This window comes from Theropithecus gelada, chromosome 8 (genome assembly GCF_003255815.1).
Source record: "Theropithecus gelada isolate Dixy chromosome 8, Tgel_1.0, whole genome shotgun sequence".
Taxonomy (NCBI): Eukaryota; Metazoa; Chordata; class Mammalia; order Primates; family Cercopithecidae; genus Theropithecus; species Theropithecus gelada.
The window spans coordinates 65,220,272-65,364,450 of record NC_037676.1 but is presented as its reverse complement, the minus strand read 5'-3'; the positions used below and the strand labels follow the sequence as shown (position 1 = coordinate 65,364,450).

General features: G+C 39.3%; 3 protein-coding genes and 1 pseudogene across 4 annotated transcripts; all 4 read left to right on the top strand.

Moving 5' to 3' along the window:
• The first annotated feature begins 8,445 nt into the window (after positions 1–8,445).
• Positions 8,446–10,128, top strand: LOC112630567 (annotated as a pseudogene).
• Positions 10,129–58,132: 48,004 nt separating this feature from the next.
• On the top strand, positions 58,133–85,301 carry TTPA (alpha tocopherol transfer protein). The gene is made up of 5 exons (XM_025393262.1): positions 58,133–58,362; positions 73,080–73,233; positions 80,064–80,257; positions 81,857–81,967; positions 84,751–85,301. Exons 1-5 carry the CDS (start codon positions 58,159–58,161, stop codon positions 84,922–84,924), a joined length of 837 nt encoding a protein of 278 aa, XP_025249047.1. The 5' UTR covers positions 58,133–58,158; the 3' UTR covers positions 84,925–85,301.
• On the top strand, positions 65,186–67,118 carry LOC112629733 (calreticulin). Of its 2 annotated transcripts, none has more exons than XM_025393261.1 (2): positions 65,186–66,349; positions 66,535–67,118. In XM_025393261.1, exons 1-2 carry the CDS (start codon positions 65,253–65,255, stop codon positions 66,572–66,574), a joined length of 1,137 nt encoding a protein of 378 aa, XP_025249046.1. In that variant the 5' UTR covers positions 65,186–65,252; the 3' UTR covers positions 66,575–67,118. The 2 variants fall into 2 exon arrangements, with proteins under 2 accessions (XP_025249046.1, XP_025249045.1); XM_025393260.1 differs by having other exon boundaries at positions 65,186–66,581; positions 66,805–67,118.
• Positions 85,302–105,000: 19,699 nt separating the features above from the next.
• GGH (gamma-glutamyl hydrolase) lies at positions 105,001–129,753 on the top strand. The gene is made up of 9 exons (XM_025395014.1): positions 105,001–105,863; positions 108,751–108,865; positions 114,234–114,284; positions 117,525–117,609; positions 118,464–118,602; positions 120,570–120,676; positions 120,759–120,849; positions 127,173–127,310; positions 129,383–129,753. The coding sequence occupies exons 1-9, from the start codon at positions 105,755–105,757 to the stop codon at positions 129,502–129,504; spliced, it is 957 nt and encodes a 318-aa protein (XP_025250799.1). The 5' UTR covers positions 105,001–105,754; the 3' UTR covers positions 129,505–129,753.
• The last annotated feature ends 14,426 nt before the right edge of the window (positions 129,754–144,179 follow it).

The following is a 144,179-nucleotide window of genomic DNA, read 5'->3' as shown; positions in this document are numbered from 1 at the left end:
AGCCATGGTAAGATATCATTAACCACCTATTAGAATGGCTAAAATAAAAAAGAGTGACAGCACCAAATGCTCGTGAAGTTGTAGAGAAACTATGTCACTCCCATGTCGCTTAGGGGATTATAAACTGAGGCAGTCAATATGGAAAACTGACAATTTCATAAAAAACTATACATACAACTATCATATGAACAAATTGTTGCACTTTTGGATACCTGTGAAGCTGCCATTGTAAAATTATAACTGAGACAGTGAAAGAGATCTTAGCTAACCAAGTCCATTTTGCTTCTAGCCTCCAAATAATGCTTGCTCATCCCTGGGCATAGGTTGAACTACCTTTGGGAGGAACTTAATTTGTAGTTTAAAACAAAGATGATAAAAGCCCTTTCCCAAAACAGACCTCCTTCTTGTCTGGGGACATGACTGCCTTTGTAGGACTAACAAATTAGCCACAAGATTAGAAATTATGGTTTTGGAGTCATGTACCTGGAGGATAACATTATTATTATAAAACCTAAGATCACTGCTTGAGATATTTTGCAGCCCCTGCACTTCATGAATCAGCTGGCACTGTCCAAGGGACATGAACCAGAACGACTCCATCTTAAATGGGGGCTGGGTAAAATAAGGCTTCTCCTACTGGGCTGCATTCTCAGGAGGTCAGGCAGTCTAAGTCACAGGATAAGACAGGAGGTCAGCACAAGGTCATAAAGACCTTGTTCATAAAAGAATGAGATAAAGAAGCTGGTCAAAACCCATCAAAACCAAGATGGTGACAAAAGTGACCTCTGGTCATCCTCACTGCTCATTATACACTAATTACGATGCATTCACTTGCTGAAACACTCTCCCACCAGTGCCATGATAGTTTACAAATGTCACGACAATGCCAGGAAGTTACCCTATATGGTTGAAAAACAGGAACCCTCAGTTTTGGGAATTGCTCCCCATCTTCCCAGAAAACTCCTGAATAATCCATGCCTTGTTTAGCATATAATCAACAAATAACCATTAAAACAGCCAAACAGCAGCCCTTAGGGCTGCTCTGCCTATGGAGTAGCCATTCCTTATTCTTTTACTTTCTTAATAAACTTGCTTTCACTTTATGGATTTGCCTCGAGTCGTTTTTTGCGCAAGATCCAAGAACCCTCTCTTGGGGTCTGTATCAGGACCCCCTCCAGTAATAGCACCACCCAGACTAATAAACTGGCTCATCTGATCTTGTGATCCCCACCCAGGAACTGACTCCGTGCAAGACAGTTTTGACTCCTTATGATTTCATCTCCTTACCCCATCAGTCAGCACTCCTGACTCACTGGCTGTCCCCAACCCACCAAATTATCCTTAAAAACTCTGATCCCTGAATGCTTGGGGAGACTGATTGGGGTAGTAATAAAGCTCCAGTCTCCTGCACAGCCGGCTGTGCATGAATTACTCTTTCTGTATTGTAATTCCCCTGTCTTGATAAATAAGCTCTGTCTAGGCAGCAGGCAAGGTGAACCCATTGGGCAGTTACACTTATCCCAGAGAAGTGAAAATTCATTGTGCCCAGCTAAATAATAGCCCCATAATGATGTACACATCCTAATCCACAGAATTTGGGAACACATTACTTTACATGGCAGAGGTTTTTTGCAGAGGTGATTAAATTAGGTAGATTAATGAAGCCAAAAGCAAGAAATGCCAGCAACCTCTAGAAGGAAAAGACAAAGAATGGATTTTTTTCCCTAGAGCCTCCAGAAGAAAGGCAGACCTCTGACCTCCCTAAGTATAAGATAATAAGTTTATATTGTTTTAAGCCATTAAATTTGTGGTGATTCGTTACAGCAGGAATATAAATCTAATGTACTTTCATGTTCATGCAAAAACCTGTACACAAATGTTTATAGTCACTTTATTGGTGAGAAATCAAAATGAAATCCTAAGACCCTCAACAAACTGGACAGACTCCCTCTTGGCCAAGGGAACCCCAGAGAAACCTGGGGTTGGACACACCTCCTTGTACCCCTCTTTATACTCCCTCCTTATACTCCCTCCCTTACTAACCACCATTAGGCTTTCTTTCCTAAGAGTTAAACAGAAACCAGCCCTTTGGAAAGACTCACTCCACCCTGATATCAACCAACTGCCTGATGCTGCCCCTCCCTTTTGAAGTTTCAACAAGATAACCAACCAGCATTCCTTACTGATAGAGACCACTGACCATGGAGTCATTCTGGCCAGTCTACAGAGGATGCACAGTGAGGGTTTTTGTTTTTACTATTTTTATTAAGACAGGATCTCACTCTGTCACCCAGGCTGGAGTACAGTGGCATGATAATGGCTCACCGCAGCCTCCACCTCCCCAGCTCAGGCAATCCTTCCACCTCAGCCTGACAAGTAGCTGGCATCACAAGGACACCCCACCACACCCAGCTAATTTTTTGTGTTTTTTGTAGAGACAGGGTTTTGCCATGTTGCCCAGGCCAGTCTTGATCTCCTGGGCTCGAGCAATCCACCTGTCTCAGCCTCCCAAAGTGCTGGGATTACAGGCATGAGTCGCTGTGTCTAGCTCAGTGAGACTGTGTCCTCTGCTTCACCTTTTGATGTCGGGGGGCCAAAAACTCTCCCCTCAGATTGTTATGGCCACTAGTTTTTGAACATGGGTCCCTAAAGAGGCATGAAGCTCAACTGCATGTGTAGGTTTCTCCTTTCATGAATATTCACGACTGCTCCTATTACTTATTGAATATGTATATTTTGCTACTTCATTTAGCATAAATCCATGTCTTATTCTTTCTACCCTCAAGTGTCTGTTTTCAGCTTCTGACCAGAGGCTGCATTTCCCAGCCTGTAAGAATGGCCAACCTACAGGCTGCAACTCTTTATAAGAAATAAAGCTCTCCTTTCCAAATTTATGAACATCATTCTTCAGTTGACATTTATAATAACACAAAACTGGAATCAACCTAGATATCATAGTGACTGAATGGCTGAATAAACTGTGCTACACTGACACTTGGAATAAAAAGGAAAGGACTTGTGACATGCTCATCAACTTTGATAAATCTCCAGGGAATTATGCTGAGTGAAAAAAACCAGTCTCAATGGTTCATATACCATATGAATCTATTGGGGCTCAGCAAGTGATATCCCAAAGACTGGCACTTTGACATGCTAGGAAGCCTTGCATGCTGCCTTAAAGTCAAGGTTTCTCTAACCTTGTCCTTCCTTCTCTCCCAAATGCAGAGAAAGACTCTCTTTGGAGTTTTCTTGTCAGATCAACAAAGCTTTCTTTCTAAAAGAAATTCCATTGTCTTAAATCCGCTCCCTAGAGATCTCAGAAAATAATTGGAAAAGATTAACTACTGGAAAAGAGATGAGGCTACGAGTAATCACCATGCCCAACACACTTTTCATCTATTCTTCCAAGGGCAGCTCCCAGAGATTACCTGGGGGACTTCATCCACATAATAATACAACCTTAATTCCTGTGCTACTCCATTCCTCACTTTCCCATAATGTCTGCCTAACACCTCCCAGGTTCATTCACTTCTCTCTAATGATTTACTATCCCTCAGAAGAACTGTCTACATTCCCAATCTCCTTCCTACTCTATGAAAAAGGATAAACAGGTTTCTACATCTCTTGGGTTATTTGGGTAATCATTCTCCTGCTCTTCCCCTATAGTGTGGTCATTAAAAAAAAATTATGTGTGATTTTTTTTCTCCTATTAATCTATCTTTTTCCAGTTTATTTTCAGTGAACCCGCAGAGGGTGACGGGTAAACTTCCCCTAGAATTTATTTATATTAACATTCTCAAAATGACAAAATTATACAGCTGGGCGCAGTGGCTTATGTCTGTAATCCCAGCACTTTGGGAGGCTGAGGTGGGTGGATCACAAGGTCAGGAGTACAAGACCAGCCTGGTCAATATGGTGAAACCCCATCTCTACTGAAAATACAAAAAAATTAGCTAGGAGTAGTGGCACATACCTGTGATCCTAGCTACTTGGGAGGCTGAGGCAGGGGAATCGCTTGAACCCAGGAGGTGGAGGTTGCAGTGAGCCGAGATAGCGCCTCACTGCACTCCAGTCTGGGCAACAAAGCAAGACTTTGTCTCGAAAATAATAATAATAAAAGACAAAATTAGAAAATAGAGAACACATTAGCGGTTACTAGTGTTTAAGGAGGAATTGGGGGCAGTAGAGACGTAGAGTTAGCTATAAAAGAACAACGCAAATGACCCTTGTTTTGAGGGAAAATTTTGCATCTTAGTGTATTGATGTCAATATCCTGATCGTAATTGAAAGATTCTCTCCGGGGCCTGAAAGCTTAAGGGAATGAATAACTTCTCCCTTCTCAGGCCCAGTCCCAAGGCACAAGACCACTTGTGCCAGCAGCCTGCAAGATAGCAGCCAGCAAGATAACAGAAGCAGGAAGAGAGCTGGCGGGAAGACACATACCCGCCTGAAGACTCAGAGAGAGGCCGTCTGGATACCACGCATAGCAGTTACGTCAGACTGAGGCACTTCCTGTTTGCAGGAGACTGTGAAACCCCTGCCCCGTTCTCATTTGGTACCGACGCCATTTTAGGCCTCAGCTCGCCTGCACCCAGGCGCTCATTAAAACAGCGTGTTGTTCCACACCACCCGGTGTTGTCTGCTGGCCGCTCTTGGGGTTCGAACTGATACAAGAACCTTTCAGTAATATAGAACGCTAGTTTTGCAAAATGTTGACATTGGCAGGAAACTAGGTAAAACTGTGGAAACAAGAAGCACAGAAACTTTTTATTAGTAATTTAAAATATTAAAAAGTTGTGTTAAGTAACGGAATCATAAAGAGTCTGAGTCGTTGCTAGGTAAATTAAAATATTAAAACACTAATTATTACACATAAGGTAAAGTTTATATACTTTGGCATCTTATGTTTAATATTAAAAACAATATATTTAGATCTGTTAATTAAAAAATGAGAAGACATTTTCCTCAAAATTATGAAATGGTTTTAATCTATTGATACTGATATAAAACAGTTCAAAATCACTTCCTAGTTTTCTCACTGGAAATAAGGCTTACTAAGATTTAACATTGTAATTAATATATGTAATTAAAACTGCTAGATACAAGAGGAAGACTCTTTATGCAAAGTATCAAAAAAAACCCAAAAAAACAGGATGTGGGCTGGGTGTGGTGGCTCATGCCTGTAATCCCAGCAATTTGGGAGGCTGAGGTGGGTGGATTACCTGAGGTCAGGAGTTCGAGACCAGCCTGGCCAACATGGTGAAACCCCATCTCTACTAAAAATACAAAAGTTAGCCGGGAGTGGTGGCGGACACCTGTAATCCCAGCTGCTCAGGAGACCGAGGCTGGAGAATTGCTTGAGCCCGGGAAGGAGAGGTTGCAGTGAGCCGAGATGGTGCCACTGCACTCCAGCCTGGCCGACAGACTGAGACTGTGTCTCAAAAAAAAAACCAAACAACAACAACAACAAAAGCAGGATGTGTTTTGCATGAAGAGCATTATAAAAAATAAATGAGATACAGTTTTTTAAAATACTTTTATTTTAAGTTGAGGGCTGCAAGTATAGGATTGTTACATAGGTAAATTTGTGTATTGGGGTTTGTTGTACAGATTATGTCATTACCCAGGTGATGAATATGTACATGTGTTAGTTACATGTGCTCCAATATTGTATGATATTTCTAAATTCTGATATGTCTTGGTATATGAAAAGTACTAAGCTTAGTACCCATTAGTTAATTTTAGTTATTAAATGTATTAAGCCTAGTATCCATTAGTTATTTTTCCTGATTCTCTCCTTCCTTCCACCCTCCACCCTCCAAACGCCCTGTTGTGTGCACTCCTCTCTATGTGTCCATGTGTTCTCATCATTTAGCTCCCAGAAGATGTAGTTTTTGTTAAAGGCAAAGTACTTTTGTCTAGTTTAGAGGCTGGACACATTTCACATTTTAAAAATTATGTGGAGAAACTAAATGAATATAAAAAGTTGGGAAAAAGACTTTTTAAAAATTTGTAAAAAGTTATAAAATTTTATTAAAAAACTTTTGTGGTCAAAGCAGATTGAGATTGCATAGATTTATTTATAAGTTTTTACTAAAATTAGCTTTCACATTAATAATATACTAATGCAAAGGTCTAATTTGGTTTTCTTGTATGAACAAGATTTCAGTGTAGTATTAATAAGGGATATTAAAAGGTTTTGTTCACCTTTTGTGTAAACTGCCGAAAAAAAAAAAAGAGAGAAGGGAGAGAGGGAACGATAGATTCAGCTGGCTTTATGCTGTCTGTATTGGGTCTTTTGATTGGGAAACTGAGTCTCCTCTCTCAAAGAGTAAAGGTGTTTGTTTTTTGAAATGTCTTAATTGTCACTTTGGCTAAATGACTGACTTATTTTATGGTGATTTGTGATCCGATTTTGACATCAATCATTTTATACTTGATCTTAGCCAAAAGGCTGAGAAACGACAAGTATCTTAAACTTTGATATTTGAAATACTTCCCAAAATCAAATTTCAAATTCTAAAATCAAGTCTTTTTCACCTAACTTGGGGACTAACTTGGAAGTCCCTGGACTTCCAAAAGAGACAATTAGGCTTGTTTGGCATGTTAAAATCACATGGAAAGCACTGTCAAATAAGAAATGGTGTTTAAATTATATTTGTATACATATACATGTGTTGGTTACATGTGTTCCAATATTCTATGATATTTCTAAATTCTGATATGTCTTGGTATATGTTATCAGTCACAATATGATTTTACGTTAACTTCTATACCACAGAAATAATCAAATTTCTTTGTCAGTTGCGTCTTTGCATCTTTTTTTTTTTTTTTTGGGAGACTGAGTCTCACTCTTTTGCCCAGGCTGGAGTATAGTGGCATGATCTTGGCTCACCACAACTTCTGCCTCCCTGGTTCAAGCGATTCTCCTGCCTCAGCCTCCTGAGTAACTGGGATTACAGGCATATGCTACCACACTGGGCTAATTTTGTATTTCTAGTAGAGACAGGGTTTCTCCATGTTGGTCAGGCTGGTCTCGAACTCCTGACCTCAGGTGATCTGCCCACCTCGGCCTCCCAAAGTGCTGGGATTACAGGCGTGAGCCATCGCTCCCAGCCCCAGTTGCATCTTTAATCATGGCTGTTCTAAGTGTTGTTATCCACAGAGAATTGTTTTTTTTGTTGTTATTTCTGAGATGGAGTTTTGCTCTTGTTGCCCAGGCTGGAGTGCAATGGCATGATCTTGACTCTCTGCAACCTCTGCCTCCCAGGTTCAAGTGATTCTCCTGCCTCAGTCTCCTGAGCAGCTGGGATTACAGGCATGTGCCACCGCGCCCAGCTAATTTTGTATTTTTAGTAGAGATGGGGTTTCACCATATTGGTCAGGCTGGTCTCCAACTCTTGACCTCAGGTAATATGCCTGCCTCGGCCTCTCAAAGTGCTGGGAATTACATGCATCAGCTACCGTGCCTCGCCAAATTGTTTTAATTTGATTCTCTTAAAAAGCCATTTACTATTTGTTAAAGTCTAAACTTTGCCTTTTCAAAGAAATTTATGGAAAGGACACTGATAAGTACTGTTGAATATACATTTCTGATAACTTTGGAGATCATACCATTGCATGAGGTTAAAAACTTCCAGATCTCTAATTAAAAGCTGATGTATTCATGAAGATTGCTAGGCCAACGTCAAACAAAACAAGAATTCATTACATGGGCCTTAACTGATAAAAGACTGATATAATTGTTTATGACTTTTGTTTTCTGAAACCCTTATGATTCCTTTAAAAAAATTTTTTGAAGAGACAAAGACTGCCTCTGATTTTCTCTACTATTCTAATCTTCCTTTTCTTTTTCCTTTTAACTTTAAAATTTTATCCTTAGAAATTGTATCTAATTATGTTGTCCAGGCTGGACTCAAACTGCTAGCTCAACAGATCCTCACACCTCAGCCTCCAGAGTAACTGGGACTACAGACGCGTGCCACCACACCAGGCCTTCATTTTACATTTTGTTTTCCAGAGTCAGTAAATCATTTTATATTTTTCTTTTGGTCATTTATAGCTTACATTAATTGGGTAAAATATACTTTTGTGAGCAAAATTGAAACATTTACCTTTCTCTCTACCTGATTTCTCCAGAATTTAAAAACTATTCATGAGTATTATTTTATGACACTGTAGTTATTTGCATAAGTTCAATAAGAATATGTTTTCTTTTGTATCAGGACATTGGAGACACTGGTTATTTTACCAAGGCATTGATTGGAATGCCATATTTTCAGATATGAATAGACTGCTTGAGGAGTTGATGTTGTCTTTATAGAGTTGATAAAAAGCCCCTAGCATTTTGTGGGAGCGAAGTGGTTATTGGGCTGTGCTTGAATCTGTCACTCCCTCGGTGTCCCTGTTGGGATTCCCAGCAGCAGCCTAGCAGAAAAGTGAAAGATGTCTGAATAGATTCAGGTAACCGAAGATGAGAACAATTAGCCCATTTAAATACCACCAGAAAACAATGGGACGGCGCTGCTGTCCATGGTTACGGCCAAGGGGCTCACAGGCTTTGCTACGGGAATCCAGTGTCTCAGTGTATGAGAGGTTTCCGGCTGGTAGAAGGAATTCTGCATGCCCCGATGCTGGCTGGGGAAATCTGGTGTATGTTTTCAACTATCCCAAAGACAACAGAAGCAAAATGGATGAGACAGATGCTTCATCAGCAGTGAAAGTGAAAAGTGCTGGATCTCCCATGGAAAACAACTGAACAGGATCTGAAAAAATATTTTAGTACCTTTGGAGTTCTTACGGTGCAGGTCTAAAAAGATATTAAGACTGGTCATTCAGAGGGGTTTGCTTTGTTCATTTTATGGAATATGAAACACAGGTGAAAGTAATGTCACAGCGACATATAGTAGATGGACAATGGTGTGACTGTAAACTTCCTAATTCTAAGCAAAGCCCAGATGAAACTTTGAGAAGCAGAAAAGTGTTTTGGGGGCAGTACAGAGAACACGACTGTGGATGAGCTGTCGCGGTTCTTCTGTCAGTACGGGGAAGTGGTGATGTCTTCATCTCCAAGCCATTCAGGGCCTTTACCTTTGTTACATTTGCAGATGATCAGATTGCTCAATCTCTCTCTTTTTAAAATTTATTTTTGATTTTTATTATACTTTGAGTTCTAGGGTACATGTGCACAACGTGCAGGTTTGTTACATAGGTATGCATGTGCCATGTTGTTTTGCTGCATCCATCAGCTCGTCATTTACATTAGGTATTTCTCCTAATGGTACCCCTCCCCCAGGCCCCCACTCCTTGACATGCCCTGGTGTGTGATGCTCCCCTCCCTGTGACCAAGTTTTCTCATTGTTCAGTTCCCACCTATGAGTGAGAACATGCGGTGTTTGGTTTTCTGTCTTTGTGATAGTTTGCTGAGAATGGTGGTTTCCAGCTTCATCCATGTCCCTCCAAAGGACACGAACTCATCCTTTTTTATGGCTGCATAGTATTCCATGGTGTATATGTGCCACATTTTCTTAATCCAGTCTGTCATTGATGGACATTTGGGTTGGTTCCAAGTCTTTGCTACTGTGAATAGTGCCGCAATAAACATATGTGGGTTGCACAATCTCTTTGTGGAGAGGACTTGATCATTAAAGGAATCAGCATTCAAATACCCAATGCCAAACCTAAGCACAATAGCAATAGACAGAAAGAAGTGGAAGATTTGGTGGTAATCCAGGTGGCTTTGGGAATCAGGGTGGATTTGGTAATAGTAGAGGGGGTGGAGCTGGTTTGCAAAACAACCAAAGTAGTAATATGGGTGGTGGGATAAACTTTGGTGAGTTCAGCATTAATTCAGCCATGATGGCTGCAGCCCAGGCAGCGCTACACAGCAGTTGGGGTATCATGGGCATGTTAGCCAGCCGGCAGAACCAGCCAGGCCCATCGGGTAATAACCAAAGCCAAGGCAACACGCAGAGGGAGCCAAATCAGGCCTTCAATTCTGGAAATAACTCTTATAGTGGTTCTAATTCTGGGGCAGCAATTGGTTGGGGATCAGCATCAAATGCAGGGTGGGGCAGTGGTTTTAATGGAGGCTTTGGCTCAAGCATGGATTCTAAGTCTTCTGGCTGAAGAATGTAAACAGTGGGATTGTGGTTGCTTGATATAGAATGGTGGGAATTTAAATTTTTCTAAACTCATTGTAAAATACATATGTACTAAGAATTTTCAAAATTGTTTTGTTCAGTGTGTAGTACATTCAGTAGTGTTTTTGATTTTTCTTTAGAAAAAGGAAGAGCTTAAGGAATTTTATGCTTTGTTACATGAAAGGTTGAAATATTGAATGGTTGAAAGTAAACTGCTGTTTGCCTGATTGGTAAACCAACACACTACAATTGATATCAAAAGGCTTCTATAATATTTTATCCCTGGACTTGTCAAGTGAATTCTTTGCATGTTCAAAATGGAAACCATTGATTATAACTACATTCTTTACTCCTTGTTTTAATTTGAACCCCACCATATGGATTTTTTTCCTTAAGAAAATATCCTTTTGGGAGATCGTGGTGTCATAGTGTTTAGTTCTTTTGTTTTTTAACACTTTTCTTCTCTCATATACAAAAGTACAATAGCCTTCATTTAATCTCTGCAGTTCATCTCATTTCAAATGTTTATGAAAGAAGCACTTCATTGAAAATAGTGCTGTAAATATTCTGCCATAGGAATACTTCTTCTGTCTACATGCTTTCTCATTCAAGAATTCATCATCACGCATCACAGGTTGCGTCTTTGATGGTGGGTGTCCCATTTTTATCTACTATTCTTTATTTCATGGAGTAGTATCAACGCTGTGAATGCAAGGCTGTGATATGGAACCAGAAGGCTGTTAGAACTTTTGAAACCTTGTGTGGGACTGATGGTGGTACCAAGGCATGAAAGGTTAGTATGAGTGAGAAAAGGAGAGAGCGTGTGCGGAAACTTGGTGGTGCATAATGGATATGTTTTTATTTTATTTTTATTTTTTATAGAGTTTCACTCTTGTGGTCTAGGCTGGAGTGAAATGGTGCAATCTCGGCTCACCACAACCTCCACCTCCCAGGTTCAAGCAATTCTCCTGTCTCAGCCTCCGGAATAACTGGGATTAAAGGCATGCTCCACCATGCCTGGCTAATTTTGTATTTTTAGTAGAGACGGGGTTACTCTATGTTGTTTAGGGTGGTCTGGAACTCCCAACCTCAGGTGATTTGCCCGCCTCAGCCTCTCAGAGTGTTGGGATTACAGGATTACAGGTGTGAGCCACTGTGCCTGGCCAATGGATATTTTTTAACTTGGCCAGATGTGCCTCTCAGTCCTGTGGCTTTGATGAGACAATGTGCAGAAGGCAATGATAGCAAATAATGTATGAATTTTTTTTTTTTTTAGACGGAGTCTGGCTCTGTCACCCAGGCTGGAGGGCAGTGGCGTAATCTCGGCTCCCTGCAAGCCCCATCTCCCAGGTTCACGCCATTCTCCTGCCTCAGCCTCCCGAGTAGCTGAGATTACAGGTGCCCGCCACCACACCCAACTAATTTTTCTATTTTTAGTAGAGACGGGGTTTCACCATGTTGGCCAGGATGGTCTCGATCTCCTGACCTTGTGATCTGCCTGCATCAGCCTCCCAAAGTGCTGGGATTACAGGCGTAATCCCACACCACGCCCGGCCATGTATGAATTTTTTTTGCATTCAAAGGACATCCACATCTGTTGGAAGACTTTGAGTTTTTGTTCTTAGATAACCCACATAAGTTTAATGTGTTAAGTGAAATGATACTTGTATTCCCCCTACCCCTTTGTCAACTGCTGTGAATGTTGTATGGTATGTGTTCTCTTCTGTTACTGATCTGTAAGTGTGGTAATGTGAATTGAAGCTGATGGTTTGAGAACATGGACTGAGCTTGCAGTGTGCTTTGCAAGAGTACTTGGAAGCAGAGTTCGCCAGTGAGCTTAGGTGTCTCAAAAAAGAGTGGAAGTTCTAATGTCTGTTAGCTACCCATAAGAATGCTGTTTGCTGCATTTCTGTGTCCTGTGCTTGGATGCTTTTTATAAGAGTTGTCAATGTTGGAAATTCTTTTTTTTTCTTTTTTTTTTTGAGACAGAGTCTCGCTCTGTCGCCCGGGCTGGAGTGCAGTGGCCGGATCTCAGCTCACTGCAAGCTCTGCCTCCCGGATCTCAGCTCACTGAAAGCTCTGCCTCCCGGATCTCAGCTCACTGCAAGCTCTGCCTCCCGGGTTCACGCCATTCTCCTGCCTCAGCCTCCTGAGTAGCTGGGACTACAGGCGCTCGCCACCGCACCCGGCTAGTTTTTTGTATTTTTTAGTAGAGACAGGGTTTCACCGTGTTAGCCAGGATGGTCTCGATCTCCTGACCTCGTGATCCGCCCGTCTCGGCCTCCCAAAGTGCTGGGATTACAGGCTTGAGCCACCGCGCCCGGCCGGAAATTCTTAAATAAAGCTGATTTAATTTTTTAAAAAGCCCCTTGGTAAGACTGGCCTGGTACATTGTCTATGCTGTTCTTTCACAAGATTCTTGACCTATGGTTAGTGAAGAATGTTACTTTCTGACAGGCCTAGGAAACTAAGATATTTTGAAACTTCAAGAAGAGAGAAATTCACCCAATTTGGACATGTATTACAAGCACAGTCTGATGGTGAATCCTTGACTTGGCTTCCTAGCCTTGAGACGTTTTAAAAACTCTAATCTGGATGGGGCATGTGGTTCACACCTGTAATCCCAGCACTTTGTCAGGCTGAGGCAGGAGGGTTGCTTAAGGCCAGGAGTTCGAGACCACCCTGGCCAACACAGCAAGACCCTGTCTCTACTGAAAAATAAAGAAGCTGGTTGCAGTGACTCATGCCTATAATCCCAGCATTTTGGGAGGCTGAGGCAGGCAGATCGCTCGAGGCCAGGAGTGCAAGAGGAGCCTGGCTAACTGGTGAAACCTATCTCTACTAAAAATACAAAAGTTAGCTGGGTGTCATGGTGCATGCCTGTAATCTCAGCTACTTGGGAGGCTGAGGCAGGAGAATTGCTTGAACCCAGGAGGCAGAGGTTGCAGTGAACCGAGATCATGCCACTGTACTCCAGCCTGGGTGACAAAGTGAGATTCTGTCTCAAAAAATAAAAATAAAAATAAATAAATAAGGCCGGGCACTGTGGCTCATGCCTGTAATCCCAGCACTTTGGGAAGCTGAGGCAGGCGGATCACTTGAGGTCAGGAGTTCCAGACCAGCCTGGTCAACATGGTGAAACCCTGTCTCTATTAAAAATAACAACAACAACAAAAAATTAGCTGGGTGTGGTGGCGGGCACCTGTGGTGGCGGGCACCTGTAATTCAAGCTACTTGGGAGGCTGAGGCAGGAAAATTGCTTAAACCCAGGAGGCAGAAGTTACAGTGAGCTAAGATCGTGCCACTGCCCTCCAGCCTGGGCAACAGAGCAAGACTGCGTCTCAAACAAAACAAAACAAAACAAAACAAAGCAAATTTCCAGCAAAGCCAATTTAAAAGGAGCCTATGGCTGGGCACAGTGCCTCATGCCTGTAGTCCCAGCTACTTGGGAGGCTGAGGCAGGAGAATCGCTTGTGGACCTGGGAGGCAGAAGTTGCAGTGAGCTGAGATCACCACTGCACTCCAACCTGGGCAACAGAGTGAGACTCTGGCTCAAAAAAATAAAATAAAATAAAACAAAACAAAACAAAATAAATCAACAAAGAAGCCTATATGGCTAATCACTATTCTTGTTGCACATTATGCAAATAATCAGGCCAAGTATAATAACACTAATTTGTTTTCGCTAATAAATTGGTCTTTCCGTGATTTCTCATTGGTAGAGAAGGAGGACTATAGTGAGAAAAATTACGCTTCAGAAGGAAACTATAGTGCAACTGTTAGTTATTCGATTCTAGCTCTGTTCATCATATTTGAGCTTTTATTACCTTCCCACAATTTGGACTAAATTCTGAATTATTTCCTGGCTACAAGAAGTCTCTGCCAGGCACGGTGGCTAATGCTTTAGTCCTAGCACTTTTGGAGGTCAACGTGGGAGGGTCAATTGACCCCAGGAGTTCATGATCAGCCTGGGCAACATGGTGAAACCCCATCTCTACAAAAATTCAAAAATTAGCCATGATGGTGTGTCTCTGTAGTCCCAGCTACTCAGGAGGCTGAGGTGAGAGGATCATCTGAGCCCTGTCTCATCTGAGTCAAAGCTGCAATGAGCCCCAGTCTGGTCAACTGAGTGAGACCTTATCTCAAAAAAGAAAAAAAAAAAACAAACAAAAAAACTGGTTGTCATTTTCTTCATGGTGTTTTCAGTTGACTCCTTAATGGAATGTGTTTTGTTGTTGTTGTTGTTTTTCTCATTCTGGCATACAGATTCTTTTTTGTTTGTTTGTTTTGTTGCTTATAAATCTTATGTGTTACTAGAAAACTAAAGTCATGAATTCCAAGGACTAGAGTGATTCAATAGGCCATAGCAGCTCTATAAACCAGTGATTAACTGAGGTCTCATTTTTGTCATTCTGTGATGCCATACCAAATCAACTTTTGGGTACTCTTTAAAAATTCTTCACTGACAGCATACTGGCTTGTGCCTGTAATTCCTGTTATCTGGGAGGCCGAAGTGGAGACTTACTTAAGTCCAGGAGAGGGAGACCAGCCTGGGCAATATAGAGAGACCCCATGCATGTATACTAAAACAAAATTCCTCATTGAAATGTCTCTTTCGGCCGGGCGCGGTGGCTCAAGCCTGTAATCCCAGCACTTTGGGAGGCCGAGACGGGCGGATCACGAGGTCAGGAGATCGAGACCATCCTGGCTAACACGGTGAAACCCCGTCTCTACTAAAAAAAATACAAAAAAAACTAGCCGGGCGAGGTGGCGGGCGCCTGTAGTCCCAGCTACTCGGGAGGCTGAGGCAGGAGAATGGCGTGAACCCGGGAGGTGGAGCTGGCAGTGAGCTGAGATCCGGCCACTGCACTCCAGCCTGGGCGACAGAGCGAGACTCCGTCTCAAAAAAAAAAAAAAAAAAAAAAAAAAAGAAGAAGTGTCTCTTTCTTTCCCTCTTGATGTGGGACAGGACTATCCAAGAATGGGCCCTCCGGGTGACAAAGAACACCCTAACACTCAGATTTTGATAATCAATGGTTTCAAGAAGATAGTTATTAAATTTTTAATATTTAATACTTTTTTTATTTCTTTTTTTGAGACAGAGTATCACTCTGTTGCCCAGGCTGGAGTGCAGTGGCATGATCTCGGCCTCAGGGCAACCTTCATCTCCTGGGCTCAAGTGATCCTCACACCTCAGCCTCCCGAAGAGCTGGGACTACAGGCACATGCCCTCAAACCCAGCTAATTTTTGTATTTTTTGTAGAGACAGGGTTTCCCCATGTTGCCTGAGCTAGTCTCAAACTCCTGAGCTCATGCGATTCTCCCACCTTGACCACTCAAAGTGCTGGGATTACAGGCATGAGCCACCACATCTAGCCAATGGAAAGATTTTTTTTTAATCAAAAGGGGAAATTTGAAAAAATAAAATAAAAGAAGAGACATTTTATCTGAGGAATATGAGTCCCTTTTAAATTGTCAGGCCCAGAGAAGTACTGGAATAAAACAGCAGTCATGTTACTTCACCTTGAGCCAATAATTACCTTTTGAGTCCCGGCGCAGTGACTTAGGTCTGTAATTCCAGCACTTTGAGAGGCCAAGGAGGGCAGATCGCTTGAGCTCAGGAGTTCGAGGCCAGCCCGGGCAATATGGTGAAACCCTGTCTCTGCAAAATATACAAAAAATTTGCCAGGCATGGTAGCATGCGCCTGTAGTCCCAGCTGCTATGGCGGCTGAGGTGGGAGGATGGCTTGAGCCTGAAAGGCAGAGGTTACAGTGACCTAAGATTGCATTACTAAAATCCAGCTTGGGCAACAGGGTGAGAAGCTGTTTCAAAAAGAAAAAAAACCAAAAATCCAAAAAAAACCCCTGTTGAAGTCACTTGTTATGTGGGCTCTAGACTAATAATGCCGAGTAGGCATAAAATGCCACACACCCTATAGTTCAACAGTGTATCACCAATCACTGACTATTGTAAGTTCTGTAAACCAATGAGAATTCCTGACAAAAACCTGTGTAATCACTCCCTCTGCTGATTCATCCCTTTTTCTTTAAAAATGGGATCCTCTCCTTTGTTCCCCAGAGCACTTCTCAAGGTAACGTGGAAGTGCGTCCTGGTCTGCAGTCCTCAAACTTGGCCCAAATAAACTCTCTATATTAATTTTGCCTCAGCTTCTTCCTTTTAGGTTGGCAAAGTGTATACTTTATTGTCTGTATTCTTTCTTACAACATATATGAATGTACAATTATCTCAAATGACATTAATTTTAAATAAGTGGTCACATCTCTCTTAAAAAGTAGGGTAGATATGAAAAAATAGTATGACATTAAACGAGAATGTGTAAAAAGTTATATTTTATTTTACATGCACGCGCACGCGCACGCGCGCGCGCACACACACACATTTTTGAGATGCCTCTGTCACCCAGGGTAGACTGCAATGATGTGATCATAGTTCACTGTAGCCTCTACCTTCCAGGGCTGAGGTGATCCTCCCACCTCAGCCTCCCGAGTAGCTGGGATTATAGGCTTGTGCCACCATGCCCAGTTAATATTTGTATGTTTTGGTAAAGACGGGGTTTCACCATGTTGCCCAGGCTGGTGTTGAACTCCTGGACTCAGGTGATCTACCCAACTTGGCTTTCCAAAGTGCTGAGATTACCATTGTGAACCACCATGCAGAGGCTATTTCACTATATTTTTGAAGAATGTTTAACGTTATTTAAAAAAATTTAATGTTATATGAAAAGAAATCTAATCAGAATGATTTCAATCTTTTAATTTACTCTATACATAAAAAGACTGAGAAAAATAAAATGTTAATTCAGTATTAATTTATATAGTTATTTTCTCCTCCTTGTAACTCTTCCAGAGTTGAGATTATCTATTCTTATAATTTTAAAAAGTTAACAAGAATTTAATGTATAAAGTAGATAAGGCTGAAATGATACAATGTCTGGGATTTGTGTCAAATGCAAGGAGGAGAGAAGGAATTAGAAAGGTTAAAGAGAAAACAAGTTTGGCTGAGTTGGTAATTTTTGAGGCTGGGTGGTACATCCCCAGGGTTTCATTTTACCATTCTCTTTACTTATCTATTTGAATTTTTTCATAACAAAAAATTTTAAAAGAAGAATTAGCATATACAAACAAAGGCACATTGTTTGTGCCTACTGCGATTTTTTCTTATCCGCAGTAGTTCTATAAAGTCATCTCAAACATTGAATTAGAGATTATGGAGTCATTGCTCCTGGGTGTAATATAGCGTTAGGTTCCCTCAAGCCCCTGGTCACAACATTCTCATCAGGGGATAACCAGGTAACCTTGTTTTATTCCTGTTTCTGTGTAAAGACACCTTATGTAATATAAACTGTTGATTCATTAACAACGAACTCAAGGCCAAAGCATTATAACTGCTGCCTGAAGGAGGTTTGTTTAACATACTTAATTTTCTTCATAAGACACATTACAACTTCTTCACTTAGAAACTCTGGACAGCACTTCAGAACTACACTTCAGAGCCATTTCAGACAACAAAATCACCAAGAAAAAGTACAAAAATTTAAAAAATGTGGCGCTAAGAAGATCACAAAAAGGAAACTTGTTTACTGTGTAAGAACTGAAAGAAAAAGGCAGAGCATCATCTGGTTTGAGTTCAGCTAGGAAATGGGCCTCCTCCAGCAATGCAATTTGTTTTTTCTGTTCTGTGCATGTATATGTCTGTGACCATGAAAACACTGGAGTGTTGCTTTGGGGATTACAAATTTTTTTTTAGAGATGGGGGGTTGGGGTGTTCGCCACGTTGGCCAGGCTGGTCTCGAACTCCTGGCATCAAGTGATCCACCCGCCTTAGCTTCCCAAGGTGCTGGGATTACAGGTGTGAGGCACCATGCCTGGCCTACAAATAAATTTTAATGAGTGGACATATTTGCAAATACAGAATTTGCAAATAATGAAGATTGTATTTAAAGTAACAAGCATAGTGATTGACACATTGTGATACCTAAGTGTTCCTTCTTGTTGATATAGACTATGATACTGAATTATTAAATATTATTGTAGTTCTCTAAGTTAAATATATTAGAAAGCAATGTATAGATTAAACAGATATGTCATTTGTAGCTGATTAAAAGTGGTGGTTGGGTCGTAGAAAGTTGGACATAACCTCGTAGCCTATGAGAAAATCAGCTTTAATATGAATGTTTTAAAATTAAAGTTTTTTGGCCGGACATGGTGGTACATGCCTGTAATCCCAGCTACTTGGGAGGCTGAGGCTGGAGAATCGCTTGAAGCCAGGAGGTGGCAGGTGCAGTGAGCCGAGATCATGCGACTGCACTCCAGCCTGGGTGACAGAGACCCTGTCTCATATAAAATAAATAAATAAATAAAGTAACAAAATAAGCAGAAATAATAACAAAATACTATATTGGACAAACCATGAGTCCAGAATTCTGTAAGAGGCAGTGATGCGCTTTACCACATTCTCACACTTACAATTAGCAAATAATCTTAAATTCATCTTTAGAAACCCATCATGAGTATTTCATTCAGGAATTACAATTATACTTATTAAGCAGGAGACTGATTTTGCAATATTTATTGGTCTCTATCCAAACCCCCTCTTCTCTTTTTTCCACATTTTCCTTTTGCTTCTTGATCCTTTTTCCATATTTAAGCAGCAGCTGTACTCTTTGATTTATACTCAGGGAAAGGATGTGGCTACAGAAAAAAATAAGGTTGGGGGAGTCTCTTCCTGGCTTTTGATTTTTAAAAGCAGAGACCTACAGATAAAAAGAAGAAACTGATGAATAGACAGAAGAGTTAGAAGATATCGAAAGAATACAACCCTTCCTCTTCCATATCCCTATACACCCTTTGCAAACAAGAATCCCCAAGGTTGAGAGGAGTTTGCAGAGTCTGAGAGGAGGGGCGTGGGAGGGCCCGAGAGAAAGAAGTTGCCCTTGCTGAGCTCCAGAGAGCACTACCCCATGTGGGGGTGAGAGGTCCATACCACTTCCTTACTCCAGCAATGCAGACTTCAGCAATGTGCCCAGACTCACTGGAAGCAGCTGTGAGTTGTGTCCGCGCAGGTGCGGTCTTAGCCTCAGGAGAGTTCCCCTGAGTCAGGTTTCAGGACTGGGGTAACCGAATGGGTCCCATGGATCCAATAATGGAGAGTAGAGGAGAGACACCCTGGCTCAGCGGAGTCTAGAATAGGAACAAGGATGTCTCCAGAGAAATCTTCTTGGACTAATTCAAAATGGCCAAATGAGGAATGGATATCTCAGTAACTGAAGGGACAGATGACAGTGAGGATAAAAGAGCTTCGTTTTAGTAGGACTTTGGCTCCATACAATCACAAGAGGAAAAAGAGGGAAAGACATGGAATTGACCAACACGAAATTTCTACTAGCCTTGTAAAACGATGCCGTGAAATACAAATAAAGTGGAATTGTAGAAATCAAGTTATATTTCTTGCACGTCTGAGTTTGTAGATGGAGATTCTGGCCTAATATGCCTGTTTTATATGTTCAACATATAAAGCTTAATTTAATTTATTCAACATTTACTACGTGCCCCTCATGTGCCATGCAGTGTCCCTGCCCGAGTTATGATTATAGTCCAGTGGGAGGCAGGTAGTAAAAAATAATTGCAAATCAAATAAATGTTAGCAAAAGGAAGTACATGGGAGCATGTGGCAAAAGTATTTAAACCTTATAATGGTATGGTAAGTGCCTTCTTGAGAAAATTAGTAAGTTTAAGCTGAAACATGAAAAATAATACCCAAGGAAAAATGCAGGGGCAGAAGAGTAGTAGAGGGAAGGGAGGGAAGAACATGTCTTAGAATTGAGAGGATAGAATCAGTACGGGTAGAGCATAGAGGGCAAAGGGAAGAATATTAGTGGCTAGGGCTCAAAAAACTTTTTAGATTTTTATTATATTATTTCTTTGCTGGGTAAGTTGGCTGCAAAATAAGGTAAATCCCGTATTTCGGTATAAAACAGGGAGAAAAAGTGTAGTAATTATTTAAAATAGCATTCTATCATAATGTTCCAAATTAACTTGCAATGAAAGTTTCTGAAAGATTCTCCCCGGGGCCTGAAAATTTAAGGGAATGAGTAAGTCCTCCCTTCTCAGGCCCAGTCCCAAGGCGCAAGACCACTTGGCACCAGCAGGGTGCCTCAGCAAGATAGCAGAAGCAGGAAGAGAGCTGGCCGAAGACACATACCTTCTGAAGAGAGGCCTTCCGGGTATGGCGTAGCAGTTACATCAGACTGAGACACTTCCTGCTTACAGGAGACTGTAAAACCCCTGCCCGGTCTTCATTGGATACTGATGTCATTTTAGGCCTCAGCCCTCCTGCACCCAGGCGCTCTTTAAAACAGCGTGTTGGCCAGGAGCGGTGGCTCACGCCTGTAATCCCAGCACTTTGGAAGCCGAGGCGGGCAGATCAAAAGGTCAAGAGATGGAGACCATCCTGGCCAACATGGTGAAAACTCGTCTCTACTAAAAATACAAAAAAAAAAAAAAAAAAAAAAAAAAAAAAAATTAGCTGGGCGTGGTGGCGCGCACCTGTAGTCCCAGCTGCTCAGGAGGCTAAGGCAGGAAAATCGCTTGAACCCAGGAGGAGGCGGTTGCAATGAGCCGATATCATGCCACTGCACTCCAGCCTGGTGACAGAGCAAGACTCCGTCTCAAAACACCAACCAACCAACCAAACAAAAAAGCGTGTTTCTCCACACTGCCTTGTGGTGTTTGCTGGCGTGCTCTCGGGTTCGAACTGACACAAGAGCCTTGCTGTTTCAGAGTAAAAAGATTTTCACTCCTACACCCTGTGCCTATCTCTAGACATTATCTGTAGCTTTGCATGGTTTCCAGACGGGGATTCGCTGAACTTTAGAAAGACTGGGTACTCTTGTAATTATGTCACTATCTTTACAACAATGGATGGTGTTTACAAGTAGAAATTAATTTAGAACTTTAAACCACTTCCATTGGAACTCATTACATTTCAAATATTTCTTTCAATCAGAGTGTGATAATTTGTTCTACTTCTGGGTTAATGGTATCCAACTACATATATTTTAGACAGAGTCTCGCTCTGTCGCCCAGGCTGTGGTGGATTGGTGCGATCTTGGCTCACTGCAATCTCTGCCTCCTGGTTCAAGCGATTCTACTGCCTCAGCCTCCCGAGTAGCTGGGACTACAGGCGCCTGCCAACAGTATATTTATTATGTTATATCTGTGTAGGTTGGCAATTCAGAACTTAAAATGCTTTCTTGCACTAAACTAATGTAAATGGTGACCTATACAAGGATATACATCCTGTAATGTTGCTGAAATGATTTATTCTGCTTGAATTTATTTATTCTTGACATTTGATTGTCATTGTTCATGTGAGACCTGTCCTCGAGATCCGTCCTCTTCTTTCTGTTATTTCTGTTCTTTTTTCTCTGCATTCCACAAAGTATTAATTTATTAAGCCTGCTCTATTTTACTTCTATCACTCCAATATGTCACTTTCTCACCATTCCCACTCCTGTTTCTTGAGTTCCACTTTTCATTATTTCTCACTTTGACTCGTACCTCCAGACTGCTTTTCAGGCATCAGCATTTCTCCACCCTGTTGCCGAGGTTTCAGGTCTTGTTGACATACTTTCTTACTTAAAACCCTTCATGGTTCCTCTTTACTTAAAGTAAGAGTAGTTACTTTTTAGGGTAGTTGTTTTCAAATTTCATTGAACCCATATCCATAACCAGAAAAACAATTTTGAGGATTCAATGTAGCCTAATTCAGTTTTTGTAATTTACGTATTGGTATTATTGTACTAATATTAGGTGTAATATAGATTATATCATAAGAAGACATTTAGTTCCTAAAAATAAGAACATATATATTCCTACTTTTTTTTTCTTCAAATTAAAATTTTCTTTTCACTTTTTCTTTTTAAGACAGGATCTCACTTTGTCACTCAGGCTGGAGTGCCATGGCATGGTCTTGGTTGGCTCACTGTAGCCTCGGCCTCCCAGGCTCAAGGGATCCTCCCGCTTTGGCCTCCCGAGGAACTGGGACTACGAGCATGCACTACCACACCCGACTAATTTTTATTTATTGATTGATTGATTGTAGAGCCAGGGTTTCACCACGTTGCCTAGGCTGGTCTCGAGCTCCTGAGCTGACGTGATCTGCCCGCCTTAGCCTCCCAAGGTGCTGGAATCACAGGCATGATGCACCGTGCTGGGCTTATATTCCTATTAGGTTGGTGCAAAAGGAATGGCAGCTTTTGTCATTTCTTTTAATAACACTTTCTAGCCGCTATAAAGTACTTAAAATTCTCAGTGTACTGTTATTCTCTGTCTCTTTGCGCAGATTGTTCTCTCTACCTGGAAATTCTTTTACACTCCCATTCTCCCCAGCCACCTCTTTGCCTAATGCATACTCATCCTTCAGGGCTCATTTCTATTACTGTCCTCAAGAATATCTTTCTTGATCCTTTATCCAAGATTGGATACCTTTCTCTGTATATCAGGAGCATTCTGGGAATCCTTTATGTTGCCTGTGTCTCTTAAAGCTCCTTGAAGATAAGGATGAGGTATTTCATCTTTGGGAGCTAAATGATAAGAACTTATGAACACAAAGAGGGAAACAACAGACATTGGGGCCTCCTTGAGGGTGGAGATTGGGAGGAGGGAGAGGTGCAGAAAAGGTGACTATTGGGTGCTGGGCTTAATATCTGGGTGATGAAATAATCTGTACAACACACCCCTGTGACATGTGTTTACCTATGTAACAAACCTTCACATGTACTCCCAAACCTAAAATAAAAAAAAAATTTTAAGGTATTTTATCTTTAATATCATCATTGGCTAGTATAGTACTCATAGTGAAACATTACTATTTTACTGAAAATAATTTGGAGGAAAGCAAACTGGTCAACAACATGTCATTTGGGTCATGGGGATGGTTTTGTAATGTTTTATGCATCTTTAAGCATTTTTTGCTTATTTTTTATCGCCCCTCGCCCTCCCCCCACCATGGCGGATTTTACTTTAAAAAAAAAAAAAACACAAACTAGATTTAATGTACAAAGGGATTGTACTTTTTAATACTAACTTATTTTCATCTACTTTTAACTGCTCTTCAGTGTCATTTCAAAAATTTGGGGTACCCTACTTGTCCAATAAATGGTAAATTGCAAAAAAGTATGTGTGACATTAGGTTGTAGAAAAAGGATACATATTGTTTGTATAATAGAATATTGAAGGATATAATCTAAGGTATTGGTAATCATATTTTATTACAAAAATAGATTTGCATTATTAAAACTTTTTGCTCCTTACAGAAAATCAGAAACTACAAACAAGCAAATGAATAAAAGAACAGTCAAATTTTGGTGATTTAGAGACAATTGCTACATGGGAAAAAGAAGATAGGTATATGAATTAAGGATTAGTGACTAGATTAAGAAGAGTTTACTCTTGATAAGATTTTTGGAGGAGGATATAGAATATTAAATGAATTTGATGCTAATCTAGGAGGGGTAGCTTGAAATAAACAAGGAACTCTTTTGAGGGATAGTAAAAATGCCTATGGCACAACTTTGCTGAGGGTACCTGTTGTGATGGTGCCCAGTTGTAGCTAAACTGATCTTTCTACCTCAGATTAAAGCACAACTTGTTTATTTTATTCACCTACCCTGAATCAAGATGAATTAAGCATACATTCCTGAATCTAAATTTCTAGACTTATTTTCTGCTACTTTTCCAGCCAAATAATGTTCTCATGCTTCTACTAAATTCTTCCCTTTCTTAATCTAGTCACCAATCCCCAATTCACATATATATCTTCTCTTGACTTTGTGTCTATGCACATAGAACCATTGCCACCAATCATTGTGTACTGAAGCATATTCACCTTTTGAAGCTCACCTAAAATACTTCCTTCCCCATGAAGTCTTCACTTCTCACCCCATGCCTACTACTCAACTACAAGGAATCTCTTTCTTTTGATCCTCCATAGTACTTTGTATTTTACTGATGGCCTTTAAATTCTGGTAGCATAGAAAGGGGGGCAGAGAGGTGAATTCACAATGTGTGAATTTACAATGTGAAGTTCTTTGTAAACTGAAAAGCGTTGTAGAAATATATGATGTTGCTACTGCCTCATCCTCAGAATTACATTTTAAGCTCCTTTAGGGCAGACATGATACTTTATTCAACTTTTTGTCCAGATTACCTAATGTAATGTCCAACACATAGTTATTTAAAATATATTTGCTAAATAGCATATAGTAGTTCTCTTCTGCCTTCCTCGGTACTGAGGAGTGGTCATGGATCTTAAAGAAATGCTTCTTGTTTGTACTAAGCTATTATTCACAAATTCTAAAGAAGTCTTTTCACTGATTATGAATGATGATAAGATATTCATCTTCCCTATTGAGTTTGTGAGGTGTTGGTATATAAGGTTTATTTCCAGGCTACTTCCAGGCATCATGCCCAAATGTCGACTCTTTGATGAACAGATAATGAGAAGTTGTCTTGGTCCTTTAGATCTGGGGCAGTTTATGGACATGTGCTTGGTATAGGTGAAGGATTTTTAGTGTAATGCTTTCTGTAATGCCCTTAGAATACAGACAGCATTTTAAGGGCATTAGAGAAAGTGTTACACCATCTGCATGACCCAAATGACATGTTCACCAGCTTGCTCTTCTCCAAAAGGGCTTTCTATAATGTCCTTAGAATAGAAGGAGAGCAGACATGCTTCTCTGAGTGACACATTTCAGGACACCTGCATTCACTTTGGAATATCTGCTGCACATTGTCTCTTGCCTCCAATCTTGTTTTATGGTGCCACCAGGATTTTCCCCCTGCCTCTAGGAGTCTGAAAAGGTAACAAATTCCTTCCACAACAGCATTTTAGATGATCTTGTTATTTATGCCCATTATGAACAGGTGGGACTCAACATAAAATTAAGAAGCCTGGCTCTCTCATTCTACTAGCTACTTCTGGACCATACTGAACTATTTGCCAAATGACATAAATTTTCGTTTTTAAAATGTGAGTTATCAGAGTGGGAAGGTTGAGACAAATCACTACTAGATACAGAATTATGTTGTTAGACAGATTTATTCATCAGAAAATTTCCTTTATAAATGTGCATTCATTCATGCACACATATTTACAGAAACATGTTTGTTTCTGCACAGACCATTCCTTTCAGTTCAGTACCCATTATTTGTAGCCTTAATCTGTGCCAGACACCATGCTAGCTCCTGAGCACGGAGAGACGCATGAATTGCAGCCCTGTCTTATGGAACTTAGATAAACCCTCCAATATGCTTAAGAGTTCACAGGGAATTGGGGAAGATCAATAATTTAAATTCACTATGACATGTAGGGCAGCAGACACAAAGTATAACATTAGTTCATAGGAAAGTAATTTTATCACAGTCTAAAAGAACCAAGGAAAGCTTCACAAAAGTGGTAAAAGTTTTGAAGGATAAGTAGGGGTTCACCAAGCCCAAAGGTGTAAAATGGTGCGGCAGTTTTGGGGTACTATAGTAAGTAATGTATTTGAGGAGATCTGTGAGATGATCAATTAGAGTACCAGGTAATATATTAGAGCTTCTATTTAAACAGAAACATTAATTAAATATATGCTTAGAAGCTATTTCCCTGTCAGATTAGCAAAAATCCATAAATTCTACATACTCTTTTTTTTTTCTTTTTGTTTTGAGACAGCATCTTACTCTGTCACCCAGGCTGGAGTGCAATGGTATGATCATAGCTCACTATAACATTGAAATCCTGGGCTCAACCAATCCTCCCACTTTAGCTTTTCAAGTAGATGAGGCTACAAGCATGTGCCATCATGGTCACCTAATTTTTGTATTTTTTGTACAGACAGAGTCTCACTATGTTGCTCAGGATTCTACACACACACACTCTTTTGAGCACCCTCTACACTGCTAGTAGGAATGCAAATTAATATAGCCCCCAAGGAAGGCAATTTTGAAATATCTATCAAAATGACAAACACACATGTCCTCTGACCCAGTAATCCCTCTTCAAATAATTTATCATATATACATCTACACATATATATTTGCACACTTGCAAAATTATATGTGTTATATAGGTTATTCATTCTAGCATCATTTGTAATACTATTGAGATTCATCCAGGTTATTGCATGTACCAGCACTCATTCCTTTTTCTTGCTGATAGTATTTCATTATAAAGAGGTTTATTCATTCTTTTTTTTTTTTTTTTTTTTTTTTTTTTTTTTTTTTTTTTTTTTTTTTGTTGAGACGGAGTCTCGCTCTGTCACCCAGGCTGGAGTGCAGTGGCCGGATCTCTGCTCACTGCAAGCTCCGCCTCCCGGGTTTACGCCATTCTCCTGGCTCAGCCTCCCGAGTAGCTGGGACTACAGGCGCTCACCACCTCGCCCGGCTAGTTTTTTTTTTGTACTTTTTAGTAGAGACGGGGTTTCACCGTGTTAGCCAGGATGGTCTCGATCTCCTGACCTCGTGATCCGCCCGTCTCGGCCTCCCAAAGTGCTAGGATTACAGGCTTGAGCCACCGCGCCCGGCCTTTATTCATTCTTTTTCCACGTTTATCCACAATCTATTTAACAATAAATGGATATGTGTTTTTTCCCAAATTCTGGCTATTATGAATAAACATTCACCTTTACCTCTTTATGGTATTTTGATTTCTCTTGATTGTCTTCTTATGGACTTCTGAGGGTTCTTTGCATATCCCATATACATGTCCTTCATCAGGACATTTCAGGGAGAAATTTTCTCCCAGTCTGGGGCCTTTTTTTTTCCCTTTTTCACAGTAGTTCTTCTAAAGACTGGAAGTGTTCAATTTTTATTAAGTCCAATTTATCAATTTTATTTATTATGGTTCATGCTTATTGCATCCTATCTAATAAATGTTTGCCTTACGTAAGGTCACAAAGATTTTCTTGTATGTTTTCTTATAGAAGTTTATAGTTTTAGTTCTAACATTTAGAGCTGTTATTTGAATTTAATTATTTGTACGTAGTGTGTACATGTTAATTTCCAATAAAAACTTTAAAAATAAAAAGTTTCTAACTTTGTTGACCTTTTGTTGGTTTTGTCAGATTAGTATTACTCCACCTAGTGGATACCTAAAAACACACATTTTATCTGTCACTTCATATGACATTTTAATTACAAATACAAAAGTTGTTTTTTTCCATAAAATAAACAAAAGTGTTTTGACACCAAATGTTTTTAAAATTATGATATAATTTTATTTTTGGAACAAATATATCACCTATACAAATTCTCATATCTCCACATGCTTAGGAAATTTAGAAAGAGATTTTTTAAAACATATTCTAAAGTCTTTCAATTTAAAATGAAGCACTTCTGTGAGATTCCAATGCTTTTAAAGATTTGAAAATACAGCACCTTCCAGGTAGTTGACATTAGAAAACAGCTACTTGACATGAAAAGTGGAAATGTATTAAGTTTTCATTGATTAAGTATATGAAATTGAATAGCAAGTATTGGATCTACATATTTTTGTGAAGTATCTTTTAAAACTATAGCTGATTATCAAAATAAGCTGAACTTATAATTCAGCTTTTGATTGTTGTATTGAAAAGTGATCACTCAAAATTTTAAAAAATGATTATGCATATTCACTTAGTACTCAGCAAAAATATTAATAGTAAGAGCAAAAAGTATCTTTATAACATTAGTAAAACTAAATGATTTTAAATTATTTCTTCTTTATATCATACTGTAAAATGCTTGTGTATATTTTATAATACACATACTTTATAAGCATTTAGTACATAACAATTAGCTATATCCTTAGTCCTAGAACTTTGGGAGGCCTAGTCAGGAGGATTGCTTGAGGTCAGGAGTTTGAGACCAGCCCGGGCATCATAGCCAGACCCCATCTGTACAAAAAATTTTAAATTAAAATATTAACCAGGCATGGTGGTGCACATCTGTTGTATCAGCTACTCCAGAGGGTGAAATGGGAAGATTACTTGAGCCCAGGAGTTCGAGGCTACAGACAGCTATGATCATACCACTGTGCTCCAGCCTGGGCAGCAGAGTGAGACTCTGTCTCTTAAAAACAAAAAGGAAAAAGAAAATTCCAAGCTTAGCGATCAAAAGAATGGTGATATCATAGACAGATATATGAACATATTTAAAAAGATATCAGTTCGTGATGGGAGAATGTTGAACTCAGTGGTGAAGGTTAAATTTGAAGTTGTTTTGGTAAGTTATTATTTTTCTCTACATTTTGCTAAAAAAAAAAAACAGATTGAGGAAAAATGGATTGATATCCTTAATGGATAAAGGTCATGTACAAATCAATAGAAAAAATAAACACATTTTCAATGAAAAATGGGCAAAAACAATAGGCAGGAATTCATCAAAGAAAATACCCAAATGACCAATAAACATGTGAAAAATGTTCAACCTCATAAATAATTTATGAGATGTGAAATTAAAAAAATAATAACTTGTAAAGACGATCAGAATAGGCTTTAGCAGAATTACGTTGCTTCTTTAGAGAAATGATTATTTTACATAATTAGACTTGAATTCACTTAGAATATACTTAGAATTGCTGAGTGATGGAAATGAGAATCTGAGAGGGAGTGCAGCAGGGTGATGCCACAGGACAGATGGGCCAGGAATGCTCTGAGAGGGGCTGACAGTTGGAGCAATTAATAGTGACTACACCAAGTGGAGAAGGCAATCTTTCCCAACATATCTGGAGAAGTTAAGAAAGCACCAGACAAACAGAAAAGTATTTTGCAAATACTTTTCTGCCAAAAGTTGCAGAATCTTAGGCACATCAATACAGAACATAAAGTTTGTCACGTGCACTCCAGTATCCAAGAAATGGAGAAGTGTTATTTGAATATCTAAGAGGATGCCCTAGGAATTCAAAAGAGAAAAATAGATCCCGTTAAAGCATAATCATCAGGGGAAATAGAATTCCTCCAACTCTATTTGGAGTCTACAGAAAAAATTAAGGAACAACACAATTATGAAGAAACTTCCTTTTACCAGCTTCAGGACTTGTGGTGTATTTTATGGCAAGTCTTCATCTTCATCAAGATTAATGCAGTTAGCTAGTTTCCTTCTCAACATACTGCTGATTCTTTGAATGTCTAGTGACTACCTCCTATTCTAACTGAATGAAGCTTAGAAACCTCAGAGTGCGTCCTCATTTGCATGCTGAAATTTTTAGGCCAAGTTGTCGTGCTATGTAGAATGGACTTTCAGGGCCTCAAGCCCTTGTTTATCTACATTTGGAAAGAAATTTTAAAAAATTATAAGTAGATTCTGGATCTGACCTTCAGCATACATACTTCTTTGGATCATCTATCTTCTTGGAGAAGTAGTAACCTTCATTCAGATGCAATTTTTGGTTAGTCTTCTCAGTTTTCACAGAGGATGTCAGACCTCTGACTTGTCTGATAACACACATGAGTCTATTTAAGTGACAGCAGAGAAAATCTGCAGTTTTAGTAACAGTCAAGCATTACATGTCAATTGCTGAGATGTTATCAATATCTTAGGTGAGTGAGAGAAGTCATGTTCTGGAAAGACTGACAGAGAATTTATACTTTGTGCTGGCTGCTGTGGTGTCCTGCCCGGACCTGGCCCTTCAGGACTGACACGCTCATTTCCCCAGCTGCTCACACTCTTGGCTACTGATGTCTCACAGTTCCTCTTCAGAAATCATCCTTAGCAGAAGGAGGCTGACTTATCCAAGGTTACGCCCCCTCCCTGGAGACAGCTTCTATCCAGTTATTGGTTGGGGTGAGGGCACAGGCGATCTTCTTTCCTTCATCTCTGAAGGGCGATCCAGATCCAGGGCTCTCTCTGGGATTGACTGACGCCTCTCCAGCTGCTGCATCACAGTTTCTGCTGCATCACAGTTTAACTTCTGCCCAGTTTACTTCCCTGGCTCCCCTAGAGGTGTTCCTCCTGAGTGCATGCCCCAATAAACTCCCTGCGTGCAGATCGCTGTCTCAGACGCTATTTCCATAGAGCCTGAACTAAGATGTAGTCTGAATATTCTTTTAGGTATTGTAAGCTCAACACCTGGATCTAGCTGGATCATAAGAGAGATGCCTTTCTTGGTAGCTTACTAGTGGTCACCATAAAATTGCTTACTTTTAGTTTGTTTTAAGGAGTTACCTCTGCTTTTGTGGGGTGATTCCTTAAAGAACAGCCTGTCTGGCACAGGCTGGGAAATTGTGGGAATAACGGCAAGTTACAGTGGCTTACGCCTGTAATTCTAGCACTCTGGGGGGCCGAAGTGGGAGAAGTGCTTGAGGACAGGAGTTCGAGACCAACCTGGGCAACATACTGAGTCATCCCCCACCTGCCCATCACTACATAAAAAACCAAAAAATTAGCCAGCTGATAATGGTGCATGCCTGTGGTCCCAGGTACTCAGGAGGCTGAGGTGCAAGGAACTTTTGACCCCAGAAGTTTGAGGGTATAGTGAGCTATGATTGTACCATTGCACTCCAGCCTCAGTGACAGAATGATACTCTATCTCTAAGAAAAAAAAAAGTTATAGTCGCTATTCTAAACTTGCCATTATTACCACAATTTCATTTCTTTTTTAAAAATTAAAAAAATTGATCACTGTTTCTACAATTTCATTTCTGCATTGGCTGCATGCAAAGATGTATAAATACAGATAATGATCATAACAGTTTAGAAATAAGACAATAATGGAAACTATGAATATTCACCACATAGACATTAGTTAAAGTTTAAAAACACATGTAACAATATATTCATATTGTTGAATTGTTTAATCTCATTTTTTAAATGCCCTAAATATGTTCATGAGTGAAGACGTATGAAGTATGTCATGACAGATCATGACATTAGATGTATAGTAATTAAATACATTGAAGTAAAAGCTGAAACCACATTATTCTTACAACTTCATAAAATGGTATGCATTTGACTCATTTTATTTATTTTTTAGAGACAAGGTCTCACTCTGTCACCCATGCTGGAGTGCAGTGGCACAACCATAGCTCACTGTAGCCTGGAACTTATGGGCTGAAGCAATCCTCCCGCCTCAGCCTGCTGAGTAGCTGGGATTACAGACCCACGCCACTGCATCCAGCTCTCATTTTTATTTAATTTCAGACAGTTATTATGTTAATAAAATGTGTGTGCTATAAAAATTTAACATTTTATTAAATCAATTTAATTTTTAAGCAAATTCTATGAATGTTCTTCAAAATAAAGGAGTTTTAAGGCTTAGTTGTGATAGGTTAATTTTAATAACCATGGAATTACTTCCCAGCATAACTAAATTATTTATTTATTTAGAAACAGAGTCTTGCCTTGTAGCCCAGGCTGGAGTGCAGTGGCGCGATCTCGGCTCACTGCAACCTCCATCTCCGGGTTCAAACAATTCTCCTGTCTGAGATTCCTGAGTAGTTGGGGTTATAGGCCCCCACCACCATGCCCGGCTAATTTTTTTTTTTTTTTTTTTTAGTGGTTTCATCATGTTGGCCAGGCTGATCTCCTGGCCTCAAGTAATCTGCCCCTCAGCCTCCCAAAGTACTGGGATTATAGGCGTGAGCCACCGCACCTGGCCAGCTAAATGATTTTTATATCTATTTAATTTGCATCAACCAACTTATAGCTATAGTTACTGTTTATTAATTGTCTCTGTACACTAGTTTTTTATTTGCACAATGTGCCATTTATTCCTATTAACCTTATGAAATTGACTTTCATCAAGTTTTATTGAGAACAAACTGACCTTCAACAGATTTAGCCTGAGGTTGCTTATCTAGTTCATAGAATTTTTCAGACTCAACTTCCAGCCTATCTTTTTCAAAGTTTTTTCTTTTGCTTATTTGCCAAGACATATGTTCAAATTACATGTATTTTTACTGAATCCGTCCATGAAACACTGTAATAAATATTTAATAGCTTGATATAACCAACGAAGTGTTAAATGAAAACAGTGTTACAACATAAACTTCATTTTGAAATGTAAATATATACCCATGGACATAGAAAAAAATGTCTGAAATCACATACATACTTGAATGGGGGAATTATGAATGAATGAGTTTTAACCTAGTAGACTTTTTTATTTTGTAAAATACATAAGATGGGTAAGTTTCAACTTATAACTAGAAAAAAATAGTTTTACAAATATAAAGTTGCTTCCACTTTTTTTTTTTTTTTGAGATGGGATTTTATAATGTTGCCCAAGCTGGACTCTAACTCTTGGGTTCAAGTGAACCCCCCTCCTCAGTCTCATAAATAGTTGAGACTACACGGCTTCTCATTTTTAAATGGAGCATATTCGTTTCCTTGATCACTTTAGGAAGTGCAATTTACTTTGAGCTGACTTTAAAATGAACTCAGTTCACTTTATTTTTCCTTGTTTGAAAGAGAAAAAAATCCAATTTATTTCTTCAAAATTTCCACTAGGTGGTGCTAAAGTAAAATTAATTAATTGCCTTTTTAAAAAAATCCACTCGTTCTCAAACTTTAGATCTTAGTTTGGTGTTCAAGGTGTCTTTGATTTCCCCCACTCAATCTCTTCATTGTGTTACTGCTGATAAACAAAAGCAGATCAACTTGTTGCAAGTCTAGAGCTGATTTAATGAAACACCTGGAAGGTGACATCTATCAAGTATTATGGAAAATAAATTGACTTATGTTACATGACAAACAAGCAATGATCTATTAAAAACATTTAAAAGACATAATTTTGACCCTTATAACTGTGAGGTCCTTTGAAATAACAGGTGGTACCTGGACCGTACTTTGTAAGCCATTAATTTACAATATAGTACTTTTAGAAATTTGGGTAAGTAATTTTCCAATTACCAGTAGTTCTCAACTTTCAGATATACAGTTAAAGTAATAAAAAATTATGGCACACTTCTGATCACATGCACTTATGTGGCATTACCTATGGTATTTAGAGCAGTCTGCAAAAACTGTGACTTAAATCTTCTCCCTTGGCGCTGTGGCCCAGAGGTCCTTTATCAATGAGGCTCAGTAAGTTTCCCCCTTTACTGTATGTCTGTTCCCCAGTGATCTCTCTGGCTCATGACTACAGATATCACAAAATTACCTCATTGTAATACATGGTAGTCAGCTTTCTTCCTGGTTGTATCATCAATAAATGCAGGTTAATTTTAATGAAATTAGTTGTAATTTTATGCCATTACACTGATTTAGCAACTAAAAAATGTGAAAGTTTATTACTTGTGAATAAATTTATAGACTGTCTATAAAAAGGTTTTTGTGGCAGACTGAATAATGGTTCCCAAACATATGAGGGAACTTCAAAAAGTTTATGGAAAAATGGAATTAAAAGATAAAAATAAAATGATAAACTTTATTTCTCAACATAACCTCCATCAAGGTCAAGATACTTTTTTTTGTAAGCAATGATATCAGCTGTTTAGTCCATTCCTAAAGAATTGAGAATCCTGGGAATTTAACCATGTTAATGTAGTCTTTTTAATCTTACTAACAGAAATGAGTTCCTTTTAAAGATTTTTTTAAGATTAGGAAACAAAAAGAAGTTGAAAGTGAAATCAGCACTGTAAGGTAAATACCTAATGATTTCCCACCAAAACTCTCACAAAGTTTCCCTTGTTTGATGAGAGGAATGAGCAGGAGCATTGTTGTGGTGGTGAAGAACACTCTGATAAAATTTTCTTCAGGGTTTTTCTGCTAAAGCTTTGGCTAAATTTCTCAAAAACGCTCTAATAATAAGCTGATGTTATTGCTCTTCGGCCCTCCAGAAAATCAACAGGTAAAATGCTTTGAGCATCCTGATACACTGTTACCATGACTTTTACTCTTGACTAGACACTTCACCTCTTGGTAGCCATTGCTTTGATTGTGCTTTGTCTTCAGGGTCATACTGGTAAAGTCATGTTTCACCTTCTGTTACAATTCTTTGAAGAAATCCTTCAGGATCTTGATTCCACTTGGTTAAAATTTCCATCGAAGCTTGTTCTTGTCTGTAGCTGATCTGCATGCAATGGTTTTGGCTTCCATTGACTGGAAAGTTTGTTCAAATTTGTTTCTTCAGTCAGAATTGTGTGAATGAAATCTGTCAGGATATCTATAGTGTTGGCTATTGTTTGTGCTGTTAACTGTCAGTTCTCTTTAACTAGGGCATGAACAAGGTACATTTTTTTCCTGACAAATTGATGTAGATGGTCTGCCATTCAGGGCTTCATCTTCAACATTGTCTTGTCCTTTCTTAAAACAAGTATCCAATTGTAACCTCTAATTCCTTTGAGGCACTGTCCCTGTAAGCTTTTTGTAAAGCATTAATGATTTCATCTTCTTTCACCTAAGCTTCACCACAAATTTGACGTTTGTTCTTGTGTTAGTTTTAGCAGAATTCATGTTGCTGTGATAGGGGCTTTTCTCAAACTGATGTCTTATACTTTTTCGTGCCTTAAACTAGATTCTGTTTAGACATGTTGTAATAAGTTAGTATGAGCTTATTTTGGTGCAAAAAAAACCTTAAAGTCCGTGCATAGTTTTTTCATCATATGTATTTTCTGTGAGTTTTTTGAAGACCTCTCCTATTTATGTCTTATTCTCTGGAACTTGTAAATGTTACCTTATATGGCAAAACACACTTTACAGCTATGATTAAATTAGAGATCTTGAGATAGAGAGACTATCCTGATTATTTAGGTGTGCCTGATGTAATTACAGAACTCATCGTAAGAGAGATACATGAGGAATCAAAAGTTAGAGAAGAAGGTGATGTGATGATGGAAGTAGATGAGTGGTGATGACATACTTTGAAGATGGAAGAAGAAGCCACAAGCTAAAGAATACAGGCCAGGCTGGGTGCGGTGGCTCGTGCCTGTAATCCCAGCACTTTGGGAGGCTGAGGTGGGTGGATCACTTGAGGTCAGGAGTTCGAGATCAGACTGGCTTACGTGGTGAAACCCTGTCTCTACTAAAAATACAAAAATTAGCCGGGCGTGGTGGTGGGTGCCTGTAATCCCAGTTACTCAGGAGACTGAGGCATGAGAATCATTTGAACCCGAGAGGAGAAGGTTGCAGTGAGCCAAGATTGTGCCACTGCACTCCAGCCTGACTGAGCGATAGAGCAAGACTCAGTCTCAAAAAAAGAATACAGGCTAGAAGCAGAAAAATGCAAGAAAATGAATTCTCCTTTAAGATCCTCCAGAACAAACCCACCTTGTAAACACCTCAACTATAACCATGTAAAACTGATTTTGAACTTCCAGTCTCCAAAATCGTAAGATAATACATTTGTGTTGTCTTTTAGAAACAGGGTCTCACTGTGTTTCCCAGCCTGGAGTGCAGTGGCTATTTACAGACCTGATCATAACACATTACATCCTCAAACACTTGGGCCCAAACAATCCTCCTACCTCATCTTCCTGAGTAGCTGGGACTAGGCACATGCCACTGCACCTGGCTAAATTTGTGTTATTTTAAGTTACTAAATTTATGGTAGTTTGTTACAATAGCAATGGGAAATTAATATAGTTGCATATTAGTTCCTTATACCCATAAATATAACACTGCTGCATATATTTCAGATTCATAACTTGCCTATTTTGTTGAAATATAAAAATTGTGATTCATTGGAAATATACGGTCTACTTTTGCTAGTTTTATTAACTAATTTGATTTTACTGGAAGAAGGTTTATCAACATGTATCAAGATATTTAAATACATTTATACTCTGACTGTAGAGTGATTCTAGATATCTAAGGAAAAATCTGAATTTTAAAACATACTACAAAGCTATAGTAATTAATACAGTGTGGTATTGGCATAAGGATAGACATATATAGATCAATGGACTAGAATTGAGAGCCTAGAAATAAACACTTTTCATTGACAGTTGGTTGATTTTCTTTTTTTTTTTTTTTTTTTTTTTGAGACGGAGTCTCGCTCTGTAGCCCAGGCTGGAGTGCAGTGGCCGGATCTCAGCTCACTGCAAGCTCTGCCTCCCGGGTTTACGCCATTCTCCTGCCTCAGCCTTCCCGAGTAGCTGGGACTACAAGCGCCCGCCACTGCGCCCGGCTAGTTTTTTGTATTTTTTAGTAGAGACGGGGTTTCACCATGTTAGCCAGGATGGTCTTGATCTCCTGACCTCGTGATCCGCCCGTCTCGGCCTCCCAAAGTGCTGGGATTACAGGCTTGAGCCACCGTGCCCGGCCGACAGTTGGTTGATTTTCAACAAGGGTACCAAGACTGTTCAATGGGGAAAAATAATATTTTCAACAAATGATGTTGTGGCAACTGAATATTCACATGCAAAAGAAAGAAGTTAGATCCCTCCCTCACACTTAATACACAAAATTAAGTCAAAAGTTACAGCTAAACATAAAAGACCTAAACCTAAATGTAAAGGCTAAACTTATAAAACATATAGAAGAAAATGTAAGAGTAAATTTTGATGATTTTGGTACAGGCAAAACCTTCTTAGATGTGACAACTATAGCACAAGTGACAAAACAAAAAGTAAATTGAATTTCATCAAAATTAAAAACTTTGTATTTCAAATGACACAAGCAAGAAAGTCAAAAGACAACCCAGAGAATGGGAGAAAATATTTACAAGTCATGTGTCTGATAAGGAGTTTACATCTAGAACATATAAAGAACTCTTACACGTCAGTAATAAAAAGATAATTTGATTTAAAAATGAGCAAAGGATATAAACAAATATTTCTTCAAAGAAGAGATACAAATGGCAAATAAGTACATGAAAATATATTCATCATCATTAGACGTCAGGGAAATGAAAATCAAAATCATAATTAGATACCATTTCACACCTGTTAGTATGGCTATAATAAAAAAGTCAGATAATAACAAGTGTTGATGAGGATGTTGAGAAGTGAGAATCCTCATACATTGTTGGTGACAATATGAAACATTTCACCTACCTTGGAAAACATCCTGGCAGTTCCTGAAAAGGTTACACGTAAAGTTATCGTAAGATGTAAGCATGAGGTTACATCAATGTCAGTTAAATGGGAATCTTTTTTGCTCTTTCTTATCTTTCATCCTTCAGCCCTCTTCTCCTTGTCCTTTTAAACCCTGAAAGGGCCATAAATAAGATGATGTCAAATGAGTGGAATTTTCAGTTAATTCTCCTTTTTCTAACTGCAGAAAGGCCAAGCTGGGAGTCAAGTGCAATTTTATCTTATTTTTTAATGTTATTATTTGTGCTCTATAATTCAGAGAAACTTTTCTTGTAACAAACTATAGAAATGATCCCTGAAAGTCTTTCAGGTGACAATTTAATTCATAGTTGTGATTCTTACGTGATTATTACGTAGGACTAAACATTGTAATTTCTAAATCGAGACTGTTTTGCTGAAAATAAGGGATCATGGGAATGATTTTAAAAAAATTTTCCAGTGGTTGGTAAAGAATTTCTTCCAATAGACAGATTGTAAAGCCATACTAGGATACAAAAATAAAGTTTCCTTCTGATTAACTTCCATGGGTCCTGGTTATTCAATGTATTGGTTACATATTAACAGTTTTTTAATTATAAATTTATTTTTATAAAATGATATTTTTATAAAACAATGGGTATTGCCATATTATAGAAACAAACTTATAGTAGAAAAATATAAATTATTATATATGTGTGAGATATGATTCACATATGTAATAATGCATCCATTTATAGTGTACGTCTCAATGGTTTTTAGAATTTTAGTATGTTCATAGAATTATGCAGCCATCCCACAATCCATTTTTTGACAGATATTTAATACTGTACTGACTCTCTCCTTCTCCATGGTATAGATCAGGGTTTCTCTTTTTTTTTTTTTTTTTTTTTTGAGACGGAGTCTGGCTCTGTCCTCCAGGCTGGAGTGCAGTGGCCGGATCTCAGCTCACTGCAAGCTCCGCCTCCCGGGTTTACGCTATTCTCCTGCCTCAGCATCCCGAGTAGCTGGGACTACAGGCGCCCGCCACCTCGCCTGGCTAGTTTTTGTATTTTTTAGTAGAGACGGGGTTTCACCGTGTTAGCCAGGATGGTCTCGATCTCCTGACCTCGTGATCCGCCCGTCTCGGCCTCCCAAAGTGCTGGGATTACAGGCTTGAGCCACCGCGCCCGGCCTGATCAGGGTTTCTCAATCTCAGCACTCTTGCCATTTGGGCTAGATAATTGTTGTCTTGTATAGGATGTTAATCACCATATCTGGCCTCTACCCATGAGTGTAATGCTTGTATCAGTTGTGACAACCAAAAATATCTTTGGACACTATCAAATGTCCCCAAGGGTGTAAAATAATCCCCGGTTGAGAAAGTACAGTTATAGATGATGTACTTTCCAACAGCTGAACTCTACCCCCTCAACTTCTGTTTTCTATTCATGGTCTGTAGAAGACATACTTCTGTCCACAGCATGGTCTGCTTCATACAGACTGTTTTTGGAACCTGATCCCTCCAGACAGCTTCCCTTGGACGGAATTTAAGGCAGCACCAGGCTAGCTCTTTCTACAAATGTGCTCCAAATCTCATTCATGGGAAACACTCAGCATTTTTTTTTACCCTAACAAGCCCTGAGAGTGGAGACACTCAGCTTCCCTCCTCTCCTCTTGCCATAAAGCAGCTCACCAACAGGTCTCTGCCTGGTATGCTTTCCAACCAACAATTACATGCTAGTCTACGACATCCCCCTAATTACAGGGGAGTCATATTAGCCCTCAGAGTGACCCCATTGAGGGCCAACTTTCTTGATGTAAAAAGAAAAAGAGAAAGCCTTCCTTTTCCCTTCCCCACTGGGACTCAGCTTCAATCTCTCTGGAGAACTCCGTTTTATAAATCTCCCCTTCGTCTCCACTTTTGGCCCCTTTATATCCGAGATGAGGATAAGGTATTCAAAAGTTATGAGCAAGTTTTCAGACAATCATTCTGATATTTCTACAGAGTAATTTGTCTTACAAATCACATTGGTATCTTATATCTAAATACCTTAGGGTCTAGAAAATGTCCATTTTATCATCCTGTTCCAAGTTTAACAATGTTGTGAATGGTTAAGTAACTTATAGTGTATGTTATTTGATAAAATATTATGCAATTATTAAAGTTACCCTATAAAGAAATATAATATGTTGGTTAAAGAAAAAGCTATAAAATATTTTTACCTTATCGTTTTATTTTTATTTTTGACATAGGGTCTTACTCTATCAGCCAGGTTCGGGTGCAGTGGCGTAAACATGGTTCCCTGCAGACTTGAACTGTGAGCTCAAGTGATCCTCTCACCTTAGCCTCCTGAGTAGCTAGGGCTACAGGCATACACCACCATGCCCAGCTAATTTTTTTTTATTTTTAATTGTCTTTTAGAGATGGGATCTCACAATATTGCCCAGACTGGTCTCGAACTGCTGGGCTCAAACAATCCTCCTGCCTCAGCCTCTCAAAGTGCTGGCATTACAGGTGTGAGCCACTGCACCTGCCTTACCTTATCATTTTAATATTTAAAAACATGTATTTTAGACAAAAAGAAGGAATATACTGAAATAGTAATTGTGACAATCTGTAGATGGCAGGATTATTATTTTTTAAAATAATTTTATGTTGTTCTCAAATTTTCCACTGTAAGCATGTATTTTTTAACAGAAGAAAAAGGTGTTGTGTGATAATAAAATGAAGTTTGGTCATAATTACATTCTATTCCTCTTCAATGTAACTATTGTTAAAACTCAGGTACAGTTAGACATCCAGAAAATCTAATTTATTTCTTCTTTGGAAAGCCTCTTGTTGCCTCAGGAACAATCCAAACCTCTTGGCACGGCATTCCAGGCTCTCATCAGGTGGCCTTTTGCCTGTCATCTGCCTCTTTGCTCTCAGTCCCCATGCCCACCTCTCCCTTCTGTACCTGGATATGTATTTTTGGGCTGAGAACCTTGCAAACTTTATTTCTCAGACTCCTTTGCTAGCTGGCTTCTGGTCAACTTCTTTCTACCAATGAGAAGATAGTGGGAGATTAGAAGATGGGGGGAAAGGAAGAGAAATGCATCCTTCGTTGTGTCAATATTCTTTCAGAAGCAGTCAGCTATGGCAAAGTGTCTTTTAACTGTCTCATTGTTCAACGGGCGCAGCCCATTCCCAGTGCTGACTTCCTCAGTCCCAGCATTAGCACTCAGATCCTGCTCGTAGTCCCAGCATCTGCTAGGGGCCTCTTCCTCATGATCCCAGCAGTGCTCTGTGGTGGTCCCTCCATCTTTCAGTGGATCCAGCACCAACTCAAGGGCTCTTCCTCTGTGGTCCCAAGCACCAGCCCTGGTGGCATCTCCTCTACATTACTGGTCGCTGGTGACACCAACCCTTCCCATTATTCTTCCAATTGTGCACATGGTAGGTGCTTTCTGACATTACTAATCTTGGCATTTCATCACTTTATTCTTCTTTTTACTTTCTCAGCCCTTTCGATACCTGTGCAAGCAATAATCTGCATTAACTTTCTGTTACTAGAAATGCTTTTTGTCTGCTTTCCTAATTGGCTCTTGACATCACACATCACATCTGCTTAAATTTCACTGGCCAGAATTCAGGCACATGTCCCACCCAACTGCAAAAGGAGGGTGCGCTGGGAAATGTGGTCTAGCTGCCTGTCCAGCAAGGAAAACACAGATATAGGTGGTACCAGTAGTTTCTTCCACACTGCCTAACGAGGCACATAGTAAGTTGACCATAATGCAAATGTAGATGATTAGGAGTTTTTTTTTTTTTTTTAAAGAATATAATCTTCTAAAGAAAACCTGTGTGTGTGTGTGTGTGTGTGTGTGTGTGTGTGTGTGTGTATATATATATATATATGTATATACACATTTTGTTTTTGAGATGGAGTTTCACTCTTATTGCCCAGGCTAGAGTGCAATGGCACGATCTCGGCTCACCACAACCTCTGCCTCCCAGGTTCAAGTAATTCTCCTGCCTCAGTCTCCCGAGTAGCTGGGATTACAGACATGTGCCACCATGCCCGGCTAATTTTGCATTTTTAGTAGAGAAAGGATTTCTCCATGTTGGTCAGGTCAGTCTTGCACTCCCGACCTCAGGCGATTCACCTGCCTCGGTCTCCCAAAGTGCTAGGATTATAGCTGTGAGCCACTGTCCAGCCCAAATCTAGGTACATTTAACCAAAGACCTGAAATGAGTTGATTTGTTTTCTTTTCTCTTTTTGTTTTTGGCAGAGTCTCACTCTGTTGCCCAGGCTGGAGTACAGTGGTGCGATCTTGGCTCACTGCAGCTTCAACCTCCTGGACTCAAGCCATGGTCCTCCTGGGCTCAGGTCATGATCCTCCTACTCCTCTTGTGAATGACATAGCTTGGTCAGTTCTCCTGGAGCTATAGCAACAGGATGCCCCCTCTCCTGCTTGTTACATTCAGTTAGGGGGATTTCACAACAGAGACTTCAGGCCTTAACTTTTAAATATTTAGCGAGAAATCTCTGAGTTTACCCCTCCTACAATGAGCATGTTTGTATGTCATCCTTTATATTCTTGTCCAATAATTTCCTCAAAATAAATCTTTGGATTAAATTGCATGTACTTTTCCCCCAGAGCATTTGAATATGAATTGCCAAACAATCTGGAAATGTGTGCCAAACTGTACTCCCACTCTCTGTGGTGTATTGTTCTGTATAAGTATTGGTTTCCTAATGTTCTTCTCAACAATCATGTTAATCTTTGATCTTCATTTAACCAATTCTAATCTGATGTATTAAAATAGTATTTCTGGCCAGGCATGGTGGCTCATGCGTATAATCCCAGCACTTTAAGAGGCTGAGGTGGGTAGATCACCTGAGCTCAGGAGTTTGAGACCAGCCTGGGCAACATGGCAAAACCTTGTCTCTACAAAAAAATTATTTCTTTGATTATAGTTTATGCAAGCTGTATAAAAATACATTTTGGAAACATTTAAATCAGGAAAATACCAATTTTTTGGTGTAGTACAAAAAAGCAAATACTGTTTTGAAATATTATTTGAACTTGGCTAATAGGATGAAAGTTAATTTGTATAGCTGATCTCCAGAACTAACTCAAAGGGCAAGGCTAAGTAAGCACATGCTGGCATTGGCCTTTGGATATTTACAACACTGGGTAGCCAGCTCCTTTAGTACACTACCCTAAAAAAAAGTAGGTTACCACTGAATAAACAGACTACAGATGCCTGGGTGCCTCATTCTTTTTAAAAACTCTGCCTTCAGACACTTATTCCTATTCCCAGACTACGACAATCTATACAAATGACTTTCATGTAGCGGAGTAATTATGTGTTAACATTCTCTGAAACCAGACAAATTGGCATTTTTCATATTCTTAATCTGACGTTAAATTATAAGTGTAACAGAGAAAATAGCTTCCCTCATATAAAATTCCTTCCTCAATTATGACTCTGCTGCTGTCATCCTTGCTGGGAGTGCGACATCACTTGGGAAGAGGGCTTTTCTTAGTGTGAATTCTAGACGCTACATGCCAAGTAGATATGGCTATTTAGGTTTGTTTTACTTTTATACCATATAGAAGCTCTTTCATGACAAAGAAGATTTTTATACTTTCTAGATATAACATTAATCACATTAATACTGTCATTTAAGATATTACAGGGGAAAAAGCAAATTTTAGATTGAATATTTTCAAATATTTTAGAACTATAATGCTTACACCTAAGAAAGTATCTAGTCCAATTCCTCTCTTTTTAGACAAGGAAAACAGATTGAATGATTTTCTGTCACTTAACTTTTGAAACAAGCTGTTTTAGCTTGGTGATTCCAAAATAAAGTTTCAGATGATCTTGCAGTGCCTACAACACAGAAAGCTCTTACCCACGTATATCCTATCTCCCATGCTGTCAGTGGCCTTCAATTTCCCTAGACCTCATGTATGCCATGAATACTAGCATGACTTTTATCCATGGAACAGGAGGAATTAGTCAAGCTCACGTGTGCTATGCCTTTTAACTTCCTTTATTGTCTGCCTCTGGATCCCTCTGATCCAGTTTTCTTTCCTAAGGCTTTGACTCTAAGCTTGGAACTGAATTTGGACAAAAATGTGTCTCAGGGGATTACATGGACTCTTTATCATCAGCCAAATGCTAAGGCAAAGCTGTGGAATTGAGTCCTCCTCCAACGTGAGAGAGAAAAGGATGTCTTGTGACACACCCAGATAACTGGTGGCTAGAATTACGCTTGCTAAGATTCGGGTGCATAGGGCTTGGCTTTGGTTAGCTACCTTGGTCTCACTTTCCCAAAAAGGAAACCTCTGTATTATGGGCACCCTATTTATTCCCATCACTTGGCAGAATTTGCAGAATAATTGTTCAGAACTAGAATATTGATCCAGATTTTTACATTACCCATCCCTTTTGTTCCTTCTGAGCTGCAGTCAGAGATTGCTGGTTGGTCCACAGGAATAAGCAGGGTTAGATTAAAATGTAGGCAAAAACTTAATAACAACTAATGCGTATAGAATTTAATGACAAATGTATGATAAACCCTGAAACACAATTTCTTTCTCTCCAGTCCTCACTTTTGTTAAAAACAAATCATAATGGGACTGAGTTGTTTGTAAAATAAACTTTAGTCTTATACTTGGCCTGATCATTTGCATAAAGTGCAGCAAGAATAATTATTTCTACATAGGCTTTTAAAATTGGCTTTCGTGGAACTCTATTCTGCAAAGAATCTCAGATAGGACTTTCTAAAGCCGAGCCCAGCCATGAGTTTGTACCCTCAAATACCTGTGAGTTGGGTAAACTTCTCTCTTCTTGAGGTCCCAAGAACATGGAGTTCCTGGGCCTGTTAGAAAGTGACATTCTTTTTTTTTTTTCTTTCCATTGAGACAGAGTCTTGCTCTGGAGTGTAGTGGCATGGTCCTGGCTCACTGCAACATCTGCCTCCTGGGTTCAAGGAATTCTCGTGCCTCAGCCTCCTGAGTAGCTGGGACTGCAGGTGTGCACTACCATGCCCAGCTAGTTTTTGTGTGTTTTAGAAGAGACAGAGTTTCTGCATGCTGGCCAGGCTAGTCTCAAACTCCTGGTCTCAAGTGATCCACTCGCCTTGGCCTCCCAAAGTGTTGGGATTACAGGCATGAGCCACCGTGCTCAACCAGAAGGTGACATTCTTTCCTCACTCATTCTTTATTTGCAGATTAGGAACCCTGTCTACACAGGGACTGTGTAGAGAAGTCCAGTTTTCTCAAGGGAATTTTACTGGCTCTGCAAGTCGAGCTTGACCCCTTAAAAGGAAACATACCCTTCCAGTCAATGTTTTGGTAAAAAAATCAGTTTCTCCAGTTGTGTCCTGTTGCAAAAGGAAATGAATTTTTATTATGCTGATGCAAACAACTATATTGTCATAAGTTAAGAATACTCACAGCTAGTTTCCAAATTCTGGAGAAGCCAGGCAGAGAGAAACAAATATGCTCCAAATTTTGTTCTCAGGAATATACCTTACTCAATTATTAAGGGCCATAAATAGCTCAAAATCAGTTTCTTTGACTCTGAATAACAAAACAAGGATCAGCAATGTTCCAAGCAAAAGTCGAAAAACATTACTTCAGTTTTCTATTAGTTCAGTCCATTCTGTTAACTCTTGTTCTGTTTGATATTTGTGAACATTTCAGCTTTTCATGAGTCCTGTACGTTTTTCCTTTATTCCAATGTTATAATCTCCAAAGTTATCAGAAACCTGCATTTGAGAGCACCTGTCAAAGTCCTATAGCTGATTATAAACCAACTTTTGAAAATAATCAAAACAAAACAACAATTGTCTGTGAATAACAAACTGTCCAGGGTAGTTACAGTTGGAAACATGATTGACAAAGAAATTTGGTTACCTCCATGGTTTGCAATAGCTTAACATAAAAACTTCATTATGATTGATAGCATATAATCACCTTTTCTCATGTGCCCATATGGGTCATGAAAATAATGCAAGATTTTCTGCTTTTTAGTTAAGCTACAATCTGGGTTCTTGTGTCACGACCAGGAAAACTTAGGCACGTGGATACATTGAAAGGTGAGTACGGTGGTATCTATTTATTTATTTATATTTTTTGAGAGGGAGTTTCACTCTTGTTCGCTCTTGTTCATTGTACCCCAAGCTGGAGTGCAATGGCGCAATCTCAGCTTTCTGCACCTTCCACCTCCCAGGTTCAAGCAATTCTCTTGCCCCAGCCTCCCGAGTTGGTGGGATTACAGGCATGCACCATCACGCCCAGCTAATTTTGTATTTTTAGTAGAGACAAAGTTTCTCCATGTTGGTCAGGGTGGTCTTGAACTCCTGACCTCAGGTGATCTGCCTGCCTTGAGCTCCCAAAGTGTTGGGATTACAGGCGTGAGCCACCGTCCCCAGGGGAGACTGGAATTTATTAAAATAAAGCTCCCAGTGAAAAAAGGGTGTCCTGGCAATAGGCTCCCACCTCACAAATTGAATACCAGGCCACCACACATGAGCTGAAGAGGCTAGGCTCCTCTCCCCTGCATAAGGTGTGAATTCCTGGTGGCTCCACCCCATTCTCCCAGTGTGCAGGTAGACTCCTGGTCTGAGCTACTCCACATTTATTTATTTTCCTTAATGCACATAACACATGTCCCTTAACACAAGGGACAGAATTTCTCACCATGGGCATGTTTGAGCAAGTCCCCTGTGCACAATGACCTGGGTGGCATTTGGCTGTCTCCTCTCTCTATCACATGTTTTTCCATACAATTATCATCCCCTGTGGCATCAAAATTCAGAATTTGTTAAAAGAATCCATGAAAGGACTAAGCCCCATTGGTTATGAACTCTAAGCCAGCTTTGCAATTAAATAAAACTACCATATTTTGACTTTGGGAATGTTGAGCACTGCATCCGATTCATCAACTCCCCCACCTATTCCCCATGGCCATTGATTTATACCCATGACCTGCTGGTTGGCAAGGATTAAAAGATCGTACCAGTTAAAGCCTCTATGGAAAACAACATGTGAGTTCCTCAAAAAGTTAAGTAGAGAACTACTGCAGTACCCAGAAAGTCTACTCCTGGGTATATATCCAGAGAAACTGAACATAAAGACTAAAACAGGTATTTGTATACAAATGCTCATAACAGTGCTATTCACAATCACCAAAAGAAGAAGCAACCCAAGGATCCATGGACAGATGAATGGATCAAGAAAATGTGCTGTATACATAAAATGAACTATTATTCAGCCATAAAGGGGATGTAATTTGATATATACTACCACATGGATGGCCTTGAAAACATTATGTTAAGTAAAATAGGTCAGGCAGAGAAAAACAAATATGGAACCATTCCATGGATTTTTATTGCACTGATGCAAACAACTATATTGCCATGAGTTAAGAATACTCACAACTAGTTTCCAAATTCTGGAGAAGCCAGGCAGAGACAGAGAAACAAATATGCTCCAAATTTTGTTCACAGGTGTATTACAGTATATTATACCTTACTCAATTATTAAAGTCCATAAAAAAATCAAAATTAGTTTCTTTGATTCTGAGAAATGAAACAAGGATCAGTAATGTTCCAAGCAAAAGTAAAAAAATATTACTTCAGTTTTCTATTAGAAAACTTTAGCTTTCTATTACATAGGATACATATAACAGGCAAATTTATAGAGACGGAAAGTAGAATAGAGGTTACCAGAAGCTGGGGGAGTAGGAGGAGGGGAATTATTGGTTAATGGGTACAGAGATTTGTTGAGAATGATGAAAACGTATGTACAGATAGTGGTGAATAATTTGGGAATGAATATGTTAAACTGAACTTAATTACTTAATTGCGTACTTACAAGAGATTAAAATGATAAATATCATGTTACGTCTATTTTACCACCAAAAAAATATTGCGTCATTATTTTATCTCTGATTTTGCTTCCATGTCACAATTTGAAGCCAGCGGTCAAGGAAACCCACTGAGGAAGCCAATAAAGGCCAGCTTTGTGGCACACAGAGAATTGTGGGAAAGAATAGTCAGTGTACCTGGAGTGGAAATGGAAACTATTCAGCACACTTGTCTGTTACATTATTATATGTTAATTGGGTCTGGTGAGCAGGATATAGCCAACAAATGAGGTGCTTTAGTAAGATGGCACATGCCAGAGGACAGAAATGAGTCTCATATTAGTTCAGGTGCTGCCATGTCAGTGAGGAAAGAGGCACATCGGATTGGCCCCTTGGATGTTAGAAGCAACATGTTACCACACTGGAGCTTGCTGCTCCAGACTACTTGGCATCCAGCTGTCAGGCTGTCAGTGTTGTATGGGGCATGAAGTAAGAAAAAGCTTTGCAGTAGGTTCAAGCTGTAGCACCAGCTGCCCTGCCATTTGAGTCTTATGACCCACCCAATGGTGTTGGAAATAACTATGGCAGACAGAGGGGCCTCATTAGGAGAATCACAGTGCATACTTCTAGCATTTTTTAGTAAGGGCATGCCCTATTCTGCTCACAACACTTCTTCATTCAAATAGAGCTCCTGGCTTGCTATTGGGCTCTGGCAGAGACTGGAGGTCTGACCGTGGAACACCAAGTACTTATCTAACCTGAATTGTTCATCATCAGTTTTTTATTACCTGATCTAATAAATCATAAAATTGAATGTTTGCAGCAGTATTTTGTTGTAAAATGGAAAGAATATATACAAAGCAGGGCTCTAGCAGGTAAGGAAGCATAGAAAAATTTCATAAGTATGCAGCCCAAATTTTCGTGGTACCTCACCCTACTGCTTTGCCGTCTCTCCCGTAACTCCCAGCTATGGTGTTATGAAGAATTCCTATAATTAGTTAATAGAGGAGGAAAAGCATGGTCCAGCTTATGAATGGGCCAACACCATAAAGGCACAAACTGGATGTAAACAACTACTTCATGACACGTTCATTCAGGTTATCCTTGAAAGATGATGGTAAAGGGAAACTTTCCCAGTGGGCAGAACTTCAGGTACATCTGGCTGTCTGCTTCATGTTGTAGGAGAAAAGGCCTGAAATACATATCTACTCTGTTTTATGTACAGTGGCTAATGGGTTGTTGGGATAACAGATTTGGAAACAACAATATTAAATATCTAACAATCAGGCAGATGGGTGGAAATGTGTGGATGTATCTCCTGAGATGGGCACAGGCTTCAAATATAAATACCCTTTGGAGACAAGGATTTCTGATGGAAAGGTGATGATAAAAGGTTACTAAAGGTCTCCACTGCAGAGGAGTCTCTCAGTAATCAAGAGGATAAGACAACCCATCCTGTGTGTGATCCTTTTAATTGCCAGGCACCCTATTGTCAATTTAATGGGTTCCATTACAAAGTGGCAATTACATGATGGCAGAAATGTGCGCTATATACGTAACTCAAAATCCTGACTTCCCTTCACTAAGTCTGAACTGGTTCTTTCCCAATTTGACATCAATGTAATGAGCCCCAATATAGCACCATTCCCTGGGGAGACAATTCAGCGGCTGACCTGTTGATTACACGGAACCCACTTACATAAGGGAGAGGCAGTAATATGTTCTCATAGAAAAGTTACACATTTCACTTATAAATTGGCTTTCCTCACCAAAGTAGCTTCAGAAACACCATTGTGGGTAGACTTACAGATGTCTTGTCATCACCGTAGTATCGCACACATAATTGCTTCAGACTGAGAATTTATTTTATGGCATAGTAGACATAGTGAAGAGCTCATTCCAACAGAATTCACTGGGTTTGCCAGCCTCCTTACCACCTAGACACAGTTGATTGACTTAGAATCAACTAAAGATTGACAAAGAATCAAGCAAGACTCAATTATGGTGCTACCTGAGAGAAAGCATCCTGTAAGATTTATAATTTGCGTTAGAGGATATCGATATACCTTAAACACATGGCCAATATTTGGTGCAGAAACACTATTGCATAAGACAAGGGTCAGGAAACAATAGATAAAAGTGACTATGTTTCTCTTACTATTACATCTAATAACCTACTTACTAAGTTTGTTTACTGTACCAAAAAGCTTTGATTCAGAAAATTTAAAGGTCTTAGTACCCAAGAGAATTATTTGATTAGAGAATACAATTATGGTTGTAATAAATTAGAAACTGAAACTGTCACATAACCATTTACAACTTCTCTTACTATTGAATTGACCTTCAGAAAAGGGGAGTCATAGTGCTAGCCAAATTCTAGCCCCTGCTGGGATTTTCATGAAGAGACTTTTCATGATCTGAATTACTAAGGAGAAATTGGGTTTCAGCTATAGAAGAGGGGTAAGAAAGACCATATTTCCACCCGAAGGAATTCACCCAAGAGTTCTATGTTATGTGGTAATAATTAAGAAAAACTACATTAACTCAACAAAGTTAGGGGCACCAAGGACTCAGAGCTTATGAAACAAAGGTTTGGGTTATCCCATCAGATAGATTCTGTCCCACTGGTAGAGAATATGAGAACCATGAATAAAAACTGAATGAGATTCTCCTCTCCTCTTGTTTTAATGGTTTTGAGAGCTTGACTTGTGACCAAGTGGGAGCACTGTCATTCTGAGTGTGATTTTCACGTCATGTCCAGTAGCCCTGTCTGAAAAGTCTGGAACCCAAGACACACACAATTTTAAGCAAAACACTTTTTGTTCCAAATGTGTCAAGCTCTCAGGAGAGTTTGTCTTAATAAAAAGTTCCATCCATAAGAGGCTTTTGTCTTCTCACCGTTGTTGCCTGGTTAGTCCTGGCAATATGGAATCCCAGGAGAAGCTACCTAGTGTCATGGATTAACAGGTCTGTTAACAATATCCCAGATCTGTGGGATATTGGCAGCACTGTATGAACAAACGCTATGTTTTTTTTTTTTTTCTTCCCTGAGACTTCAGCAGAACAAGCACCATTCATAGCCATCTGTGGCAACAAGTATTTTACTATCTCAGCCTATTCCTCGGAGTGAATTCTCTCTCTCTTTCTTTCTCTCTCTCTCTCTCTGTCTCAGATAATCATTGAGATTGCCTTTTCTATGCTCTCTCCAAGAAACTTCTCTTGCTTATATGGTGAAAGCTTATTCTAAATCTGGAAAAATACCTCCTGGGGTTTTCATGAAGAGACTTATTGGACTGAGTCCCGACAAGGATAAGTACACCACTGGAAAGTTGTACTTCTAAAAAGGTACTTTTGGGGGTACTCTTTTGTTACTGATCCTTTTCCCTTCCAACAACAGGTTTTGATTGCCTGTCTTCTTCCGTCTCTGAGAGCACACGAGGCTTTTGGATCTTTGTAGGTAGATGGTCAGCTGAGAAGCTGAGACCCTAGAGAATATGGCCGTACAGAAACGTGGGTTATTCCCTGTTTGAGGCTAGTAAAACTTTCCTTTCTTTGAGCCATCTTTGTTGTAGTCCTGCATCTTGTGAGAACTGCTTTGCAACCCTTTGGAGCTGTCTAGGGCGTCCTTAGTTTCAGTAATAACCTTGGTTAAGGCTTGTTGATTTTAGTGAGTCACTTGGAAAGATACTTTTGGTTTAACAGAAAAAAAAAAGTTCAAAAGCCAGGAATATTGGCTGGTTGTGCTGGTGGAAATCTGATAAGAGATTTGAAAGCTTTTTTTTTTTTAAAAAGAACTCTAAGGTCAGAAGCCAGCTTAGCTGAAAGCTGATAACAAGTTATGAATTTTTTTTTTTTTTTTTTTTTTTTTTTTGAGACAGAGTCTCGCTCTGCCGCCCAGGCTGGAGTGCAGTGGCACGATCTCGGCTCACTGCAAGCTCTGCCTCCCGGGTTCACGCCATTCTTCTGCCTCAGCCTCCCGAGTAACTGGGACTACAGGCGCCCGCCACCACGCCCGGCTAATTTTTTGTATTTTCCGGTAGAGACGGGGTTTCACCGTGTTAGCCAGGATGGTCTCTATCTCCTGACCTCGTGACCCGCCCGCCTCAGTCTCCCAAAGTGCTGGGATTACAGGCGTGAGCTACCGCGCCCAGCCAACAAGTTATGATTTTTATTTTTATTTTTAAAGGTCTTTCTACTTTTTCTCTTTTGGACCCTGTTCTTGGAAAGTTTTTTCAGTCGACTGAAATCATTTTTAATAAGGTGTTACTCTCAGAGGGGTTGGTCCCTCTGTTTGCTTCCCTTCTTGTTGGCATGTTTTTTTAATGAGAAAAATGCAAAACTTCATTGGCCTTTGGAAAGCTTAAAATCTCTCCCAATTGACTCCTCTAAGACTTGTTTTTCCATTTACTTCCACTTTGGCTCCTCCTTCCTTTTGCCACATAAAGAAATCTAGAGATTTCTAGCCACCCTGAGACCCCTTGAGGAACCCAGAGAAAGGTGCCACACACCTCCTCTTTAAGGTCTTTTGTCTTCCTCATGGAGTCGCAAGAGTTATGGACAGGTTTTTCTCAGGTCTAAAACTCTGCTTTCTTTTGCATTGAGTTCCATGATCTCTCCTGTCTTCCCCTCCTCTCCCCTCCCCTCCCCTCCCTCCCTCTCTCTCTTCCCTCCCTCACTTCCTTCCCTTCTTCCTTCCCTTCCTTCCCTCCCTTCCTCCTCTCCCCTCCCCCCTTCCCCTCCTCTCCTTTCCCTTCCTATTTTACTTTAAGTTCTGGGATACTTACGTGGATTGTGCAGATTTGTTACCTAGGTATACATGTGCCATGGTGGTTTGCTGCACCTATCAACCCGTCATCTAGGTTTTAAGCCCCACATGCATTAGATATTTGTCCTAATGCTATCCCTCCCCTTGCCCCCCAACCCCCAAAAGGCCCCAGTGTGTGTGTGTTCTCCTCCCCATGTCCATGTGTTCTCATTGCTCAACTCCCACTTATGAGTGAGAACATGCAATGTTCAGTTTTCTATTCCTGTGTTAGTATGCTGAGGATGATGGCTTCCAGCTTCATCCATGTGCCTACAAAGGACAGGATCTCATTCTTTTTTATGACTGCATAGTATTCCAAGGTGTGTATATGTACCACTTTTTCTTTATCCAGTCTATCATTGATGGGCATTTGGCTTGGTTCCAAGTCTGTGCTACTGTAAATAGTGCTTCAGTGGACATATGTGTGCATGTGTCTTTAGAGTGGAATGATTTATATTCCTTTGGGTATACACCCAGTAATGAGATTGCTGAGTCAAAAGGTATTCTGGTTCTAGATCCTTGAGGAATTGCCACACTGTCTTCCACAATGGTTTAACTAATTTTCAATCTCACTAACAGTGTAAAAGCATTCCTATTTCTCTACAGCCTCACCAGCATCTATTGTTTCCTGACTTTTTAATAATCGCCATTCTGACTGGCATTAGATGGTATTTTATTGTGGGTTTGATTTGCATTTCTCTGCTGATCAGGGATGATGAGCTTTTTTTTCATATGTTTGTTGGTACATAAATGTTTTCTTTTGAGAAGCGTCCTTTGCCCACTTTTTGATGGGGTTGTTTTCCTTGTAAATTTGTTTAAGTTCCTTGTAGATTCTGAATATTAGACCTTTGTCAAATGGGTAGATTGAAAAAATTTTCTCCCATTCTGTAGGTTGCCTGTTCATTCTGACGATAGTTTCTTTTGCTGTGCTGAAGCTTTTTAGTTTAATTAGATCCTGTTTGTCAGTTTTGGCTTTTGTTGCAATTGCTTTTTGTGTTTTAGTCATGAAGTCTTTGCCCATGCCTATGTCCTGAATGTTATTGCCTAGGCTTTCTTCTAGGATTTTTATGGTTTTGGGTTTTACATTTAAGCCTTTAATACATCTTGAGTTGCATGATCTTTTTGGCTTTAGGGGGTACCAGGGATTACTGTGTTTTGTGAGAAAGCACTTAGCCACTGTGTGTGCAATAGCTACCAGGTCACTGGCAAGGGCAGCAGTTTTGGAGACGTCTGAGAGCAGTTGCAGTAAATGGTTATTACTACAGCGGGCTGTTCATTTCTTTGTGCATTTAGAGGGGGAAAAAGAACAATTTAAACACTTTGAGGCTGTGGAAACATTTGCCTTCAAGGGCAGTAAGATTCCCATTGGAGATAGGTTGATCAGAGAGTGAGCTGATTGATGTTGGGTCACCCACTAGCATCAGGAGAATATCTTTTGAGATGTACCATGGAAGCATTGCATGGTCCATTCTCAAAGCATTTTCCTCTTTTGTGAGGATCTACACTGGGAACAACATAGATATTATATACCCTTTCATGTGATGCACCTCATGAAACATTCTTGCCAAAGTAAGATTGAATCTAAATCTAACCATCCTCTAGATCTAACTATTCTTTACCAGAAATGCAGAGGAAAGAAAAACAATGTAATGATGCCAATAAGAAGCAATCAGAAAAATCCGGAAGTTGGTAAATGCTAAACAAAATTGACCTGGTTATGCAGACAAATTAATAGCATTTAAAAAAGAGGGAGGCTATTCTTGACACTTACACACAGCAACCAAATGCAATGTATGAACTGTATGTGGATCCTAATGTGAAGAACTTAAACAAAATATCTTTGAGATAATCAGGGAATTTTGTATATAGACTGGGTACTAGATAATACTGGGGAATTGTTGCTAATTTTTTAAGTGTGAAAAATGGTATTGTGGTGATGTAAAAAGTTTATTTTGTGGTATTTACAAGAGTGTGATATTTAAAATAGTGTAATATGTGGGTATGTCTTTAAAATATTTCAGCTTATTAAAAAGTACGGGAGGTGGATAAAACAAGATTGGCAAAATATCATTGATTACTGAAGCAGGCTGTACATTGGTATTCATTACTATTATTTTTACATATGTTTGAAATGTTCTATGGTAAATATTATTTTATAAATCTTACATAGAGTTTCCCAAGTGATGTGGGGTAATATTTGTGCTTCAGTGGAAAATTATGCATTACATAGACTCTAGATGGCACCTCCTGCATTATTTGATTCTCATTCTATTGAAGCTATTTTACAGTTCTATGAACTGTAGATAACTGATACCAATGGCAAATAATTCTTGTCTAATAACATGCTAATTCTGTCATACCTGGAGGAGTTTTGATTGACCTTTGTCCCTCACTGTGAAAGAAGTTAGTTTTGCCTCCATTTGCACATCCTTTTCAACATCCTTTACTCCATGTAAATGTGTGCTTTTTTTTTTTTACTTCTTCGAACTTGCAATAACGTGTCTATTTTCCTCCTTACCAGTTGAATAAAATCTTTAACACATGTTCACTTTTATATATGTGTATGTGTCATAATTTTATCTTTTTTGAAAAGTTATCTTTCAACAGAGAAAAATATTTGTCTTTTCTCTGAAGCTGAAAGGAAAATAAATCAGTATACTTATGAATTATTATGTTAATAAATAACTACATGTTAAGTAATTTCAGAGTAAATTGTAAGGTAGCTACAAAAGTCAACGAACTTTTCCTTCCAGTTTTGTTTTTATTTCCTCATACCATTAGTTCCAGAAACCCCTTTGGAATCTTTCAGCCAGAGGCCTGGATGCATTTTCGGTAAACACAAGAGCTCACCAGACAAAAATATGAGCATAGAAAATCTGAAAACACTTCAAAACAAAAATTGAGTAATGTCTCTTGAAAGCTTGTGCCAAGAAATCTAAAATTTTTATACAAACGCAAAATAACATTGTTGAAAGACAGAAGCAAGATCTGTATAATTTACCCCCAAAGTAATAAAATGTTAGTGTAAAATTGTCGCCTTATATGTCTGCCCCATCAATTCTTCAACGTTTTTCTCTCTTTCCCATAGTGGTGCAATCTTTTCTACCACTGGACTAACCATTGATATTGGCATTGCTTCCCACTTGAGTTACAGACATCCGCTGCTTCCTTTGCCACCTCTTAGGTATTCAGGGGCCACCTTTCACCACCATCTGGGCTCCATGTAAGCTTCATTTTCACTGAGTTTAATGGCAATCAATCAATCAATCAATCTTACTGATTTCTTAGAAGAGTTTCACAGATGCAGAAATAACAGATTTATCAGTTCTAAAAAGGGATACTAAGCCGGGCACAGTGGCTCACGCCTGAAATCCCAGCACTTTGGGAGGCTGAGGCGGGCTGATCACAAGGTCAAGAGATTGAGACCATCCTGGCCAACATGGTGAAACCCCATCTCTAATAAAAATACACAAATTAGCTAGGCATGGCAGCGCCCACCTGTAGTTCCAGCTACTCAGGAGGCTGAGGTAGGAGAATCGATTGAACCTGGCGGGCAGAGGTTGCAGTGAACTGAGACTGCGCCACTGCACTCCAGCCTGGCGACAGAGCAAGACTCCGTCTCAAAAATAAAAATAAAAAAAAAAAAAGGAAACTAAAATGAAGGAAACCAAAAATATGCCATTCACAATATACTCCTTTGGTCTATTTTGAGATGGCTATTCAGAGGGACTGCCAACACAAGAATAGCCCTGAAAAGCTGTCTTTTATGGGGGAGATTTGTATCTGCAGAGAAAATCCATATAGGTGAAATAAACATCCAAGCTTTCTCTGTGGCTTCCCTTCTCTGGATCTAGGAAAGCTTAATTTTTGGGAAAAAGGGACTAAAAGTTGGACACCTTAAAGGTTTGCTAAGGAAACTGCTACCACAGGCTCCTGTCTTATTCTTTCTGAGAGCTCCTCCCTGGAGGATTTTATCTGCAAAACTAGATAAGCTCTACGCCATGCTTTCCTCCCTCACTTTCCCATAACCAGTGTCTCCATCTCTCCCCGAGAAGCCCCAAGCCCCTGTTCTTTTTGTAACCTCAGGATGGTATAAAACTTCATTACCTGGCCCCTTCTTTAAGTCTCATACTTTGTGTATGACTCCCTTGTTTACACACGTTAATATACGTGTGTGCCTTTTTCCCATTAGTCTGTCTACTGTCAGTTTGTTTTATAGACTAAAATCATGGAACTTTCAGAGAGGAAGAAACATTCTCTTTGCACCTTCAACAGCTATAGCTAGATAATGTCCCCGATCTCTCACTGAACTTTCTGCCCAATTTCAAAAAAGCAGATGCTAATTGCTAAAAACAAGTAGGAGAGTGCGTTGAAAAACATCTTCTTGAAGGGAGGAAAACACGCTCTATAGGCCCTGTCTTATTAATTTACTTTTAGACACTTAAAACTTCTAGAAAAGAAAGACTAGCATTGTCTTTTAATTCTTCGGAGCTTCCAGAAAGGCCTTGCACAGGCAGCCCCTCTTGACTAGTACTTTCTTCTTTCCCCTTCTCTCCTTTGGCTGGCAAACATTCCCAGTACATTCACTAAGGCCATGCAAACAGCCCCTTTGTGAGGCCTTTCCAGATCTCCTAGGGAGTGTTGGTAGTGTTCCTCTGTGTTCTCACACCATGGTCTCCAAACCTGTTTTGTGCACTTGTCACATTGACTCGTAAACCTTTACTCCAATAGCTCGGTCTCACTGAGTATAAGCCAAAACTAGGAGTCTTTTGTCCCCAAGTATAGTTGCTTTCTGATTGGATTGGGATTATTTACTCTAATGCTTCCCAGCTCCCTCAGAATAGAAGCCAAAGCCCACAGCCCTCCAGTCCCAGATACCCCTGGGCCAGCTCACTCACCTCACTCAGGTGTTTATTCCAGCATCACTATAGGCGCTGCCCACGTTTTGGCTTTGTTTCCCTATGGCATTGACTGCCATTTCTTATATCACATTATTTACTGATTTATCTTGTTTATCATCCATTCCCTCCCCCCAAAGAATGAAAACTTGAAAGCAAGAGTTGTGTCCATTTTGTTCACAGGAGCAGCCTCAGTACCTAGAACAGGGTCATGCAATCACTCTTTCTTTAATTAATGAAATGGCAGTCTCTTTCTCCACCCTCTGAGCTCCTTAAAAGCAAAGATTTGGTTTGTTTTTTTCCAAGTCCAGCATTTAACTGAAGCATAGTATGCATTTAATAAGAAACGGTTTCATGGATTCTCTCTCGGGAAGACACGTCAATTGTAGGCTAGTTCCAATACAGAGAAATCAAGAAAAGGACCATGAAATAGCCTTTCAAGTTTCCACATTATTTCCCTACTTCATCTTCATTCCCCAGGCTTTCATAGACACAATCATATAACAGCTTTGGACTGTCTATTTTAGCGAGTACAGATGCTTAAAGTTTAGTGGTGGTGGAGTGTAACAGAGTAAGTTTACGGCGCTAAAAATATCTGGAGGCCAGTCATTGTGGCTCATGCCTGTAATACGAAAACTTTGGGAGGCCCAGGCAGGAGGATCACTTGAGCCCAGGAGTTGGAGGCTGCTGTGAGCCTTGATCAGACTGCTGCACTCCAACCTGGGCGACAGTGAGATCCTGTCTCTAAATAAGTAAATAATAAATTAATAAAACATATAAATATATAAATATTGGTGGGGAAGGCGGGCAGGGCACGAGCTAGTCACTTATTTGTGTCAGAAACAGGGGCCGGTGCCAGGATTAGAGAAGTTTTCCCGAATCGGGAGGAAGGGAGAAAAGCGGTGAGGCAGCTAAGGAGGCATTGTGGAATGCGTGTTTTAGAATGCATGCTGTAATCCAGTGCGAGGCGAGGGGTCAGCAGTCTGGAATCTGATGGAAAGAGGTCGGAGAGGGCTAGGTAGCGCGTCCGCCACGGGCCATTAAAGGCTCGTTCTAAGGCTCCTTTCAGCTCCAAGACTGTAAGAAGGATGGAAGAATGGAAGCAAGAGAGAGGGAGGAAGGAAAAAGAAAAAAAAAAAAGGTTCTCTAGTAGATTGTAAAAAATCCCCACTAACTTTGACATCGTTCCCTCGGTGTTGAGCACCAGTGGTTTCCCTCGCTGGGAAAAAGGTGGGGTTTCTAACTAAAGCTGCTAAACGGGTGGTTAGCATCCGTGGGGACACTATGCGGTTTCCTTTAAGAGGCAGCTCTGCTCGGCACGGGTCGGGCGTGCGAGGCCGGAGGCCGCCCTGCCAGGCTGGAGGGTGGTTGTGGGTTGGGCAGCGGCCGCAGAGGCGGGGCCGAGGGTGGCGCGGGGCGCGCGCTTTTCCCGGGTGCTCGGGTAGCTGCGGCCCCAGCGGCGGCGGCGGGCATGGCAGAGGCGCGGTTCCAGCCCTCAAGGGGGCCGCAGCTCAACGCGCTACCGGACCACTCGCCGTTGCTGCAGCCGGGCATGGCGGAGCTGCGGCGCCGGGCCCTGGAAGCTGGCGTCCCCCTCGCGCCGCTGCCGCTCACCGACTCCTTCCTGCTGCGGTTCCTGCGCGCCCGGGATTTCGATCTGGACCTGGCCTGGAGGGTAAGCGTGCGTGTCCCGGGCGCTCGGCAGTGCGCACCTCACCCGCCCAGTCCCCTGTCCCACGACCCCGGATCCCCGACCCGTGCCGAAGCCCAAGGTGCAGGCAGGACCCTGGCAGGTAATGCGCCGGTAACCACCTGGCGTGGGCGCTGAGGCTGTAGGTGTTACGAGAATCCGGCGCTGGTCCTTCCAGTTTCTCTGGGTCATGGAAACGAGAAACCTAGAAAGTGTTGGAGCGGTGGGATAATGGCCCATTTGATCTCAAGCCTGGGGAACGCCTGCGCTAGATGAGTCTCCTGAACCTACAAAGTTTGGGGGAAATGCCTTCCTCTCTGTAGGAAAGCTTGTGGTACAAAACAGAGTAACAGCTTAGAAGTTCGAAGCTCAGATTTATCACACGTGACCAGATTAACTACGTGTAGCGGGGAAAATGAAATTGCTGGTAAAACTGAAGCTCTGAAGCCATATAGTAGCAACATAGTATTATTACTAGTAACACTTAAGTGTCAAGACAGTAAAACAACCCAGTATACTTCGAGTCTGGGTTGTAGCCGGGCAGTTCCTTTGTGTTTCCGGTTTATTACAGCTCATTGAAAGAAGACGTGATGGAAAGATAAGGATTAGAAAGAGGGATGCGATCTTGAGTTCTATCACTTTAGGTTCAGCATCCTTATCTGTTAAATAATGATGGAAATGCCTGTCTCATTGATTGTGAAGATTGAACATTAACCAGTTTAACAGAACAAGCTGTGCCCAGCACAGTGCCTGGCACACGGTAAGCATTTAGCAGTTGGACCAGATCTAGCCCTTTCTCTAAGTGGCTTGTTCAGTGTCACACAGCTGCCTAGCAGGAAAGACATTATAGTACAAAATTCCAGTGTGTCTCAGTATGAGGTTTTTGAGGGTTTCTCTTGTTTGTTTGTTTTAGAGTGAAAGCAAGTTTATTAAGAATGTAAAGAAACAAAATAATGGCTACTCCATAGAGACAGAGCAGCCTGAGGTTGTTTTTAACTTAAGTAAAATTATGGTAAAAATAATCTAGATAACACAAAATCCTAAAACGTGAAAAACAAGTTTCTAACACAAACTTTCTAAAGGAAAAAAGCTCCCTACCTCAAACTTTAGTTTGTCAGTCACATACCCAGAGGCTGGTTAGTGTTACTCATTTATCTTTTTAGTCAGCCTGATCTTGCACAAGCATGTTTGTGTGTGATTTCTATTTTGTCTTTCTTTCCTGTCTTTGCAGCCATCCCATATCAACTGGTATACATCCATCTTACTCTTTATTGGGCTGCTGTTATTCTACTGTATGGATATAGCAGACTACATTAATATTTATGTAACCTGTTATTGGACTTAGGGCTTATTGCTGTTCATTCCTTCATTCAACAATTATTTTTTGGACTCTACGATTTGCCTAGTCGTACACAAGTTGCAGTCAACAAGGCGGCTTGGTTTCTTCCATCACTGACTGGGCATGCTTCATGTCCTTATACTTTGTGCATAAATAGGAATATAAACTTACAGGATAAATTCAACCAGTGAAATTGCTGGGTGAAATTAGATGTGTATTTTTCAGTGTTGAGTAATATAGCAAAGTGTCTTCCAAAGAGTTTTCAGTGCCTTCCAAAGGTCGCAGTGGCTCAGACCTGCAATCCCAGCACTTTGGGAGGCTGAGGATGGTGGATCAATTGAGCTCAGGAGATCACGAACAACCTGCGCAACGTGATGAAACCTCATCTCTACAAAAAATAACAAAAATTAGCCAGGTGTGGTGGCACATGCTGGTAATCCCAGCTACTTGGGAGGCTGAGGTGGGAGAATCACTTGACCCAGGAGGCGGAGGTTACAGATAGCTGAGATTGTGCCATTGCACGACAGCCTGGACAACAGAGTGAGGCCCTGTTTCAAAAAAAAAAAAAAAAAAAAAGAAAGAAAGAAAGAAAGAAAGAAAGAATCTCTATCACTTGTCACTTTGATATCACATGATTTTGCCTTTTCCTCCATAACCCACACTGTATTACCAAACATGTTTTGTGTATAAACCTGCTAGAAGAGATATACTTTTTCATTGTTATTATAATATGCATTTATTTAATTATAAGTGTGATTAATAATTTTTATATACATGTAAAATTTCAAAATTTCCAGTTAACTGAAAATGGCCTGTGTTTACTTTTGTTCATTTTTTTACTATTATACTTTAAGTTTTAGGGTACATGTGCACAGCGTTCAGGTTTGATGCATAGGTATACATGTGCCATGTTGGTTTGCTGCACTCATCAACTCGTCATTTACATTAGGTATTTCTCCTAATGCTATCCCTCCCCCAGTTCCCCTCCCTCCAACAGGCCCTGGTATGTGATGTTCCCTACCCTGTGTCCAAGTGTTCTCATTGTTCAGTTCCCACCTATGAGTGAGAACATGCAGTGTTTGGTTTTCTGTCTTTGTGATAGTTTGCTGAGATAGATGGTTTCCAGCTTCATCCATGTCCCTGCAAAGGACATGAACTCATTCTTTTTTATGGCTGCATAGTATTCCATGGTGTATATGTGCCACATTTTCTTAATCCAGTCTATCATTGATGGACATTTGGGTTGGTTCCAAGTCTTTGCTATTGTGAATAGTGCCACAATAAATATACTTGTGCGTGTGTCTTTATAGTAGCATGATTTATAATCCTCTGGGTATATACCCAGTAATGGGATTGCTGGGATAAATGGTATTTCTAGTTCTAGATCCTTGAAGAATCACCACACTGTCTTCCACAATGGTTAAACTAATTTACACTCCCACCAACAGTATAAAAATGTTCCTATTTCTCCACATCCTCTCCAGCATCTGTTGTTTCCTGACTTTTCAATGATCACCATTCTAACTGGCATGAGATGGTATCTCATTGTGGTTTTGATTTGCATTTCTCTGATGGCCAGTGATGATGAGAATTTCTTCATGTGTCTGTTGGCTGCATAATGTCTTCTTTTGAGAAGTGTCTGTTCATATCCTTCACCCACTTTTTGATGGGGTTGTTTTTCTTATAAATTTGTTTAAGTTCCTTGCAGATTCTGGATATTAGACCTTTGTCAGATGGGTAGATTTCTAGAATTTTCTCCCATTCTGTAGGTTGCCTCTTCACTCTAATGGTAGTTTCTTTTGCTGTACAGAAGCTCTTTAGTTTAATTAGATCCCATTTGTCTATTTTAGCTTTTGTTGCCATTGCTTTTGGTGTTTTAGTCATGAAGTCCTTGCCCATGCCTATGTCCTGTATTGTATTGCCTAGGTTTTTTCTAGAGTTTTTATGGTTTTAGGTCTAACATTTAAGTCTTTAATCCACCTTGAATTAATTTTTGTATAAGGTTTAAGAAAGGGATCCAGTTTCAGCTTTCTACATATGGCTAGCCAGTTTTCCCAGCACCATTTATTAAATAGGGAATCCTTTCCTCATTTCTTGTTTTTGTCGGGTTTGTCAAAGATCAGATGGCTGTAGATATGTGGTGTTATTTCTCAGGCCTCTGTTCTGTTCCATTGGTCTGTTTAACTGTTTTGGTACCAGTACCATGCTGTTTTGGTTACTGTAGCCTTGTAGTATAGTTTGAAGTCAGGTAGCGTGATACCTCTAGCTTTGTTCTTTTTGCTTAGGATTGTCTTGGCAATGCAGGATCTTTTTTGGTTCCATATGAACTTTATAGTAGTTTTTTCCAATTCTGTTAAGAAAGGCATTGGTAGCTTGATGGGGATGGCATTGAATCTGTAAACTACCTTGGGCAGTATGGCCATTTTCACGATATTGTTTCTTCCTATCCATGAGCATGGAATGTTCTTCCATTTGTTTGTGTCCTCTTTTATTTCGTTGAGCAGTGGTTTGTAGTACTCCTTGAAGAGGTCCTTCACATCCCTTGTAAGTTGGATTCCTAGGTATTTTATTCTCACTGTAGCAATTGTGAATGGGAGTTCTCTCATGATTTGGCTCTCTGTTTGTCTGTTATTGGTATATAGAAATGCTTGTGAGTTTTGCACATTGATTATGTATCCTGAGACTTTGCTGAAGTTGCTTATCAGCTTAAGGAGATTTTGGGTTGAGACGATGGGGCTTTCTAAATATACAATCATGTCTTCTGCAAACAGGGACAATATGACTTCCTCATTTACTAATTGAATACCCTTTATTTCTTTCTCCTGCCTGAGTGCCCTAGCCAGAACTTCCAACACTATGTTGAATGGGAGGGGTGAGAGAGGGCTTCCTTGTGCCTGTTTTCAAAGGAAATGCTTCCAGTTTTTGCCCATTCAGTATGATATAGGCTGTGGGTCTGTCATAAATACCTCTTCTTATTTTGAGATACATTCCATCAACATCCAGTTTTTTGACAGTCTTTAGCATGAAGGGCTGTTGAATTTTGTCAAAGACCTTTTCTGCATCTATTGAGATAATCATGTGGTTTTTGTCGTTGCTTCTGTTTATGTGATGGATTACGTTTATTGATTTGCGTATGTTGAACCAGGCTTGTATCCCAGGGATGAAGCCCTCTTGGTCATGTTGGATAAGCTTTTTGATGTGCTGCTTGATTCGGTTTGCCAGTATTTTATTGAGAATTTTTGCATCTATGTTCATCAGGCATATTGGTCTAAAATTTTCTTTTTTTGTTGTGTCTCTGCCAGCCTTTGGTATCAGGATGATGCTGGCCTCATAAAGTGAGTTAGTGAGGATCCCCTCTTTTTCTATTGATTGGAATAGTTTCAGAAGGAATGGTACCAACTCCTCTTTGTACCACTGGTAGAATTTGTCTGTTAATCTGTCTGGTCCTTTTTTTGGTTGGTAGGCTATTAATTATTGCCTCAATTTCAGAGCCTGTTATTGGTCTATTCAGAGATTCAGCTTCTTCTTGGTTTAGTCTTGGGAAGGTGTATGTGTCCAGGAACTTATCCATTTCTTCTAGATTTTCCAGTTTATTTGAGTAAAAGTGTTTATAGTATTCTCTGATGGTAGTTTGTATTTATGTGGGATCGGTGGTGATATCCCCTTGATCATTTTTTATCGTGCCTATTTGATTCTTCTCTCTTTTCTTCTTTATTAGTCTTGCTAGCGGTCTATCAATTTTGTTGATCTTTCCAAAAAATCAGCTCCTGGATTCATTGATTTTTTGAAGGGCTTTTTGTGTCTCTATCTCTTTCAGTTCTGCTCTGATCTTAGTTATTTCTTGCCTTCTGCTAGCTTTTGAATTTGTTTGCTCTTGCATCTCTAGCTCTTTTAATTGTGATGTTAGGGTGTCGATTTGAGATCTTTCCTGCTTTCTCTTGTGGGCATTTAGTGCTATAAATTTCCCTCTACACACTCCTTTAAATTTGTCCCAGAGATTCTGGTACATTGTGTCTTTGTTCTTATTGGTGTCAAAGAACATCTTTATTTCTGCCTTCATTTCCTTATTTACCCAATAGTCATTCAGGAGTAGGTGGTTCAATTTCCATGTAGTTGTGCGGTTTTGAGTGAGTTTCTTAATCCTGAGTTCTAATTTGATTGCACTGTGATCTGAGAGACAGTTTGTTGTGATTTCTGTTCTTTTACATTTGCCGAGGAGTGCTTTACTTCCAATTATGTGGTCAATTTTAGAATAAGTGCGACGTGGTGCTGAGAAGAATGTATATTCTGTTGATTTGGGGTGGAGAGTTCTCTAGATGTCTATTAGGTCTGCTTGGTGCAGAACTGAGTTCAAGTCCTGGATATCCTTGTTAACCTTCTGTCTCATTGATCTGTCTAATATTGACAGTGGGGTGTTAAAGTCTCCCATTATTATTATGTAGGAGTCTAAGTCTCTTTGTAGGTCTCTAAGGACTTGCTTTATGAATTTGGGTGCTTCTGTATTGGGTGCTTATATATTTAGGATAGTTAGCTCTTCTTGTAGAATTGATCCCTTTACCATTATATAATGGCCTTCTTTGTCTCTTTTGATCTTTGTTGGTTTAAAGTCTGTTTTATCAGAGACTAGGATTGCAACCCCTGCCTTTGTTTGTTTGTTTGTTTGTTTTGCTTTCCACGTGCTTGGTAGATCTTCCTCCATTCCTTTATTTATTTATTTATTTATTTATTTATTTATTTTTGAGATAGAGTCCTGCTCTGTTGCCCAGGCTGGAGTGCAGTGGCATGATCTTGGCTCACTGCAAGCTCCACCTCCTGGGTTCACGCCATTCTCCTGCCTCAGCCTCCCGAGTAGCTAGGACTACAGGCGACCGCCACCACGCCTGGCTAATTTTTTGTATTTTCAGTAGAGACAAGGTTTCACCATGTTAGCCAGGATGGTCTCGATCTCCTGACCTCGTGATCCGCCTGCCTTGGCCTCCCAAAGTGCTGGGATTACAGGCGTGAGCCACCGCGCCCTGCCTTCCATTCCTTTATTCTGAGCCTATATGTGTCTCTGCATGTGAGATGGGTCTCCTGAATATAGCACACTGATGGGTCTTGACTATCCAATTTGTCAGTCTGTGTCTTTTAATTGGGGCATTTAGCCCATTTACATTTAAGGTTAATATTGTTGTGTGTGAACTTGATTCTGTCATTATGATGTTAGCTGGTTATTTTGCCCATTAATTGATGCAATTTCTTCATGGCATCAATGGTCTCTACAATTTGGCATGTTTTTCAGTGACTGATCCTGGTTGTTCCTTTCCACATTTAGTGTTTCCTTCAGGGGCTCTTGTAAGGCAGGCCTGGTGGTGACAAATCTCTCAGCTTGTCTGTAAAGGATTTTATTTCTCCTTCACTTATGAAGCTTAGTTTGGCTGGATATGAAATTCTGGGTTGAAATTCTTTTCTTTAAGAATGTTGAGGTCCGTACTGCAGAGCCGCCCCCGGAGGGTCGTTTTAAAGGGCCCGCCCGCCGCCGCCCCCTCGGCCCGCCATGCTGCTATCCGTGCCGCTGCTGCTCGGCCTCCTCGGCTTGGCCGCCGCCGAGCCCGCCGTCTACTTCAAGGAGCAGTTTCTGGACGGAGACGGGTGGACTTCCCGCTGGATCGAATCCAAACACAAGTCAGATTTTGGCAAATTCGTCCTCAGTTCCGGCAAGTTCTACGGTGACGAGGAGAAAGATAAAGGTTTGCAGACAAGCCAGGATGCACGCTTTTATGCTCTGTCGGCCAGTTTCGAGCCTTTCAGCAACAAAGGCCAGACGCTGGTGGTGCAGTTCACGGTGAAACATGAGCAGAACATCGACTGTGGGGGCGGTTATGTGAAGCTGTTTCCTAATAGTTTGGACCAGACGGACATGCACGGAGACTCAGAATACAACATCATGTTTGGTCCTGATATCTGTGGCCCCGGCACCAAGAAGGTTCACGTCATCTTCAACTACAAGGGCAAAAACGTGCTGATCAACAAGGACATCCGTTGCAAGGATGATGAGTTTACACACCTGTACACACTGATTGTGCGGCCAGACAACACTTATGAGGTGAAGATTGACAACAGCCAGGTGGAGTCGGGCTCCTTGGAAGACGATTGGGACTTCCTGCCACCCAAGAAGATAAAGGATCCTGATGCTTCAAAACCTGAAGACTGGGATGAGCGGGCCAAGATCGATGATCCCACAGACTCCAAGCCTGAGGACTGGGACAAGCCCGAGCATATCCCTGACCCTGACGCTAAGAAACCCGAGGACTGGGATGAAGAGATGGATGGAGAGTGGGAACCCCCAGTGATTCAGAACCCTGAGTACAAGGGTGAGTGGAAGCCCCGGCAGATCGACAACCCAGATTACAAGGGCACTTGGATCCACCCAGAAATTGACAATCCCGAGTACTCTCCTGATCCCAGTATCTATGCCTATGATAACTTTGGTGTGCTGGGCCTGGACCTCTGGCAGGTCAAGTCTGGCACCATCTTTGACAACTTCCTTATCACCAACGATGAGGCATACGCCGAGGAGTTTGGCAATGAGACGTGGGGTGTAACAAAGGCAGCAGAGAAACAAATGAAGGACAAACAGGACGAGGAGCAGAGGCTTAAGGAGGAGGAAGAAGACAAGAAGCGCAAAGAGGAGGAGGAGGCAGAGGACAAGGAGGACGATGAGGACAAAGATGAGGATGAGGAGGATGAGGAGGACAAGGAGGAAGATGAGGAGGAAGATGTCCCCGGCCAGGCCAAGGACGAGCTGTAGAGAGGCCTGCCTCCAGGGCTGGACTGAGGCCTGAGCGCTCCTGCCGCAGAGCTGGCCGCGCCAAATAATGTCTCTGTGAGACTCGAGAACTTTCATTTTTTTCCAGGCTGGTTCGGATTTGGGGTGGATTTTGGTTTTGTTCCCCTCCTCCACTGTTCCCCCCCGCCCCCCGCCTTTTTTTTTTTTTTTTAACTGGTGTTTTATCTTTGATTCTCCTTCAGCCCTCACCCCTGGTTCTCATCTTTCTTGATCAACATCTTTTCTTGCCTCTGTCCCCTTCTCTCACCATATCTCTTAGCTCCCCTCCAACCTGGGGGGCAGTGGTGTGGAGAAGCTGCAGGCCTGAAATTTCATCTGCTCTCCTTCCTGGAGCCCAGAGGGGGGCAGGAGAAGGGGGTGGTGTCTCCAGCCCCCCAGCACTGAGGAAGAATGGGGCTCTTCTCATTTCACCCCGCCCTTTCTCCGCTGCCCCCAGAACTGGGCCACTTCTGGGTGGGGCAGTGGGTCCCAGATTGGCTCACACTGAGAATGTAAGAACTACAAACAAAATTTCTATTAAATTAAGTTTTGTGTCTCAAAAAAAAAAAAAAAAAAAAAAAAAAAAAAAAAAAAGAATGTTGAATATTGGCCCCACTGTCTTCTGGCTTGTAGGGTTTCTGTCGAGAGATCTGCTGTTAGTCTGATGGGCTTCCCTTTGTGGGTAACGCGACCTTTCTCTCTGCCTGCCCTTAACAATTCTTCCTTCATTTCAATCTTGGTGAATCTGACAATTATGTGTCTTGGGGTTGCTCTTCTTGAGGAGTATCTTTCTGGTGTTCTCTGTATATCCTGAATTTGAATGTTGGTCTGCCTTGCTAGGTTGGGGAAATTCTCCTGGATAATATCCTGAAGAGTGTTTTCCAGCTTGGTTCCATTCTCCCCATCACTTTCAGGTGTACCTATCAAAAGTAGATTTGGTCTTTTCACATAGTCCCATATTTCTTGAAGTCTTTGTTCGTTTCTTTTTGCTCTTTTTCCTCTAACCTTGTCTTCTTGCTTTATTTCATTAATTTGATTTTCAATCACTGATACCCTTTCTTCCACGTGATCAAATCAGCTATTGAAGCTCGTGTATGCGTCATGAAGTTTTCATGCCATGTTTTTCAGTTCCATCAGGTGATTTAAGGTCTTCTCTACACTGTTTATTCTAGTTAGCCATTTGTCTAACCTTTTTTTCTAGGTGTTTAGCTTCCTTGCGATGGGTTTGAACATGTTCCTTTGGCTCAGAGAAGTGTGTTATTACTGACCTTCTGAAGCCTACTTCTGTCAACTCGTCAAAGTCATTCTCTGTCTGGCTTTGTTCCATTGCTGGCAAGGAGCTGTGATCCTTTGTAGGAGAAGAGGTGCTTTGGTTTTTAGAATTTTCAGCTTTTCTGCTCTAGTTTCTCCCCATCTTTGTGGTTTTTTCTACCTTTGGTCTTTGACGTTCATGACCTACAGATTGAGTTTTGGTGTGGATGTACTTTTTGTTGATGTTGGTGCTATTCCTTTCTGTTTGTTAGTTTTCCTTCTAACAGCCAGATCTCTCAGCTGCAGGTCTGTTGGAGTTTGCTGGAGGTCCACTCCAGACCCCGTTTGCCTGTGTATGACCAGTGGAGGCTGCAGAACAGCAAATATTGAAGAATAGCAAATATTGTTGCCTGATCCTTCCTCTGGAAGCTTCGTCCCAGAGGGGCCTATATGAGGTATCTGTCGGCCCCTACTGGGAGGTGTCTCCCAGTTAGGCTACAGAGGGGTTAGGGACCCACTTGAGGAAGCAGTGTGTCCATTCTCAGAGCATAAACATCGTGCTGGGGAAACCACTCATCTCTTCAGAACTGTCAGACAGAACTGTCAACGTTTAAGTCTGCAGAAGCAGTCTGCTGTCTTTTGTTCAGCTATGCCCTGCCCACAGAGGTGGAGTCTATAGAGGCCATAGGCCTTGTTGAGCTGTGGTGGGCTCCACCCAGTTTGAGCTTTTGGCCTGCTTAGTTTACCTACTCAAGCCTCAGCAATGGCAGATGCCCCTCCCCGAGCCAGGCTGCCACTTTGAAGTTAGATCTCAGCCTGCTGTGCTAGTAGTGAGCAAGGCTCCATGCGCATGGGACCCCCCCGAGCCATGCACAGGAGAGAATCTCCTTGTCTGTGGTTGCTAAGACCTTGGGAAAGCATAGTATTTGGGTGGGCATGTCCCTTTTTCCAGGTACAGTCTCTCACGGCTTCCCTTGGCTAGGAAAGGGAAATCCTCCAACCCCTTGCGCTTCCCAGGTGAGGCGATGCCCCACCTCGCTTCAGCTCACCCTCTGTGGGCTGCACCCACTGTCCAACCAGTCCCAATGAGATGAACCGGGTACCTCAGTTGGAAATGCAGAAATCACCTGTCTTCTGCATTGATCACACTGGGAGCTGCAGACCAGAGCTGTTCCTATTCAGCCATCTTATAATGGATCTCATTTTTATGTTTTACTGATTTGTAAAATATTTTAATGTATTTTAGGCCTTTGTCCTTGATTTTTGTCTGTTATGTTAGTTATATTTTTTCTGTGCAGAATTTTAAATTTTAATGTAATCAAATGAATTGATTTTATTAGTCTTTGATTGCCTTTGGGTTTTATAATCTCTTCTCTTGTCCAAAATTTTTTCTAGTTATTTATGTCTTATCTTTTTTATGTTGGAGTCTTTGATCTATTGAGATTTGTTTTTATGTTAGGAGTAAAATAGGAATCCAGCTTTATTTATTTTCATTTTTTAGATGTCTATATAAGTATCCCAATATCATGAGTAATAAACTAATATGTACTGGTAACTACTGAATATGAAAACACAATCTCAGGTCCTATGAAGAATGAAGCTTAAATAAGGCGTTAAACATATATATGTTTAGAGATAACTAACAATAAAACATGTTTAACTTACTGATTTCCTTTTAGCTGCTTTTAAAAAAGTAACGTTTAAATAGAAGAATAAAATTGACCCTCAGCCCCTGGGACATATATATTTTTTTCTGTATTCCTTAAATAAGGAATTGTTTTCATTGCACTATGCCCTTGAGGAATTGGCTAGCAGGACTGTGTCTAAATCCACTGGATATAAATCAAGTTTCTGTCTGTGAACTCTTTGTCTTGCTTTTCTGCCAACTGGAAAGGAAAAGGAAAGGGTAAGAGTGCAAAACTTTTTTTTTCATTTTCCTCTGCAATAGCACTTAATTCAACTCTAACTTCTTCATTCATAATATAGAAGCCCTATGGTTTTTGTATAAAGAAAACTTGATAAGTGCTTCAGTCACAATGAAATTTCTCATTATTCTAGTTTTTGTATTTGAAGTTATAATGAATTAGTAAGGTTTTATTATATAATCCTAATAGCTAATGTGCTTATAGAATGCAACATACTTTGGTAAGTAGGGTTTTCATGGATTATCTTTTATTATTTTCTCATTTTTGGAGAAAGAGATATAAAGAGTAAGTAACTTTTCTGAAATTATGTAGCTATTACGTGTTGAAGCAGGGATTTGAACTTGGGTGGGGCTCAGGAGAGAGCCTGTGCTCTCAAATACACTGCACTTGCCTCTTCTGTTTAAAACAACAAACATATAAAACAGATAACCATTCACTTCTCAACATATAAAACAGATAACCATTCACTTCTCTGCCTGTTCTACATAGTTTCATGAATTCCTTCTATCAAGTGATAGCCCAGTTCCTTATACTTTTGTTCCACATGATAAGCTTTTTATGCTATAATTATCTTTATGGTTTTCCCAAAGCTTTCAAAATTCCATAGATTCTCCCTGCTAATTTCTCTCTAAATGCAGCTTTTTAAATAAAATTTTTCACATCATGTGTCCATTTCAGTTTCTACTCTGCTCCTGATAGTGACTGCCCTTGAACAAATGTGTAACTTCTCAGAGTTTTACTTTACTTTTTTTTTTGAGACAGAGTCTTGCTCTGTTGCCAGGCTGGAGCGCATCGGCACGATCTCAGCTCAGATAACTGCAACCTTCGCCTCCCAGTTTCAAGTGATTCTCCTGCCTCAACCTCCTGATCATGCGCCACCACACCCAGCTAATTTTTGTAGTTTTAGAGATGGGATTTCACCATGTTGGCCGGGATGGTCTTGATCTCTTGACCTCGTGATGCATCCACTTTGGCCTCCCAAAGTGCTGGGATTACAGGCGTGAGCCACTGCACCTGGTTGGAGCATTACTTTTCTTATTCTTATAATGCCACAACTGTAGCTACTTCTCAGGGTGGTTGTGAGGAGGAATTCAAATGATGGCATTAGACCCTATAAAAGTGCTCCAAATATGGTGATTCTTATTTTGCTTCAAAGTACATGAAACATGTAAGAAGAAACCTACTCTGTTACAAAACATAGTTAACCCATAACATTTTAAATGTTTATTTACTTCTAATAATTGCAAAACAGACACCTTCCAATAATGAATATTTATTTTTAGCCACTTCTTTGTTGTTGTTGTGGACATAGGGTGATTTGTTTGAGAATTGCTCAGTAGCAGTTCATTTACATAATTTATTTATGACAACTGTACTGTGAATTTATCTATCAGTGGATAAGTAATGACCAAAGATCCAGGTTTAGATCTTTCAGTTTGCAAAAATTGTGCCAGATAGTGATTTGTGCCTCTACGTAGAAGTCAGTTTTTCAAGTGTGTGGATCCAGTTGGTTTACTCATGACTTAATTTATTCTTTCATTCAACACGTGTTGTTATCTCCTGAGTGTGCAGCACTCTGCAGAGATGAATAAGCTGAGCACCCTGCCACTATTAAACCTAAATCATCCTTCTAATGAAGCCACGACTTTTATCATTCCACAGGAAAAAAAAAAACAAAAAACATTTCTATGTAGTTACTAATATGCTGCCTCTAGCATTTTACTTGAATTGGAATGAAAAAGACTTTTTATCTCTGAGGAAACTATCAGAAAAGTAAACAGCATTGTAGAATGCTATTAACAATTATTCTGGTACCCCCTAAGACTGGAGGAGGAGGAGAAATTTACCTTATAGAGTAGAATGAAGATATTAGGATCCACAATGTGCCTGTTGTTCTCACTGCTTTTGGAAACTGCTATTTAGGTCACCAATTATTTCTTTGTTGGCAAATTGGCTTTTTTCTTTCTTACTTCTCTCTGCATTTAACTCTTAGCAACATTCTCTCTTTTTTAAAAGTTAAGAAAAGTTTATTAAATACAGAAATGAAATAGAGGGAGACAGACAGAGAGAGAAAGAGAGGGAGATAAATCAGAGATGGGGATGAGGGGGAGCAGAGCAACACAGATGGCACTGTCTTCCCTCTCCTCTACCAGTGCTGGTTCTCTTAAGGTCCACTCAGTTTCTCTCTTCCTCCAGCCATTCCCAGCCATTGACATTTTCCAAGGCTCAGCATTTTCCTCTCTAGTTTTTGTTGTTTGTAGTTTCTCCACCAGATCATTGCTGTTTTTGTGGTTATAGTTACCTTGTTTATTCCAGTGACTCTCAAATATAAATTCTGTCCTTTTCTTTGCATTGCAGTTTCACGTTGTTAATAGGTCTCTTTAAACTCAAAACAAATATATTGTAACTTGTGAAAAATTGAGAGTGCCAAAAATCATAAAGAGGAAAATTAAAATATAAACATAATAATTTTTGAGTACATAATTTGCTTTAGTATTTTCCACAATATGCTGGCGGTGTTCGTATTATTTGCATATGCAATTAGACATTTCTGGTGGTTCTTTTGGAAAGAAAGAAAGTGGGATTTCTTCAAACCATATTTTGACAAGATCCAATACCCAAGCATACTGCTACTGGGCTCTTCTAACTCATTTGATTGATTTCTATACTTCCTTATTTCAAAAAATACCAAAGGTGGTGTTTCAGTTCTCTATTGCTAAGTAACAAGTCACTCCAAGAATAAGTGGCTTAAAACACAATGATTTATTTGTTTTTGATATCATCAGTTTGCACAGGGCTCAGTGGGAGTGGTTCATCTCTGTTCCACATGGCATTAGATGGGAACTTGGCTGAAGTCACACTATCCAGGATGGCCTCTTAACCTCCATGCCTCTCTCCACATGAACTGCTATCATTCAGTAATCTCGCATAGTGTCTGGATCCCAAATAGTAAATTCAGAAGGTACCAGGCTTCTTAAAGCTTGGCCCATGAAGTGTCACTTCTGCCAATTGATATTAGATCAAAGCGAGGTGGAAGGCCAGCCTAGATTCAAGGGGAGGGAAGCAAATAGATGCCACCTCTTAATGGGAAGAATGGTGCATAGGTATATCAGGATGGGGGGAATTGGTGGGCTGTCTTTGGAGAAATGCCATGGGTGGTGGATGAAAATTGCTCAGCTCTGAATTTGTGATAAACCCCGGTCACCTCAGATCCTTGATAAAGGGAACTTCCAGTTTTCACAGCTAAAAAGATACCCCAGATTAAACTCTTGACATAATGGATGGCAAAGTTTATACACAATGCCAAAGCTTTTCTTTCATTTTTACAAAATCCTTACCATGTATGCCATTTGTAGACAATTTTAATTTTATTTTTCAGTTACTACAAAACTATTATAAGTGGAGAGCAGAATGTCCAGAAATAAGTGCAGATCTACACCCTAGAAGTATTATTGGCCTCCTAAAGGCTGGCTACCATGGAGTCCTGAGATCCAGGGATCCTACCGGCAGCAAAGTTCTTATTTACAGAATCGGTAAGTCATATACAACTCTTCTTTTTTTCTCCTCTCCTCCAATCCAGTTCTGTTCCCTCCCCTCTCTTCTCTCTTTCTTCCATTTCTTCCTTGAATACCATATAGAGAGCTTCAAAGCATTCATCTTTAGGAATTTGGGCTTTAATTTAAAATTTTAGGTTTTAACTTAGGTTAATTTAGGTCTTAATGTCCCCCAAATATAATAACACTTTGGCAGTTGTGAGAAAATTAACAGATACAAGTGAAAATCCTAGTTCCATTCTTCCATGCAGTCAACTGTACAAGACAAGAAGAAAGGAAAATAGTGACGATAAATAGTATGAGAATATTTTAAAAAATCATGGAATAGTGTTTCAAAAATGCTTAGTGGGAAGTACAAATAAGAATTCTGAACTATTGGCTGGGCATGGTGGCTCATGCCTGTAATCCCAGCTGAGGTCAGGAGTTTGAGACCAACCTGGCCAACATGGTGAAACCCTGTGTCTACTAAAAATACAAAAATTAGCCGGGTGTGGTGGTGCATGCCTGTAATCCCAGCTACTTGGGAGGCCGAGGCAGGAGGATCACATGAACCTGGGAGGCAGAGGTTGCAGTGAGCCAATTGTGCCGTTGCAGTCCAGCCTGGGCAAAAGAGCAAGAGTCTGTCTCAAACAAACGAACGAACAAAAAACAACCAGAATTCTAGGCTATAATGTAAACTCCATGAGATTATGGATTTTATCTGCTCTGTTTACTGGTGTATTCCAAGCACTGAAAACATGGTCTGGTACTTGGTAGGCAGTCACTAAATATTTGTGGAATGAGTGAGTGAATGACTAGTTCGAAAATGCCCCAGGCCGAGGAGCAAGAGGCTCATTCTCTTGGGTGGAGGAGGGTACAGAGGAAAGGCAACTCCTCTGGGAGCTGTTGCAAATACTGTATTCCATTAACTCCTGTTTATTCTCATTGCATCCCCCTTTTTTCTATTAGGTGTTGCTAGTGTTTCTTGTAGATTGGTGTCTTAGTGTATTCCGGCCACTATAACAAAATGCCATAGACTGGATGACTTATAAAAACAGAATTCTATTTCTCACAGTTCTGGAGGCTGGGAAGTCCAAGATCAAGGCACTGGCAGATTTGGTGTTTGGTGAGGGCTGCTACCTGGTTCCTAGGTGATATCTCTCACTTTAACCTCACATATTGGAAGGGAAAAGGCATCTCTCTTGGAATTCATAAGGGAAGTAATCCTATTCATGAGGGTTTCATCCTCATGACCTCATCATCTCGCAAAGGCCCCACCTCTTACTACCATCACGTTGGGAGTCAGAATTTCAGCATATGACCGTTGAGGGGACGCAAACATTCAGACCATAGCAATTGGTGACCTATAACTTCTGTCCTCCTTCAGACCTGTGTGTGATTAAAAATGACAGGCACAGGAGAAGGACTCACACTATTCCCAGAATATCTCATGACCCAGTTGGAAGGACAAAGATAAACTATCATTTCATGACCAGAATTTTTGAATTATGATTTTACAGAAATATCTATATCTTTAAAGATTTAAGCTATTTAAAGATTTAAAATATTTAAATATTTGCATTTCTTGCCTGCTTATAGATAAGATACCTGGCTATAACTCAACTGCTTGCTATACTGCAAGAAGATAATTTTCGAAAGGATATTGGAAGATGGAGTAAAATGATTTGGGGCTGTTTTTTATTTTTTATTTTTGTGTGCTAGCTTAAGTGTCAAATAAAATTGAGTTAATCATGAAATCCCATATATAAAACAGACATCATGATCTTTCTGTTCTTTCATTGCTGCACTAGTGTCAGAGGAAATTGAATGAGCTCACAGCAATGAAGTTCCTTGAGCTATTTAGGGGTAGTCTTGCCAGATTTAACAAAGTACCTATGTTTTATTTAGAAAATAAACCTATATGTTATAAAATTAAAGGATGCCCAGTTACATTTGAATTTCAGATAAACAACAAATAGTGTTTTTAAGTATGTATGGAGCATCCTTATGTTAAAAATTGTATACTGGTTATCTGAAATTCAACTTTAATTGGGTGTTGTATATTTTACCTGGTAACTCTACTCAGGGGTCCAAGAACCATAAAACTGAAACCTGCAGCTAATTATTTCTGTAAATGTCTTGGCTCTGCATTGCCTGGCTAGATTTTATTGTTTCTAGTTTGTTCATAAACTGACTGAGGCAGGTGAAGAAGTAAAAGTGACACCTTGATAGTGAGAAAGCAGATGTGCAGATTTGATCATAAATACCTTAACACTGAACCAGTAGGGATATTTTCTGGGCCTCGTGTAGCACATTAATTTAGAAGTATATTGTTTAACTCAAGAGATTTGAAAATCAAGAAAACGTAATTTAATGATGGTCAGAACAGGAAGGTATGTTGCAAATCTCCTGTATGTTCTCTTATTCTAAGATGAAAGGGAGAAACTCAGAAAGTTTTATGAGTAAAATGAAAACTTTTCTAAATTTAATTGAATTAATGGGAGGAGTTAAAGAAGGAAATCTGTGGTGGAGCTTTTTGATAGAACTTTAGCATAACCACTTCCTCTAGATACCATCTCTGTGTAGTAAAAGCAGTGAGAAAATACACACAGCCCTTTCCTCCATGCGGGCCGGGCAACCCAAGGTGAAGCTAAGTTTTGACCTTTATCAGCCAACATACTGGAGGATATAATTTTATGTTTTTTGAGTTTCCATAGTATACTACAGCAGCAAAAGTAAAATTTAACAGTGAGTGTGAAGTTTTGACTATGGCTTAGTTCTTGTGAATACAGGTTCTGGAGCATGTGACCTGGATTGGAATCTCAGCTCTGCTACATTCTAGCTGTGTGAAACACTATATAGCTGTAACTGCATTTTCTCATCTATAAAATGGGCATAGTGAAAAGCTATCACATAGGGTTGCTGTAAGCATGAAATCAATCAATCAGTCTATCTAAAATATAACAAGAACATTACCTGGTACATAAAAGCGCTCAATACATGTGAAGTAGATACTGGAGAAGGAATTCAAAATATAAGGTATATTTTTCTTTTGCCTCAATGGAGCTTAAATTCTAGCCAGCACTGTACCACAGAACTTTCTATGATGATGAAACTGTTCTACAGTAGCCACTATTCTCATGTGGCTATTGAGCGCTGAAATGTGACTACTGCAACTAAGAAACAGATTTTTTTTTTTTTCTTCTAAGCTAGGATCTTGCTCTGCCACCTGGGCTAGAGTGCAGTGGCACAATCAGCTCACTGCAGCCTTGAACTCCTGGGCTCAAGTGATCCTCCCGCTTCAGCTTTTGGAGTAGCTGGGACTAGAGGCATGTGCTACCACACCCAGTCGGTTATTTTATTTTTAGTTTTTAGAGATACGTTCTCACTATGTTGCCCAGGATGGTCTCACTCCTGGCCTCAAGCAATCCTCCCCTATCAGACCCACAAAGTGCTGGGGTTCTAGGCATGAACCACTGCACCCGGTGAAACTAAATTTTTAATTTAAATTTGAATGGCCACACATGGCTAATGGCTACTATATTAGCCAGTGTAGGTCAAACAATTATGTTGGTTGGTTCAGAACTTAGGATATTAACTATTTTTTTGATTGGCAAACTTCGTTTGTTCTGCTTGTTTTTTTAATCATTATTGTATTCAGCCAATGTCTGAAGTTAGTATAGTATTTTTGATCTGGGTTACCTGTGGGTTGATTATTCAAATTCTTATGAGAAATCTGAGGTTTGGTTTTTTTTGTTGTTGTTTTTTTGTTTTTTGTTGTTTTGAGACAGAGTCTTGTTCTGTTGCCCAGGCTGGAGAGCAGTGGGCCACCTCGACTCACTGCAACCTCCGCCTCCCGAGTTCAAGCGATTCTCCTGCCTCAGCTTTCCAAGTAGCTGGGACTACAGGCGTGTGCCACTATGCTCAGCTAATTTTGTATTTTTAGTAAAGACAAAGTTTCACCATGTTGGCCAGGCTGGTCTTGAACTCCTGGCCTCAAGTGATCTGCCCACCTTGGCCTCCCAAAGTGCTGGGATCAGAGGCGTGAGCCACCATACCCGGCCAGAAATTTGAGACTTTTAAAAAATAACACACCTCCTAAAGGATCCATTAATATGACAGAAAATAAAAATTAAAAAATAACAATCACATTGTGCCTTCTTAGGAATATTTCTGTTTATTCTTTCTTTTTCTAGATCTTCAACTTTTCTCTTGCTACTACATGCTACCAGTTATCATTTAAATCAGTTAATGACCAGCCACCGAAAACAAAACAAAAACTCCTTGTTTCCACAAAACTCTCCATCCTTCTCCATTTCCTTACATCCATCTCCCCCTCTTCTTGTTCTCAGCCAGACTCCTTTTGTTAGCTATGTCCACCATCCACATTTTCTCACAGTTCTTCCTCAGCCACCCTAGTTTGATTTCACTCCCATCCCTGCTGAAATGAACATAACCAACCATCAGTGACTTTCTGTTCACCGCGTCTAATGGACAGGTTTAGTCCTATTTCACTTAACCTCTCAACACAGTGAATCACTTCCTCTTTCTTGAAAAATCCTCTTCCCTTGGCTTCTCTGATGCCATGTCCGCCTGGTGTTTTCCTCTGACCTCACTGGCTGCTCCTCCTTAATCTCTTTTGCTGGCATCTTCTCTTCTATTCATCCTTTAAACTCTGAATTTTTTTAGGACACTGGCCTCAGCATTTTCTTCTCTCTGCTTTGATAGAGAAAAACATAGCTCTGAGATAATCCCAGATTGTCTCATGTGGATCGTCATATAGGCATAAACAACCCGCAGATTTGTATCTTCACTCCCACCTTTTCCTTGAGGATCCCGACCCACACAACTAGCTCCTATTCCAGCTGCACCCAGTTGGATGTCTCACAGTCACCATTTTAACATGTCCATACTTATGATCTTTTCCACCCAAACACGTCTCTTATCTCAATAAATGGCACCACGTGTACACCATGGAATACTACACAGCCATAAAATGAATGAAATTATGTCCTTTGCAGCAACATGGATGCAGCTGGAGGCCATTATCTTTAGTGAATTAAGACAGGAACAGAAAACCAAATACCACACGTTCTCACTTATAAGTAGGAGCTAAACACTGGATATATATGACTTAAAGATAGGAACCGTAGACACTGGAGACAACAAGAGAGGAGAGGGAAGGAGGGGAGCAAGGGTTGAAAAACTAACTATTGGGTACTATGCTCACATACCTGGGTGACAAGATCATCTATACCTGAAACCTCAGCATCATGCAGTATACCATGGTAACAAACCTGCACATGCACCTCCTGAATCTAAAAAAGAGTTGAAAATAAATAAATAAATGGTGTTACCATTCTATCCAGTTCCCCATGCCAGAAACTTTGTTTGCTTTAAAATTTACTATTACTTAGTTAAGATTTTTTTTTTTTTCTTTTTCATTCATCCTGTCGGGCACTTCAGTCTGAAGACTTACATGTTTTTTTCAGCTTTGGAGAACTTTTCTCTATTGCTATGATTCCTCTCTCCTTTGTTCTCTGTAACTGCCTTCTAGAACTTTTATTAGTTGGATGTTGAAACTCCTGGATCCAGCTGCATGTGTTTCTTACCTTTTTATTCATACATGTGAACTCTTGGCTCTTTTGTGCCAAATTTGAGAGAATTCTTCAACTTAATCTTCTAAACCATTTTTCCTTGATCCGCTCTGTCTTTTCCAGCATTTCTCCCATCAATGAATTTTTTAAAAAAACTTATCTTTTTATTTCTAAGATCTCAACTGAGTTTTTTTAATAATAGCCTGTTCTTGTAATAACTTACAGTATTCTCCCCACCCCTGCTGAAACTATTATGCTTCTTTAAAAAAATTCTTAAATTTTTTTTTTTTACAGACTGGTTCTTGCTATGTTGCCCTGATTGGACTTGAACTCCTGGGCTTCAGTGTCCCCCTGCCCCCAGTTCAACCACCCTAGTAGGCACCTACCACGGCACCTGCACCTGGCTTCTATTATGTTTTTAAGTGTCTCCTGCTTTCTTATTTTCTCGAGTTGATGCCTTTGTCTATTGAGTTTGGCTTCCCTCTCTCTCTCTCTGTGTATGAATGTGTTTAATATTCTAATTTTTAAGGAATAGATGTCTTTTAAAAAAGATTATCTGCTTGTCTATCCATTACTGTCATTTCTGCATGGCGTGACCTGTCCCGGGGGTGGTGGGAAGGGGTGAGATGAATGAACAAGAATCTCAGTAACTCCTCTCTTAGCACAGGTACTCCCTGTTTTTCTTTGGTGTGGGCAGCCACCTAAGTGCTTTCCTGGCTCTTCTTTCCCAAGCCCTCACTTCCTGCTCTAGCCTACAGGGACATGACTCTACAATGTGCTTCTTGCCACTGGAAGGCTGTCAGAGGATCAACTTGCCTGTCTGTTTCCTCATGCATTTCTCTTAGCCACCTCTTTAGTTACTATGGGGCCCTAATTGCTCTTTATAATCCAGGCCCTTGCTTTTCCATTTCCAACACCTCTGAGCTTGGAGCATACACAATGGCGTTCCCATCTTTATGTGAGGTTGTAACTTCATCTTGTAGTCAAATTCATCCTGCATCCATTCCTTTTCTCCCCATACTCTTTAAAAGTCATTCTTTGCTAGAATTTGAGGAGGGAGGGAGAAGCAGGCACATGTTCTTGTACCCCAGTTGGATTTATTATTCAATTCATGATCTTTGTAGATGCTTTTATTTCAACTGATCTTTTAAGTCTAAAATGAATTAATCTCCCTTTGGAAATCTTTCTGATTTTTTATACAATGCTAAGATATGATATGCTTTGTTTTTTTAGCACACTGGGACCCCAAAGTTTTTACAGCTTATGATGTATTTCGAGTAAGTCTAATCACATCCGAGCTTATTGTACGGGAGGTAGAAACTCAGCGGAATGGAATCAAGGCTATCTTTGATCTGGAAGGCTGGCAGTTTTCTCATGCTTTTCAAATCACTCCATCTGTAGCCAAGAAGATTGCTGCTGTACTTACGGTAAATGTATATTTTAACTATCAGGCATAATACTTCCAAATTATAGTTTTAAATTTTGTTATATATTAGACAAAGAGAAGCAAAAGTACATTTATTAGAAATTTAAATACAATTTTAGAAATAATATGTAGAATTCAATAATGCTAAGAGGAAGTAAAATGTTATTAGTTTATAAAAGAAAAAATGTTGCAACAAACTGCAAAAATATGTTCAAATTAGTAACGAGAGGATTTATGCATCTTAATATGTGGTGACTTTATCTTTTCATCATTAAAATATTTTTCCTAAATTAAAAATTGATTAAAAAATATATAAGCAATGGCACAATAAGATGTCACATAAGTCTTGGTAGGTATATATTGATATCTTTTTTTTCAAAAGGTTTTTAAAGTGGTCATCACCTTTGACTCAGTAATTCTATTTCTGGGAAACTAGCTAAGGAATAATCTTTAATATATTAAAGATAGCATATAACAATAATAGCTTACTATGTGCCAGGTACTTTGCTAAGTGTTTCAAATGCATTATCTTTTAATGTCCACACTGAGCCGATGACATATGACTATTGTATTTTCCCACTTTGCAATTAATAAACTATATCTGAGAAGTGACATAGCGATGCCCAGGCACGCACAGTTTGTCAGTAGTGAAGTGAGAATTCCAGCCCAGGTCATCTGAACGTAAAAGTTGTGCTTATAGCCACCACTTCTCCTATACATAAAGACAGTTACTGCAGCATCAATTTCAGTAAAGAAGTAAAATGAAATAAAATAAAATAAATACTTTATTAGTCCAGAAAATAGAAAGATGGTTACTTAAGAAATGGTACATTCATTTGATGGATTCTTGCAACAATAATAAAACATGATATTTGCAAAAGCTGTATTGTATCAGTGGAACACAGTGGGTTGAAAATTATTTAGACAGCATATTAGCAATTATGTTTAAAAGAAAATTATGCATAGAAGGGATTTGGAAGGACAATCCCCAAATTAATAATACACCTCTGAAAGCAATGCATGGAAAAAATAAAAGAACTTCATATAAAAGAACCTTGGAATGAAAGGTCTCTGTATTAATAATACAACTTGTAGGTAGTAAAACTATCCTCTTCCTTCAACTCTTAACTTTGTAAACTTTCGAAACAAGCCTATATTACTGTGATGCTAAAGACGTATACCAATGTCAGAGTTTAAAAGTATGTGTTTATTGTCCTAGTCTTTCAATATTTGTGAATTTTTTTCTCAAAATAAACATTTTTGGGGAAAAAATTAAATGTAAATTTCCAAAGGACTCATTGGTTTGTTAAAAGAACATCTATATGTGATGGGAAAGGAATTTTCTGGTGAAAGTGTGCAGATATTTCGTAAAATACTTTGCCAAATCTATAAGGAGAAACCTTTTTAGAGATCTTTTCTTAATCTAGTGACAGAGAACTGTAAGTCACGCTTGTGTGTTGTTGGAATAAATAATTTTGAAGATAAAATCACACTTTAGATATTTCCGTAAGTTTCGCAAGTGTTCAAAGAAGAGATTTGACATTAGGTATCAGATTGTAATATTTATGTTTTGTTATTAAGATTTTTTTATTTTCAAAAGGATTCATTTCCATTGAAAGTTCGTGGCATCCATTTGATAAATGAACCAGTAATTTTCCATGCTGTCTTTTCCATGATCAAACCATTCCTGACTGAAAAAATTAAGAAACGGGTGAGTAAAGCATATTCAAGTTTGTGTTCCTCTACGCCAAACATTCCAACCCTTTTTAATTTAAGGATTGCTTTATTATCTTTCCTCGTACCTGCCCATCTATGTCGTTAGCCCAATATTTTGAATATTTATCTAACAAGTCAACTAAAAAAAAGTAAATTAAAATTTAGTTTTAATTTATAAAAATAAGGCATATTGGTTGTAAGACTGTGGGGTAACTGGGCTTTTCATACACTGCCGGTTGGAATGCTTAATGGTATATTCCTATAGAGGGCAGTGTGGCAAAGACATCAAAATCACTGTCTTGAATTACCTGTACATAAACAAAATTACATATATTAGAGGAGCCACAGCAGCAGAAGACTGAAAACCAGCAGGTGTTCACCATTAGGGCATTGGTTAAATAAATATCGACACAATAGAAAACAACGAGATTGCAGGATGTTTTGTAAACTGAAGTAAGCAAAATGTGGAATAGTGTTTATGGCATGCTACCTTTTGTATACAAAGGGGAGAAATAAGAATATATTTCATACATTTACATTAAAAGGATATACAAAAAGTAATATAAGTGGATATCTATAGGGAACAAGAGAAGAGGTGTGAACTACAGTAGATGAGAATAGGTTTGGGAGCAAGATCTCTCACTGTGTATCTTTTATCTTGTTTTGATTTGTAACCATGTGAATTTATTATTAACGCAAATAAAAATAAACATTTTTCTTAAACAGTGAAGCCTAATTAACAGTTTCAGTGTAACTGAGAACCACAGTAACTGAGGTATATGACAATGTCACGCTAGTTAGAGCAAAGATACTGGATTTTTATTTTTTTTTTTACCTACCCTATGGAGTCTTATCTCAGAAAAAACATCTCATATCTCTTAGACTTTTTGAAATATTGAAAATAGAGTATGCGTTCTCAAGAATGGCAACCATTCTTCTAAATTAATCTGTAAAGAAGAATTTTTAGAGCATCTATTTAGACAAACATTGGCATCATCTAATGCCTTGAACACAAAACAGTTTGTAAAGGCTTTAACAATTTAAATCTAAAAAATTACTGAAATGTCAGCAGTGATAATATAAACTGTAATAACACATTTGGAATTTTAAAAAAAGATGTTCTTTCATATTAAGAAAATATAACATCTTATACCTGGTCAGAAAGTTATGCCCCTCGAGCTTCTTTAGAGGTTATCTAGTGGATATTTCTGTTTGTCTACAGGAACCACCCTTAAATTGCCTGCTTTAGCAAAGATGGCCATTTTCAGCTACTTTTTATTCTGGTATTTTTATACAAATCAACTTTTTTGTTTGTCTTTTTCTATCTTCAGTGTAACTTGATAATAGTTGGTTTCCCTCTGTTTAATCCTTAGAGAGTTAAAAATAGCTATTTCTAGTTTGCATTATATTTTAGATAAAAACAAAAACAAGAATAAACTGAACCTAAGAAATAGGAGAATATGGAGAAAAAAGAAAGAAAAGTAAAGAGTTGAGAAGTCAGGGGAAGGATGTCAGCAAAAGTTAGTTGACATGAAACAGACTTGCCAAAATAGGGAGAAAAAACTCTGATACAGCCACTTTTTTCCTTTTCAACTTTTTGGCAATGCCCCATACATTTTCTTATTTTGCCTCTTCCTGAGGAGACAGAATTTCTTCTCAATTAACTGATAATATTTCACATATTTCAGAAAAAAAAATTAAAGATTGGCTTTGTGAGTTTCCTAAGTGAGTATAGGAAACTCATTTCATCCATCAAGCTTCATACCCTGGCACATAGTAGGTGCTTATTAAATGATTGTTGAATTCATAGAGGAACATTTTGCCCTAGAAAGTGGAAAAAGCTTATTTATTTATTTTAGCAGGTGTGTGCTTTTGGTTCAAGTTTCGATGGCTTTCTCTTAACTTCAGGGCATTCTATGATCAATTTTTATAGTTTAAAATATTTGAAAAGTTAAGGTTCTCAACCGTCATAATTGTTTTTTCATATTTTTAAAAAATTTTGACTTTTTTTTTCTTTTTTTTTTTAAGACAGGGTCTCACTTTGTGCAGTGGCACGATCTCAGCTCACTGCAACCTCCACCTCCTGGGTTCAAGCAGTCCTCCTGCCTCAGCCCACCACGTAGCTGGGACTACAGTCCCACACCACCATGCCCAGCTAATTTTTGTATTTTTTTTTTGTACCAGCCATGTTGCCCAGGCTGGTGTTGAACTCCTGAGCTCAAGTAATCCACCTGCCTTGGTCTCTCAAAGTGCTGGGATTACAGGCATGAGCCACTGCACCTGGCTGTCTCTTAACTTTATACTAGCCAACAGTATCCATCGACTGTACCATATAAATTGTTTCTCATAGACCTAACTGTGTGCTCAGATATAAGCTTCTACTTAATATGAATTGGTACCAACTAGTACATTTTTATTATCTATAGACTAGTCCCAAGATATTAGTTTGGTAAGAATCACTTGCAAATAAGGGAATAGAATTTATAAAATAACTTTAGTCTTTAAAAATTTACTTATGGAAGAGGAAAATGACTTTTTATAAATTTTATGGAGTTATAAGAATGCAAATCCAAGAAAGAGTAAGATTATTAGATCCACAGTAACACAACCTAAACATAAGTAAAATTATTAGATTCATAACCAGAGGAATAAAGGATGTAGTATCTATTTATACTTTCCTATTTTAGAAGTTATTAGAATACCTTGTTTTATGAGGTTGATTTTCCACTGGAAATGCATCTAATGAGGATTCCTTCTAAAATGTTTTGGCTATTTCAGATTCATATGCATGGGAACAACTACAAACAAAGCTTGCTTCAGCATTTCCCAGACATTCTTCCTCTGGAATATGGTGGTGAAGAATTCTCCATGGAGGACATTTGTCAGGAATGGACAAATTTTATAATGAAATCTGAAGATTATCTCAGCAGCATTTCTGAGAGCGTTCAATGAGAAGTTATTTCATGTGAATGGCTTCCTAATTAAAAACATGAGTGATATCCAACCTAGTTAAATGAATGAAAGAAAAGGAGCAAATCTTTTAAACTAATGCTTGCCTGATCTTTAAAAATGTAGAAATCTTCTGACATGAGGAACACAAGTGTTTGGAAAGATTTTTTACTTTTTAAATGCTTTTTTCTCTACTTTTGAAGTAATTAAATGGCAGTACATTTTAAGAGCATAAAAATTGGCGATTTTGTACTTGGAAGAGAACATGAAAGTTATTAGTAAAGTAGCCGTTCATGTGCATCTTTGTATGTTTCTAGAAAATTATATTTTTAAAAAGTTCTCTGATTATGTTAGTTTAGAAATAAATTTAGAAATATTCCATGTAAAAATATTCGCACAAGTCAACTGATGATAAAAAAATTAACACTTATTTTAAGTGGATGTCAGATTAAATTATAATTCATTATAATTAAAATCTGAATAGAGTTTTATAGTTATTCCTGTGGGCCAGCAAGACATTTCATCTCAGGGAAATTTTATTTTAGTATATTAACACGATAGAAACTTTTTTTTTTTTTTCCAGACAGAGTCTTGCTGTGTCCCCCAGGCTGGAGTGCAGTGGTGCGATCTTAGTTCACTGCAACCTCTGCTAGGATTACAGGTGCACACCACCATTCCTGGCTAAGTTTTGTATTTTTACATAGAGATGGGTTTTTGCCATGTTGGTCAAGCTGGTCTCAAACTCCTGAACTCAAGTAATTTGCCTGCTTCAGCCTCCCAAGGTACTGGGATTACAGTCGTGAGCCATCGCGCCTGGCTACAATAGAAACTTTCAACTGAGGAGTCTATATACCATACTACTTTGTGTGGCATCTTTAGATCTCTATGAAATCATTCATGTTGATGTCATTGAGTAACAAAATAATTTAGAAAATACATCAGGCACAGTTGATGGCTTCTCAGTATCTGTTTTGCATTTTTAAACAAATCAAAAATGTAATTTTAACTTTTGCTTTTGGCTATTCTTATGACTACACAGAAAGGGATGGAATCATATTTAATTGTCTTATACATGAACTGTTTTTAGTTAAAAATAACATAACTACACAAAGGAAAGGAACTGTTTATATTTTTAAAAATTACTGTCAATTACATCTGGTATTTTTCAGACTATGCATAAAATAATATGAGTTTGACTATTGTATCAGAATATTTTAATCAAATCCTGCAATTTATATTAACTTAAAAAAAAACATCTGGTAGAGGCTGGGCGTGGTGGCTCAAACCTGTAATCCCAGCACTTTGGGAGGCCGAGGCAGGATGATTGCTTGAGCGCAGGAGTGGTAGACCAGCCTGGGCAACACAGGGAAACCCTGTGTCTATTTTAAAAATAAATAAATAACCGGTAAAGACATACTGTTTGTACTGCAGTTTATAATATTTCATTTATTAAGAAAGATATCATCTCAGCTTTATATTCAACATAGCTCTCAATTTATGACATAATTTTTGTACTTTTTATAAGTATTTTATAATTTCTTAATTTTGTTATAAACTTGAAAATGAAAGAATATGGGGTCCAAAATCTGTTGAACATTTGTTCAGCTAGTTAAGTTTCAACATTAATCATATACATTAATAGTATCTTTATGTAAGGATATGTGAAGGGTGTTTTTCTTTATAAGAAAATTAGTTTAATCAGGTAAGCTGATACTTATGATTATGCATATATCTATGATAAAATTGAAAGTAATTGTGGATGTTCTTTAGAGAACGTGTTTTGATTTTGACTTAGCATTGGGAAGCTAACAACACTATAATTTTTATTAAAAAACTAGACCCTGCCTGTTTTCTAAAAAACACTTTAAATTCTTTTAAAATAAAAGCATACTATTTAAAATTGTATAATTAAAAATTATAAATGAATAAAACCACTTAAAAAGAATAAACAGTGTGAATAACAAAAAACCTCTGGCTCACCCAACTTTTGTTTCTGGAAGATTTATATCACCAGTTCCACTTCATTTATTTTTGGCTATTTCAAACACTTTCTTATGACTCTGTGGAGGAGTGATTAGTTTAGTACCCAAATAAAGGATAACATTTTAAAATGTCTTTTAAATGTGATTTTTTGATGATAGGATCAATAGCAAATAGAATTAAGATAAGTCAATCAATCTAGGCATATTTTATGATGGAACTTGGTAATGTTTACAAATGAAGCAATTCACTGAAGAATATTAAAAGAAAATTGAAATGAATGGGTAAACGAACAAAGTGTCAAAGCAAGTAATTGTCTAATTGTCCATATTACTTTAGTGATTATACCAGAAGTGCCTTTTAAAAGATTAACTGTATTATGTGCTCATTGTGTTAACTGCACAGTAATTTATTTGTTTTAATATTGTTTGAAAGAAAATAAACATCTTTCACATAAACCATAGTGTACAAGTTATTTTTTAATTTTAAAATATAAATATGAGGCATTCTTTTTCAAAAACTGCTTTTCCTTACAGAAAAAAAAATCTTAGCACATCTATTTGTCCATTACTCAAGTGTCAGTTTTTTCTTCATAAGTTTAGTGACAGGCTGGTATTCCAGCTGCTTAGTTCAACACCGTATTTCTCTAATGTGTTTTGCTGTACATAAAGGGGACCACAAACTAATCCCTAAGCCATGTATAGTCAAGAAGTTAAAAGTTCTAAGCAAAAAATGCCATAGTTTGCCACTTAATCAGATAATTTTATTTTCTTTAATAGACTTCAATTTTTAGAACAGTTTTAGGTTCTCAGCAAAATTGAGCATGAAGTACAAGATAGAGTCATTTGATTTTGAAACAATATGCTATTAGCCTAGATCATGATTTAATTTGTCAAACTAGATTTTTTCTTACAGAAATAGCACTGAAGTCCTATTGCAAATAGCTTTATCTTTGTCAATGACCTAAATTAACACTGTAGATCATAAAACAGGTTAGACATATAACCAAGAACTCCAGCCAATTAGTCAGATGGTATTGTCTGAAACACTCCTTACTGGCCTTATATATTGAATTTTGCCATACCTAGATGCTGTGGAGGAACTAGAAATGAGAGCAATAAAATTAGGATTGGCAGCTGTACAACCCTACGACTTTTCTGGTTAGCAATGACATACACCATTCTTCTTCCACACCCATACCTAGCACTCAACGGACTGTTCTCTCTCTCAGGCAATCATATTAATCTGTTAAATATCTACTTTTGATAAGTAGACTGAATTAAGTACTACAGTGACTAGGAAAATTAATCAAATGCTGCGTGGGAGTGGGAAAAATATATTCCAAATAGCTAAAGTGCAGTATATTGTAAGGGCCATTAAAGTGATTCTAATAAAGTGTTTCAAGAGTTTAACAGAAGGAAAGATAATTTCCATGTAGGGTACTGAGGATGTGTTCTTTTTTTTTTTTTTTTTTTAATACTTTAAGTTCTAGGGTACATGTGCACAACGTGCAGGTTTGTTACGTATGTATGCATGTGCCATGTTGGTGTGCTGCACCCATTAACTCGTCATTTACATTAGGTATATCTCCTAATGCTATCCCTCCCTGCTCCCCACAACAGGCCCTGGTGTGTGATGTTCCCCTTCCTGTGTCCAAGTGATCTCATTGTTCAATTCCCACCTATGAGTGAGAACATGTGGTGTTTCGTTTTCTGTTCTTGCGATAGTTTGCTGAGAACGATGGTTTCCAGCTGCATCCATGTCCCTACAAAGGACACGAACTCATCCTTTTTTATGCTGCATAGTATTCCATGGTGTATATGTGCCACATTTTCTTAATCTAGTCTGTCACTGATGGACATTTGGGTTGGATCCAAGTCTTTGCTATTGTGAATAGTGCTGCAAAAAGGAGATATTATTTGAATCAAAGCCTTTAAGGTAGCAATGAAAACTGAGGAGAAGGATACTTAAAGAAAATAAATTGAGGAAAGACTTAGAGATCAGAAAGAGTAAGGCATGTCTGAGAAATAGTAAATAGCCCTGTAATTTAATGGCATGAGTTGTATGTCTTCTTTTTCATTTCTGAGTTTATTTGAATTTTCTCTTTTTTTTCTTAGTCTAGCTAATGTTTTGTCAATTTTGTTTATCTTTTCAAAAAACCAACTTCTTGTTTCATTGATCTTTTGTATTTTTTTGGTTCTCTATTTCATTTGTTTCTGCTCTGAATTTTATTATTTATTTCTTTCTGCTAATTTTAAGTTTTATTTGTTGTTGCTTTTCTAGTTCCTTGAGGTGCATCATTGGGTTATTTATTTGGGATTTAAAGGGACAGATAGACCCTAATATAATAATAGTTGGGGACTTCAATTCTTTACTCATAGCATCGGACCGATCATCTAGACAAAAAATCAACAAAGAAACATTGGATTTAAGCTGCACTTTAGAGCAAGTGGTCTTAATAGACATATACACAACATGTCATTCAACAGCTGCAGAATGTGTATTCTTCTCATCAGCATATAGAACATTCTCCAGGTAGACCATATGTTAGGCCACAAAACAAGTCTCAATTTTGAAAAAAATCATACCAAATCTCTTTACAGCCCATAATGGAACAAAACTAGAAATCAGTAACAAAAAAACCCTTGGAAACTGTACAAATACATGGAAATTAAACAACATCCTCCTGAATGACCTATGGGTTAATGAAGAAATTAAGAAGGATATTTAAAAATTTCTTGAAACCAATGAAAATAGAAACACAACATACCAAAATCTGTGAGATACAACAAAAGTAGTACCAAGAGGGAAATTTATAAGCAGAAATGCCTACATCAAAAAAGCCTCCTATTTTTGGAGGAAAGGGATGAGTACAGGAGAGTGGTTCATTTACCTGGAAAGATCCATGTGAATCAAATTATAAGAGGCCTTAAACACCAGCTGAAGGGCACTAAGGTGCATGAATTACTTATGTGCCAGGGACTATATTAGATTTACATACATGGCATCATTTCATCTTTGCAAAAAAAAAAAAAAAAAGGTTAAATGGCATTAGACCAATTTGCACATCCTTTGCTCAGAATCACAGAGCTTTGCAAGGCAGAATCAGACTGAACTCGGCTGGCCTGGCTATAAAGTCCACATATTCCACACCACCACCATGCTCCTGTCAGATCAGATTCTGCAGGCCATGGAGATCAGTGGCCATCAAATTCTATCAGTCTTACCCAGAAATGTCTGACTCTGATCCATCTCTGAGGCTTGTCATCTTTCATCCAGTCTTCTGCAATAGCTTCCTCTTGGACTTCAGGTTTTTCATTGTTCCTCCCTTTACCCCACGCTTTCCATGCTGCCTGACTTACCTTTCTGATCTTCAGGGGAGCAGCACTGTAAGTAGGGTAAACTGCTAATTGGCACCCAAGGCCCTTCACACCCAGGAACAACCTGTTTTTTCATTCTTACATTGTAGGACTCAACTCCACCTATACTCCAGGCACACCAACCTTTTCACCACTGTGACAATATCATCCCTTCCATATAAGACACATCGGAACTGGCAGAAAGGAGTGGAGGAATGAGGTGGAAGGGAAGTGAGGAATATTTTGGACTCTGAACCTTTGTTCTTTGTCTCCTCTGTTCGACGCCCTTGTTCTGTCTGCTCATATAGAGATATAAGTCCTGCCCCGTTGTCCCCTCTGTGAAACATTCACTAACCATCCCCAGTAAGAATTCTTTGCTCCCACTTGTGTGTTCTCCTGTTTGAACTTACAGGCAGTTACCTGCCTCTCTCCTTTCTAGAAAGTATTCTTAAATGCAAACACTGTCTTTTCCATCCTTGTATAACCAGTATCTAACTAGTGTCTATCACAGGGTCAATACTCACAGGGTAGACATGGCATAGGCATATTTCTTGTTGCAAGGGTGGGTGACAGCCATCAGCGGGGACAGCCACAGGTCATACATAGTGCAAATGAAGCCTTGCACTATGCTAAATAGAGTATCATTTACTGAGAAGTTGGGATGACCTCAACAGCCCCTCATAAGCTCTTAGACTTGACTTTCTCCCTCTACTTTTTCCCACTCATTCTAAGTGTTAGCTGTCTTACAAAAGTTCTTACCCACTAGTCTTTATTTCCATCTCTAGCTTCACTCCAATGTCTCTGTTTTAAGTATCTTAACAAATTAGGTTTGATTTTTAATTTCAATTCTTTTAATCTCATATATATTCATAAATATTATAGGCTGGTCCCTAAGGGGTTGTTCAGGAGAATCATTAACCATTGTTAAATAAAAACCTGTTGCAATTTGCTTTTCTGTGTGGCTCTCTCTCCAGTCAACAATAAAACATGTGCTGCTGCTGCATTGAGCTCTTTTGGTGGGTTTCCCACAGCAGAACTTTGCTGTGCACTGTATCCCTCTCTTTCTCAGAGAATCATGCTCTTGGGAAGATGTGGGGGTCTGAGATGGGAATGGTCAGGCATAGCCCCTGCATTGTACCGGCTATCCTTCCCTTCTGCTCAGTCTCATCCACTCATGACTCAGGCCAGCCTCATTTGAGGAACTTCAGTCCATCGGTCACTTCTGAAAGTGTCTGAGATCCAATATTACCTGAATTCAGAAGGTAGATGACCCCTCCTCAGTTCAATGGTGATTGTTAACACTCCATATTTACTTCAAACTGTTGCCCACAAGGGACATAACATCATTAAACCCAACATAAAATTAACAGACCTCAAGTGCCTAGAACATATCTCCCTTGAAGGACACACTTTGTCTCCTAAAAGAATTAAGATTATCATCACTTTCCTTTCCCCTAAGGCCAAAAGACAACTCTGTTTCTAAAATACATAGGCTAATGCCAAAACTGGATCCCTAACTTTTCTGCTATTGCTCCTCCTTGAGTAGACTGTCCTAAAACCCTTTAATTGGGCTTTTGAGTCTGCATTTCAAAGCCTCAAGTTCTCTCTATCCTCTTCCCTCACTGCTAGATGCCCCAATTACTCATTAACCTTTCCCTTTTTATACACGAAAGGGATGGATATACTTCAGGTGTCCTCAGCCAAATCACAGCTCTCTTCTTCACCACCAAAACTGCTGCAAGACTACAAAGCATACAACCTTAGGTTCACATTTCATAATTTAAAAAATACAAGCCTTCAAATAGAAATTCACCCCAAAAGGAAACATTAAATTGGAGGTCTTTCAAGAGCCCCTAGAAGCAGATGATGACATGAGGAAGACTGCTTTCCCAAGAACAACTGCATGATGCCATCAGGTGGCTGACTTCTACCCAAGACACCAGAACAAGATCTCCCTATTTTTAATTCCCTCCATATTCTCCCTTTGTGTCCTTCTTATTGTCCTTATTATCCTTTTGCACTCATAAGTACAAAAGATTTCTGAGGCAAGTCTGTTCTTTTCCTTTTTGCCCTCCCTACCATTTCTTTCTTCTCTATTTCCCATTTACCTACCTTCAGAAAGGATGCTCAAAACTTATGGATGGCTTGTACTGAAGATATTACCCAATCTTAAAATCTTTCTTAAAATCATTGCTTTTATTCATCCTTTTCTTTCTTGGACCAACCATCTGATATAGTTTGGATCCGTGTTCTCACCAAATCTCATGTTGCATTGTAGTCCCCAGTGTTGGAGGTGGGACCTGGTGGGAGGTGGTTGGATCATGGGGACAGACTTCTTGTGAATGGTTTAGCACAACACTGTTGATGCTGTTCTTGTAATAGTGAATGAGTTCTCATTTTTGAGATCTGGTTTTTAAAAAATGTGCAGCATCTGTGCCCTCACTCTCTCTTGCTCCTGCTCCTGCCATGTGAGACGCTTCACTCCTTTTTACTTTTCACCATGATTGGAAGCTTCATGAGGCCTCCCCAGAAGCAGAAGCCACTATGCTTCCTGTATAGCTTGCAGAACCATGAGCCAATTAAACGTTTTTTCTTTATAAATTGCCCAGGCTCAGTTATTTCTTTATAGAAGTGCAAGACTTTACTAATATATCATCTTCCCCCAAATTATTCTTATCATTTTTAAAATCTGCATAGTTATTGATTTAGCTGTTTTCCTCTGCACAATGTTAGGAAATTCTTCCTATATTTCACATCAATCACACAAGTATCCAAATAGAATCTGAACCACTTTTATAAAAAGTCATTTTTATTTCTCTCACAATTTTATAGACAGCAGTGTTCTAGATTCTAGTTTCTGGCTTTATAGGATTTATTGTGTCAACTCCGATGACAGTACTTGTAACTATTAGTCATTTTCCCACAGAAAATACAATGTTATATGAAATAAGTTTACCATGGGGAATTGCCATGCAGAGACTAAAGATTTACATATGGAAAAGTACCAATCAAGATATTCCCCTTATAGCCATACTGTTTCCTCAACCTAGTATAGTGGAAGAGAATTGCTCCCACTTCACTTGGTTAGCCATAGAAGACAACTATTTCATTTATGGAAGAGGAAACTACTGGTATCTCCTAGAACACTGGACAGGCTGGTGTTATCTAGCCAATCTTGTCAACCCCTACCATATATATAGCTCAATTACCTTCTTAAACTATTTAAATTCTTCTCTATCCCTTTTAATGTCCATCATTGGTCTTGATGGTGCACTAGTAACTGTGCCTCCTGAAAATGTAGAGGTCGGCACCAAAATATTACTGCATTCTTCCTTTCATTGTTAGAGCTCAGAGACCCTTGAAAATGAAGCTGAGATAGTAGGAAATCTCCAGAACTTAAAGCTGCATTTGATCACATTTAGGCCACTTTTTTGCCTGGAGCAGCTGCAGTATGGGATACTCAGAGTGAAGAGAAACTCTCACATGTTCCAAGATGTAATATGGGAGATGACCATCACTGCAAACAACCAAATAAAGAACTTCACTCTTTCCACCCCAGAATTTCAAAAGACTCAATACACAGAGTTCCACAACTGACTGGCATTCAATATGACCTTGGCATCTAGAGGTGAGACATGTTTTCTTTGGAAGCAGCTGCTGCATGATTGTTATCTAAAATATCTCTGACCTCTACATCATAAACTAGAATATTTAGTTGCTAATGAGGAAATGTATGCTGCTGCCACCACAATCCTAACTCAATCAAAAAAGGACCTCGTCACATGAATTTCCTGGAATCCACTAGATTGGTTGCTTCCTGGCCTCAAGTCTTGGTTTTACTCCTTAACACACCTCTCATAGTTATTTTTCTGCTTTTGCTTATAAGTATCCCCTTGATTAAATGCCTTGTCTCCAGAGCCCTTCTCAGTTCCAGATCACCATCAGAGCATAATACAGGCATACCTCAGGGATATTGTGGGTTTGGTTCCAGACCACCCCAACAAAGCAAATATTGCAATCAAGCAAGTCATAATTTTTTGTTTGGTTTCCCAGTACATAGGAAAGTTTTGTTTATACTCTACTGTATTTTATTATGTGTGCAATAGCATTGTGTCTAAAAAAACCCCAATGTACACACCTTAAAAATACTTTATTGCTAAAAAATGCTAATGGTCATCTGAGACTTCAACAAATTGTATCTTTTTGCTGGTGGAGGGTCTTGCCTCAATATTGATGGCTGCTGACTTGATCAGAGTGGTAGTTGCTGAAGTTTGGGGTGGCTGTGGCAATTTCTTAAAATACAATAACAATGAAGTTGGCTGCATCAATTGACTCTTTCACAAAAGATTTCTCTATAGCATGTGAAGCTTTTTGTAGCATTTTACCCACAGTAGAACTTCTTTCAAAATTGGAGTCAATCCTGTCAAACCTGGTAGTTGCTTTACCCATTAAGTTTCAACAATGTTCATAGCAACTTCTCATCCAATCAAGTTTCATCATGAGGTTAGAGCAATTCAGTCACATCTTCAGGCTCAACTTCTAATTCTAGTTATCTTGCTATTTCTACCACATGTGCATTACTATCTCCACTGACATCTTAAACCACTCAAAATTATCCATGAGGGTTGGAATCAACTTCTTCTAAACCCCTGTTAATGATGGTATTTTGACCTAACCCCCTGAATCAGGAATAGTCTGTGAATGCATCTGATCCTGGGATTTTTTTTTTCTTTTTTCTTTTTTTCAGTTGGTAGGCTATTTATTACTGATTCAGTTTCACACTTCATTACTGGGCTGTCCAGGGATTCAATTTCTTCCTGGTTCAGTCTTGGGAGAGTGTTTGTGTCCAGGAATTTGTCCATTTCTTCTAGATCTTCTGGTTTATGTCCACAAAGGTGTTTATAATATTCTCTGATGATTGTGTGTATTTCTGTGGGGTCAGTGGTAATATCTCCCTTGTTGTTTCTAATTGTGTTAATTTTGATATTCTCTCTTTTCTTCTTTATTAGTCTAGCTAGTAGTTTATCTATTTTATTAATTTTTTCAAAAAAGCAGCTCCTGGATTCTTTTTTTTGTTTTGTTATTTTTCTTTTTTTTTGAAACGGAGTTTTGCTCTTGTTGCCCAGGCTGGAGTGCAATGGCACTATCTCAGCTCACCACAACTTCCACCTCCCAGGTTCAAGAGATTCTCCTGCCTCAGCCTCCTGAGTAGCTAGGATTACAGGCATTTGCCACCGTGCCCAGGTAATTTTTGTATTTTTAGTAGAGACGAAGTTTCTTCACGTTGGTCAGGCTGGTCTTGGACTCCTGACCTCAGGTGATCTGCCCACCATGGCCTCCCAAAGTGCTGGGATTACAGGTGTTAGCCACCGTGCCCTACCTCATTGATTTTTTTAATGGTTTTTGTATTTCAATCTCCTTCAGTTAATGTCTGATTTTAGTTGTTTCTTGTCTTCTAGTTTTGAGGTTGGGTTTCTCTTGGTTCTCTAGATCTTTTATTAAGTTGGTAAAAGTGTGATTGCAGTTTTTGCATTGTTGGAATTTGATGTTTGATGTCAGAACACATTCTTAAATAAATGTGGTTATGTTGTACATTGTTTTAATGCACATTTCTTGCTTTTTTTGCTAATGACTTATCACTTGCTGTTTATTTTATGTTTATTTTAGACTCTGGAAATGATGTTAGACAAAAAGTAAATTCTAGCTGTTTTCTTATTCGAGTTCAAAATGGGTCATAAAGCAGCAGAGACAACTTGCAACATCAACAATGCATGTCGGCTAGGAACTGCTAGTGAATGTACAGGACAGTGGTGGTTCAAGAGGTTTTGCAAAGGAGACAAGAGCCTTGAAAATGAAGAGTGTAGTGAACTGACATTGGAATTTGACAATGACCAATTGAGAGCAATTATTGAAGCTGATCCTCTTATAACTACATGAGAAGTTGCCAAAGAACTCAACATCAACCACTCTATGGTCATTCGGCATTTGAAGCAAATTGGGACAGTGAAAAAGCTCAATAAGTGGGCGCCTCATGAGCTGACTGAAAATTTTTAAAAAGTCATCATTTTAAGTGTCATCTTCTCTTATTCTATGCAACAACAATGAACCACTTCTCAATCAGATTGTGATGTATGATGAAAAGTGGATTTTATGCCACAACCAGAGACAACCAGCTCAGTGGTTGGACCAAGAAGAAGCTCCAAAGCACTTCCCAAAGCTGAACTTGCACCAAAAAAAGATCATGGTCACTGTTTGGTGGTCTGCTGCCAATCTGATCCACTACTATTCAGCTTTCTGAATCCCAGTGAAACCATTACATCTGAGAAGTATGCTCAGCAAATCAATGAGATGCACTAAAAACTGCAGTGCCTGCAACTGGCATTGGTCAACATAAAGGGCCCAAATCTTCTCCATGGCAATGCCTAATCACACGTCACACAACCAAGGCTTCAAAAGTCGAACAAATTGGGCTATGAAGTTTTACGTCATCCACCATATTCACATGACCTCTCACCAACTAACTACCACTTCTTCAAGTATCATCCCCAAGACTCATAATTATCAGTCTCCAAGGTCAAAATGAAAGAAAAAATGGTAAAGGCAGCTAGAGAGAAAGGCCAGGTTTTCTACAAAGGGAAGCCCATCATATTAACAGCCAACCTCTCAGCAGAAACCCTACAAACCAGAAGAGATTGGGGGCAAATAATCAAAATTCTTAAATAAAGAAATTACAATCCAGAATTTCATATCTGGCTAAACTAAACTTCATAAGTGAAGGAGAAATAAGACCCTTTCAGACAAGCAAATACTGTGGGAATTCATTACCACCAGAGCTGCCTTACAAGAGTTCCTGAAGGAAGCACTAAATATGGAAAGGAGAGACTGTTACCAGCCAGTACAAACAAAAAAACACTGAGGCACGCAGACCAGTGATACTATAAAGCAACCACGTAAACAAGTCTATGAAATAACCTGCTAACATCATGACAGGATCAAATCCACACATAACAATACTAACCTTGAAAGTAAATGGGTTAAGTGCCCCAGTTAAAAGGCACAGAGGGGCAAGCTGGATAAATAACCAAGACTCATTGGTATGCTGTTTTCAAGAGACCCATCTCACGTGCAATGACACACATAGGGTCAAAATAAAAGATGGAGAAAAATCCACCAAGTAAATGGAAAACAACAACAACAAAAGAGCAGGGATTGCAATCTTAATTTCAGACAAAACAGACTTTCAACCAACAAAGATTTTAAAAAACCAAAGAAGGGCATTACATAATGATAAAAGGTTCAATTCAGCAGGAAGACCTAACTATACTAAACATATATGCACCCAACACAGGAGCACCCAGATTCATAAAGGAAGTTCTTAGAGACCTTCAAAAAGACTTAGACTCCTACACAACAATAATGAGAGACTTTAACACTCCATTGATGATATTAGACAGATCATTGAGACAGAAAATTAACAAAGATATTCAGGGTCTGAATTTAGCACTGGATCAGAGGAACCTGATAGACACCTACAGAACTCTTCACGCAGAAAAAACAGAATATACATTCTCATTGCCACATGACATATACTTTAAAATTGATCAGATAATCAGAAATAAAACACACCTGAGCAAATGCAAAAGAACTAAAATCATAATCTCTTGGACTACAGTGCAATGAAATTAGAAATCAAGACTAACGGCAGGGTGTGGTGGCTCACACACGTAATCCCAGCACTTTGAGAGGTCAAGGTGGGTGGAACACCTGAGGTCAGGAGTTCAAGACCAGCCTGGCCAACATGGCAAAACTCCGTCTCTACAAAAAACACAAAAATTAGCTGGGCATGGTGGCATGTGCCTGTAGTGCCAGCTACTCAGAAGACTGAGGCATGAGGATTGCTTGAACCCAGGAGGTGGAGTTGCAGTCAGCCAAGATCTTGCCACTGCACTCTAGCCTGGGTGACAGAGTGAGACTCCTTCTCGAATAAATAAATAAATAAATAAATAAATAAAAATCAAGACTACGAAATCTACTCAAACATACGATTGCACAGAAATTGAATAACCTGCTCCTGAATGGCTTTTGGATAAATAATGATATTAAGGCAGAAATAAAGAAAATGAGAACAAAGATACAACCTACTGGAATCTCTGGGGCAAAGGTGAGGCAGTTTTAAGAGTGAAATTTATAGCACTAAACACCCACATCAGAGAGAAAGGTCTCAAGTTAACAACCTAACATTACAACTATTAGGTTGGTGCAAATGTAATTACGGTTTTGGACCATGAATTTTAAATCATTATAACTAGGCTCAAACATATCTTTATTATTATGTAATGCCATTCTTCATCTTTTTTTATTGTTTTCAGCTTAAAGTCTGCTTTATCTGAAATTAAAATATGAAACCCTATATTTTTTCCTTTTGCTTGGTAGATTTCCATTTGTTTGTTTTCCGTTTGCTTGGTAGATTTTTCTCCATCTGTTTACTTTGAAACTATGACTGTCATTGCATGTGAAATAGGTCTCTTGAAGACAGCATATGATGGGGTCTCGCTTATTTATTCAAGTTGCCACTCTGTGCCTTTTAAGTGGGGCATTTGGCCCATTTACATTCAAGGTTAATATTGATGTGTGCAGATTTGATCCTGTCATTGTGTTGTTAGCTGGTTGTTATGTATACTTGAATATGTAATTGCTTTATAGTGTCAATGGTCCATGTATTTAAGTGTGTTTTTGTGGTGGCTGGTAATGATCTTTTGTTTCTATGTTTAATACTCCCTTAAGGATCTTTCATAAAGTAGGTCTAGTGGTAACAAATTCCCTTAGCATTGGCTTGTCTTTTAAGATCTTATTTTTCCTTTGCTTATTGAGTTTAGTTTGGCTGGATACAAAATTATTAGTTAGAATTTCTTTTCTTTAAGAATGCTGAATATAGGCCCCCATCTCTTCTGGTTGTAGGGTTTCTGCTGAAAGGTCTGCTGTTAGCCTGATGATATTTCCTTTTTAGGTGACCTGCCCCTTCTTTCCAGCTGCCTTCAACATTTTTTCCTTCACATTGACCTTGGTGAATCTGATGACTATGTGTTTTGGAGATGGTCATCTTATACAGTATCTTTCAGGTGTTCTCTGCATTTCTCATATTTGAATGTTCTTTCTAGTGAGGTTGGAGACATTTTTGTGGTCAGTATTCTCAAATATGTTTTTCAAGTTGCTTGATCTTTCTCTCTTTTTCAGGGATGCCAATTAAGTTGTAGTTTAGTTCTCTTTATATAATCCCATATTTCTCAGTGGCTTTGTTTATTCTTTTTTCTTTATTTTTGTCTGACTGAGTTGATTCAATGAAACAATCTTTGAACTATGAGAGTCTTTCCTCACCTTGGTCTATTCTGCTGTTAATACTTGCAATTTTATTATTATATTATTTTAGTGAGTTTTTCAGCTCCATCAGATTGGTTTGGTTCTTTCTTAAAATGGTTATTTTGTCTTTCATCTCTTGTATGATTTTATTTCAACTTTCTCCTGAATCTCAATGATCTTCATCCCTATCCAGATTCCAAATTCTATGTCTCTCATTTTAGCCATTTCAGCCTGGTTAAGAAACATTGCTGAGGAGTTACTACTATCATTTGGATGTAAGAAGACACTCTGACTTTTTGAGTTGCCAGAGTTCTTGCACTGGTTGTTTCTCAGGCCAGGAACACAGTGGCCTGATGTTCCTTTAGTCTTTAAAGTTGCTGTCTTTTGGATGGGGTTTTTTGCTTTTATATTCCTTAATACCATAAGAGTTTGACTGTGGTATAAGTTGGGTTTAGTTGACTGGTTTTCTTTCTGGAAGATTTCAGGGGACCAAAGCTCAGCTAAGTACTCTTGAGCTGCTTGCTGTAATCCTGGACGTCTAGTACCAGGCCCATAGGTTTGTTCTCTGGCACCTTGAGGTTAAGCACCTACTGCACCTTAGGGGTTAAGGTGCTCCCAGTCTGCTGGTAACAATACTCTGATGAGGAGTGCCAACCAAAGCACTTTGTCAGGGTGGTGGCAGTGGAGTCAATGCTTGCACATGCATGTCAGGAACAGCTATCAGTGGTGTCCAGACAAAACTATTAAAACCAACTATAGCTATGCAAATTATTAATGAATACAAATTACCAAATATGTAAATTTTGACATCAAAATAATGAAATGTGGGTGGGAGGGAGTGAAAGTGTAGAGTTTTTATATGCAATTAAAGACAAGTTTTATCAGATTAAAGTAAACTGTTTTAAGGATAAGCTATATTATGTAAGCCTCATGGTAATCACAAAGCAAACATTTATAGTAGTTACACACAATATAAAAAGAAAGGATAAAAAGTATACAACCATACAAAGCCACCAAACCACAAAGGAAGATAGTAAGAGAGAAAGAAGGAAGCAAAAGACCTATAATACAATCAGAAGAGAAATTACAAAATGGCAGTGGTAAGCACTTACTTGTCCATAATGACTTTCAACGTAAATGGATTATACTGTCCAATAAAATACATGGAGCAGCTGAATAGATTTAAAAAAAGCAAGATCTAATCATAAGCTGCATACAAGAGACTCACTTTAGTAATAAGGACACACACAGACTGAAAGTAAAGGGATGGAAAAGATATTCCATGCAAATAGAAACGAAAAGAGAGCTGGGGTAGCTATACTTATATCAGACAAAATAGATTTAAGTTAAATACTACAAAAAGAGAAAAAGAAGGCCATTACATAACAAAGAATTTAAATCACCACAAAGACATAACAATTGTAAATATACACCTACCTAAGATCAGAGCACCTAAATACACAAAGCAATTACTAAATGATCTAAAGGAAAAATAGAATTTAATAATATTACAGTAGGGGCTCTCCATATTCCACTTGCAATAATGGACAGATCGTCTAGAGAGAAAATCCATAAAGAAACCATGGACTTGAATTACACTTTAAATAGACCAAATAGAAATACACACAACACTGTATCCAATAGCAACAAAATAGACATCCTTCTTAAGTGCACATAGAACATTCTCCAGGATAGCCCATATGTTAATGCACAAAACAAATCTTAACAAATTTAAGAGAATTGAAATCATATTAAGAATCTTTTGAGATCACAATGGCATGAAATCAGAAATCAATAACCTCCAGGATTACAGATATCTTGGAAAATACACAAATGTGTGGAAATGAAACAACATTCTCCTAAACAACCAATAGGTTAAAGAAGAAAGCAAATAGAAGATAAAAAATTACCGGCCGGGCGCGGTGGCTCAAGCCTGTAATCCCAGCACTTTGGGAGGCCAAGACGGGAGGATCACGAGGTCAGGAGATCGAGACCATCCTGGCTAACACGATGAAACCCCGTCTCTACTAAAAAATACAAAAAAAAAATAGCCGGGCGAGGTGGCAGGCGCCTATAGTCCCAGCTACTCGGGAGGCTGAGGCAGGAGAATGGCGTAAACCCGGGAGGTGGAGCTTGCAGTGAGCTGAGATTCGGCCACTGCACTCCAGCCTGGGCGACACAGCGAGACTCCGTCTCAAAAAAAAAAAAAAAAAAAAAAAAAAAAATACCAAGATAAAAAAAAAAAAAAAAAAAAAAAAAAAAAATTACCATGAGACAAACGAAAATGTTAAGACAATATATCAAAACTTATGGGAGACAGCAAAAGCAATCTTAAGAAGGAAATTCATAGCAATGAACATCTATATCAAATAAAGTAAGGTTACAAATAATCTAATGTTACCACTCAAGAAACTAGAAATATAAGTATAAACTAAGCCCAATGATAGCAGATGAGAGGAAATAACAAAACTCAGCACAGAAATAAATGAAATAGAGACTAGAAAAACAATAGAAAATGTCAACAAAACTAAGTTGGTGTTTTGAAATGATAAACAAAGTTGACAAACCCATGGCTAGACTAGGAAAACAAGAGACTACTCAAATAAGATCAGAAGTGAAAGAGGAGACATTACAATATGCATTGCCTATATCTACTATAATAGACATATATACACACACAAATCAATATGTGATACACCACATTATTAAAGGATGAAAATCATATAATGATTTCAATACATGCAGAAACAACATTTGAAAAAACTCAGCATCCTTTTATGATAAAATTCTTAACAAATTGGGTGTAGGTATGGAGGGAATGTACCTCAGCACAATAAAGGTTACATATGACAAACCCTTAGCTAACATCATTCTCAATAGTAAAACACTGAAAGCTTTTCCTCTAGTGACAAGACAAGCATGCCTATTCTCACCACTTCAATATAGTACTGGAAGTCCCAACTAGAGCAATTAGGCAAGAGGAAAAATTGAAGCCTAATAGGAAATGAAGAAGTGAAAATATCTCTATTTTCTGATGACATGATCTTATATGTAAATCCACCAAAAAATTATTAGAACTGATAAATGAACAGTAAAGTTGCAGAATACAAAATCAACATATAAAAGTCAGTAGCATTTTTACATACTAATAACAAATTAAAATGAAATTAACAAAACAATCCCATTTAAAATAGTAACAAAACACTAAATACTTAGGTGTACATTTAATGAGTAAGCAAAAGTCCTGTACACTGAAAACTATAAAACACATGAAAGAAATTGAAGAAAATACAAGTAAATGGAAAGATACCTCATGTTCACGGATTGGAATAGTTAATATTGTGAATGCGTCTATACTACCTGCAGCAATCTACAGATTCATTGTAATCCCTACAAAAATTCCAATGTCACTTTTTTCACATAAATGTAAAAAAATCCTTAAATTTGTATGAAACCACAAAAGACCCCACATACCTAAAACAATCTTGAGAAAAAAAAATCAAAGTTGAAGGCATCATACTCTGTGATTTCAAGACACATTACAATTATAGTAATTTAATCAAAATATCATTGTACCGGCATAAAAATACGGGCATTGACCAATGCGCCAGGATCGAAGGCCCAACACATATGTTGTCAATTGATTTTTGACAAAGGTGTCAAGAACACACAACGGGGAAAGGGCATCTTCTTCAATAATCAGTGTTGGGAAAAACTGGAAATTAGATCCTTATCTCTCACCATGTGCAAAAATCAACTAAAGTGAATTAAGCACTTAAATATGAGACCCGAAACTGTAAAATGACTAGAAGAAAACATAAGGGAAAAGCTTCATGACATTGGTCATTCATATTTAATATTTTGCTATTACAAAAAGATGCTCCAAAAAGCATACTTACACATATTTTTTGTTCACAGGCACATGCATTAATCTAGATACATACTTATATCTAAGAAGTACTGGGTTACAAAATATGTAGATCTTCACCTTTACCAGATATTGCTTAATTTTTCTCAAAAATAGTTACAATAATTACAATTCCACCAGAAATGCAGAAAACTCTCATTTTACTACATCCTTCACTTATTATCAAAGGCTTACATTTTTGTCAATTTACAGAAACCTGCTTCCAAAGACCGAGGAAGCAGGGAGACTAAAGAGGCTGACCAATCCAGTTTCTCAGAAAGAAACACTTAATAGAGACAAACAGAAGCAACCCTTGCACTTGCTCTCCTGAAAGTATGCTTTATTTAGCAAGATATAAGGGTAAAAAGAAGTGCGACTAGTTAGCTCTCAGACTATTGTGATCACTGGGGACGTTAGATAAGCATCTTTATGAGGGATTACGTATGTATGTTATGAACATTGTTTAAAGACCTTTGCTGCAGAACACTTTGGTATGCAGTGGGTCAAACATCAGTTCCCAAGATAGTTTTGCTTCAAGTTGGTGTCACTCTTGCCACGAAACAGGCTGTTTTTCTGCACAGTCTAATGGATGTGACATATTATCTTGTCTTAACTTGCATTTTTCGGATGACTACAGAAAGTTTGGCTTGCTGTTCACATTTTTTCCATTTTTCTAGCGTGTCATTGTTCTTATTACCTCTTTGCATATTTTAGAAATACTTTATATTTTATAACTACGTTTTCCAAGTTTGTGCTTTAACTTTAATTTTCTCAGTTATTAGTCAATTTTTAATTAACATTTTTATTTTTAATGTTTTTTGAAACTTCCGACCGCCAAAGTTGTGAACACATATTTCTATATTTTCTTATCAAAGTATAATATTTTGCCTTTCGTATTTACATATTCACTTCACCTGGAGTTTATTTTTGTGTGTAATGCCAGGTAAAAAATTTTTCCTACGTGGATAATCAATTATTTTGGCACCACAAGTTCATATTTACAAGGCTACTTGTCTATTTAATCATGCTCAAAACCAGCTCGACCCTTTCATGTCTTTCATCACATCCTTTATTGCTTACCTCTCACCACGCCCTTCTACAGTAGCATTATTTCCTTGTTAAACCAGACCATTCACTGCATTTACTCTTCTTGCAATATGCTAAAACTGTACCTATTGTCTCTATGAGTCATGTTTTCTGCCTTTTTTCCTTACTAAATTTAAACCTCTTGTGAAAAAGACATTGTCCAATTTATATTTTCACCTTTAATACCGAGCATTGATGTAGTAGGTTTTCAAATATTCTTGTTTTATTCTGAATTTAAGTTGGCCCTTATAGATGGGAAATTTCACCTAGTACGAGCTATATATCCATATATTTAGGAACAATCACAACAGTTTTAATGAATAGGAACCAGTCATCTTTTCTGCCCTGGTGGATAGGCTACTTAGTGGTCGTCGGTGGATGGCGCTGAGAGCGGTTGATCAAAGGAACTGACCCCGTTTGCAGGCGTGGCCTGGGCGTGCTCGCTTCGCAGTAGAAGCTGGGAGTTGGGCCAGTTCTGAGCCTAGTGATGCGCCTGTGTATGTGTTCACATCGCCGTCCAGTCTTCTTCACTTCCTACAGATGCCGGGACCCCCAAAACAGCAAGATGTGGACATTCACATTCGAAGACACAGGCTGTCCGGACAGCGAACGTTGTCACCATTCCCAGACATAGGGCCCCGACTTTCAAGTAGGCGGTGCGGTTGGCGCGCAGTTCTCAGGGGCCTTCTAGAATCTCCCGCCAGCCTCCCCGCTGCCTGGTTACCACACGCTGCCAGGGACACCCAACCTCCCCTCTCGAGGGCCCGGGTTGGCCGGCCCAGCTTTGTAGGGCTGATTGAAGGCCACATCGACATAACAGTTGAAAGGGAAGGACGCGGACACCACCCGGTACCCGCCCCAGGCGTTTCCAGAGTCTCCGGTTAGGTGACCCGTGGGGGTCGCGGTCGCGGACCGGGGACAGAGCAACGGGGCGGGCGCGCAGCGCGGGCCGCAGTCCCAGAGCCGCCCACCGCCGCCCCACGGCCGCCTAGCGCGCGCCGGGACTGCATTTCCCATAGGCCCGCGCTGCGGAGCACCGCCCACCCGAGCCCCACGCGAGTGCGCGGCCGCGAGGTGTCCCCGCCGCAGCCCCAGCCCGCCGGCCCGCAGAGCTTTTGAAAGGCGGCGGGAGGTGGCGAGCGCCATGGGGAGCCCGGGCCGCCTACTGTGCGTGCTGGGCCTGCTACTCTGCGGGGCGGCGAGCCTCCGGCTGTCCAGATCCCACGGTGACACCGCCAAGAAGCCCATCATCGGTAAGGAAGCTGTGCGGGGCCGCAGCATATGGGGAGGGGCTGGGTGTCGGCGCTGGGCGCCTCCCGCCGCCGCGCTCCAGCTGTCGCGTCCTGCCGGGGAAAAACCCCAGATGTGCTTGGCTTTTGGTGCAAGGAGGACCCCGGGCTGGGTACCGTTTGGATCGTACTGAAATGTACCTATTTGAAGTGTCTCGTTCATTCCTTTAGACTCATATGGCTCTTAAAGATGGGAGGGAGGAGGGTGCACCGTGAAGAATCCTGCGGATTTTCTTTTTTTGTACACAGCTAGGAATTTATACTAAAATAAAACATTTCTTTTTCGCACATAGTTGGGAATTTTTTACTCATTTACATCTACACGTTTGTGCATTACATTTGTCAAAATGTCTCAGGTTGAGGGCGTATTTAAAATACCAGTGCATTGTAATATAAAATCAAGAAATTAAGGTATAATTTGGATTTTGTCATGTTCAGTAGCAGAGGACAACAGTGGCTAATATCCTAATGTAGGTTCTATTTGATGTTAAAATGCAGTACATAATTTTTCATTTCCAACATATTTGTGTTTTAAAGAGATAGTGAAATCAGTCTGTGTTACCAAAACACACATTTGAGACAGGCCCAAGGAAGGCTACCTGGGAGAAATCATCCTGGGGTTAAAATTTGCCCAAATAAATTTGTGTGGAATTAAGATTAGTTTTATTTTGGCTGTAGGATTATGCCTTTCATACTATTTTTTTTTTCTATGAAGATTATCACTGTATTCTGTAACTAAACAGAAATTAGATGAATGTTTTTTCATATAGGTAGTGCCCAATTTTCAAATGGATTGCTTACTAATATTTGGAACTTATTTCATAGCTGTTTAACATGGTGATTTGCTTCTCCACGAACTAACTCAAGCTGTAATTAATGTAACAGTTTGCATATTGTGTGTCCAGAGGAGAGAAAAAAAGCAGAGGGGATTGTTTTCCCTTTCCTAGAATCAGGGGTAGCCCTGTGTCAAATATTTAAAAAAGGGACTTTGCTTTTGGTCACTGAGATCAGCACAGAATCGTTAACCGAGTACCGACTATGTACACAGTCTTGCTCTAGGAAGTGCAAAGGATTAAAAGATGACAAGGAAGCTACAAAAGTTATCAGATGGCCTTAAATTATTGGTGAAATTTTGGTCACATTTTGAGGGAGAGGGAGAACAGCTTGAGCTCTTTTCCCAGGGATGGGAAAAGTGAGTATGCTGGGCCCAGGGGAAGGGGAGATTTTGGTTGGAACTCACTTTGATGTACTTCTCTTTCTGGTAACCCTTGTGCTCCCATGATGCCCCATGTCACCTTTGTGGTACCTCACTCCATGTACCCTGTACCACTCCATTTCCTATGACATTCCTAGTTCTTTGTTCCCTAGTCAAACTTTGTAGTCCTTAGTAAAGATGATTTTACCTACCAGTAAGGACAAAAAGTCTTACGGAACAAATTTTGTCGTTTGATATGTTACCGGAATACCTGATGAATGCCAATTGTAAGAAGCTGGAAATACAAAAGTGAGTAATACAGACAACAGCTCTTCCTATCAGGTGGCCTACAGAGACACTGAAAGTGTTCCAAATGCTGAAGTGCTGAATGGTAGTAGGCACAGGTACTCACCCGACAGACGTGTTTTGATGTGTGCTGGTTGCTGTACTGTGCTGGGGCTGGGTTTCACTGGTAAAAGGAGGCCAGAGAGATGGGTGGGGCAGAGCACACAGGGTCTTACAGAGTTTATTAAAGTTTAGGGACCCACTGAGGTAGTTAAACAAGGTGGTGACACCTGCTTGCTGATCTGTCTCTCCCTGATCTCCTTTCCTATTGCTTTCTGCCTTCACTCACCTGGCTCTAGTAACATGGATTCCTTGCAATGTGACAGGCACCTTCCTGACACCTGGCCATTTCTCTTGCCATTCCTTTTTCCTGGATTCCTCTTTTCCCAGATATGTGAATATGGTTTACTCTGTCACCTCTCTGGAGTCCTGGCTCAAATGTCATGTTTTACCTTCTCAAGGAGGACTTGCCTGGCCACCATATTGAAGACACTGTCCTTTCCTCCACAGATGGGATCTCCTTCCCCACCTTCTTTCTCTCCTTAGTGCCTACGACCAGCCACTCTATATATTATGCCTTTTTATCTTGTTTATTGTTTGGCCTCTCTCCCCTCCCTGATACATATTTGATTTAATACACACAGGGTAGGGGTTTTTGTTTGGTTCTCTCATATTCATGTGTCCCCAGCACCTAGTTTGTTGCCTGGCATGAGGTATGATTCAACAGTATATATTGAATGACTGTAGGAATAGGAATGGTGATGTGATCCGATTTGCTTCTACGCGGGGAGCTGCTTGGAGCTTGAGGGATTTCTTAAGAAAAGATGTAAGAAGACCTTCTAAGAGTCTATTATCATAGTGCAGTGGGGAGAGGAGAGATATTGATAGTTTGGGCTAAAGTAATGTTGGAGAGGTGTGGATGGAAGATGTTTTCACTCCTTTGCTTCATTGTCAGGGAATCAGTGTGTCTGTGAGTATGTGTGGGAAAGGAGCGACAGTCTTGTAGATTTAAGGATCTGTATTCTTTAGATGGATTCTAGGTCTACAGTTGTGTGAAGGCTGCATGTGCTACTGAAGTCCTTCTTTGGGGGCTTATTTGGCTTCCCTGATGTGGTGAGAGATAGATCTACTTGAAACCAAGATTATCCTCCTCTGCTTCTTTCCCACAGCCTGTGGGTGGACTTGGAGGAGAAACTTCCTATTTAATTCTGTGAATTGAAATAATAAAATATGATATTTTTGCTGTGATAGATTTCAGTTTCTGAGCAAGAAGAAATTTGCTTGAAACTAAACTTTTTTTTTTGTTATTAGGAATATTAATGCAAAAATGCCGTAATAAAGTCATGAAAAACTATGGAAGATACTATATTGCTGCATCCTATGTAAAGTATTTGGAGTCTGCAGGTGCAAGAGTTGTACCAGTAAGGTATGATTCAGTGTTTTTTTAAATTTTACTCTGTAAAGAAATTGCTGCATATGGCCGGGTGCGGTGCCTCATGCCTATAATCCCAGCAATTCGGGAGGCCGAGGCAGGTGGACTACCTGAGGTCAGGAGTTCGGGACCAGCCTGGCCAATCTGGTGAAACCCTGTCTCTACTAAAAATACAACAATTAGCTGAGTGCAGTGGTGCACATCTGTAATCCCAGCTACTGGGGAAGCTGAGGAAGGAGAATCGCTTGAACCAGGGAGGTGGAGGTTGCAGTGAGTTGAGATTGTACCTGCACTCCAGTTTGAGCAACAGAGCAAGACTCCGTCTCAAAAAAATAATAATTACTGCATAATATCTCTAAAATTAGTGCTTTCTCTTTATGATTATATCGTTTAAATGCAGTAACATTGAACCTGATTTTTGCCACAAACATGTTGCTTAGAGTCTCTCATTGAGTGTGGGAAGCTGTGTGTTACCTGTAACGTCATTAGAGGTACTGTATGTCATATGCATTAGCATCAAGAATGAAATGATAGTTTCCTTTACCCCAGAAAAGGTGGTCCTCACAGATACTATGAAGGTAATGGAGTAAAAGAATCTAAAATTTATGCAAACTCAGAGTGGGAGAGGGTGGTTGTGGGGGTGTGAGATAAAAAATTACATATTTGGTACACTGTACATTACTTGGGTGACTGGTGCGTTGAAATCTCAGACTTCACCACTATACAATTAATCCATGTAACCAAAAACCAATTTTACCCTAAAGGCCATTGAAAAAAAATTTTTTAAAAAAATCTACAGTTTAACCAGCTTTATTTTATAATATTAGGATAAGAGAACACTTAGGGAATGAAGGAGGTTTTTAGAAAATGACTTTTAAAATACCTTCACACTCTACTTTAAAAGTTTGTAAATTACTAATGCATTAGAGTTGCTTCAGTGTAGATTATAGGTATTGCAGTTTTAAAGGCACTACATTATTTTTGTGATAAAATGCTCCTATAAGAATGAGATGATTCATCTCATATTTTCATTTAGAACTGAATTCTTCCCATATTTTTCATTTGGAAGGAGCTAACAACCAGAATCTTATATGTATTTATAATATCTTGTCAGCTAAAATTAATGTATTTTATAATCTTTCAGCACCCTCATCTAATCCATTTTGAGTGATTTCACACACAAAACACTATTTATTCTATACAACCTGTTTCTGTAAATAATTTCTCATCAAAAATTATAACAAAAGTACTGTTCAAATATACTACTACTAATAAAGCCAATATTACAATTTAGAGAATTGTATCACAAAATGGCTTTAGGTTTAGATTTATGAGAATTGTTTTCTCGTATGATCTTTTACATTTAAATTAACTGTTTCTACACCAAGATTACCATTTGCTTTTGATATTAGTCTTTCATATTTTAGTAGCATATCTAATTTTACAAATGACATTTTATTTGAAACCCATGTAACATCAGAGTTTTAGAGCTGGGTAAGAGGCTCTAGAGAGTCTTCAGAACAGTGTTTCCAAGTTTTCATCAAGGAAGCTTTTAAATGCAGACTGTTCTAGGATGTTAGCACTGACCATGTGCATGGGAGATAGGAGAGACAAAAGGCAGAACAGCCATAAAAAAGAATGAAATCATATCCTTTGCTGTGATGTGGATGCAGCTGGAGGCCTAAGTGAATTAATGCAGAAACAGAAAACCAAATACCGTATGTTTTCACTTATAAGTGGGAGCTAAACATTAGGTACACATTGAAACAAGGATGGCAGCAATAGATACTGAAGGCTACTAGAGGAGGAGGGGGATAAGGGCTGAAAACTTACCTGTTGGATACTGGACTCACTACCTGGGTGACAGGATCTTTTGTACCCCAAACCTCAGCATCACACAGTATACCCATGTAACAAATCTGCACACATACCCTCTGAATCTAAAATAAAAGTTGAAATTATACAAAATAAATGAAGTAAAATCATAAATGAAAGAGGAGACATTACAACTAATGCTACAGAAATAAAAAGGTTCATAAAGACTACTTACAAGAAACTGTATGCCAACAACACGTGTAACCTAGAAGAAATGAATAAATTGTTAGAAACACACAGTCTACAAAGACTGAATCATAAAGAAACAGGAAACAAACCTGTCACCGGTGAAGAGATTGAAATGGTAATCAGTAGCCTCTCAACACAGAAAAGCCCAAGACCAGCTGGCTTCACTGGTGAATTCTGCCAAACATCTAAAGCAGAATTAATACCAGCCCTTCTCACACTCATCCAAATAATTGAAGACAGTACAATTCCAAGAATGAACCCCAATGTAAACTAGGATTTGGGCAATTATGATGTGTCAGTGTGTTTTTATCAACAGTTAAAATGTACCACCCAAGATGTTAATGGAGGAAGCTATGCATCTTTTGGGGCAAGGGTTGTATAGGAAATCCTTAACCTTCCCTTAATTTTGCTGTGAACCTGAAATTACTCTAAAAAATAAAGTCTTTAAAAAAATAAAACAAAATGCCTTAAGGCAGGTAGACCAGTTTAGAGGTAGTTGCAGTAGGCTAGGTGTGAAGTGTTGAGGGCTTGGCTTAGACCGGTGGTGTGGGAATGATAGGTAAGTGTTGTTTAAAAAAAAATCACCAATATATGATGACTAATAAAAGGGCACAGGGAAGAAAAAATAGATAAGGATGATGGAAGTTTTGAAATCATGGGAGTTTTGAAACTGAATGACATTGCAGAATATTGGTATTTATGAGAGATGCTGAGAACGTGACTGTCAGCATATAGGTTAATTTCCAGCTTGGGTTCTCAGAGTTCATTTAAGGTATATTGTTGGAATCATGAGATCCTGTAGAAACAGTGTAATACATAGGGGCTAAGTTCACAGACTAGCCTGCAAAGGATTATCTGATGCAAAATAAGACTGAAATGATCATGATGATGTTAGGTTCATTTCTGAATTTTGGATGCTAGGAGTCAACTTCTGTGGTTTAGAAGTTAAAAGGAAGAGATGGGAGACCTGGGAAGCATTCTGAAATAGGTCAAGAAATTTGTCTTTGGTTTCCTTCTGCCTTCTTCCTGCCACCTTCTCTCTCAGGTGCTTGGTGCTCTCAGGTTGTCATAAATTCCCAGTGTGGGACTAGTGGAAAACAGAATGTCCTGCTTCCTCAGAGGTAGCATACAACAGCCCTTGGGCTGCAGCTTTTGGTTTAAAAATGTGTGTTGTTCACACAAATCAGGCTGGGCACGGTGGCTCAGGTCTATTATCCCAGCAATTTGGGAGGCCGAGGTGGGAAGATCACTTAAGCTCATGAGTTTGAGACCAGCTTGGGCAACATGGAAAAACCCCTATTTATAAAAAATTTTTTAAAAAGCCGGGAGTGGTGGCGTGCCCAGCTACTCAGGAGGCTGAGGTGGGAAAATCACTTGAACCCAGGAGGTGGAGGTTGCAGTGAGCTGAGATGGCGCTACTGCATTCCAGCCTGGGTGACAGAGCCGGACCTTTCTCAAAAAAAACCCCAAAGACCACAAATCAGACTTTATAAGAGTCTGAATTTTTGGTTTTTTTGAAGACAGTTATTTGGATTGGGTTTTAAATGGGGCAAAGACTCCCCATTGGCAACAGTGCTTTGCCATCCTTTTCATGCTGCTAAAACTGTGTCATTTGCCATCATCACCAGGCTTAAGCCATTTCCTGACAGTTAAGGAGAGAATAAACTGTTTCTCATACCTTGTTGAAAGGGGCTTTTGTTTCAGGAAATGTCTGACAATGTGCAACTTACAGTTATATTCTCTGCCAGGGCCCCTAGGCACCAGAGTTGTGACATGGCACACTCCTTCCCCTGTGACAATTAAGCCTCTTAATAGTGATAAGTGGGGACCAAAACTATAGTCATGGACAATGTGGGAGCCATTTATTTAGAATTAATGAAATGACTGAAACTAGCTTGCACTGCTAGCTGGCAGGAGTCCTTGGAGTGCAGCTGTGTGATCTAAATCCATTTTGGTCCGTGATGGTAGTGGTTGCCCATTCTGGTTTAAATATCCATGGGGAGAATTCTGGGTCCTGACTGGTTGGTTCCTTTTTATTGCCACAATCTGGGGAGATTAGATTGGCAGAATACTGGGTACATGTAGATTCATATTTCACCTCCCTGTCACTTCCCAAGGCAGGGCTACCTGTCAGTATTTCTCCACTTAAGACCATGGTAAGCACCATTCTGGTATTACCCATTGCTTTTGTGGCCCTCTGCCAGGAAGAGATTACTATGAACTTGTGAAAGACAGACCTGGACTTGCAAAGCTTGTTTGGACTTGAGAGTAGATCCCAAAGTTGTTTGCTGGCAAAACACAGCCTGTGTTCTGGATATCACAGGTGTCTAGTTAATAATCGGTGTGAGGGATCTCACCTCCCCCGAAAACTTCTTTGAGGGCAGAAATGGACTAGTTGACATCTAGTCATAAGTCTACTTCCTTTAGGGCAGGTTGAGAGGACAGGTACCATTTATTCTCTCGCAGAAACCAAAGGCTGCTAAATGTGGGAGAGTTCTTGCAAGGATTTCACCGACTTGGTGCTCTCTTCCCTTATTGTTGCATTTTATTGAACTTTTGGGAAAGCAAATGTCTTACTGTGACTTAGTAAATGTTGTCGCCGTATGTCACAGATTAATCCCATCTTTTTTTTCTGGAGAAAGGGAATAAAGTCACCAATAATATGGCAATTGTTAGGAGGCCCTTAAGGGATGTTTGATCAAGGGTCTTTCAGAGTAATTACCTGGGCATTTAGGCTGTTCTACAGTCATCTCTGTAGTCTGTCAATTCAGACTAGATCTGAACCGTCCTGATTTTGAAATGCAGAGTAGTCCCTAGACTCTTGCAACTAGTCTGTTGAGGTAAGATGAAGCAGAGACTTGACATCTATTTATATATTTTTTCATCTGCCAGAGCTGCCTGTAGTTAAATAGGCATGATAAATAAAGTTACTTAAAGGAGTCTTTACATAAAACTACTGACTATTCTTACATTTCTTTTTGTAGTTTTTGGTTAGTAGAGAAATTACTGGTGCCTAAATCTCACAGTCTTTAATGTTTTGCATACTAAAACATACTTCACAATATTAAATTACGTTAGATCACAGAAAAGCATATTTACTTGTCTGATTAGCAAAACAAGGATAGAATTATGTGGCTTTCAAGTGGTTTGCAAAAATGCCTCTAGGAAAGTAGATAATATTGTCTAGTAATTAAAAATTAGTTTTTATTTGGCTTTTTAAAAGTAATGTGGTGACTTCGTTTAGAGGTTTACTTGTAAGTTTCACAAATATAACAATAACTGTTTTTATTGTTTTCAGGCTGGATCTTACAGAGAAAGACTATGAAATACTTTTCAAATCTATTAATGGGTAAGTTGGCAGCATTGGTTTGATGTGGTATATGAGTGGTCTACATATATGTCTGCTTTTGTGAAGGAAATCATACAAATATTATACATGTTTCTTTGTAACTATCTTAGAGTGGTATAGTATTTTCTGAGTTCTTTTATAGGATATATTTTCTTGGGAGATGCAAAAGTTCTTCAAAAGAGGAAGAGGCAGGTTAGAAAATGTATAATTGTTACATAGTAGACACACATAATTTTTTTAAACGTGTGACTTAATCTTTGTTCTTTTAATGCTTGTCTTAAATGTTTGAAGCTACCTTGAATGGCATGGCATACTGCTTGCATATGGAGTTTATAAGTCCAAAGTCTGAGGATGTTGATTTTTTTTTTTTTTTCGGGTATATTGGAAAAAACTGTTCTGTTCTCTGGTTTCACCACAAAAGATATGTTAGCTCACAGAACAAGACTTCTAATCATATGAAAAAAAAATGTCCACCATTACTCTTAATTTTAGGAAAGAAGGCTAATTACAGCAGTCAAAAACATTTAATTACCAAGTTGACAGAGATCAGAAAATTTGCGTATACTCTATAGGGCCTGTGAGGAAACAGGCATGCCCATACTTCATTAGAGGAAATGTAAATCATGTAGTCTGTCTTGGGATAATGTTGCAATACCTATTGAAATTAGAAGTACATACACCCTTTGACCTGGGAACTTGAGGAGGAATTTTATTTTATAAGTATATCCCACATTGCATGAAGACTTAGACTCAAATATATGCATTGTGTTAGTAGTATTGTCTGTCACCCAGTAGTCCATCAGGTGAGAATTGGTGAAATAAAACAGACTATGTACATTTAATAGAATACTATGCAGGAATTAAAAAATGAGGTTATCTGTAGATGCTGACTTGGATCACCATTGTCCCCCATGTGAAAAAGGCAAGGCATGTGATGGTGTGTATAGCATACACCCCGCTTGCTTTTTGTTAAAAGTCAGGGTGAAGAGATATGCATATTTCTACAAATCAACACAGCAGATTTTAATGGCAGTCATTTCTGATTGGGAATAGGGTGGGAGGAAGTATTTTACTCTAAAACGTTTTTTAAAATGAGCTTTATTATTTTTACTTCTAAAACCATGTTAATTTATTGTTTCTTTTAAAAAGCCATGTTTACAAACACCGCATGTTCTCGCTCATAGGTGGGAACTGAACAATGAGATCACTTGGACTCGGGAAGGGGAACATCACACACTGGGGCCTATTTTGGGGAGGGGGGAGGCGAGAGGGGGGAGGGATTGCATTGGGAGTTATACCTGATATAAATGACGAGTTGATGGGTGCTGATGAGTTGATGGGTGCAGCACACCAACATGGCACAAGTATACATATGTAACAAACCTGCACGTTGTACACATGTACCCTAGAACTTAAAGTATAATAATTTTTAAAAAAAAGCCATGTTTGGAAAATTATTTGCTTTCAGTTCAGTTTGGTTCAGTTAATATTTACTGTAAAATCATTTTAATTTAGTAAAACATTTACAATGCCCAGTATGTGCTGTGTGCAAGGTACTTTGGCATGGACAAAGATCATTAAGTCTAGGCTAGAATGTAATAGTAGAACCTCAAAAATAGACCTTTTGAATCACTTCATTTTCTTCCCACCCTCTCCCCAATTGCATTCCTGTTTGGAGAGGAATCTGAAATCAAGTAGCAGTGTAGACAGTAATACATACTTTTGGGAGCTAGCCTGTCCATTTGATCAGTATGTCTTCATGCAAACCACCAAAATGAGTCCATTTTCTATCTTCCTCACTTGCTTTCTGCATTGCCACTAATTCTTGCTCCTGTAGGCCCCTTTTCTCTCTCATGTAGTCACTGAAAGCTGCACTCCAAAGTGGGTTAAATTGGGGGCCTTATTTATATCTCGGAGTGTCACCAGAAAATGAGCTGTATTCTAATGTGACTTCAAAAGCACCTTTATTGAGTCACTATTATGCATTGGACCCCATAGTATTTTGCAGGGGGAATAACAGAGATGAAAAGACAGAGCCATGCCTTAAGGAGTTTGTCATATAGGAGGGACAGTCAGGTTTTGCTGCATGAAAGGACTTTGGGGTTAGACATACCATATTTGATCAGAGGCAGCTTTTTAAATCCTAAGTTAATGTCTGTAAGCTGGAGACCTGGGATGCAAAACATAAAAATTAAAAAATACTGAGTTAATGGAAAGAGAGAATGCTAATGAGTCTTCCCTAAGCCACTTTTAATTGTGGGATTTTCTGCTTGGGTTTGTGGTAGATATTCTCCCACACAGATGCTTATATGTTTTCTACCAGACTGTGATCTTCCTAACAGCAAAACCACTCATGTTTGTCTCTCTAGGCAAGTCCTGAGTCTAGCTCGTGGAAGAAACAGAATATATTTCTTGAATAACAACAGTCTCACAAGTGATATTTCACATACCTCAAACTTGTATTTAAATATTTTCAAAATTTTAATATGTTTAATACCATTTTTCTTACCTCTTTTGAATATCCTTGGTTCTTTCAAGACGTTGCTATAAATTATAAATTTAAAAGTTTAATTTTAAAAGTTGATATAAAAACATGAAAATAGTTTTCTATATTTCACTTTTATAAGTGTGTAAAAGAATATCAAATATTTTTCATTGCCTCCTTTTCCTAGACTTTTTGTAGAATCGTAATTATGTTTCTTGAAAAAAATGTTCTAATACCATGTGTATTTCTGAAGAGACTCAGGGTGATAAGAATTAAGTTCTTGTAGAAATTTAATTCCAGCTTAAATATCTTTTTTATGACCAGCTTGTTCTTTATAGTTAAATTATTTGTGAGCTAAGTCCTACCCACCTGCAATTGATTTGGCATGACAGATCACCTTCTTTTAAACCTGGCTAAACCTGGAATTTTGTCCGTCTTTGATATCTAGCTCTGTGTACTCTTGCCCCTCCCCTACTTATTTACTTTTAATTTTCCCACACTCTATTTCATCAAATAAACTTTTTGAAGAGGTTTTTGGAAAATATTCTCTAAAGTGTTGTTAACTGCTGTAGTTTCTGAATGGCTGGGATTGTAAATATTTTATAATTTCTTTTTTGTTTTTCTAATTTTCTTCAAGGATCTTATTGCATATGTAGTAAGAAAAATTGTTTTAAAATAAAAAGATTGTTTTCTGTGTGTGTATGGGTCAGGGGTGGCAAAATACACCCTATTTGATTTATGTGACATCGTTTCAGAATCCTTTTCCCTGGAGGAAGTGTTGACCTGAGGCGCTCAGATTATGCTAAAGTGGCCAAAATATTTTACGACTTGTCCATACAGGTAAATATCAGTTATTGCTTGTTATTCCAGATGGATTTTTGTAAGTTTTGTAAGTTTTGTAAGTTTTAGTGAGAGTAGTTCTTGTTTTAAGCAGATGGTAATGCTCCCTTCAAAATTACCCTTAGCCTCATCATACCTTTAACCTTGAGGCACCTGTTCTTGGCTGCACCCAAATAAAAGTGTTTTCCACGTGCTTCATCTAATCCTGGGCTTCCAGAGACCCTTCAGAGCCCTGCTGACTGGTCCTCTCTTGATGCTTGTTAATGTGAACCATGTCCTCATGTGGTGTAGACATTTTGATGTCTCTCTCTGTCCTCTTATTTTATTTTATTTTTTGGCGGCATTGTTTCTGTGTTATTAATTCTCACTTCTTGAAATCTGTTCTTCTTCCCAACTCATTCAATCCTATTAGAACTTTCTTCACAGTTACCGTAGACTCCATGTTCTTTTACCAAGCAGAGCTTCTGAGCCTCTGACTTCTCCTTTGTAATGGTCACAGTGGGACTGCCTTTGTACCATAGCTCCAACCCTTACTGTTTCTCTCCTCAACTATTAACAGTGATTTTTAAATTAATCTTGCTAGCCCTAGTATCTTACCAATCCCCGCTTGTAATCTGTAGGCTTTTATAGTCTTTGGGTCAAGATATACATTGTGTCCACAGCTCATGTTTTCCAGCATGTGTGGGAGCTTGGTCTGAAGAGAGAGTAAGTGATAGCCTACTTATGGATCCTGGAGAATGCTTCAGAAATCCATGTGTAACTCAGGTGCCTGTTTGGTAATGACAAAAGATATGGCTAATTTTTATTTTGAAAAGTTTGAATAAACTTAGTTTTCTCTCTTTCTACTTGCAAAGAGTTTTCATGATGGAGACTATTTTCCTGTGTGGGGCACATGCCTTGGATTTGAAGAGCTTTCACTACTGATTAGTGGAGAGTTCTTATTAACTGTCACAAATACTGTTGACGTGGCAATGCCGCTGAACTTCACTGGAGGTAAGAGTACTCTTTCAACCCTCTAAAAAATATTTGCTGGGCAGGATTAGTAAGTAGCAAATATGAAAGTAAAAGTGCTTATTTTTATTTTGTTTTAGCCTCCCTGAAGAAAAAAATGCTTACAACATTAGCATTTAATTTATTTACACAGGTTGAAGATGTGAATTACCATCCTTATACTCATTTATGAGGATGACTTAAGGAATTGTGAATTTTAATAACTCATTGCTTCTAGTGATATCAGGACTGTGTGTGATGAAGAACTCTGAAATGGAATCTGGTTTTGAGTCCTAGTTTTCTCACTTTGACCTTGAGGAATCATTTTTACCTCTGAGGTTCAGTGTCCTCATTTGCAAAAGGGTCTAACGCTTAGGGGTTTTTTTGTGTGTGAGAATTAAATAAGTTTTTGGTTTTTTTTTTTTTTTTTTTTTTTTTTTAAGACAGAGTCTGTCACTCTGGAGCGCAGTGATGCAATCTCGGCTCACTGCAACCTCCATCTCCAGGGTTCAAGGGATTCTCCTGCCTCAGCCTCCTGAGTGGCTGGGACTACAGGCATGCGCCACCACACCTGGCTGAATTTTGTCTTTTTAGTAGAGACAAGGTTTCACCATGTTGGCCAGGCTGGTCTCAAACTCCTGACTTCTGGTGATCCGCCCACTTTGGCCTCCCAAAGTGCTGGGATTAGAGGATCCACCGGGAAGCGCTGTATTTACTCAGCAACCAGGAACTCCAGTGAGTTTTGGTATCTAGAGTTTTTACTGGAATGTTGTTATGAAATAATTGATTGAATCATTGCCTATGTGACTGAACTCAAATCTCCAGCCCCTCTTTCATACTTGGAGATTGATTGGGCTGGCTCGAAGTTTCAACTTTCTGATCATGAAGTTAGTGTTTCTAATGATTAGTCTTCATCCTGAAATATTTGAGGGACCCACCTTGAATTACCACATTAGCATAACAAAAATACTTTTATCACTCCAGGAATTCTAAGGGTTTTAGAAGCTTCCTGTCAGGAACCCAGGACGAAGACCAGAAAGATTCTTAATGATACCACTCTGTATAAGTAGATAATGATTGTTGTTGGTTACTTGATCTCTGAATGCTTAGAATTGAAGCCACCAGCTATTTCTGTTCTCTTGAGGATTTTGCAAGGAAAGTAGCAGTCATACTTAAAACTTATAGAATGCTTTATGCTTTTGAAAGCTCTTTCTTCCATTGTCTCACTTAATAATTGCAAAAACCCGGTGGGAAGTACATGTATTAGGTCAGAGTACTTTGGTTCTGTTGCCAGAACCCAGTTTATACAGAAAAGGAATGTTTCAGGGAGCTGCGATTTTCATGGAAGTCTCTAGCAAGAATAAGGGGCCTGGTTTGCAACAGCTGGCACTATCGCCTTGAAAACGTCAGTTTCTTTTTTTCAAAATCTGTTTGTTGGTGTTTGAGTCTGTGCAGTACCTTCAGGGTTGACCACTAAGATATATTGCTTTTTGATCTGTTTACTGAGTCAAAATTTCTTGGCTTGGTTCGTGTTCTTTTCTACATTGTTTTTATTTTTATTTGTTTGTCCCAGATACTTCTGAAAATATGTTGAAAGTTTTGGATCCTTTCCTGGGCAAATACGTACACCCATGGAAAGTTTTAACTGTTTTTCAGAATAGTCTGTGGAAATCTAGTTAAGATTCCCTGCCTGTTCTATAGCTTGCCAATACTCATATCAGAAGACTTTTACTTATTCATGTTAAAATTCTAGAAGAAAATTACTTATATCTGGAGCATATTTGAGTTTATGTTAAACACATTTTGTAACTTGATTGGAATACTTCTATGGAAATGATGTGTTTTGCTTATGATTTAGTCATCTTGATTATATCTTCATAATGGCTTCTCTTTGGGTGCAGATAAGCGATTTCAGTGGATTTTATTTTTTGTGTGTTTAAATTATTTCTCTTGTACTTAAATTATTTCAGGTCAATTACACAGCAGAATGTTCCAGAATTTTCCTACTGAGTTGTTGCTGTCGTTAGCAGTAGAACCTCTGACTGCCAATTTCCATAAGTGGAGCCTCTCCATGAAGGTATCACACTAATTACACAATGAAATTAATATGTTTAGAATAACTGCAGAAGTAATCATTTTGTTTTGTTTTCGTATTCTAGAATTTTACGATGAATGAAAAGTTAAAGAAGTTTTTCAGTGTCTTAACTACAAATACAGATGGCGAGATTGAGTTTATTTCATCAATGGAAGGTATATCACTTTAGCATGTACACTTTATTTCATTTATTTTATATTTTTGAGTTTTGATTTTGTATGTCTTAAAATCATGTTACTTTGGGGCCTGAAGATGGATGTTAGGGCATTTTCGGAGACAGGAGACGTGTTTTGTCCGTGTTTCAAATTAATTGCAGTTTTCCTGGGTATTTTCCTGAATGAAGTGGTGAAGAAGAAAAGTAAAAGAATAAAGGGGGTGGAGATGAAGAAAGAAATGAAGAAAATGACTTCTGTTTCTGGCAATATTGCAGATTAAATAACTTGATAGACTTTCCTTCAGCCAACAACAAAATAAATGTGGGTGATAACGGAAAAACATAGTAAATACGCTGATGAATTGGCAAACAAATAAAGATACTCAGGTTCAAAATTTTAAGAGTTGAGTGGAATATTTAAACCAGTGTTGTTACTGAATCAGGAGAACTTGAGACAGTCAGGACCCTCTACATGGAGCAGGACTTGGAAGGCTATACCTGCAATGTCAGGCTGAACTCAAAATACAGCTGGAATCTGCCCTACAGAATGGCAAGGAGAATTGCCCATCCTGAGCCTTGGGGCTAAGGGAGTGGGGTGGGGGTCAGTGAATAAAGCTTTGAATGTTTATAATGATGGGCTGTTCTCCTAGTGTGGCCAGCATTATACTAACTGGGAAGTTGGACAAATCTTAAGTAAGTAATTTTGTTCAGGGTTGTCTCAGACTGGTAATGCCCTCACATGTGACGCTGAAGCAAATGTAAATAATTATTTTGAGAGGACCAGAGGTCCATCCCAGGCTTCACGGAATTTCCATATATGAAGTTTGAAGGAAAATGAACACTTCACAGCCAAAATACTACTAATGTACAAGCAAGCAAAGTACTGTGAATGAGAACTTGCAGAGATAACAGATGTGGAAGCAGACCTGCATAAATGTTAGATATTAGTGTTATGAGATAAAGTATAATATATTTTAAGTTTTAAAGAAAGAAATAAGAATGCTTGCAAATATAGGCATGAAACAATCAGATTTGAAAATAACCAAATTCAGCTATTAGAAATTATAATTGAGGCTAGGTGTGGTGGCTCACACCTGTAATCCCAGCACTCTGAGAGGCCGAGGTGGATCACCTGAGGTCAGAAGTTCAAGACCAGCCTGGCCAATGTGGTGAAATCCCTTCTCTACTAAAAATACAAAAAAAAAAAAGAAAGCCGCAAATGGTGGCATGTGCCTGTAGTCCCCTACTTGGAGGTTGCAGTGAGTCGAGACTGTGCCACTGCACTCCAGCCTGGATGACAAAGCGAGACTCTGTTTCAAAAAAAAAAGAAGAAATTGTAATTGAAATAAAACCCTCAGTAGACATGTTAATCAGAAGGTTAGACACAGTTGAGGAGAAGTTAATGAACTAGAATAGAAGATAGATGTGAAGGAAACATTCAGAATCCAACATAGCCAGACATGTAAATGTAAATGCCAAATGTGTCAGAAGAAAGGTGGGAATCTGGAGGGTAAAGTGATTTCTTACATACCTAACCAGAACTCTTGAAGGAATGGGAAAAAGTAGGACAGAGACAGACTCTTTTTTCTGTGTTTAAAAAAAAAAAAATTCAGGTGGATAAAAGACCTAAGGAGAAAGGCACACTACAATAAGGTTTTAGAAAAAATAAAGGAGAATTGTCTTTATGATCTTGTTTAAGGGAAGGAGTTTTGAAGACAAAATATAAACAAACCATAAAGGAAAAGATTGATGAATTCAATCAAATGAAGAAGCTGTGTTCATAAAAGGAAACAAATTACACAAGAAAAAAAGGGGAGGTATTTGTAATGCATATAACTGACAAAAGTTGTGCGTCTAGCTTACATACAGTAAAGCTATGTAATTTAAGAAGAAAAGATAACTTATGAAAAATGGATATGAGGGCTGGGCATGGTAGCTCACGCCTGTAATCCCAGAACTTTCAGAGACCAAGGCGGCAGATCGCTTGAGGTCAGGAGTTTGAGACCAGCGTGATCAACCTAGTGAAACCGCGTCTCTACTAAAAATACAAAAATTAGCCAGGCGTGGTGGCACACACTTGTAATCCCAGCTACTTGGGAGGCTGAGGCAGGAGAATTGCTTGAACCTAGCAGGCGGAGGTTTCAGTAAGCTGAGATTGCACCACTGCACTCCAGCCTGGGCGACAGAGTGAGACTCAGCCTCAAAAAAAAAAAAAAGAAAAAAAAAAGGATATGATATTTGAATAGATACCATACCAGAGAAACTTGTCCACTTATGGCTTGGTGAGATAAGTTGCTCAGTATAATTACAGGGAATTAATTCATGATCAGGGAATGCAAATGGAAACCAAAGTAAAAACCATTTTATACCCATCAGATTGGCAAAATTAAGAAGCCTGCTGATAACTAGTGTTACCCAGGATGTGGCATAGCAGGTGCTTTCATGCACTTATGATTGGAAAACATTTTGGCATTTCTTAGTAAAATCAAACATTTTCCAGTTTTGTTACCTGGCAGTTTTATTTATTGGTTAAAAAATACCCTAATTAAATAATTTCATGTATGTAGAAATGTACATGACATTATGTTCATACCAGCAAAAAAATGGGAAACCACTCAAAAGTCCAATAGTGCAAAGGATAAGTAATACTACATAGCTATTAAAATCAGTGAGCACACTGGCGTGTACCACTGAATGAATTATGAAGACAATTTTGAGTTGAAGCAAGTCCCAAGGGAATACATGCTGTATGTTTTCATTTATATGATGATTAAAATTTGGCAAACAAGAAACAATGTATTGTTTGGTGGTAAATTTAAGGCAAGGATGGGGTGATGAATAAATATGAGAGCTGAAGGGGTGGGAAGGACAGTAGAAGGGCTTTGGAAGTATTAGTCATGTTTCATCCTCCCAATCCGGCAGACCTCACTACATCAGCATTAACCACCTGCTATCTGGATTGCTGCAGCAGCAGCCTCCTAAGGCTTCCACAAACCCATCTTCTTCCAGCCACCCACTCGTGGTCTGCTGAAGTACCAGTCTGATAGCATTGCCTGAACAAAACTCCTCAGTGGCTCCTCTGCATGGGAGGATGAAGTCTAGATTTATGAGCTCACTTCCTCCACGCCCTCTCTGTGCCTTCACCTCTAGCTTGTACCCTGCTAGAGTAGCATGACCCTGCTACACACAGCCCTTCCACAGAGCCATGCTTCTTGGCTCTGCGCTCCTCATGTGCTTTCCTCTTCTCTGAAAAGCTCCCACTTTCCCCTATTTGTTTCTCCTGATGAACTCTTAGCCATCTTGAAAAACCCAGGCCACTTGTCATCCCTAGAGGCCTTATCTACCATCATTCCTCTTCTCCACAACCTTGGTGCTTTGTGCTATGTGGGAATGTTTCCTAAGAGCACGTATTTGCTCTTGTTCTACCATCCCTCTAGATGAAGAGCTCTTTGAGATCAGGAACTGTATCTTATTCTCCTTTGTGTTTCCAGGGCTTTATGTAAACCTCATAGATGTTGAATGAATGCCTACTTATTTAAATGATAGAATATTGGGTTAGAAGTTAGGGAATCAGGTTCCATGTTGGTTCTGCTTTTGACTATGCCATACCAGGCTCATCTGAAAATTTTCTCCCACCTCCAAAATAGGAACACTTGAGATGCTTTATTATTTGCATATTTTCTTTGCCCTCTTGATACTTTTGTCTAAATCAGTGAGGCAGGGTATGATTCCTCATTTTCAGGAAACTGCACTGGTCTTTTAGTAATGCAGTTTACTAAAGAAGAGTAAATTTCACTTGTTACTGAATGTCGGTGACTTCAAAAAGTTTATGGGAAAAATTGAATTAAAATATAAAAATAAAAACTATAAACTTTGTTTCTCAAGCTCTATCAAGTTTAAGACACTTTTGCCCATGATGATACCAGCCTTTTAGTTCATCCCTAAAGAACTCAGAGTCCTGTGAATTGAACCATGTCAAATGCGGTCTTTTTTACATTCTTAACAGAAGTAAGTGCCCTTTAAAGACTTTTTAAGATTAGGAAATAAGAATAAGTCAGAAGGAGCCAAATCAGGACCATAAGGTCCTAATGGGTTCTCATCAAAATGCTCACTAAATAGCCCTTGTTGGATGAAAGGAATGAGCAGGAACAATGTCATGGTGGAGAAGGACTCTGGAGAAGCTTTCTTGGGCGTTTTTCTGCTAAAGCTTTGGCTGACTTTCTGAAAACACATAAAAAGCAAATGTTACTGTTCTTTGGTTCTCCAGAAAATCAACAAGCAAAATGCCTTGGAGCATCCAAAAAAACATTATGACCTTTGCCCTTGACCAGTTCACTTTGGCTTTGACTGGACCACTTCCATGTCTTGGTAGCCATTGCTTTGATTGTGTTTTCAGGTTCATACTGGTAAAGCCGTGTTTTATCTGCAGTGGCAGTTCTTCAAAGTAATGCTCTAGGGTCTTGATCCCACCTGTTAAAATGTCCATTGAAAGTTCTCCTCTTGTGTGCAGCTGATCTGTGTGCAGTGGTTTTGGCACCCATCGAGTGGGAAGTTTGTTCAACTCTGGTTTTTCAGTCAGGGTTGTGTAAGCTGTCCCAATTGAGATGTCTGTGGTATTGGCTATTCTGCTGTTTATTGTCGATCTTCTTCCATTAAGACACGAACAAGATACATATTTTCCTGGCAAATTGATGTGATAGTCTGCCTGGAGGGCTTCAACATTGTGTCATTCCGTCTTAAAATGAGTTATCCATTGGGAAACTGCTGACTTCTTTGGGTCATTATCCCCATACATTTTTCATAAAGCGTTAGTGATTTCACCATTCTTTCATCCAAGCTTCACCATAAATTTGCTATTTTTTCTGTCTTCAATTTTAGCAAAATTCATATTGCTGTTACAGGGGTTCTTTTAAAACTGATGTCTTATCCTTCTTAGTGCCTCATACTCGATCCTGTTCATACAAGTTACTTCAAGTTTATTTTGGTGCGAAAAAGTTGAAACCCTTGCATAATTTTTTTCATAATACACATTTTCCATGAGCTTTTTGAAGACTTCTTATATATATGTTATGTATGTCTCTCTTTCTCTTTCTGTCTCTGATTCTATTGGATGTAAATCCTTTTTATGATTTAAGACATTTTTTGTCCTCAATAGTGCTTCATGCATTGGAAAATTTACTAGAAGATCTGCCTTTCAGTTAACCGTACATCACAGTTAATTTGCTAGTCCCCCAGCCTGTGGGCCTCTTGCCGGTAGCTTCACAGGTAGTCCCAGAATAGAGAGGAAGAAATGGTAGTGTCACACGAAAGTGGGGGAGGCAGGGAGCTGAGTGCCTGGAATTGCATGAGGCGGCGGTTTCCTCTCGTGAATATCCACAAAGCTGGGATAAAATGTTTCCCTTCTGTGGCCTGCTCTCTAGTCAGAAAGCTTACTGGGATGAGAATGGACAGTGCTCTTACCCCTAGATATCTCTTCTTTCATTAATTGTCTTCATTCCTCCAAGTACTTTCTGATGGTGGTCATGGTTACAATTCCAAAGCAAAAAATAATAGAGGGGAGATTTTTATTTTTTTCAAATCAAAATGAGGGAAAGGCACATCTGAAAAAGAGATGAATATGTGTATTTTTCTGAAGGTAACTATTACACATATTCACATTTTCTTGAATTGTGGAATTGTTCATGCTTATGTAAAAGTAGAGAGAGTAATATGAACCCTGGGTGTCTGTCTCAGTTAGCTTCGACGATTGTCAGTAGCTCTGTGTCCCTTCTTGTTTTATGTCTGCTTTTAAATTTCTAAAAAATATTTTAAAAATGTATACCACAAAGTCATCAGTCATTCCATAGACTGAGAGAGAGAGACACGGTTCAGGCTGGGACAAACTGGCTTGTGTGAAAGGACACCAGAAGTGCTGCCATACTTCATTCTCATATGAATAAGTCGTTATGGGAGGACAGGAAAGCATGTTATGAGACAGGAGAGAAAGAGACCAACTGTGGAAGAAGCTTGTATCACCAATAAAATGTGTGTATGACTTTTGGACAGGGATACATTCCTCAGCTCAGCTTCGGCTTTGCTATGAATATCTTGAAAAGCAAATCGCTCTACAAATTGTAAAAGGTTTGCTAATCAGTGAAGTACATTACTGGGAATTTTCACAGTGAGTGTGAATGGAAATTATTTTGTGTCTGAGAGAATATGTACAATTTTACCTTGTCTGCTATTGTGAGTTATAATATGTTTTACATAAGACATAAGCCAATTTCATTATAAGTAACATCTTAAACCATTCTTAGTACTTACTAATTTGTGTTCTTCTTACAGGATATAAATATCCAGTATATGGTGTTCAGTGGCATCCAGAGAAAGCACCTTATGAGTGGAAGAATTTGGATGGCATTTCCCATGCACCTAATGCTGTGAAAACTGCATTTTATTTAGCAGAGTTTTTTGTTAATGAAGGTAATATGAGGGTATATAATTTTGTCATTTTGGGGTGGTTTTGAAGAAAATTGCCCTCATCTGAACTTTTACCTACCTTTTTGCTCTATAAATGTTTTGAAAGTTCTATAGGTTTAACTTTAATGAATAATACAAATGTTAAGTAATGTGAAAGCCCTGAAATTGAGATGTTAGGTATTCTGATAAAACCAGGACAGTTATTTCAATTAACAGTATCATACCTGCTTCAGTGGGCAGAATTCTTGAACAACAGCATAAAGAATGTTGAGAGTTTTTTTTCTTTCTTTCTTTTTCTTTGTTGTTTTTGTTTTGTTTTGTTTTGTTTTGACAGGATCTTGCTCTGTTGCCTAGGCTGAAATGCATTGATGTGATCATAGCTTATTGCAGCCTCAAACTCCTGGGCTCAGGGGATCCTCCTGCCTCAGCATCCTGAGTTGCTGGGACTACAGGTGCACACTACCATGCCGAGCTCTTTCTTCTCGGATACTTTTCATTTAGATTCTTCCCCATTACTCTCCATTTTTAAGAATAATGCTTTAATTATAACAGTCTCTGAGAATTAGGTGTTACTTTTCCAAGACAGTGATAGAAATTGAATATATACCACCAGTTGGTGATTTTAAGGCTACCTGTCTGTAGGCGTTGGCATAGTGGAGAAAGCAGATAAACTCTGCCTGCTTTTTGGTGATGAAAACATAGACATATTCATGCTGTGTTATGTTTGTGGTAAACCAAGAATTTGGTTGTAAATGCTCATTTCTTAGTTGAGCATTTTAGGTACAATAAGTCCTATGATTTAAGCAGAACTGTGTATAGCAGGTCCTTGAACAACATTGTTTACTTTGAAGCTGTTTCATTATAACATTGATGGAAAATGGTTTTGTTATACATTGTTTTGCTTAAAAGTAGTACAAGAACCTGTCAATGATGTTAAGTGAGACTGTAAGACAGAGGTACAGAAACAACTTGTAAAGGATAGAGATCACTTTGGTGAGGTATAGCCATTTAAAGACTTCAGTGAACTTTGTTGTCATTCCATCTCCAAGCTTGCCCTAAGTTTTTATCAACTCTCCTGCCATTGCTGGGAAGTTAAGTACTTCCTACTGAGTTTACTCTGCTTTAGAATTATGCAAAGCTGAGTGGGTGGTTTTATGACAAAAACTCCAAATTAAAAAAAAAAAAGTATCCCATATACAGTATTAGTCCAAAGGAACGTTTTCATGTGTGTGTGGAGTGAATGAGGGCAGCAGTGGCAGTGCCGCATTTGCTGCAGTAGTAGTCACGTGGCATTTAGTCTATGTGGTCTTTATCTTCCAACATTCTTCTTTCTAAAAATGCCGTAAGAGCCTGTATTTAGTTTGACTTTGGGAGCTCTAGGAGCTCTCACCTCCTCACATTTCAGCTTCCATCATGCCAAACTTCTCACTGTGCCTCCTAGTTTTTCGTAATTCTGCCTTACCTGTGAAAATGTCTCACTTCTCCGTCTGCCTCAGCTTCGCCAGTTTCTCCATCCTTTTTACTCTTGTAGCATCCAGTGATGATACGCCATAAAAACATTTTTATCATATGATTCTGTGTGGTTACGAGGCTGAACTTCTTGAGTGTTAGGATCTGTTCTGTTTATATTTCCATCCCCAGGCTGTGTATCAAGTCTTGTGTACACATAGCCACTTGGTAAGTATTTGAATGAGTTGCTGATTGAGCACCACATGGGATATGCTGCAGGGCGAATGCAGCACAGCTGCTGTGTCTGTGGGCGACTGTGCCATAAATCGGGCACTGCTTTATTTGGGGAAATGTTGTAAAGCATTTCCCTCCCTCCCTCCCTCCTCCTCCTCCTTCTTCCCCCTCCCCCTCCCCCTTCTCCTCCTCCTCCTCCTCCTTGAAAGCAAGTTTATTAGAGAAGTAAAGAAAAAAAAAGATGGCTGCTCTATAGGCAGAGCAGTTGTATTTCTCTTCTTGTTGATATTTTCCCACTTAATAATGCTGATTGCAGGAAGAAATGTTATAAAATAGTCTCTTGAAGATTTTGTCATCTAATATTTTTAAAAATTAACTTTTTTTTCTTCCAGCTCGGAAAAACAACCATCATTTTCAATCTGAATCTGAAGAGGAGAAAGCACTGATTTATCAGTTCAGTCCTGTTTATACTGGAAATATTTCTTCATTTCAGCAATGTTATATATTTGATTGAGAGTCTTCAATTTGTTGACAGAGCAAATTTGAATAATTCCATGATTAAACTGTTAGAATAACTTGCTACTCATGGCAAGATTAGAAAGTCACAGATTCTTTTCTATAATGTGACTGGCTCTGATTCTTCATTCAGTATAGGACTATTTATATAATGTTTGATAATTAGTGAGACATAAATAATCAGAGTGTTTTCATGGAAAAGCCTTATATCTGAAGATTGGAAAAAATAAATTTACTGAAATACAAATTTTTTTCTAATTGATTTGCTTTGGAAATAAATACCATCCCCTACCTGCCCACCCCGTCCTCCTTGCTGAAAAAGAAAAGAATCTTTTGAAATCCTACCACTTGTTCATTGTGATGTCTCCCTCCTTTGGGTCTCAGGAGTATGTGTGTGTGTGTGTAGGTATGTGTGTATAGATATGTGTGTGTATGTGTGTATCTCCTTTTCTGCCCTGTGTTAACTTCACATTTCAAGCGTACACATCCTGAAAACAGAGTCTGTGTCTTGAACTTTTTATCTTTCAGTGTCTAGCCCAGTAGGCCCTCACTAAGTAATTGTCACTACTTGTAAGTTTTTTCCCATGGAAAATAATTTAAAAGCTGTCATATATTTATTTTGGCACACTTTAATGTACTTTTCTTTCTGTCTTTTTTTTTTTTCTTTTCTGAGATGGAGCTTCTCTCTTGTCGCCCAAGCTGGAGTGCAATGATACAATCTCAGCTCACTGCAACCTCCGCTTCCTGAGTTCAAGCGATTCTCCTGCCTCAGTGTCCTGAGTAGCTGGGATTACAAGCATGTGCCACCACACCCGGCTAAATTTTGTATTTTTAGTAGAGATGGGGTTTCGCCATGTTGGCCAGGCTGGTCTCAAACTCCTGACCTCAGGTGATCCACCAGCCTCAGCCTCCGAAAGTGCTGGGATTACAGGCATGAGCCACTGCACCTGGCCAACTTTAATGTATTTTTCAATCCGTGCTACTTTCCTCCACCCTTCACCATCCCATATAACCCTCAGAAGTATGAAATTTAGGAACTCCTTGAGGACAACCAAGCTGCTGGAAGGAAGAGAGAGAGGGTTTGCTGAGCTGTGAATGGTAAATGGTATTTGTACATCTGTTCTCTGTGGGCTTCCAGAGCTTCTGCAAGAGAAGGGGAAATAGAGAACCGTGAGTAGGGATGATGTTGGAGGGCATCGTGGACGATTTCACACGCAATAAGAGAAGAACAATCACCTGCAGACACTGAGCTAAGCCATAATCTTTGGGGAGTGGGGACAAATGGCACATATAAATTGGAAGAGATTAATACATTTAATTAACAAAGAACTTTACTAGAAATGTGGCAGATTTCGTTTCTGTCTGTGAACATGATTATTTGTTGAGTCTTACTGTTGAATGTGCCTGGCTAAGTTTTTGTCTCCTACCACTAGAAAAAGTTAGTGACACTATTATTGCTCACGGTGCCGGGGTTTTTCCCAACCCATTTGTGTTGAAACCATACAGAACTGCTTATCTGTGCAGTTCCCAAGGACAACTTCATCCGGACTCTGGTTACTCATGATGCTGCATCCTCCATCCTTTTCCTTGAATACTGGCTTCCAGAGGTTCTTCATAGACCACCACAAATGCAAGAAGATGTGTTTCTGCTCATGTTCAGCTTATCGTTTTTCCCATCATGTATTTTTTTTTTTTGAAAACTTTATTTGCTAGGTAACTTTATTCCAAGAATGGAATCTCTTTCAAAGCTGACCACACCCTTGCCTCTGCCCACCACCATCAGCAGGAAAGACAGGCCAGCTTGAAGGCAAGTGAGGAGAGCAGTGCCGTTCAGAAGCCTGGCATCCCTCCATTAGTGGATGCTGTAGAGGTCGTTGATTAGAGGTGCCTGTTGGAGTTGCTGGACAGCAGTCTGGAAAGCCCTGAGAGATGGATGGCCACTCCTGGAAGACGGCCCGATGTGGGGAGCCTGGGGAGGAGGGGAGGTCACAGCCCTCTGTCAGCAGGAGAGGGCAGAGGCTGAAAGAAAGTGTGACTGAGGGAGCAGGTGTGGATTAGAAAGGAATAAGAAAACAGAAACAGGAAGGACTGGGTGGGTATGGAAGAGACGGCTAATGTGTTCCCTTCCCCAGCCAAAACTGATTTGAGTTTCCAAGGGTTTTTGGAGAGCGATTGCCAAAGCTCTTACCTCCAGCATTTCCAATTCTCTTCCTGTGTGGAATATCCCAAATGGAGTAGATACGCTGGGCTTCAAAGGCAGGCCCTGCACTCATTTCTGTTGAGCCAGATGTTTCTGAGGGCCCACAGCTTTATGCATCTTGAGGGCTGGCTCAAGATATTTTATGAGGAGATGTTGAGTGTCTCCATTTCCACATAGCAGAGTAGGGAAATCCTCAAAACCTTGTCAGTAGGCCGAATCCCTCGTTGCACAAATGGTTCTATGGGAGTCCTCGCACCTGGAACCTGGCGCACAGAAGGGCTGCATGCGCTTCCCCCATGTTCCCTCCCTCCATTGCAATAATCAAGCAGCCCTGCCTACATGCTAGGTCTTTCCATTTTTATCAAATTGCAAGAAAATATTTAAAAGAATTTTCTCTTATGGAAATAATTAAGCAAAAAAGGTCTTTCACTCCTCAGACACAACTTTGTTGTTTGCTTGGGATTTTATTTCGTTTAAACAAATTTATTTCAAAAATAAATAAAATTTTTGTTCCACATAGCATTTTCTTTTCTTTTTTCTTTTCTTTTTCTTCTTCTTCTTTTTTTTTTTTTTTTGGAAACAGAGTCTCGTTCTGTCACCCCAGACTGGATGGAGTGCAGTGGTGCAATCTCAGCTCACTGCAACCTCCATCTCCGGGATTCAGGTGACTCTCCTGCGTCAGCCTCCCAAGCAGCTGGGATTACAGGCACGCACCACCACAGCTGGCTAATTTTTGTATTTTTAGTAGAGATGGGGTTTCACCATGTTGGTCAGACTGGTCTTGAATTCCTGACATCAAGTGATCCCCCTGCCTCAGTCTCCTAAAGTGCTAGAATTACAGACATGAGCCACTGCGCGCTTGGCCAGCATTTTTATTTTAGTAGTTAAAAATTAACTGGGGTTCTCCAGAGAGGGCCCCACCGTATACCCTGGGGGAAGGAATGCTGACCTCATGAAGCTTCCATTAAAGCCCAAGAGGATGGAGTTTGGAGAGCTTCTGGATAGCTGAACACAGGGAGGTTCCTGTAGGGAGGCGCGCCCAGGGAGGGCATGGAAGCTCCGTGCCCCTTCCCTGGTACCTCGCCCTATGTGTCTCTTCATCTGTGTCCTTTGTAATGTCCTTTATAATAAACCTGTAAACATGAAAAATGAAAAACTGGAGGTGTTTTGCAGTAATGTATAGGAAACACTAGATGTCAGGAGAGAACAAGCTAACCTAATGTTTAACTGGTTGTGTTTGCACTCAATTATTTAGAATAGTAGATTTTAGGAAATTGTTAGAAACCTAAGGAACATTTACAAGTAAATTGTATTTGTTAAATATTGTATTTAATTTATTTAAATATATATTTATTTAAATATAAACATAAACATAGACTTACATCTAATACTGGATGTTTTCCACTCTGATCTATGAGGAGGTCCTGATGACTCAATAAAAACACTTTTAAGCATGTATTGAGGGCCAGGTGCTATCATGTACATAAATCTATAGATTGTACATACAATTCCGATTTTCTCTCCCCTGATGCTTAACTGTCCAAAATCTAAGCTAGCAGAGTGTTTTTTTGGGGGGGGGTGTGTTTGAAGAAAGAATCAACACCTCATGTAATGAGAGATGCTTCTGGGAAGGCCTGCAGGGAAGGTACCAAATCAATCAAGCATTCCTTGGTCATTTCTAAGGGTGTGGGCAGGAGAAGTGCTTCAAATGAGCATGAACTTGAGTTTTGTTTGTTTGTTTGTTTGTTTGTTTTTTCCTATAGCGTAAGGTTTCTCAACTTAATGTACTCTAAATCTTGTCACGGTTTCTCTTCCAAATTTAAAGGAAAGTTTCTAATCATTAGCTTTCCTGTTGAACTTGTTCCTTTTTGCATAAATTTGGCATGCTTTTCGGCTTCCAGTTCTCTGACATTTATTACAATTTCTCATAATCTTAATTTAGAGTCAGTTTGTTTCATAGCATAGATTCCCTTTAGAAAAATTTTACAATAACACTGTAACATCTTTTGCTATAGTTCAGCATTCAAGTTAATCTTAGAAGTTTTTCAGGGAGAAACTCAAGGGTTTGAGGGAATTAGAGAATCTCAGAATGGAAGAGAATTTAGTTGCTCACACTGGGTAGTGGGAAGACTGTATTTCCATTAACGAAGCCTACATAGTATTTGTTTTAGGCCAGCCACATCACTCCTGGATTATTACAATGAACTGTTCACAAACTAAAAATTGCAATTCTTTCTTAACCAGTTCGTATGTCATACCTTCCATCCAGCTTCCCAGTGGAGAAGAGTGGGCAAGCGCACCAGAAGTCAGATGCCAAGGGTCAGGTTTTATTTGTGCCATTCGCTAACTGTGTAACCTTAGCCATGAAAGTTTCTGTTTATACTCTGCATACTTTGAGTCCTTTACATTTTTTCTGCATTTTTAAACCGAGGAAAGATACTTTTTCTTTTATAGTCTCTGATAATCTAAAAAATTATTTCCTACACTTTTAATAAAATTAATAATTTGCACAAAAAAAGTATTCACCTTGAGCAGCTAGAATAGCAGTTTTACTTTGCCACTAGTTAAAACTATCCTTTCTCTTTCAGTTTTGTAAAATGAAGTGAGGATGGGAATTTGCATTTTTTCTCTTCTCTAGTCAAAAGAATCTAAATTACTTGGTTCCTCTTTGCTAGTCTCTACCCAAGGACAAAGGAGCTAACAAATAATATATGTGAATCTCTTAATATAATTAAATATAATGATTGACCCCAGTTTTGAGGGAAAATAACCACATAAAACAAGATTTGAACTTAGAATGGACTTTAGAACAATAACAATGTAACAATGATAATAAAAGAATTGAATTAAGGAACTCCTTTTGTTATTTCCCCTTGGCCTGTTTTCACACAGTTGCCAATACTTTGTGTTCTGCTCTTTTTACTTAACTAGATCAAAAGCACATTTCCTCATTGCTGCAGGGCGGCCTGAGCTGCTGGGTCTTTACCCTCTGGGAGGGTCGGATTGCCCTGCTGAGTGACTAAGCTCAGCAGGCTAGGATTGGTCCGTGTAGGAGGTGGATCGAGGGTGCAGACAGGTCAGGAATTCTACTTGTTATGGCCCAAAGTGGGGCAGGGAGGCAGATCCAAGCCAAAGTCCACCTGGGGAATCAAAGTGCAAGAGCCAAAGGACCAGAGCAATTTAGTAACTGGACAATGGAGCTCGGAATTAGGAACAGAACTGAAGAAAGCTTGACATGCAAGCAGATTCCCACAAGCCGAGAGTGTCCAGGACAAGTGCCCCAGTGTCTGATGGAGATCACAACTTTATGGTGTTCAGGAAGGTGACTAGGGGCTTGTCTCTCTGTCTTGGAGATACAGTATCAAGAATTACACTTTAAAAAATTTTCAGTAACTGCAAGACATTCCATCTGGAAAAGCTGCCAAACACTTGCCTCCTTTGAGCATGAAGGATGGTGCCTTTAAAGTCAACAGACTGACAGTAACCCTGCTTCTTCCAATGCTCAGGTGTAGGCTCCCTGTTGAGGCCTCCTGGGTTAGAATTGCTTTAGGCCACCAGCCACTGCCTACCCCAGACCTCTTCTCTTCCATGCTCTCCCTGGTCTCTCCCAGAGAGGGTTTGATATTCAGGATTTTTTTCTTATCCAGCACCCTTGGGTGTTTGGATCTTTGGGGTGATTTGCCTGGCTTTGTAATTAACTGAGTAATATACAAGTTCAGTCTGCAGCCCCAGCCTCAGCCTCAGCTCCACCAGTGTTTGCTGCCTTGTGGTCAGAACATGACGAGAGCAGAACATTACCACATGTGGGGAAGACTGACTGCCTAGCCCAGCATTAACTGAGTGGGTTTTATTCAAGCAGAAGTGGTGAGAGACCTCAATTTGGCCCTGTGCTTAAGCAGTGCAGCTTTACAGAACAAGGAAATTGGCCAAGCATGGGGGTTCATACCTGTAATCTCAGCAGTTTTGGAGGCTGATGCATGAGGATCATTTGAGCCCAGGAATTTGAAACCAGTCTGGGCAATATAGCGAGATTCTGTCTCTATTTAAAAAGAAAGAAAAAAAAAGAGCAAGAAAGTGATTACTGCGTTTGAATCTTCTTCCATGTGTATAGAAAACAAACAAACAAACAAAAACAAACAAAAAAACCCGGAAGGACCGGGCTTTCTCAGAGTCCCTAATACCTGCACAAAAACAAGCTGCATAAAAGTCCTTGTTCCCCTTTACCTTGGGCTTCGGCTTAAAATCCTTCTGAAGATGAGGTCCGTTGCAGTGGCCTAATGTTGCTGCAGCTTCCTGGAGCTGGACCTCACTGCCTTCCTCAGGATACCCTTGGTGTTCCTATCGATGCTTCTCCTGGCTGGCAGGAGCCTCATTTGCAGAACTGCCAGGCTCAGTTCCATGTTCATCTAGTCCTCCCACAGGAAGGGGCTCCAGGTCCAGATTGAGGGAGTGCTAACCTCAGGACATCAAGCCAAATCAGAAGCTCTTGTTTGTTGTGCAGCAACTCTTATTATTTTAGTGGTTTAAAATAACCATTTTATTTAGCTTCGAATACTGTGGGACCACTGGGCAGTCCTTGTCGTCTGGGCTGGCAGCCGACAGACAACCATGTGTCTGTCCTTCCTGAGACCCAACTCCTCCCAGGATAAGCATAAGAGACGCTGAAAGCATCGCAAGGGGGTTGATTCCTTTTGTATACATGAGCTGTCTTTGCCCAAGTCTTGAGCCAGTTAGATACCATGGACCCCTGAAAACACTGAGACAAGACTGCTCAAATTTGCCAGCTTGGAAGGAGGCTGACAGTCTGCCCCTGAGCCCCTTTTAAAATGTAGATTTTATTTATTTAAGTATCATGAGGCCAACAGATCAGGAGATAATTGCCATTGAAATGATAGTTTATTACAGTTTCCAGGAGGAGGGGGGCAGGTCAGCCACCCACGCAGGCCACAGGAGGGGTGCTGAGGTCGGTTGTAGGCGCAGAGAGTGAGGCGAACTGCCGCCGGAAAGAGCCTTTTTGTGGTGTTTGCAGGAAGGTGTGGGCGAGGCCGGGTGAACAGGCTAAGCAGGTTTATGATTGGCTCACTTGCATAACTCGATGCCTCGCCTGCTCCCGAGGTGATTAGGACAGGGGAATAGTGTCCCCCAGTGCAAGAGCTCATTAAGCAGGGGGTGGGGAGCGGGCTCTGAATTGGTTAGTTTGCTTATGAAAGGCACCCTCACAGGAGGGTTTGTTACCTCTAAGAATTAGCTGGCGCTGGGAGGAGCAGCACCCCGCCTCCCCCCACAGGCCTCCCTCCCCTTCAGGAAGGCCTCTCAGGTCAAAGCATCCGATATTGAAGCTAGAAAACAGGTGGTTAATACAGTCACTTCTGTGCCTTCTGTGCCTTGGCCAGATGACTTGTGCCATATCAAATCTCCAAGTGCCCCCAGGAAGTTCTTGCTTGGACTTCTCTTTCTATTTGCCTCGTCTTATGGTTGTGAGATTTATGTGACACCCTCATAAAAATGGTGGATGCTGTCCCCTGGAGTGCAAGTCCCCCATTCCATTCTCCACTGATTACCAGCAACAGCTGATGGCTTTATGGATGGCCAAGTTAGTCAACATTTGATCCCAGCGCTCAGTTTGTGCCTGGATTCTGAAACGTCTGAATCAGGTTCATTGTTCAGGATTCTTCACTGATAGATCCAAAGCGAAAGAGAGCTTTCAGGTTAGGGCCAGAGCCCCTTGCATCTGGTCAAGCACACCTCTGCCACCATTGCTGCCCATTTCCCTTTCACATAAACGGTGGTTTTTACCCTGACTACTTCCTCACTTCCTCTGATAAGATACTTACCTGGCTGCTGGTCACTGCCTGGGACAACCAAAGGGTCACCGAAAGGGACCTCCGGGGTGCCTTTGACCCACAGGGATTAGGGATCGTCGCTGCTTTTTGATTCGGCATCTTCCTTAGCTATAGCGGCATCTGACAGCTGGTGCTACCAGTGTCAAGTGACATCCTGCCCTGGTTCCTGAACAGGAACTTTGGGATAATTTCCTTGATTTCCAAAATGGGATTACTGGGAAACCTTTGGTTCTTGATTCAGTTGCAAAGTTGCTTTCCACAAGAATCAATGTATTTTACAGTGTATCTGACAACATTTTAAAAAATTAGTTGTCATTATTATTATTATTATTATTTTGAGACAGGGTCTGTTACCCAGGCTGGGGTGCAGTGGTGCAATCACAGCTCACTGCAGCCTTGACCTCCCGGGTTCAGGTGATCCTCACACCTCAGCCTCCCGAGTAGCTGGGACTACAGGTGTACGCCACCACGCCCAGCTAATTTTTTGTACTTTTTGTAGAGATGGGGTTTCGCCATGTTGCCCAGGCTGATCTCAAACTCCTGGGCTCAGGCGATCCTCCCACCTTGGCCTCCCAAAGTGCTGGGATTACAGGCATGAGCCACTGTGTCTGGCAACACTTTATGGCACCAATTTTACCAGACCCTCAGTAGCCGTGAATATTATTGAATACTGCTACAGTCTGAATGCTTGTTTCACCCACAAGTTCATAGGTTGAGATCCTAATCCCCAAGGTGATAGTATTAGGATGTGGGGCCTTTGGTAGGTGTTTAGTGTGGAGCCTTTGTGAATGGTGTTAGTGTACTTATAAAAGAGGCCTGAAAGAGACCTACTGCCTCTTCTACCATGTGAGGTTAGAGTAAGAAGCTGTCCATCTATGAACCAGAAAAGAGGCCCTCACCAGACATCAAATCTGCCAGACGCTTGTTCTTGGACTTTCTAGCCTCCAGAACTGTGAGAAATAAGTTTTGTTAAAGCAGCCTGAATGGACCAAGCAAGAGAAACATTTTATTTCATTATTTGCTAATAAATGAGGAAAGGTACATTATTGTTTCTCTCATTTCTTTGATGGCTAGTGAGAATAAATGAGCTCAGTATTTTTTTTTCTTTCTTTCTTTTTTTTTTTTTTTTTTTTGAGACAGAGTTTCAGTCTTGTTGCCCAGGCTGGAGTGCAACAGCGCAATCTTGGCTCACCGCAACCTCCGCCTCCCGGGTTCAAGCCATTCTCCTGCCTCAGTCTCCAGAGTAGCTGGGATTACAGGCATGCACCACCATGTCCAGCTAATTTTGTATTTTTAGTAGAGACAGTGTTTCTCTATGTTGGTCAGGCTGGTCTCGAACTCCCAACCTCAGGTGATCCACCTGCCTTGGCTTCCCAAAGTGCTGGGATTACAGGCAGGAGCCACTGTGCCCAGCAGTATTTGTTTCTTTATTTCTTTAATTATTATTTTTTTTTTTAGAGACAGGGTCTCTTGGTATTGCTCAGGCTGGAATGCAGAGGCTATTCATGAGCATAATCATAGTATAGCGTCCATCTTCTGGGCTCAAGTGGTCCTCCTGCCTCAGTCTCCCAAGCAGCTGGGACTATAGGCACACACCACCACACTAGGCTCAATATTTGTTTTATCTATATTGCAAATTATTCATTTTTGTTTGTTTGTTTGTTTTACTTTTTATTAGTTTCTTAATGTTTATCTTATTTGGTATATCGTTTGTTTTTATTTTGGTATGTAATTCTTACTTTATTTTATTTTTCTTTTACCCTACTTTCAAGCTAACAAGTTAGGTATATAGCTCTTTACATAACATTATTAACCCTTTATTTGTCATCTTTATAGAAAATGTTTGTATCTCAGTCTTCCTTGACTTTATGTCTTCTTTTTTCCTTGACATAAAGACATTGTTTTTAATGTAGCCACATTTTTAGATGTTCTTTCAATGTTTGTTTAGCTCTTTTTTTAAGCCTAGAAAGTATTGCCCTCCTTTTTGTTTTATTTTTTTTTTCTGATTTTCTGTATTATAATTTTTTAATGCTATAATTCAACCACAGTTCATTTTGGAGTATGACGTGAAGTTAGTAGCTAATTTTTTGTTCCATATTTACAACTAGTTTTTCCAGAATCATTGTCAAATAATTTCTTTCTCCAGTTATTCATGATGCTGTCTATAGGATATAATGAATTACTATAAACACTGTTGTCTGTTTTTTGCCATCTATTTTGTTTCATTAATTTGTGCTTTTTCTTATGCCAATACCTCTCATTTAATTGCAATATATTTGTAACATTTTAATATAAGACAGACTCTTATTTGTTTTCTTTTAAAGAATTTGTTTTGATATCTTTTCCTATTTATACGGTAAGATGAATTTTACAATTATTTTCTCAAACTCTCCCTTCTCCCCCACAACATGGATTTTATTGGGAATACAATAAGCCTATGTATTAATTTGGAAAAAAAACCCATATCTTTACAGTGTTTAGCTTTTTTGATATGGCAACATACAAAGTGTCTTTTATATCTCCTAGTTCAGCTAAGTAGTTTTTTATATGATACATTTCTCATTGGATCAGTTATTTCATTATCTGTTGGTATTTCTCAATGGCATTAGTTTACTATCTTAAATAGAAAGTTTTAAACATACACCTCTTGAACCTATCAAAAGAGTATCTCTAAAATTTTTTAACAGATTTTTTAGGGATGTGGGAGTGGGGAGTTTGTTTACTAGCATTCCACTGATATGTTTGTCTGTGAATTTTGTACCTGTTCTTTTTATTGAGCCATTTATTAATTCTAGCAACTTTTAAATTAATTCCTAAGGGCTTATTATATTATACATAATATATTTATGCATAAATATATAATTACTTATTGCACATAAATATAATACATTAGAATTATTAATTTATATTTTTATACATATGAATATTTTCATATTTTATGGAATGGATTTTTGTCAGAAATAAAAAATTGATTGTGCTCATTAAATTAAGAGGGGCCTGAATCATTCTGACATTGAAATGGTATAATTAAAGTAGCCTGGTTAAGGCTTACAGACTTCTGCTTTACACGAATAAAAGCATTCCAAGAGGTGATCATCACAGTATGAAGTTTTCCAGAAGGCATGATCCCAAACCAGCTATTTACATGTAGGATCAGTTGTATGTACTTTGTTGCTGTTCTGCTACTACAATTAAGCTTTTACCTTTTCTTTACTTTCAAACAGAAAGGCCTGACAAACTATGAAGGGCCTCAGGGTGCCCAGCAACCACACAAATGGTGCCCTCCTGTTGAACTGTACCTTAAGGCAAGAACTGATGCTGAACTAATGAGAGTGTGTCAAGGTATTACCAGTTCAGGTCTCATCACTTCTAATTAGGGCTTCTCGAATTCTGTGAACCTTGCCAGGATTCTGGCTTGGGTCATTTTAATGTGTTTCCATTTCAAAGCCTGGCTGCTAATTTAGATTTTTTTTTTCTGTAGGATTTCCTGGATCATTATGACTTAAAAGTCATTTATTTTGCCTTTTATAATGGGAAACTCTTTATTTTGAAATAATTTTAGTCTTATGGAGAAATTGCAAATATTGTACAAAAAATTCCCATATTCCCTTCACCCACACCCAAATGTTAACATTTTACACATTTGCATTATTATTCTCTTTCTCTCCTATTCTCTATTCTCTGTGTATGTGTGTGGTGTGTGTGTATATTCACCGACACATATATACATATTATTTTTAATCACTTGAGATTAACTTGCAGATGTGTTGCCTTTTACACCTGAACACTTCAATGTATATTTCCTAAAAGCAACGACACTCTCTTACATAATACTACATAATTATCAACATCAATAGACCTTATTAAAATTTTACACATTGTCCTGACATCATCCACTATGTAAATAATAAAAGTATTTTCAGGTCTAGAATCCAATTCAGAATCACAAGTTGCATTTAACTTTCATGTCTCCATAGTCCTTAATCTGCTCCTCAGTTTTTGTCTTTTGTGACCTTGACATTTGTGAAGACTATAGGCTAGGTATTTTGTAGAAACTTTCTCTTAATTATAAATCTTCAACTAATTCCAGAGGCATGACTTTTAACTTGCAATTGAACTCTCTGATTATCTTAATTTTTCCATGTCTAATCTGAAAACATTTAGCTCCAACTTATTGTTAAAGAATTCAAACATACAAGGGCAGAAACATGGGAAGGGAATTAACATTTGCTGAGCACTTGAAAAGCCCTCGTAGAGGGCAGTTGATAAACATTTAATTAGCACATCCTCTTGTAACTTATTATTATTACTACTACCCCATTATGCAAATGGGAAAATGGGTGCTCAGAGATTGTGACCTGCCTAAAGCTACACAGTTGGAGATAAGACATTTTGTAATCTAAATCCTCCCCTTCAACACACTCCTTCTGAAAGGATCCATGAAATTTACCTTGGCCCTCTCTGACACTTGGCTCCATATAGACTTTGACTTTTGCAGGCTCTTCTAGCCTTCCATGGAGCTCACTAATTTAATACGTTTCTTCTCCACTGGACTGGGAGTTAGCTCTTGAGGAGGAAGGACCACAGTTGTTTACTTTTGTAAACCCTGTGCCTAAATCAAAGCCTGGAATTTAAACTGTATTTCTTGAAGGAAAGCATTTGAGAGTGTGAAGTCTAAGGAATAAGCAGTGCATCCTGGGCCTGTGGTCCATATTCGGGACCAAAGCCTCTTCCTGAGCTCCAGAACTGTCCCCATGCCCCGTGTACAGCGTGAGCCTCAGTGCCACCCAGGGCACAGGACCCCAGCTGGCTCCCCATGGTGAGCCCCAGCCTGGCACTTTGACACCATTGTTTGAATTTTGAGATTTAAAACATTCAAAAAAATACTCACCTTGTAAACTAGAAAGAAAAGTTGCATCATTTTCAAGAGGTGAAAGAGATCAAGGACCAAGTCTTTCATGATGTTTCTCACTTGTGAAAGTTTGTGAAACAAATAGGAGAAATGTCACCTGCTTCTAGGAAATTTAAGTCTTTTTTTCTTTAATATTTGCTTGTTCTACTTAAGTGTCACCCATGAGAAACTGCTGAGAGCAGGATAATATTGACAGCCACTGAATATGAGTCTGGAACCATAATCCTTAGGTGAATAAATATCAGTAAAAAGGGAAGGTCAGTGAATGCCATCAGATGTGCATATAATTTCTCAATTTTCTCAAACTCTACTGTGCACAATCAACAAAAAACTATTGAAAAAGCTATAATGATAAAAACCAAAACACTGTATTTTGTGTATAAATGGCCCCTAAATGCAAACCAATTCTTTCATTTGGTGCTCACCTGAAGAGGACTGAGCTGGTTTTGTCACTACGATAAGCAGGACCTCAGTGCTGCTGCACCATCTGAATACACTTTCCTAGTCTGTTTCCTTCTTCATTCTCCCCAGCAACTGCTTCTCACCCTTCCTGTCAAATCTCCAACACCTTTCCTCTCTCTTCACTGTAAGCTGATGAACTTCCTTCTGTTAGCTCAGAAATATTGAAAAGGATTAGAAAAGAACCCCCAACAAGCCCCACTGTTCAGTCCTCCCCCACCATCATCTGTTACACATATTCTCTCCCTTCCCTACCTGAAGCTCTGGCCAATCACGTATTGTCAGCTGAGACCACCTCCTCCACTGTGCACCAGATCCTTTCCATTTTCTACTACCCAGGGGCATCACACAAGCAAATGGGCCCCTCCTCCTACATCATCAATATTTACGTCTCTCCAGACTCATTCCAGTAATCACACTTACATACTATAGTACCTCCTACCTTTAAAAGTCCTCTGTTGACTCTGCACATTCTCGCATTATCTCATTAATTTGCTGTATACTTTTACAATAAACCTTCTCGAAAGAGTCATCTATACTTGATGACTCTCATTTCTCCCCTTCTATCGTCTCTCAAATCTATTCCACAGGACTTTGGTGTTTTCACCCCTGTGCTCCATAGAAACTACTCTTGTCAAGGTTACCAATGACCTCCAGGTGGCTGAATCCAATGTCCCAAGTCCTCATGTAACTTTATCTGTTATTTGGTGTGGTTGTCCCTCTTTGCTTCTGGAAACACTTTGGCACTAGGAAGACATGCTCCTTAAAATATTTTTCTTATTAATATTGTTTTTAATTGTAAAATTATAATTGTATACATTTATGGAGTACAATGTGATCTTTTGATACACGTATACAATGTAGAATGACTAAATTCAGTTAACTAACATCCGTCACCTCATTTACTTATCATTTTTTATAGTGAGACGTCTGAAATTTACTCTCATAGCTATTTTGAAATATATCATACACTATTATTGGCTATAGTCACCCTGCTGTGCCACAGATCTCAAAAACTTATTCCTCACCCCTGTAATGCTAGCCCTTTGGGAGGCCGAGGCAGGCGGATATCTTGAGTTTCGAACTCCTGTTCGAAACCAGTCTGGGCAACATGGCGAAACCCCATTTCTAGTGAAAATAGAAAAATTAGCCAGATGTGGTGGCAAATAACCTGTAGTCCCAGCTACCTGGAAGACTGAAGTGGGAGAATTGCTTGAATCTGGGAGGCGGAGGTTGCAGTGAGTTGAGATCACGCCACT

Bases quoted from the DNA above. Each gene is read 5' to 3' on its own strand.
- GGH (XM_025395014.1), top strand. From the start codon at position 105,755: ATGGGGAGCCCGGGCCGCCTACTGTGCGTGCTGGGCCTGCTACTCTGC. The intron at 105,864-108,750 runs GTAAGGAAGCTG...TTTTGTTATTAG, and splicing joins CGCCAAGAAGCCCATCATCG to GAATATTAATGCAAAAATGC. The intron at 118,603-120,569 runs GTAAGAGTACTC...AAATTATTTCAG, and splicing joins GCCGCTGAACTTCACTGGAG to GTCAATTACACAGCAGAATG.
- TTPA (XM_025393262.1), top strand. From the start codon at position 58,159: ATGGCAGAGGCGCGGTTCCAGCCCTCAAGGGGGCCGCAGCTCAACGCG. The intron at 58,363-73,079 runs GTAAGCGTGCGT...TTTATTTTTCAG, and splicing joins ATCTGGACCTGGCCTGGAGG to TTACTACAAAACTATTATAA. The intron at 73,234-80,063 runs GTAAGTCATATA...TTGTTTTTTTAG, and splicing joins AGTTCTTATTTACAGAATCG to CACACTGGGACCCCAAAGTT.
- LOC112629733 (XM_025393260.1), top strand. From the start codon at position 65,253: ATGCTGCTATCCGTGCCGCTGCTGCTCGGCCTCCTCGGCTTGGCCGCC.